The sequence below is a fragment of a genome, unplaced genomic scaffold, assembly GCF_019419815.1.
Source record: "Pyrus x bretschneideri cultivar Hongxiangsu unplaced genomic scaffold, Pyrus_bretschneideri_v1 Contig63, whole genome shotgun sequence".
In the NCBI taxonomy this organism is placed as follows: domain Eukaryota; kingdom Viridiplantae; phylum Streptophyta; class Magnoliopsida; order Rosales; family Rosaceae; genus Pyrus; species Pyrus x bretschneideri.
This window is the reverse complement of record NW_025999802.1, coordinates 2184304-2297175: the sequence shown is the minus strand read 5'-3', so window position 1 is coordinate 2297175 and position 112872 is coordinate 2184304. Positions and strand designations below refer to the sequence as shown.

At 38.3% G+C, this 112872-nt stretch overlaps 13 protein-coding genes, 1 long non-coding RNA gene and 1 pseudogene across 20 annotated transcripts; 6 read left to right on the top strand and 9 right to left on the bottom strand.

The window, feature by feature from the left end:
- Positions 1-6048: 6048 nt before the first annotated feature.
- LOC103947111 (zinc finger protein GIS3-like) lies at positions 6049-6953 on the bottom strand. Its single transcript, XM_009357968.3, has one exon. The coding sequence runs from the start codon at positions 6878-6880 to the stop codon at positions 6176-6178; it is 705 nt and encodes a 234-aa protein (XP_009356243.2). The 5' UTR covers positions 6881-6953; the 3' UTR covers positions 6049-6175.
- A 9503-nt stretch (positions 6954-16456) lies between these two features.
- LOC125471891 lies at positions 16457-17644 on the bottom strand. Its single transcript, XR_007253996.1, has 2 exons — positions 17554-17644; positions 16457-16772 (listed from the first exon to the last, which is right to left on the bottom strand). It is a non-coding gene; the product is annotated as an uncharacterized LOC125471891 (long non-coding RNA).
- A 995-nt stretch (positions 17645-18639) lies between these two features.
- LOC103947110 (chaperone protein dnaJ 15-like) lies at positions 18640-23380 on the bottom strand. The gene is made up of 11 exons (XM_009357967.3): positions 23010-23380; positions 22005-22128; positions 21607-21689; positions 21424-21535; positions 21243-21347; positions 21017-21067; positions 20278-20367; positions 20039-20147; positions 19787-19935; positions 19649-19702; positions 18640-19104 (listed from the first exon to the last, which is right to left on the bottom strand). Exons 1-11 carry the CDS (start codon positions 23138-23140, stop codon positions 18865-18867), a joined length of 1248 nt encoding a protein of 415 aa, XP_009356242.2. The 5' UTR covers positions 23141-23380; the 3' UTR covers positions 18640-18864.
- A 5437-nt stretch (positions 23381-28817) lies between these two features.
- On the top strand, positions 28818-38204 carry LOC103947109. Of its 3 annotated transcripts, none has more exons than XR_007254037.1 (14): positions 28819-29228; positions 29307-29454; positions 29612-29742; positions 34641-34664; positions 34765-34947; positions 35047-35122; positions 35236-35313; positions 35723-35808; positions 36222-36295; positions 36651-36696; positions 36842-36951; positions 37097-37271; positions 37345-37550; positions 37882-38024. XR_007254037.1 is itself a non-coding variant. In XM_048573121.1 (14 exons), the coding sequence occupies exons 1-13, from the start codon at positions 28965-28967 to the stop codon at positions 37506-37508; spliced, it is 1470 nt and encodes a 489-aa protein (XP_048429078.1). In that variant the 5' UTR covers positions 28823-28964; the 3' UTR covers positions 37509-37550; positions 37882-38024. The 3 variants fall into 3 exon arrangements, 2 of the variants coding, with proteins under 2 accessions (XP_048429077.1, XP_048429078.1); XM_048573121.1 differs by having other exon boundaries at positions 28823-29228; positions 37434-37550; XM_048573120.1 differs by lacking the exon at positions 37345-37550 and having other exon boundaries at positions 28818-29228; positions 37882-38204.
- A 4649-nt stretch (positions 38205-42853) lies between these two features.
- On the top strand, positions 42854-45383 carry LOC103947108 (glycosyltransferase BC10). The gene is made up of 2 exons (XM_009357963.3): positions 42854-43987; positions 44622-45383. The coding sequence occupies exons 1-2, from the start codon at positions 43430-43432 to the stop codon at positions 45264-45266; spliced, it is 1203 nt and encodes a 400-aa protein (XP_009356238.2). The 5' UTR covers positions 42854-43429; the 3' UTR covers positions 45267-45383.
- A 3674-nt stretch (positions 45384-49057) lies between these two features.
- On the top strand, positions 49058-55913 carry LOC125471948 (heterogeneous nuclear ribonucleoprotein U-like protein 1). Its single transcript, XM_048572923.1, has 2 exons — positions 49058-49829; positions 55801-55913. Exons 1-2 carry the CDS (start codon positions 49058-49060, stop codon positions 55911-55913), a joined length of 885 nt encoding a protein of 294 aa, XP_048428880.1.
- LOC103947180 (glycosyltransferase BC10) lies at positions 55816-58157 on the top strand. The gene is made up of 2 exons (XM_009358035.2): positions 55816-56610; positions 57323-58157. The coding sequence occupies exons 1-2, from the start codon at positions 56020-56022 to the stop codon at positions 57968-57970; spliced, it is 1239 nt and encodes a 412-aa protein (XP_009356310.2). The 5' UTR covers positions 55816-56019; the 3' UTR covers positions 57971-58157.
- Positions 58158-59475: 1318 nt separating this feature from the next.
- Positions 59476-61388, top strand: LOC103947179 (glycosyltransferase BC10-like). The gene is made up of 2 exons (XM_009358034.2): positions 59476-60075; positions 60741-61388. The coding sequence occupies exons 1-2, from the start codon at positions 59509-59511 to the stop codon at positions 61386-61388; spliced, it is 1215 nt and encodes a 404-aa protein (XP_009356309.2). The 5' UTR covers positions 59476-59508.
- Positions 61389-62745: 1357 nt separating this feature from the next.
- Positions 62746-64149, top strand: LOC103947178 (annotated as a pseudogene).
- An 83-nt stretch (positions 64150-64232) lies between these two features.
- Positions 64233-66833, bottom strand: LOC103947177 (probable leucine-rich repeat receptor-like protein kinase At1g68400). Its single transcript, XM_009358032.3, has 2 exons — positions 65409-66833; positions 64233-65046 (listed from the first exon to the last, which is right to left on the bottom strand). Exons 1-2 carry the CDS (start codon positions 66757-66759, stop codon positions 64367-64369), a joined length of 2031 nt encoding a protein of 676 aa, XP_009356307.2. The 5' UTR covers positions 66760-66833; the 3' UTR covers positions 64233-64366.
- Positions 66834-69239: 2406 nt separating this feature from the next.
- LOC125471889 (LEAF RUST 10 DISEASE-RESISTANCE LOCUS RECEPTOR-LIKE PROTEIN KINASE-like 2.1) lies at positions 69240-75812 on the bottom strand. The gene is made up of 3 exons (XM_048572822.1): positions 74724-75812; positions 74463-74507; positions 69240-70434 (listed from the first exon to the last, which is right to left on the bottom strand). The coding sequence occupies exons 1-3, from the start codon at positions 75415-75417 to the stop codon at positions 69317-69319; spliced, it is 1857 nt and encodes a 618-aa protein (XP_048428779.1). The 5' UTR covers positions 75418-75812; the 3' UTR covers positions 69240-69316.
- Positions 75813-79010: 3198 nt separating this feature from the next.
- LOC125471947 (probable leucine-rich repeat receptor-like protein kinase At1g68400) lies at positions 79011-80497 on the bottom strand. Its single transcript, XM_048572922.1, has 3 exons — positions 80260-80497; positions 79150-80114; positions 79011-79031 (listed from the first exon to the last, which is right to left on the bottom strand). Exons 1-3 carry the CDS (start codon positions 80495-80497, stop codon positions 79011-79013), a joined length of 1224 nt encoding a protein of 407 aa, XP_048428879.1.
- Positions 80498-83280: 2783 nt separating this feature from the next.
- Positions 83281-87072, bottom strand: LOC103947176 (LEAF RUST 10 DISEASE-RESISTANCE LOCUS RECEPTOR-LIKE PROTEIN KINASE-like 2.1). Of its 2 annotated transcripts, none has more exons than XM_048572820.1 (3): positions 86249-87072; positions 84586-84624; positions 83281-84487 (listed from the first exon to the last, which is right to left on the bottom strand). In XM_048572820.1, the coding sequence occupies exons 1-3, from the start codon at positions 87030-87032 to the stop codon at positions 83367-83369; spliced, it is 1944 nt and encodes a 647-aa protein (XP_048428777.1). In that variant the 5' UTR covers positions 87033-87072; the 3' UTR covers positions 83281-83366. The 2 variants fall into 2 exon arrangements, with proteins under 2 accessions (XP_048428777.1, XP_048428778.1); XM_048572821.1 differs by having other exon boundaries at positions 83281-84484; positions 86249-87071.
- A 4339-nt stretch (positions 87073-91411) lies between these two features.
- On the bottom strand, positions 91412-93804 carry LOC103947101 (LEAF RUST 10 DISEASE-RESISTANCE LOCUS RECEPTOR-LIKE PROTEIN KINASE-like 2.1). Of its 2 annotated transcripts, none has more exons than XM_048572816.1 (3): positions 92901-93804; positions 92725-92763; positions 91412-92606 (listed from the first exon to the last, which is right to left on the bottom strand). In XM_048572816.1, the coding sequence occupies exons 1-3, from the start codon at positions 93763-93765 to the stop codon at positions 91486-91488; spliced, it is 2025 nt and encodes a 674-aa protein (XP_048428773.1). In that variant the 5' UTR covers positions 93766-93804; the 3' UTR covers positions 91412-91485. The 2 variants fall into 2 exon arrangements, with proteins under 2 accessions (XP_048428773.1, XP_048428774.1); XM_048572817.1 differs by having other exon boundaries at positions 91412-92603; positions 92901-93801.
- A 9460-nt stretch (positions 93805-103264) lies between these two features.
- On the bottom strand, positions 103265-107138 carry LOC125471890 (probable protein phosphatase 2C 15). 3 transcript variants are annotated; one of them, XM_048572823.1, is made up of 9 exons: positions 106436-107122; positions 105773-106200; positions 105239-105410; positions 104982-105135; positions 104832-104895; positions 104611-104718; positions 104381-104506; positions 104056-104288; positions 103265-103787 (listed from the first exon to the last, which is right to left on the bottom strand). In XM_048572823.1, the coding sequence occupies exons 2-9, from the start codon at positions 105977-105979 to the stop codon at positions 103565-103567; spliced, it is 1287 nt and encodes a 428-aa protein (XP_048428780.1). In that variant the 5' UTR covers positions 105980-106200; positions 106436-107122; the 3' UTR covers positions 103265-103564. The 3 variants fall into 3 exon arrangements, with proteins under 3 accessions (XP_048428780.1, XP_048428781.1, XP_048428782.1); XM_048572824.1 differs by having other exon boundaries at positions 105773-106190; XM_048572825.1 differs by lacking the exon at positions 104381-104506 and having other exon boundaries at positions 106436-107138.
- Between the last annotated feature and the right edge of the window lie 5734 nt (positions 107139-112872).

Here is a 112872-nt window from a genome sequence, read left to right as displayed (position 1 = left end):
TTAGCTCCTAGGCGGGCGCCTAGGTGGACTAGGCAGATTTAAGTAAATTTATTATATTTCGTGTAAATAGGTGTCCGTTTATACTTAAAATATATATAAAATATCATCATAAATTACAAAATAGAATGACATATATATTATGAAGTATTGGAACATAATGAAAAACATGGGGAAAAAGCATATAATGTGTGTTCCTTTAAGTATTCAACAAGTCTTTATAATTTATTGAAAAAAAATAAAATACAAAATGAAACCTATCTATTTTTTATCTAAGTGAGTTGCAACCTAATCGAATGTCTAGATGAGTTTGGGCGGGTTAGGCAGATATCTAGACAATCTAAGCTGGCGTCTTAGCAGGTCAAGGTGCTATTTTTTAATTTTCAAACATCTAAATATTAATCGGAACGATGACTAACCGTTTAGCACTTAGGCTGAAATTTTTAAAACAATAATCCTAGTCGACAAGAATCAGCTTGAACTGTACATTGGGACACTCCTCTTGATTGATGGGACCCCAAAGTTGACAAGTATAACTTCCATATAAATTTAAGGTTGAAAAGTTTGGCTTAATTCACTATCATCATTTATTTATTCTTCAATTGGTTTGAATGCTAGCGACTATATATTTGTAAATTGTTTGACTTGAGGTCAAGTCTGCAGGCTAAGCTAAATATTCCGTCTCAAAAGTCTAAGATGGAATGAGTAATCCTGAAGAAAATTAACATGTTTTAAAAAGGCTATACGACATGAAAAACTCATATCGATGTAAGTTGCAGGATATTAATTATTATGATTGCAACCATAATTGCTTTAATACAAAGAAAAGTCAGTACCTGCTGAAATTCATTCTTTATGTAGTTCCTCATAGATTGTTTCAAGGGTTAGCGGGCTAGAGCTTATGGAAGATATTCGGTATGATTGTCTAAGTGCATAAATATTTATATTGATTGGAATCGCATGAGATCATGTGAGACTAAAATATATAGAGATATTTTATTAGTGTTTAAGTGTCATGCAATTGATTTGGTCCGAGAAATATCACTACACAAGTGAGATAATCCGAGCAACGTGTACACAGGTTTTTCTTGTGGGGGCCGGGTAGATTACTAGATGTGAAAACCCTAAGTACGGACCGGATAAACGTTGTGTCAATTTTGAAGTACTTTAAACATGGTTGTATTAAAGGTGGTTTGTGAAGCATGCACAGTAGTGCACATGCATGACTGTTAAAAGCAAACTCTGAAGGACTTTAAAGTTTGTACATTGGAAATCTGTTCGTCCTTTTTCATGTTCAGACTGAACCTCTTACCTCCATAAAAGGGCATGAAATGAAAGCTAAAGCTAATAAGCTAACATACGATATGGGAAAGGAATGAAGCACTTATGCTATTTTGTTCCTTTCTGCGTTATCATGGGCGACCCATATTAACAAGACTTTTGCAAAACGAAAAGTCGGAGAAAATTGTCTATCATACACAATTTTATCTTTATTTGCGAAGAAACTATTGCTTTCTGCATTATAATCAACCTTTATTATTAGACCATCACAGAGATTGGTAGATATTATATGCTCCCTTAAATTTATATTACTGTTAGCTGCCGACAAGGAGAACATTTCAGCTGTATGGCGCCCAACAAAGCTCATATATATCACATCTGTGTACTATTGGATTTGGGAGTCTTGTAATTCATATGGTTCACACCTTATGTGTAACCTTATTGACACAGATGCATGAATATATCAAATCAAATCTGTTCTTTGGCACAGGACTGCACTTGCTTATATATTAATCAAGGTCGGCACAACTTTCTCTAGCTAGCTCTCTAGGATCTATGAGATCATGAGTCAGTGATCTCATATTAGTACTGTCCGAACAAAATTGGTTTGTAGCCATTAAGCTTGTTTAATCAAAATTGGTTTGTCATCGGAATATACGAACATGGACAAATATATTGAAATATTAGATTATTAATGAGAAAGTTTTATGAATCTCGAGAAAAAAAATTAATTGTAATGTATCATTTCACATGTTTTATAAAGATTGGATAGTAGGATTATGATTTGTCTCAATTTTAGAGTATATTATACAAAGAATTTGCGTGTTGTAATTTAAGTAGAATAGTTACGTCGTCTAACTGTGTACTAAGTATACCGAAAAATTATTTGATGATTAATTACTATGGATCAAATTAAACATGCATGCCTTTTTTGTCTGTACAAGAAAAGGTTTGGATAACCAATCACAAAACCACAGGCATGCATGCATATGTTAATTCTCTCCAGATATATTTAAATTAAACTATCAGAATTCCAACCGGTTTCATTAGCTACCAACTATTTCGATATTAATCAGTACTATATCTATATTTCACAGTACCCTAATACGTAATATTATTAATTACAGTGAATAATTAGAGAACCTAACATGGGGGCAACTGACATATGTTACCAATTGAATTCCAAAACCGCCCACTTCATTTGTAAAATCCTATTAATTTAATGGAATCAGTGCAAGACCCACGCATAAATGATACTTGACTGGTTCCTGTTTAAGGTCATTTTCCAACGGAAGCCATTATATATGTGTGCGTGTGTGTATAAATATGGTAGCATTTAGCGGTCACTGATGAGTTCATGACCTGTAGTTGAACTGTACTCGTACAAGAAAAAGACAGCTTAATTATCTTGTATTTTTCTCTCCTTAGATGCAACCAAGGCGCAATGTGTCTCATTGAGAACCCTACTTCCCTGGTCCCGGCCTAACGTTCGGGAAAGCTAATTAGCTTGCTTGATTTGTCACACTTAGAGGCGTGCATTATTTAACTATGCCACAACTTGATTGGATCATGGTGACTAGGAACTTATACCATACTTAATTAAATATAATCAATTGCTAATTAAGCTAAAATTGGGGCCCAATCCGGAGATTAATATATTGCTTAAGGCAAAGTCGCGGGAGTGAGTTTGATTTTCTTTGCTATATGCCTCACCAACTACTCTTTGGTTGATGTTTTCTTATCGTCAAAAAGCTCAAAAGAAGAATTAACTTTTTCAAGTGCATAAGTTTTTCAAATCTATGATTATAAGTACTTGATTCCACACCCTATCTTAGCTCCTTTCTTTACTCCTCAAATCATCAAAAATTTCATGCCAAAAACAAACAAACAATAAAAAGGAAAACCCTAAAAGCATCCAATCCAATTAAATCCATCTCTATACTCTAGTAATTTATATATAACTTAAATAATTCTCATGTTCCCTTGTAGAATTCTCTCTCTAGCTAGCTCCCACCCTACTATCAAAACACTACATGACTCATATTTTAAAATGAGTCACTTTTCATTCATGTAAATCATAGTTTAACGATATATGCAAACATAACTCAATGAAAATATGAAAACAAAATTTGTACTTACATCAAACTATAATTAACAAAAATATAAAAATGCCTTTTCCGTTTAAAGGAGGTCGGCAAAGCTTACTTCCTGGATGCCCATAGTTCATGTTATTGGGTGCAAAAGCACCGACGTTGTGTTAAGTTCTAGACTTGAATTTGCACCAAGAAAGGATACCATTTTTGGTAGTGCCACCTACCTTTTGACCGAGCAATGTAAGATTTGTGGAAGAAACCCTATAAAAAACCAACGATGCATATATATTAGATGCTTGCTTGGAATACATTATCTTGTTTTCGTGCTAACACGTATGCTTTAGTTTGTTTTACCCGCAAGAGACTCTCCCAACTTGCTCAGTTTGTAAATTTAAATCAAACCACTTCTCTCTAGAACTCTATTGTTTATTATATTTCTTAATACAGCAGAAACACTCACTCTCACTCTATCTGTGCTGCTTTTTTCTGGTTGGATATCAGGAACCAATTAACCTCCATTAGACCTTAGCTGCTTCCTTGATTAATAAACTAATCGCTTAATAATTACAGGGAACATTGAAAGATTGTAGTGTTTGACTTAAACCCTAGTGTTATATCAGCTTATCCAATCAAACCACTGATTTTCTATCAGTTGTGGGAGATTGGTCTGCATGTGATTGGTCCCCGGCCCACACATCCATCAACACCACCTAGTCAAGAATAAGAGAGGTGAAAAGAAGGCACCAACTATCCATCAATGGGTTAGTTGGAGGTGTTTGAGACTAGAAACTCCTGAAATGATATATGGAATATTGGAATTAATAGCTTGAGTGAATTAAATTGTGTAGTCATTAAGTAAAATACTAAAAACTAAGACTATTTACTGAGTTAGCCAAACGCTGTGTTTGGCTGATGCAATTATCTACCTAATTTATCATGTCTTCAATGAATGATTAAGTATATAAATATAAAGTAATAAGGTTTAATGTTATTGGTGTCTTTTAATTGAAGTGTTGAACCATCGTTCGTTTATCTGTGCTAAAGAGAGGAGGGAGCGTATATAGAGGCTAAAGACATAGCTGATCAAGGAATATATATTGCTTTTTAACTAAAATAGTTACTGAGATTTGTATGACTCCTTACTTTGGTCTTGAGATTTGAAATCAACAGAAATGGTCCATGAGTCTGTCAACCATCAATCATTTTGGTCCCTCCATGAAAAATCTCTAAAAACACATGTAACGTCCTATAGCCAACTTTAGGATGCATTCTAAAATGCTTACACTCCAAGAAATTATAAACATCCACTAACTACTCATTCTTAATTGTCAGTAATTTTATTCACGGAGTTAGATGATTGGCCTAAAATGTACAAGGACAATGCTGCTACAATTTAGTCATGTGTTTGTTCCACAAACAACTAATGAATTTTTGTTTAAAATGTGCGAATTAAGGTGAAGAGGTTGAGTTTTTAGATTGAATTTCTTGTTCGTCATGTCATTCATCATATGCAGAACGTTTGTATCCTGCAAGCCCATGATCTATAGCTAAGAAGAGAGAACGTTAGTATATCTGTGGCGGAACTTCTTTATACAAGTTTTGGCACATGTTTTTGTGGGGTCAATTTTGTAATGTATTTTAACAATCTGAACCGTCTATCTTTTAGAATAGCATTCATAGATCATCCTTATCAAAAATTAGACAAATCTAAAACCATTAAGACATTCATTTGTAAACTTGTAGAGAAGAAAACGAACAAATAATGTTCTAGAAAGAATCCTAAATCCTTAATCAAACGGTCATATGATTTCAGATTTAGGTGATTTTTGGTATACATGCATGATCTTTGAGAGAAGACTTAAAAGATAAACGGTACGAATTGTTGAAATACATTACTAAATGTGTCCTACAAAAAAACGTGTAAAAAAAAAAAGTGGTGTCACGAATCCGTCATGTGTATGTGTGTGTGAGGGGGGGGGGGGTAAAATCTGAAGATAATTAGTGTCAAAATCTATTAATCAACCTTACTATACTTTAATCTCTACTGCTGACTACTACTTGAGTAGTCAACACCAAATGGTTGGCAATGACACGCTCATCTTTTACTTTACATATCAATTAATTAATTAAATTCAATAAATTAACAAAATAAACATTCTAAAGTAGCAATAGAATGTGAACAATTTTTCAACTTAATTTCTTGTTTCAAAAGTCAAGATTATTGCAGATATTGAGATTCTCAACAGGAATCCGATAAATTTCTAAAGTGAGCATTATCATTTGGATTTTGCAAAGAACTTCTACATTTATATGTACTTTCACATTCCTTTTCCATTTCCTTTATATCAAATACACATATGGTGGCCAAGCAACTTAAGACTCAAATTGGGTGTGCATTCAACTCTACGTAGAAGACTCAAGACGCAGAAAGTCTCGACGTCCCATGTTCATCATTCTAACTTGGAAGTGACGTCCCATGTTCATAATTCTAACTTGGAAGTGGGATTTTCGCTTCTTAAAAAAGATATATCAGTAGACCAAGAACTAGACAGAACAAAATGATCTAAATGCAAACGTGAATTCTATTCTACCTACTCATCATAAACCCTAGTGACAAAAGAAGGAATGAAACAGAAAAAGGAAACATGGTAGAAATGATGCTAATGAGCAATGCATATGGCCGTTAAATTACGTCTTAAATTAAACAAATAAATAAAATTTGAAATGTACAAAGATCTCCATTAGCAAAATACACAGTTTTTCCCAGCTGAGTTCACATTACAACAACCGTTTGGTTTGCTGAGTCAAAGGCTGAGATGCAAGTCCAAGCCCAACTCGTCGTCCAAACTGGGCCCACCATCCCCTTTCGTGAACCTACTCAACGACGGCCCGTCCGCTCTCACGTGGGCCCGGCCTTGTTGTAGTACCTGGTGATGAGACGGTCCCATTGACGTCAATGCGGAATCCCCTACACCGCCACCGTAGGAATAACTCCCTGCAGCCCTCCCGTGACTCGCCGCCGCGGGAAACACGCACCCGTGCGACACATGGAACGGGGTGGCCGTGCGAGGGACGTAAACCCACGACGGGTTTGCCGGAGACGCCGCCGGAACCATCAGGGATCCGGCCGGGGAGAGGAGGTGAGGCGGCGGAGTGAAGGCGGAGATGATGGGGTTTCTGGCGTAGGAGACGGCAGCGTTTCGGCTGGCTTGGAGCTGAGCTCGCTTGAGCTGCTGGCGCTCTTTCTTGTGGGCGTTCTGGTGGCCGCCGAGGGCTTGGGAGTTGGCGAATTCTCGGCAGCAGTACTGGCACTCGTATTTACGGTCGCCGGAGGTGGAGAAGGGGGCGGATTCCGGTGAGTCGGAAGGGGTGGTGGCAGTCTTGGTGGAGTCGAGTACGGCGGGTGATTCTACGTCGTCTTCTTGGACATTAAAACCGAAGAGTTTTAAGCGTGTGGTTGTGTTGTTGGTTGGTTTGGGTTGATAGTGAAGCTCTGCAGCCTCAGCCATGTTTCCTTTTAAGAGAGAGGATTGAAGTTATGAGAGAGAGAGAGAGATAGAGAGAGAGGGAGCAGGAAAGGGAAATGAAGGATGCAGGGGAGTTGTTGCATGTGTTGGGGGTATTTATACACAGGATAACAAAAAAGGTTCTTCAATTCAATAAAAAATTAATTAAAAATATATTTCAAGTGCTTAAACGTGTTTTTTTTTTTTTTTTTTGTTGCGTAACCTACCAAGTAGTTCTATATTTAAGTAATCATCACTCTTGGATTTTGAGAGTTTATTTTCTAAACTACTGAATTGCATAAAAAAAATCGAACTCAGAACATCAATCGCAAGTGTGAATGATCATGACCACTCTCCTCAAACAATTTAACAATACATAGTCTATGATAGATAAAGAATTATATTTAACTTGAGTGACAAACCCTTTATTGATGTAATTAGTTGATTAGAATCGCATATGTATAATATATGTGCGTATACTGTGAGAGAGATGGTTGTGGGTTGCGGACATCCCAAGGGAAAGAAAGTGAGGGTTGTGGAAGGGTAACGTGAAGAGACTAATTTTGAAGATAAAATTTATAAATTAAATGATGTATCACTATTAAAAATAAGCACGTTTATCAATGTTTAAATTATAAACTAATTATCAACATTCATATTTTTAAGTTTCTAAAATTTTATCTACAAATTTAATCTCTCTAGTATTAGTCGTTGTGTAAATATAATGTAAGTATGGGAACACGACCCAAGGACACTCTAGGGCCCCAAAGGATTGCACTTGTCTTGCCACTTAATCTACTTCTTTTCAATTCATCCACATCTGTTTCTTCTTTCAATACATGTCAAATTGTAACAATGCCCTTTGGTTGACATGATGCGATTTTAAATTCGAAATTAATTATAATTCAAAATCGATATTTAAACCAAGAATAATGATAAGTAGGCCTGACATTATTAACAAATAATTAAACACGTTAATTAATATTTAAGTAATAATTTAATTATTAATAATAAAATCATATAATTTGCAAACTTTGATTTAAATTATGGGAGTTTTAACGAAAAATTCACCGTACTGTTCAATTTAACGAAAAATCACATTTTTATACTAAAAAGTCAATCCTGATACTATTCACTTTACTCTTTATTTTGTCCTTATCGTTAAAACTCAAAGTTTTCAAGTTATTTTCATTAGTTTTCCTTTAAATTATTGGTCACGTTGTTGAGATATACTATAATGGAGTTAGTGGTTTAAATTATTGATCATGTTGTTGAGACATACATTAATGGGGTTAGTTAGATACAAATTCATGTGTGCCTCAAAGCATCTGTTAGTAAAACGATTGATTTTGTATTTCTACACAACATTACTTGTTACAAATTTCTAAAGACCAATGTGTGAGTTTTGTCATTTGTGACTTGAGGAGAGAATGTGATGCCTAGCTTGGTACATGTTTGGAGTACATATATTTGTATACGAATCAAATTAAAGTCATTTAGTATTATAGTCTATTATTCTTCACTTGTAAGTAAGAGTAAAATGTTTTAGGTTCCATTTTTACCGACGGTAAATGTGAACTATATTATTGCTACTCGATTGTGAACTTAACTCAATTTCCATCCTCTTAGTACCGATAATATCGTTTGTTAAAAATAAAAAAATAAAAAATAAAAATCTAAGCTATTGAGTTTGTCCACTACTGTTTCAACCAGGAAGTGCTTATACTGTTTCAACGAGGAAGTGCTTAATCAACCTCCATCTTAATTTCTTATTGTTATTTGTGGTTATTATAATTTATGCCCAACAAGCTGTGTGATTAACTTGTAATTTCATTTTCTATGAATTGGACCAGTACGATCAAGCTTCACATGAGCCGCTCAATTAGAGGATTATCAGCCACATGGAAAAAAAAATTAGGTTAGAAAAGTCTGGATGCATGTAATTAACTTAGGCAAAGGATCATCGCCAGATCATTTTCTTATAAATTTTAGGAATTCCTTAATCACATTCGTTTATCATACATCGTGCGGTTATAAATCATTTCAAAATTTAAAATTTAAAATTAAATATAAATAGTATCTAACAAAAATTAACCGTACAACATACGATAAACGAATGAGATCACGAAATCTTTAGAATTCTAGGAAAAATGAAAAGGATCGGACGAGAATGATTTTCCATTAACTTAATGCATGGGCCAGCCACTGGCTTTCCTTTCAGTCAGTGATGATGGGGACTTTGGGGAAGATGACCAATCCAATCCAAAGAAAATGTTTCATCAAATAAAGAAACTTTGCCTGGAGAATGCCTTCCTACTCAAAATTCTCTGTTGGGCGACACGTCCTACACGCTATGACAAGTACACTCCTCCTATAAGTCTTACATATTTCTCACAGCAGGACTAGGATTCTCTTCCTATCTCTTTTTATTCCCTTTCATCATCTTTTCTCATATTTTCTATTTTATTTTTATTTTTTTATAAAAAATTAATATAAGATGTTAATGTGGTTTAACCATGATTGTTCAAATAGAAGAGGAAGGAAGGAGAGAGAAAAAAAAGAGGGGGGAGGATTCTACTCTCTTTATTTACGTTCCACTTTTCTCTTAAGAACAATATTCTTCTTATTCTCCTTCCTCTAGGGTAAGGCCATCTCCAACCAAATAATTCAAAGGGCCAGAGGGTCAAAAATAGCCCGAAAACCGTCTCCAATAGAAGGTTAGGCCAAAGAGTTGTGGAATCTTAGAGGGTTCCACAGAATCGGGGAGGGCTAGAGGGCTGGCCAGAAAATAGAGCAATCATGTCGGTTATAACCGACAGGATTGCTTAAAGACTAGTCAGCTAGCCGTTGTATTCAATTTTTTTTTTTTTTTTTTTTTTTGGTTTTTTGGGTCCTTTTTTTTTTTTTTTAATTCTTAAAATTCTAATTTTTTTTTTTTCCTATAAATACCTAAACCATTCATTAAATTTAAGTTCTAATTTTTTTGGTTTTTTGGGCCAGTTATCGTTGTAGTTTTTAAATTTAAGTTGTTATAGTTTTTAAATTTAAATAATAAATTATATTTAGCCCTATGACCCTTTGATCCTCGGTTGGAGACGGTTTTTTTGTGACAGGTTTAAAACGAGCCTTATGGCTCTCGATTGGAGATGGAGGCAAATATGGCCATATACTGTTCATTAAAATATTAATTTCTTAGAGGGCTAAAACGAGACTTCTAGCCAGCCATCGGTTGGAGATGGCCTAAGAGAATTTGACCTACTACAACACGAATTTTATTATAATAGTATTTTAAATCAATTACATATTGTTATAGGTTTTAATTTATACACATTATAATGCATGATAAACTCGAATAACTGCTACGTATTATGACATTTTCATTGCATGATAGTCTTTCTCGCCAAAATGAATTGTATAAATAATACTGTTTTGAAAAAATAATAAGAGTGCTTTGTCAAAAGTGAAACTATCTAATACTGCACAATTTAATGTTAATTTATATGTTAATATTATAAAATATTATGCTAAAAATATAAGGTGACAAAGAAAATTCACGAAAAATTTTAGTTTTGAAAGAATTTTCTTTTAACATTTCTGGACCTTTCCGATTAGGTTTATAAGTAGGAAAAATTTGAAATAAGTCAAATTTTTAGTGACTTTTAATTTTTAAAATATGTATAATTTTTAATTACTTTGAATCCAAATCTATGATCCCTAATGATCCCTTATAAGAATGTAGGAACTAAGTTTTTCACAATTTAAAAACTTAGGTACTTTTGTTATCTCGTACTTTGAGTCTGAGTGGCTCAGATATGCAGTAGGGAACGCAACTCGATGAAGCAACATGAAGCCCATTCCTCTGTTTCCCCTGACCCCAACTGCTCCTTCAACCGTAAGAAGCTTATAAAATTTAAAATCCCAAAACTCGTTACATCCCCTCTCTCTCTCTCTAACAATGAAAATTGAGTTTCCAATTTTACCCTCGCCTCATTGTCTTTCTAGCTGGCTCCGAGGTGCTCAATCTCAGGGGCCGACATCACCCACCAATGCTTTTTTTTTTTTTTTTTTTATACAAAAACTAACAAAAAATTAAAAAAAACTTAAGTTTTAATGAGAAAATGATAAATAAAGTTATAATAAATAGTATTAGAAAAATATAAAAATACTATTTCTTGTTAAAAATAAACAGTATCAGAAATATTTTATTAAAACTCAATTTTTATTTCCATTTTTTCCCTCTGAAAAGTCAAACCTTTCATGCATGCAAATGTGCAAAATGCAAAGCTTCCATGGTTTTTGGCACTAGTGTTGGTCCCACGTCAAGAGATGGATTCAACTGAGATCTCCTACCGTAGGTTTGCCTCTACTCACTTCGCATGGCCCACGTGTCGCCATCTACTTAGCTTCCGTATCTAAACCCTAAGATACGCATGTTTCACTGCATAAGTTTTTCCCACGGTCGAAGGCGACGGTAATGATGGCAGTATCGTGAATAAAGGACACACGGGAAGCCCTTGTATAACTCGAGCTAGGGTTACAGAGTTGGGTTCAGGTGTGCTTACAACTTATATTTGGGCCCCACGGACTCCACCATTACGTGTTGATGATCGGTAGTGGTTTGGGATGTTTGCGTGATTGACGTTTGAAATCCATATAAATTAATCAAATGAATAATTAATGAATGTGATTTACTTTTTCTTTGCGAGAGATCTCTGCGAATCTTACTAACTACGAGAGAAAATCAAGAGAGACAAGAAGTTGGCTTTCGTAATCTCCCACTTCAAGAGCATAAAGTTTGCTTAATGTGGGATTAATATATATTATTTTCGAAAGCAGCCCCTGAACCCTAACCCTAATAAGTCTTCGTCACAACTCCAAACCTGACCCACCTTGTCTCCTCTTTCTCTTCTTTCCTATTTCCTTAGTCAAGTTTTCCCATACAAGAAATCGGATCCCCATCATCATCTGGATCACCTTCCGAGTGAAAGCTTGCATTCTTTTTCGACCGTTAGATTTCACAATTAATCATGTGTGTTTTTGTTTTGTGGTCTGGATAATCATGATTACTTATACTAACCACAAAACAAGAGGCGGTTTCTTTGATCCATTACAAAGCTTAAGTATGACCTAGATATGCAATATTTAGGTAAACAAAAGTCAATCACTCCATCATGAATGGTTGATCGATGTATATTTAATTTATTCACCCTTTAGGCAAATATTTAGACTTCATTTTGTTTATAGGGAGGATGTTACTTTTACGGATTATTCTTGTAAAAAATTTCAAACAATTCAATTATCATCATGATTATTGTAATGTTCATCCTATTTGTTTGATCACAGTTAATAACTAGATAGTGTTTTTATTAATCAAATAATATTTTTCAATTATTTAGTTTTCTAATAATTATAGAGTAAGAAAAAGATATAGAGGGTTTAATTATTGAATAATTTGAATAATGGCCCCACAAGCAACCCATTTCGTTTGCCAAGGGTCGAGATGATTCCTTCACCAAAGGGCATGTCAATTTATACAAGCAGGTTGGAGATGATAGTTGAGACTTGTGATGGCCCATTCCTGTATGGTTTATGTGGGTCCATAATGCTGAAATCTCTAACATGAAACATAGATAGAAGAGTATATTGGGAGGGGGGGTCTGAATTATTAAACTAATGCACATCGATTTAGGACTTGGGATTAGGAATATCTCTGCACTAATTAGTTTGAAATGATGGATTTCTACTGATTAAACCTAACAACCTTTTTCGCTTTATTAATTGGATCCAATGATTTTGTGACCTTTGGGTCGTTCTCACTCATCTGTCACTTTGAGTCTCGAGTCACACTTGAAGGGAAGGTTAGCAAAACCAGGCCAACCAGCTACGGTTCTCACGATATGGGGCTCACCTTGTACGTCCCGAAGCGATCTTCTCATGTACGTGCATATCTTTACGGATGAAGATTTTTTTTCGAATTTCCTTTGAAAAGATTCTTACGATTTTCATCGTTTAACCGTTTATTATACATCATGTGATCAATTTTCGTCAGATATTATCTATATTTAATTTTAAATAAAAAATAAAATAGTTTCTGATCGCACAATGTACGATAAATAGTTAAGATGTGAGGATCCCTACAATTTAAATTCAGATGGGATACAAGTCCTATGTTTACTACGAAGTTGAAGAGTTCATTTCATATAGCTAGTTAGGGTGTGTAGGCTTCACCTTGTAACTTTGCAAGTGAACTGTCTTTCTATCCAAAAGAACTTTTCTATTTCTTTTTCTTAATGCTTACTCGGAGACAGGATTTAGACTCTTTTTTTATGAGAATTGAATCCAAAATAAAAGGAAAAGAAAAGCTCATTTTCTTGAATAAAGCTCATTTTATGTTCCTTTGAAAAAGAAAAAAAAATACCAAAGCATTTGGACATAAAAAAGTTCAAACATGGGTCAAACTCAAACATGCTGCATAAGAGGGAGATCGAACGGTGGCTTAATTGGAAGCTAAAATATAATGTAATGTTGTAGGACGGGTGACATAGGCACAAGGGTTTCTCCACTGATGGAGGGTTAGGCATGTGAAGTTGCATCTAAGTGGTTGATCAAACTCTGGTTAGGGCCCGCGCACATTAGGGCACGTTTGGGACCACCTCAATTTCCAAGTTTTGTGACATTGGACCTACAAGGAGCAACTCTCACTTTCTCAAAGAAGAAGAGTTTTAAGTTAATAAGTAGTCGGGGTGGTGAGAGGATTGTCCAATCACTAATGTTGATTAATTAACAACTGTCTACTTAACAATGGGTTTCTTCATGTTCTTGATGTTGGAATGGTTTCCACCATCTAAATATAAAACAGATTTTAGGGCCTTAATCATGCTTTTTTGCTTTGTTGTTGATTGAAGTGATGCCAATATTATCGTTTTAAGATTGCCTAAATCTCGAGCATGGCCCCCGCCAAGTTGTACAAAAAGAAAATCAAACCAATGAGAAAACAACGTCCATTAAATAAACAAGAGAGATTATTATTTAAGACATGATCCCATATCATGTTAAAACTCCATTAACTTCTAATCACCTTTAATTGTTTCTTTTTTGCAACCATTACTTTTGGAAGGATCCAAAAAGGATAAAAGGATAACCCAATGTGACTTAGTTTTCAAGTTGGAAATCCCTTTTAGGGATATGTTTAGGGCTTTTTTAATTAGGGAAAATTCCAAACAATATGGGTGACTTAATGAAACTCTTCATGTATTCCAAGTGACACTGCCTACTTCTTTTTTAATAGAAAAAGGGTGAAGGTTGGGTGGAGTTAGCTTTAAGTCATGTGAAGTGACTCTCTCTCTCTCTCTCTCTCTCTAGATTATTTAACTAATACATACAATTATTAACTAATCCAACTTAATTAGAGCTAAACCCTAGATATTACAGTCTAGAATGTTTTATATGTTAAAAATAATTGGGAGAATTGCTACATGAAGTCCATCAAACTTTAGGGTTTTAAAAATACATTAATTGGAAGTCCGTGAAGTGGGTTTGGAGAAGAGGGACTTTGGTCAATAAACGAGACAAAATCAATGTGGTTTGTTTGCTAAATAAAGTGAGAGAGAGGGGGAGAGAGAGAGAGCGACATAGACGGCTACACTAAAAACACACCCAAATAACATATAACCCAAACAACATATGTAGCTGGGAGGCACCTGCACATGACATGACAAAAAACACATCTGAAAATTCTCCATTAGATTCTGCTGAATCACTTCTCACAACCTAGTTCCACAAGTTCAATGTCCCGAGGAAATCTTCAGTTGCGGAGGGCTAAACGTAGTCTTTGGTTGTTTTAGCTCTCTAAAATTTAATATCTTCAAGACAAACTTGGACTAAATTTTTCAATCTCCAACCGTGCATGACTATATTTTATTCCCTTTCATATTTTATTACTTTTTGGTGCCAAACTTAGTCTGTCATGGGACTACATGTTGCTTATCCTGGGCCAACTTAGACTGATTCTTTTAGCTCAATTCCAATTTAGCCCTTTAGTTGTAGACTAATTTTGTCAATTTAAGAGCTAAATGTGGCTTATAGCCCTTGACTAAAGATGGTCTTAGCATTCTAACAAGTCTACCCACGTTGTCAATATGACCACTATATTTTCCTCAAATTTTTTATTGTAACCTAATTTTTGATATTCAATAGTAGGACGATTCTCACATCGAATACAAATGTCTACTCAAGATCGAGTGAAATGAAAATACATAAAAATTTATATTTTTGTATTTAAGTGTTCAACGAACGACTTGAAACCAGACATGGGTGTTAATCACATGTAGTAAAACAAGGAGACAACTATTCAGAACCTATTGTACCGAACATGGGAACGAATCTAGCATAAAGGGGTGTGTGTGTGTACAAAGAACCCATAATCTTTATCGGCATGTGGGACTTGGTCTTAGAAAATGGGTTTAAGCATTTAGTAATCTACATTGTACATATGATGCGTTGTTTAAAATTAAAACAAGAACACTGAGTCAGATAAACAATCCCATGAATTCTGCAGGAATCTGTCTCTCATAGCTCTCTTTAAAAACAAGATCCACGTGGATGCATCTGTCTGAAGTTCTACACCGTAGAATTGAAAGCATAGGTCAAGACAAACTTTTGGCTTGATTAAGAATTGAGTTTGAAAGTATCCTTGGTTTGTTAATTAGGTTTGCATGAGGTGGCTGGTTTTTGGCCACCAGCAGATAACCTAAGACTCTGCTTACTAATGTTAGTGGTCCCTAATTTTAAGGAAAGATTTACGTTTTCCATGGTTGTTTAAACTTTAAACCAATCTTTTGGTTAATTAATTGAAGTAATTATATATTAACAAGTGTCAAGTGTTATTGACAAGACTCTGCAACTACATGCAACAAGGAACTGTGCCGGAAGGGGCCTTGGATTCAGAATCTCCGTGGGCCCTTTGCTAGTGTGTTATTTGAGAGAAATTTTGGTAAAACACTTGATTACGTCAGTTTTTACACTTGACGGACCATCGTGACGCCGGATAATCTCATACTAACGTGAGAGAGGATCCTCACTAGATTCTCTTTGTGAGAATCTCAGGAATCCTCCAATCATATCCGTTCATCGTATACCGTGTAGTTAGAAATTATTGTAAATTTTTTTATTTAAAATTGAATATAAACAGTATTTAACGAAAACTGACCGCATGATGTATGATGAAAGGATGTGATTGGAGGATCCTTGGGATCCTCCCAAAGAGGATCTGACAAATCAGATCCTCTCTTATACTTACGTAAGAAGTGCCTTACAGATAATGTGACTAAATATCCTTTCACATGCCATGCTAGGGGTGAACACAGTTCGGTTTGGTACGGTTTTGAGTGAAACCAAAAACCAAAACTGCAAGTTTTTGCGGTTTGATTCGGTGCGGTTTTGAGATTAAAATCGAAATGAAACCAAACCATTTGGTTCGGTTCGGTTTGATTTTAAACGGTTATGGTGCGGTTTCATTTTTTTAAAAACCTCAAAAAAAAGAGTTTTAGATTGTCCTAAGCAACCTGTGGTCACCTCAAATCCTTGTAATAGTTGGAGATATTCTCATTTCATTTTCCCTTTATATACACTTCAATTCTCTTTTATGAGCAACATTTAATGTTCGTTTTTCATTTTGCATGTCATAAGGCATGAAGTAGCTGAATCCACAGGACTGGGCTATCCCCGGCCCTTGAGAAAGAAATAGATGGCTCTTCTGCAGCTTGTCTGATGATAGTGTCAAGGGAATCATTTTCGTCCTATGATTTCATAGCATACAGAGAGTTTGAGGTCGTAGATTTAGCAATTGACGTCCATACGCACACAAACTTCAAATCCACCAGAGTACCGGGTGTCTCTGTACAAAATATAGGACAAATAAAAACAACGTAAACATCTAATGACTAAGTGACATTCAATTTAACTGGATTAAGGCATGAATATGCCGCATCTAAAGTGGATGCAGCAAATGAAAGCAAGCTCAGGGCACAAAAGCATCCTATTTCATCGACATTACAGCTAAACAGATTTATTTCCAAACAAGTTAACGTGTCTAATAAGTCTGACAATGTGCGCTTATCAGGAAATATAAATTACAACATCAATGGATATCGTTGTTTACAGAACATAGTAATTCTCGACCATATTATCAAAGAAGCCACAATTATATTACAGGATGCAAAAAAGAATTAGAACTTCCAGCTAACAAAAGAATTCGAATAATTTAATTATTTCACCACATAAACAACCACCTAAAGATCCATATTAAACAACGAAGAATAGCATGAAATCTGAAGAAAAATCTACCATAAAAGATAGGAAGTAACAAAATCATCAAACGAACCATTTATCCATATACCTCGTTATAGAAACATAATCATACTACAAAATCGAAATAAAATCAAGAGTAGGTGAATGAACATATGAGGGGAGATTGAAACCAATGCTAAAAAGGATAGGAAACTTCAATAAATTTCACAGAATCGGCATGCCGGAACTCAAAATCATAAACATGCAAAATCAAATCCCAATCCCCTTTTGATTCAAAACCCAACCCTAAATTTAACCCTAAAATCAATCTCAATTCTCAAATATATAAGTAAATTCAACTAAAACAAATTATAAATCATAGTTCTTACCATATTAGCATCTTGAACTCTAGAGGCTAGGAGTTGGTATGAAGCGGAGACCGAGAGAGAGAGAGAGTTAGATCTTAGATGAATAAAGTTGAGCAGTACATACTAGAAGAAAGAAAAGATAGAGATTATGTGGTCATGTTATGATGTGGTTGAGTCCATACTAAATGTATGGACTCAAAGAAATAACCAGTTAGAATTTAACATTTAATATATTTATGCGGTTTCGGTTTCAGTGCGGCTTCAGATGGCCAAAACTGAAACTGAAACCGAAACCAAATCGTTTTTCCTTCATTTGGTTCGGTTTCAAACCAATATCGTTTTGAAATCGCAAAACCAAATCATTCGGTGCGGTTCAATTTAATTCGTGTTTCGGTTTTGATTTTCGTGTTCAAGTGCCCATCCCAACCTGAGATAGATAATCTCTACTATATACAATTTTTATGGAAAACAAATTATTAAACGCAATTTTTATTAAATTTTTCCTTCCCATTGTGGGTATTCTAATAGAGGGCCCAAATTCTTCCTCGCAACTCATACAGCCCATATGGACCACTACTTCCTCGACGCCGTTCTCCAAATCTCAATGGGCTTGCAATATGCACTGGAAATATTTTTACCTATCATCATATGTTTCCGGAGATGGAGATCTGGATTCCCATCATCATAAGCGAGACTTGCACTAGTAGAACAATGAAAGCAATAGTGGCACTCCCATACTTTGATGGCCTGTCTACGCCTGGTTCTCCCTTTTCTCTTGATTTGCTCGAAAAATGACATCGAATGCTCAATTCTCCATTGAGAGAATTAACCCCAGAAGGACGAATATTGTGGTGTTGAAAATTTCAATTTATGATTGTATTTGTTTGTACACAAAACATGTTATGATTGAAATGAGAGAGTTCATGTGTCATGAATTAAGATATAATATTAATAAATAGATTGACGTGTATAAAATAAGAGAATTGGTACTAATACTACGTGATGGTATGCCAGTTACATTGAAAAATATCAGATGAGACGAGCAAAACCGAAAATCTGTGGCATCAGAACTATGTTTGAAATGAAATGGTGCATAAACATGGATAATTCACGAGAAACTCGAACATTATGATATTTATACAGATGCATTTTCTAACTGGCACGTTTTACAGAAGCAAAATTACAACATATGACACCAAGAACAACAACGGGGCAACCTATGAGAGAAAAGACAATACAAGACAAGCCTCTATGCAACCGAACGGCGCAAGCATTAGCACGAATGGATATTGAAACATCTCAAATAATAAAAAATAATCCACAGACAGATTCTCAACCAAGTTTTTTATCTGATCCTTTGAGGTTAAGATTGAACCATTTCTTTTTACCCGACTTATCCTTCCCGTCAGAACCTCCGTCTTCCATTGGGCTCTCCGCATTTGAATCCTCGCCAGAATTTTTGCTAGTGCTACCGTTAGTCGTACCACTACCACCACCCACGATAATATTGTTTGGCTTGGTGATGGTGAAAGAAGAATGGATACTGTCTCTCTGTTTCAGCAGCTCATCTACCTGATTAAGCAGAATGATAAGATCCAATCAGAAAATAAATACGGAAGGGAGGGATACTTTAGATATGAGATGAGAGCGACAAAGTCTTCCATTGATTAAAACAAATAGGGGTGAACTTTAGACCTAGAGACTAAGTCCCTCAAATTCTATTAAAACCAGATCAGCTAGTGAGGATTGGGTAAACCAGACCGGCTGGGAGGGCGAACTTTACTAGCCAACCACATCAGATCACGGAGTCTGAAAGTACTCGACAGATTGTGCTGATGAGGGGAAGGCTGCTACGAATTATTCTAAAAGTAATGCTTTACTCATATTGATATCTGGGATACCGCTTAGACACTACCATCAAACTTCATTGTGGTTTTTTTCTTTTAACTGATACCCAAAACCTGGCCTAGAATCTTGACTCGGTAAAGAAAATAAGCATAAAAGAAGTTCACGCGTACTACTTAGAATTTCACGTTAATAATGAGTATGTTTGTGCGTGCATCCATGCTTAGCAGTGTGTTACAAATGATGAGAACTATGCACGACCAAAACTTACAGATTGCTTTTCTTGGGTGTATCTGTTGGTCACTTCTTGAAAGCGTTGCAGTGCCTACATAACATTGCAGAAAACTTTTAAAGACAAACATGATCAATTCCTATTAAAAGCCACAGCCAGGAAAATCCAGATCAATACCTTCCTGTACTCTGTCTCAAATTGACGAAGTTCATTTCTCTTTCTCAAAATCTGAACCTCAATCTCTTTAAGCTTCTCCGTCGTATCCTCGTAAGACCTTACACAAAGTGCCTCAATCGTATAGGTAGCAGTCTTAAAAAAATTGTCTCCTGAAGAAATGTAAGTGGAGGTTAAACAACAGGATGACCAATGATTTATGACGGAGTTAACCCCAGAAAGCAAAAGAATAAGGGACCAAATCAAAGTTCAGACCATAAACAGCAAATATATGGGTGCCAGCTTTTAGTTGTGAGACCTCACAGGGTTGAAGACCTTCCAACCTCTTAAAAAAAGCAGCTTCAGGGTCCTTTGCCATAGCCAACTGCACCATTACAAACATACAACACCATTTTGAGCCATAAATAGAAATCTACTAAATAACCACTTCTCAGGCCCATACAGAAACTGCAGGGAACAAATTCTAAGAGGAGACAAATCAATGTCCTGCATACCGCATTCAAAGTGGAATCCATTCTGTATACTTGAAAATGCAGAAAATACATCCCTGCAGATGTTATTTTGCCTGTCTTCTCACTATCTTCCTGCACAGAGAAGCAATAACTTCATATTTACAATATCCACGTGCAAGTGCCACGAGTTAGAACATGGCTGGTATTGACAAAACAAATACATAGTAATTAATACTAATCCAGTCATGAAAGGAAAAGAAACGATGATATAATATTGAATTGTGACTTGCTATAACAAAGCAAATTAGAACACACAAAAATTGAAATAGCTTATAAATTAGACGTGAAATCAACAGACTGGTCTGGATAAAATGCAAAGAAGAATAATGCAGAGTGACACTTTATCGATATTATCTATCTTAGAAAAAGAGAGTGATGGTGTATTATTCCAAAGTTTCTCTTTTCTCGTAAGTTTTCTTAAAAGGCTTTACGTACTTGAACATACATTGCTTCAGTCAAACATGGGGAGAATGTTCATGACAAGACCATCATCTGGTTAAAATTACTGTTCATAACAGGTTCAAAGGAGGTTTGGTGATCACTAGATTCGCTCAAGTTGTGTGTGCAGGTGTATTGTCGGCACACTATAGAGCAGACAAGTAGAAGCCAACCGTTGATGTTTAAATCTAAAATGATTTCACGCAATTTACTCCAGCGGAGTTCAAACATGATTATCAATAAGAAATGAGATGGAGAAGCATCGGAGAATAATATGAAGTACCTGTAAGGCTAAACCATAACCGCCATTGGCATCTTGCTCAAAATAAAGTAACTGCACATCACAATGGTTTGATTGAAATGTAAGTATTGTCCGAGTAATATTAACAAAGCAGATAAATTGAGTGCATAAAACACAAAGATAGATGCTTCAGGTACATCATCATCAACAGGATGCAGAAAAGGACCTAATTCAGTAAAATAAATAAATATATATTATATATATGCACCTTAAATTTGCTTTGTGCAGTTGAAGTAACTCTAACTACAATCCCAGATTCAGCTTGTTGCTCATTGATTGTTACACTAAAAAAGTGAGCACACTGTTTCTCCACCTGCAGCAAACCACAAAATGTGTAAAAGATGCGCCAAATCCACTATTGTTTCATAGTGATACGAAAGAAACAGCACCTTTCCACTAACTGAAGTTCCAATCGGGAGAGGTTTGACTGTAACTGTACCATTAAGAGCTTCTTCAAGTACATTGGCGGAAATTGTCGTCTTGATAGGAACACCCAACTTGCTATAAACAAATAAAATGAATATCAAAGGACAATGAATAGAAACCCACACATATATCTAACAATGTATTACCTGAACAAAGCAGCAAACATTGTATTGACAGTCCCCAGGTTTGACAGGTCAATTTCCATGTCCATGGCATCAGCATCAAGAGCCTGAAACAAATTTAGAACTGATAAGAACAGATCTATTGCAACATTATTAAGACATTAGAAAGTGGCATAAATTCCAAAGAGGTCTATATTTTCAAAGAACAGCGGAACATAAATAATTAAAATTGAAACTCCATGTAGACAAATGAAATGTAATTTACAACGATCAAATATGAATAGAAGTATTGACTGACGCAATCCTTAAAATTACAGTAGACACAAACAAATGGAATCAAGCATCTACTCAGCAGTACATATGTTTATTGTGGGTTTGGGGAGAGAGATGGTATAGAATAGTGAGCTAAATTAGAAAAGCACCTCAAACCCTGCATTGTCGTACTGCCTTCTCTTCTCTGGATCGGACAAGATGCTATACGAAAATGCAACCTCCTTGAAATGTTCTGAAGCTTCAGGATTGTTGGTATTCTTGTCTGGATGATACCTTTTCATAATTTGGTTCAAAACAAGATTGTACGTGAAATATGTCTCACAATAGCATTCTAGTTATTAACATCACACTGAATGAACACTCATGTGTACTTTCATCACATTACAATGACCATACACAATAAAAATACGTGAAACAAGAAAAACAAGGAAATATTGCGCAGAATCATTGTTGTATTCATGAAATGGGGTTGTTATAAATCTATCAAAGGGAAAGTGGAAGATTTATGAGTGAGAGAGAGCGGGAAGGGAGCATTTGGGCACCAAGTAACAATCAAAAATGCTGATACCAAAATTCACTTGGCATTCAAGATTGTTCATCATCTTTGAGGCGTTGACATAGACTTACACACATGCATGGGGCACTATACAGAAATTACAGCATGGACATACCGATTCTTTCTGCATAAAGTACACATTTCTAAATAATTCTAGTTCCATTTTTGATCTGTCAAGAAAATACAGCATGGACATACCGATTCTTTCTGCATTAAGTATATATTTCTAAATAATTCTAGTTCCATTTTTAACCAGTAGATACTGACAGATCCCGCAGAATGGATTGAAAACACGGTAAGGCAGCTCAATTCCCACTTGTTACTGGAAAAAATAAAAGGTCTCTACGATATACACATTATTAAAACAGCCACAATGGCGAAGATCAACTCCAAGCACGATGGCTGCACAGGACTATATACCACATTTTCGGCATATGTTCGAAGGCTCGGGTTTGAATATATGTCACTCTTGCCCATAATCTCGATCGTAATAATAATATCCTAATTCCTCACTGAGCTGAAACCAAACACTAAACCTACAATAATCATGAATAAAACAGAATATTTGAATTAAACAAACCAAGGGAATTGAACTCACTTGAGAGCAAGCTTTCTGTAAGCGGTTTTAATCTCCTGATCAGTCGAATCCCTCGAAACGCTCAGCACCTCATAGGGGTCCCGCCGTATGGCTGCCGCCGACGTCCCTTCCAATTTCGAATTCGTCCCCATCTCTCTCTCTCTCTCTCCCCCTTTTCTTCTCTCTCTAAAGAAAATTCGACTTTACAATCTGGAAATTAGAGCAATCTCCTCCGAAGCAGCTGAGTTGGTCTAATCATGAAAGAACCGGATTGAAAAAACAATGATAAAATTGCAACTTTTGGTCGCCGAAGCGCGCAATTCAAAGTGGTATTGGATCGCTCTCTCCTTTTCTGATCTCGGGGAATGAAGAGGGGATGAGAATTCTATGGCGAACAGGTCAGGGGATTGGAAAATAGGTTTTTGATCTAATCCAAACGAGGCAGAAAGAAAATATTAAATTAGGGTTTTGTACCATTTTCCTGTGAGAGAGAGAAGGGGAGAGCTTGAGGGAGATGGACAGGAGACCCAAAGCCAACTCACTTGCCTCTTCCTTCCCTTGCAGTTTCCCCTTCTACTTTTTTTTTCGTTAAAATAACGGACTCTCAGAGCAACTCCACCGGGGTGGATTGCTCGGGGGACAGGCCAGAGAAAAGGGCCCGAGGCCCTGTGGATCGGTTCCAGCGTGAAGGAGCCCGAGTGGAGGTGGAGGCCCGAGCTTCGGGTCTGTGAAGAATTGCCAACTCGAGAGTCTGAGTGAATGTGACGTCAGGGCTGACGTTAGCCTGGCGTCAGGCTTTTATTTATTTTTTTTTGTCAGGCGCGTGCACCCCACTCGCTCATGGGGGCACGTTGTCAACACAGTTTCAAAAAAACAGCCCACTTTTTCAGATTCAAATGTTACCGTTAGGAAGCCATGTGGCTTCCCATGGTCCATTCGATCTTAACAACTCTTTAACTTGGACCGTTCGATCTCAACGGTAAAAAAAATTTAAAAAAAAAGTCTTATTTAATATCCACCGTTCGATCTGAGATCAACGGTCGATATTAATATGCTTTATAAATAAATAAATAAAAAAAATAAAAAATAGTTTTAAAATTAAGAAAAGTTACCGTTGTGACACGTAGCACAATCTGGAGTGTTGGAATTCAAATTTTTTTTATATCCAACGGCAGAGATTAATTAGTTGAATAAAAATTCAAAAAAAAAAATTGTAAAAAATTCAAAAAAAAATCTGAATTTTTTTTAAAAAAAAATTGTTTTTACTTTTCTATAAATACCTTCTCATTATCATCTGCCTTACACCACAATTTCATATTTTCTCAACTACTTTCAATCACATTCCTTTCTTTCTCTCAAAGTTTCAATCCATTTTTTTTTTCAACAAAATGACTACTGATGCAGGTACGAATTGGTCGCTTCTTGAAGATGTTGCGTTGTGTACTAGCTGGTTTGAAGTTACTCATAGTTCGCTTACGGGTAATGATATGCAGTTACGAGAAATGTGGAGTCTTATTCATACCAATTATCTTGAGAAAATTGGTGGGAAAATAACCAAAGAATCGATGTCCAGTCGTTGGAAATTACTTAGCCAATCGTTTAGTACGTGGAGAGACGCCTTGGCACAAGTTAGTACTAATATTCGAAGTGGCGAAAATTACTCGGATCAGGTAACAATATATTATTTATTTGTTTGTACTATACCCAAATTTACATTATAATTATTTGTTTGTATTATTTATTTGTTACCTACTTACATTATAATTATTTGTTTTTATTATTTATTTGTTACCTATTTTCATTATAATTATTTCTTCTCCCGTATTGTGTAGGAACTTCAAACACAAGCTTGGTACGGTGCCAAAACCAAAAACAAAAATAAATCATTCAACCGTGGGAATGTTGGAATATTGTCAAAGATTGTCCTAAATTTAGAGTTGTGTCTGTCGGTCCAGAAGTTTTCATGAACAACACCCCTCTATACTCTACAGCCGATTATCGGATTATGGCTCGTATGTTCATGAAGATGATGCATAAGAAGTGCCCGAATGCCATTCCCTGAACAAGCGTCGGGTTCGACCTGTTATCCAATTAGGCCTCAAGGTAAGAAGGCTTCAAAAAGAAAAGGGAGTGCTTCCAAGAATGATTATGCAAAGTTCATGGAAGAACTTACTCGCCAAGGTGAATTGACTTTGGCGAGGGAAATGGCGAAATATGAGGCTGATAAGGCTAGAGAGAACGCAAAAGCTGCAGCTATTAAGAGAGAATTTCAGGCTAATGAGAGAGAAAAAAAGCTACTTAGGCAAGAAATGGAACATGTTAGAGAAGAAAGACGGGCTCAATGAGATCGTGAGATTATGAACACGCCTTTAGAAGGGAAGTCTCCAAATTCTAAATTTTTTTGGAAGTCAGAGAAAGCGGACATGGTGCGAATGAGGCGTGCAAGAGAAGCGAGAGCAAGCCAAGATAGTCCTAGCACCACAAGAGAAGATCATCCTAGCACCACAAATTGGTTAAGTGATGATGAACAGAATAGTTTTTGTAATCGGAGCCCATAATTTTCCAATCACTTTGGGTTGTAATTTATTATTTATTGAATATAGTACTTTATGTTGTTTCCAATTTATTGAATATTTATTCAAATGAATTAGGTAAGTTATTTATACTAAGAGAATATTTATTCAAATGACAAAAACACACCAAATAAAATTACATAAGCATACCGAATAATAAAAAACTCACTAAAGCTGAACTAAAAAAAATTACATAAACATACCAAATAATAAAACACACCGAATAAAATTACATAAACATATCAAATAATAAAACACACCAAATAAAATTACATAAACATACCAAATAATAAAAAAAACACACTAAATGAACTTAATTATCTTCAGCTTGTTTCAATGCTCACTGGTGCTCTATCAAGTCAATTTGCTGGGCATTGTGCATGTCTGACATTTGAAATGCAGTATGTCATCGAATGACCCTTTCATTGTAACGTCCATCCCTTTGTAATGGCTCATGTTGCACGGGTTCATCGGTGGCGTCATGAGCACAATATATATGTGTTCTTGAATTGTTCATTGTGTCTAGCTCATATTTATCAACGGCTTCATAATCGTACTCATCTTCCACAATCATGTTATGAAGAATGATGCACGTCATCATGATGGATCGAAGCAACTCTACATCAAACAATCTGGCAACACCCCTGACGATCGCCCAACGAGCTTGGAAGATATCGAAACAACGCTCCACATCTTTCCTGCACCCCTTTTGACAGCTTACAAAGTGTTTTTCTTTTGCACTTCGCGTACGTGTCACTGTTTTGACAAATGTTGACCACATTGGGTAAATGTCGTCAGCTACTAGTATGGCCCGTCGTACATATGTCTGTTGACCTCATACGTGACTTTTGGTGCCTTTCCTTGCAGGACATTGTTGAACACTGGGGATTGGGCAAGGACGTTGAGGTCATTTTGAGCTCTCGGAACACCGAAAAATGCGTGCCAAATCCATGTATCAAAAATGCCACCGCCGCCAAAATGATACTTTTTGCTCATTTTCTGTCCCCATAAGCGCATTGACATGCACTTGGACAATTTTTCCACGTCCAGTGCATACAATCAATGCTTCCAATCATCCCAGGAAAACCACGCATCTCGGCCTTCTTCAGAAGCCTTTGCAAGTCCATGTTTGTAGGTTTCCGGAAGTGCTCTGCGGTGTAGATAAATTCGATTACTCCGCAAAACCTCATCAGAGACTCAAGAATGGTTGATTTCCCCATCTTCATTATCTCATCCACTTGGTCTGCAGATGCTCCATATGCAAGTATCCGTAAGGCAGCAGTCATTTTTTGTTGAGGAATGAGACCCATAGCACCAAAAACATCATTATTTTGCACAAAGTAAGAATCATGGTTACAAATAACAATCATGATTTTGTTGAACAAATGTCGTTCCATTATAAAACGACGTCTAAAGTACGTATCAGGGAATGCATTATTATGGACAAAATAATTGTCCAAGAGTTCCGTACCTCATCGTTGCCTGCTTCTATCAAGGTTTCCAGAACGGCTGGGCCTACAGATCTGAGCCACAGCTTGGATGACTCGACAGGAATGTGAGGCTCTGCCCATTCTTGCTTCGTCATCTCTCCTTCTATGCTCCTCGTCATCTTCCCTCTCATTTTTTGCCACCTGGAGATTGAACATTCCTTCTGATTGGTTAAACAATTCTTCCTCTTCCTGATCGAGTTCCCATATCATCCTTGAGGAAGAAGAAGACATTTTAAGAAATAAGCAGAAACTATGAATAATAATAGAGATTTTTGTGAAGAAGGAAGCAGAAACTATGAATAATGATAGAGATCTTGAGAAAATTGGTGTAAGATTTGTGAGGATGGATGGTGGATTACATGGAGGATTCAGAAAGGAGTAGGTTGTAGATAATGCCACGTGGCATGCCGTCATTCGTTAAAAATCTGATGGAAATCTATCTTCAAAGATTGTAAACAAATTATGACACGTGATGCGACATGATTGGTTAATAATCTTATCAGAAATCTATCACCAATAATTGTATTTTCGGATAATGACACGTGGCACAACAAATACGATTAAAAATCTTATCGGAAATCCATCCCCAATAATTGTCTTTTCGGATTTTATGACAAGTGGCACAATGAGAACGATTAAAAATCTTATCCGAAATTACAATTAAAATTATTTTGTATTATTTTATAAATAAATAAAAATACTAATATTTTATTGCCTATTGCCAGGGCTATTGAAGTGTAACGGTGGAGATGTAAAAGGCGATTACTGTTCACCAGGTGGATTGAATAGTGAATAGCCTGGGGGGAAGGCTCCCACGCTGGAGTTGCTCTCAGAACTGGTTTCAATCGTTCGGTAAGCTTATGTACTTCTACAGCAGTTTGATTGTTTTTGTCGACAAAAATTCTAACAATGCTTCTTTAATTTTAGCTTTAAAGTAATAGTTTTTCAATTAAAAATGCATGATTATTGGTCTTTAATTCATTAAAATGTGCATATATTGTCTTTTTCGTTAATTCCATTGAAACGTTCAACAAAATAAGTCACATACCATGTACTTCAGGCTGAATGAATGGGCCAATATGGAAAACTAAATGAGAAAATTGTAGAAATGGTCACTAAACTTTCACCTAATTGAATAAATGGTCTCTCATTTTAAAAGCAATTGAAAAAATGATCCTCAATTTAACACAATTGGAACAATAGTCCCTTAAAAATCTAAACTTTCACCTAATTGAATAAATGGTCTCTCATTTTAAACGCAATTGAAAAAATGATCCTCAATTTAACACAATTGGAGCAATAGTCCCTTAAAAATCTAATCGTAGGATTGATTATTTTAACATGACTTATTTTGATGAATGTTCTAACTGATGTGACGAAAATGAACATAATTGCACATTTTGAGAAATTAAGGGGCTAATGATCACAAATTTTTAGTTAAAGGATCATTGTTCTAAATGGATTAAAATTGAGAAACTATTATTACAATTTTCTCTTTTGTCGGAGACATAAGTTTTTTTTTTAGCCGACTATTACTACAATTTTTCTTTTTCATTAAATAGAGAAGAGAGTTCGAAAATATTATACTGAAAGAACTATTTAGAACAGCCGCGTACGAATTGGGGTGCGTCAAGGCCCAAGCAGCAGCCCAATCTATAAGTGGGCTTAGCTAAATACAGATTAAGCCCAACACACAACCCGTCATATTTTCGAGTTTTAACACCATCGAGCGGCTACTCCAACGACATAAACCTCCAATAACGGTCACATCAACGTCACTGTTCCCGCACCACCTACTTCTTCAAAGAACCCGTGACGGTTGTGCCGCTGTTCAGTACAACTACCTGCGAATTTTAAATCCTAAGCTCTTCTCCTTCATCAACCTTTCCGTTGCATTCTTCCAAGTCTTAGCAATGGCAGCGCACCACAAGCTAGCTGTGATTCTCGAGAATCCTCAAAACGGCGCCGAATTCCTCCTCGTGAAACAGACGCGACCGCCGAAGTTCGACGACGAAGAGTACGACTCGTACGTCGATTCCGACCTCTGGGACTTGCCATCCTCCCAATTGAACCTTCTAGAAGGACAATCGAAGCCCTCGATTGCACTGGCAGGCGCAGAACCGTGGTCGGGGAAGATCGATTTGGCAAAATTCGACTTCGAGTCGGCTCTCAACCAGGTATCGTGTGGTTTCAAATCGTCGAATTGTAATTTTTGGGTTTAGGGTTTTATATACTTATAAGTATTGCTTTAGTAGGTTCTGGAACAAGTAGGGTCTAAGGCAGCTGACGGTGGAGATTGGAGGTTGTCCAAGTACGTGGAGGAAGCTCGGTTCGGACCCGGGCCGCCCATCAATTCGGTGTTTATTAGGGGAAAATTGGTAGCTCCGGAGCAAAATTTACAAGGTTTGCTCATATCACTGTCGCTTGAGCATTTCTTTGTTTTCCCTTTTTTAACTCTGTTTAATTTAGTAAGTAAATGTACTTCGTGTGAATTATATATGGTAATGGATATGATATTTTGGTGAGATATATGCAGCTTATGTTAGATTTACTTATGCAGAATCGTGTAAATGGATGTCTGTCCCGAGTTGTCTAAGCTGGCTTCTTGAAGTGAAACCAAGTAGTGATCGTGTGGGGCCATTGATAGTTGCCGGTCTTCTAAATGAATCTGAGAAATCGAGAGAGATGAACATGTTAGACCAAGTCATAGTCCGTGTGCAGTTTCAAGAGTTTGTGATCAAGTCCAACTGTTATCCCACAAGAGTTAGTTTAGGTTAAGACTCTTTCAGATATTCCTTTCCGTGTAAATCCAAGTTTGATCTTTCTGTTGTATCTTTGATTTTCAAATCTCCTTGTAAATAGGGATTTCAGTTCCCTGATGTAATCTGGAATGCATTATAAATACATGCAGCCAATCACTGATTGGTAAGGCAATTGAAGTGAGACTGTGAGTGTTTGTAAGTTTTACATGGTATACGAGCCCTAGCAGTCTAACGACACAGATCAGTTTTTTTTTCCCATGGCCGATTCTAGCAATGGTGCTGCAACCCAAACCTCCAACCTCACAAATTCCACCATGAACCCCTTCTCGTCTTTGACCACAGTGGTGAATATTAAGCTGGATCGTACCAATTATCCTCTGTGGTTGGCTCAGATCTTACCTGTTCTCAAAAGTCGGGACCTGATGGGTTACGTTGATGGGTCGGTTGTTTGCCCTCCCAAACAACTTTCTGGGAGTACAACTACCAATCCTGAGTACACAACATGGGTGCAGTACGATCAAATGATACTCAGCTGGTTTAATGGCTCGCTCACGCCGTCTGTGCTCTCGGTCGTGGCCAGCAAGAGGACCTCTCGTGCTACCTGGGAGGCTCTTGAGCAACGGTATGCCTCTACGTCCCAGAATCGCATCTTGTTTTTGCGGAATGAACTTATACAAACAAAAAAAGGTGATTTGTCGATTGCTGATTATCTTGATAAGATGAATGCTATATCTGATAACCTTGCCCTAGCTGGCAAACCTGTGGATGATGATGAACTTGTCCAGATTATCTTGAACAATCTTGGGCCTGCTTTTGAGATGACAGTGAACGCTGCTCAGGCACGTGATACTCCCATCACGTACCCTACGCTTGAGGCGCTCTTATTGACAACTGAGAGGAGGATGATTGAGCAAGCTGCTCCACTCTTGGAGGCTGCTCCTGTTAATGCCTTTTTCACTACCAGAGGTCGTGGTGGAAGATCTCGTGGAAATGGACTAGGAATGGCTCTAGCTGGACGCGGCGGTGCTGCTGGAAACCAGCGCCGTGTCAATCCCCGCAACAATTATTTTACTAACAGTGTGCGCCCTAATTTTGCATGCAATGGTGAAAAATTTAATAGTGCAGGAGAACGGATTGTATGCCAAATTTGTGGAAAACAAGGGCATCCTGCCCTAGATTGTTACCAAAGAATGAATGCTGCGTATGAAGGAAGGATCCCAGCCAAGAACCTCACTGCCATGGCCACCTCTCCAATCACTCTTAACCGCCAAAACAATGGCCAGTGGCTGCTTGATACTGGAGCCAATGCCCATGTCACTCCAGATCTTCAGAATTTGGTTAATCCAAAAAAGTATAACGGTAATGAGAATGTGGGTGGAGTAGGTAATGATTCTGGAATTTCTATTTCTCATCTTGGTTCAAATACTTTACAAACTAAATCTTGCTCATTTGAATTGAAAAATATCCTAAGATGTCCCACTGCCTCCACACATATTATTTCTGCCCACAGATTTACCCTAGACAATCATTGCTATATACTTATTTTCCCTCATTTTTTCCTTGTCAAGGACCTCAAGACCCAGAAGACGTTTTTCCACGGGAGATGTGAGAATGGCTTATACCCATTTTCAGGTGGCGGTGGACAGTTTAATTATCCTATTTCAGTGTGTGTAGGCATTCGAGTCTCGGCTCAGAAATGGCATTCACGCCTTGGGCATCCTGCCTCGTCTATTGTCCAGTTTTTAATTTCAAATAAGAAAGTACCAATTCTTGGTGCTTCCAATGTCAAGTTTTGTCAGTCATGTCCCTTAGGCAAGAGTACTAAATTACCTTTCAGTAGCTCGGAGTCTGTTTCCCAGTTTCCTTTACAACTTTTGCATTCTGATGTTTGGTGTTCTCCCGTTAATTTAGTTGAAGGTTTTCGCTATTATGTGTTATTTGTGGATGATTATTCTCGGTATTCTTGGGTTTTTCCAATGAAAACTAAATGTGAGGTATTTGACATTTTTGTGAAGTTCAAAGCACAGGTTGAAAATATGTTTCACAGTTCTATCAAAACTCTTCAATGTGATGAAGGTGGTGAGTATAAAAGTCATGTCTTTCAAACATATCTTGCCACTCATGGCATTTCCCAAAGATTTTCGTGTCCAAAACATCCTGAACAAAATGGTATTGCCGAAAGAAAACATCGTCACATTGTTGAGACCAGTATTGTCATGCTTTCTCATGCACATATTCCAAATAAATATTGGGTCGATGCTTGTTTAACAGCTACTTATCTAATTAATAGGTTGCCAAGTCGTGCCTTGTCTCACAAATCTCCCTATGAACAATTGTATGCCAAAATTCCAAAATATGAAACTCTTAAAGTGTTTGGTTGTCAATGTTATCCTTGGTTAGTGCCTTACGCACAAAATAAACTCCAACAAAAGTCAAAACCATGTGTGTTTTTAGGTTACTCACTGAATCATCAAGGGTACAAATGCTTAGATTTGTCCACAAGACGAATATATTTGTCTCGCCATGTCCTATTCGATGAGGACACTTTTCCATTTAAGGAACTCACATCTTCCCTGGGGAGCGTTGGATACACAGGTAGTATGACTTCCCCTGACTTATTATTTACGTTTCCGCTTTTATCTCCATCACCACAGTCCAATTTGTTCCTTCCTCGACAGCCTTCACAGGTCCTACCTCAACCAAATCCCATATCTTCTGATGTTCCTCATTCACATAACCTCATCCCAACCTCTAGTTTACCTGCTCCTCGTGGCACACCAGCCCCAATGCCTTTACAAACCTCTAGGTCTACCAACTCATCTTCAAATGAGCAAGAGGCGGTACCATTTCCTGAAATGAACCAATCCGTGTCAGTTGATGATCACGGTCCTACTTCCTCCACCCAACAGTCTGTGCCACCTGCAAGAATGACTACTCGTTCACAATCTGGCATTCAAAAGCGTAATCCCAAATATGCCTTGCATGTTAATATTAATCCTTCTCTTGTTGAACCAACCTGTTTTAGTCAGGCCATCAAGAATCAGGAATGGAGGACTGCCATGGTTCAAGAGTTCAATGCCTTACAGCGGTGTGGTACCTGGAAGCTTGTTCCGTATCATTCACGAATGAATTTGTTGCCTAACAAATGGGTTTTCAAGCTTAAACAACGTGCAGATGGCTCGGTTGAACGACATAAGGCGCGGCTTGTTGCAAATGGCTTTCATCAGAAGCCTGGCATTGACTATACAGAAACTTTTAGTCCTGTGGTGAAGCACAGTACGATAAGGCTTGTTCTTAGTCTTGCGGTTTCACAACGATGGCCCATCAGACAGTTGGATGTACATAATGCGTTCTTGCATGGATTTTTGAATGAGGATGTGTATATGCGGCAACCTGCCGGTTTTGTTGATCCGCAGTATCCTAATTATGTTTGCAAATTGCAAAGGAGTATCTATGGCTTGAAACAAGCTCCTCGAGCTTGGTTTCATAGGTTCTCGGAATTTTTGCTTCAATTAGGGTTTCAAGCATCCACTTGTGATTATAGTTTGTTTGTTTATAATCACAGAGGTGTTTACTTGATTCTTTTGATATATGTGGACGATATTTTGTTAACAGGAAATAGCTCACGGCAAATGACTTGCTTAATCAACAAGCTGGGAACTTTGTTTTCCATGAAGGATTTGGGTCCATTACATTATTTTCTCGGAGTTGAAGTCAAATATGTGGCTGATCAGATGCATTTGAGTCAAGCTAAGTATGCGTTGGATTTATTGCAGCGTACCAAGTTCTTAGATGGCAAACCGATTTCCACTCCAGTTTCTTGTGGCCAGAAATTAAGTGCTTATGATGGTGAGGCACATGACAGTCCAGACTTATATCGAAGTGTTGTTGGCGCACTACAATATCTTACCATCACCAGACCCGATCTTTCGTATGCTGTGAACCAGGTATGTCAGTTCATGCACTCTCCAAGGACTACACATTGGACGGCAGTCAAGAGGATCCTTCGTTATGTTAAGGCCACGTACAATCATGGTCTTCTGTACAAACCTGGTAATACACATCTCACGACATTTTCAGATGCTGATTATGCTGGGAATCCTGACACTCGGCATTCCACTGGTGGTTTCTGCATTTACTTCGGCTCCAATCTTGTGTCCTGGAGTTCTAAGAAACAAAAAACGGTGTCTCGCTCGAGTTTCGAAGCTGAGTACAGGCAGCTGGCTTACACCGCTGCGGAACTGTCATGGCTACGGTCTCTTTTTCGTGATTTACAGTTACATCTTGGCTGTCCAACTATTTGGTGTGACAATATATCATCCATTGCCTTAGCTTCGAATCCAGTATTTCATTCGAGAACGAAGCATTTAGAAGTTGATTATCATTATGTACGTGAGAAGGTGGTTCGTGGTCAGCTAATGGTGAATTATATTTGTTCCCAAGATCAGACAGCTGATTTGTTCACTAAAGGCTTGTCTGCTATGCGTTTCAAATTTCTAGTATCCAAGCTTCCAGTTGTATCTCCCCCTGTCAACTTGCGGGGGGATGTTAGACCAAGTCATAGTCCGTGTGCAGTTTCAAGAGTTTGTGATCAAGTCCAACTGTTATCCCACAAGAGTTAGTTTAGGTTAAGACTCTTTCAGATATTCCTTTCCGTGTAAATCCAAGTTTGATCTTTCTGTTGTATCTTTGATTTTCAAATCTCCTTGTAAATAGGGATTTCAGTTCCCTGATGTAATCTGGAATGCATTATAAATACTTGCAGCCAATCACTGATTGGTAAGGCAATTGAAGTGAGACTGTGAGTGTTTGTAAGTTTTACAGAACATTCCATCCACCTTACCTTACCAGGTTTGCCGTGTGTTTTCGGTCTTATTAACTCCCTTATTTATTTCCATTATATGCTTTGTACTATTGTGTTCCCCCGGAGTAAAGATTGTCGTGATTGCAGGAGTACCCTCCTGGTGTTGTGCTTGTACCTATGGGAAGCAGGACAGGAAAACCTTTTTATACAACAAATCTGATTGTTTTTGCACCCAAAAATGCTTCAAATGAATCTGTAAAGGATGATTTTATTGCTTGTGGAGATGCATTGATAATGGACCCTGGATGCCGGTCTGAATTCCATGAAGAGGTAAGACATGATAGTTTGCTCTGCTACCTCTGTAGTATGGTTTAGTTTTAGCTATTTATTGAAGCTCGTGGTAACTTGTTTTATACTTTATACATTCAGCTCGCACAAATTGTAACTTCATTGCCAAGAAAGTTAGTTGTCTTTGTTACTCATCATCATCACGATCATGTGGATGGTAAGTTTTTTGGTAAAACTAGACAAAATATGATAGGTCATTTTTTTATTTAACTTTTGTGTTTGGTCAAACTAAATTGATACGTAGACATTTGGTCTTTTTAATGTTTCCAGGTCTTTCAGTTATTCAGCGTTGCAATCCTGATGCTACTTTATTAGCACACGAAAATACCATGCGACGCATTGGAAAAGGTTGTTATCTTAACACTTTGTGTTTCCAGCGACTGAGAAGTCTAGTAATGAGGAGCTTAGCTCAATTTTGTGATTGTACCACATTTTACTGTGATTTCTAGATGAGGTCAATTTTGAAACTAACTTTAGATGAAGAGGAAAGACCTTTATTTCAAAGCGCTTGATATCCTAGTGTCTGTCCTCTTTTACAATTTCGGATTGTACATCAATAAAGTTTTTAAATTAAAAAGGTAGAATGACGGGTAATCTTTTAGTAAGATGGAAGATGGATCCTTTATATGAGATTAGGGATATGAGTTGCTATTACCTTCTAGTTTACTATTTTATTACTTTGGGCTGTTTGTTCTGCTCTTCTTAAGGTCTCCATATAAAATGTACTTCCTAATTTTATGGTAATATATGACGACAGATGACTGGTCTCTTGGCTTCACTGCAATTTCTGGAACTGAAGAGATTTGCATTGGTGGACAGCGATTGATTGCCGTTTTTTCTCCGGTATTTCTCACTTGACTTTCTTATTCTAAATAAAATCATATTATGAAAGGAATTGGAATAGAGTGATGAACCTCACTACATTCCCTTTTTTTTCTCTTGCAGAAGTTCAATCTTTGATTTTAACCAGTAAAAGCCACTTGTTCTCAGATATTCTTAAGCTTATTATTTTTCCATTATTCTAATGAGTTATTAACTGTTTGGTAATCTTGATATCCTTGCTGAAACGTTGGTACCAATGCTTTATGCTTTCTTAGGTAAAAAAAGCATACTGTAGGTTTTGGTTTCAATATTTACAACTAATGATATAGAGTTTTACTGATTCAGTCTTTCTATTTGATATAACTTCTGAAATTAATCTACTATGCAGTTTGAAAATAACATTTTTTTTTGTTTATTTATTTACTTTAATTCAGGGGCATACAGATGGGCATATGGCACTGCTCCATGCTAGTACTCACTCATTGATTGTCGGCGATCATTGTGTGGGGTGAGATAGAAGAGAATTCTTCTTTGTTATGAGCACCCCTATCTATGATTTGATCAGCCCCTTGCTTGTGAAAACCTGTTGTAAACTTTATGCTATATTACAAATCAACTGCCTTGCTTTAGGCAAAAATTCTAATTTATGGTGTTTTCCTCTTTTGCACTTACACCAGCAATAGAAAATATCTGTGCCGTCTTGTTTACTTTTTTAGGTCGGTTTATGTTTCTAGCTTTGCCTATCCCCCAAAGTTTCCTATTCTTTTTCAGTTTTGGTTCTCGAAATTAGGTTTTATAATAGCTCCGACTTTTTTACCTGTTGGGACTGCTCTGCTGAAAAAAATAACTTTGGTTTGTTGCAGACAAGGTAGTGCTGTACTGGATGTTTCTGGTGGGGGAAATATGACTGTAAGTTCCTATTGATGGTATATTACTTTAAGTTAATTTTCTTTATAAAGCAGAGGTTATTGGTATGCCACATGCTATGGTGGTCTAGCTTACTCCCGTTGTCATAATTACATACGTATAACCATAATTTTTTTTTCAAACACAGGATTATTTTCAATCAACTTACAAATTCATGGAGCTTTCCCCACATGCCTTGGTCCCCATGCATGGGAGAGTTAACCTATGGCCAAAGCACATGCTTTGTGGATATCTCAAGTATAAAACTCTCTCTTCCTTTTCCCCCTGTTTTGTATGTCAGTAAAATCATCATCAATGTTCTTGGCCTAAAAACTATAATTCAGAAAAGGATTATCATGGCACCATATTAGATGTATTCAGACAGAGGAGTCTTACCTTTCAGGAATCGCAGAGCTAGAGAAAGTTCTGTCTTGAAAGCGATAGAAAATGGAGCAGAAACATTGTTTGACATAGTTTCCACTGTATATTCGGAGATTGATCGTAGCATTTGGATTCATTGTGCATCTAATGTGAGGCTTCATGTGGATCATCTTGCCCAGCAAGATAAGTTACCAAAGGTAACATTTTCCTGGTTTCATGACGTAATCTTTAACTTGGTCCTACATCAATGCAACTTTAACATGCACGTAGGTTGATGATTTGGTGAACGCCAGACACATTGTTCTTGAAGCATATACATATAAAGTTCCAATTCAAACAATTCCCTTTAAGGTGTGCAGGGATTCTCTTTAGAAACTTTCCATAGCAGTTTGGCTGCATTCTTTACCAAGGTGGGAAATTATGAGCCCAAGTGAGGAAGCTGCTCTCTCTTTGGCCCTTTCACAAACTACCTTTAGGTTAGATCACTAAACTTGCATTTTCGCCCGAAATGATATATGATTATTTGGATATAACTTAACATGAAAATTCGTTGATGAAGCTCCATTTGCAGCTTAATTGAATCCTTGAAATATACAAAGCCCAGACACAGAATCTTGAATGTTTGTGAATTGAATTATATCATATCCGTTTTTCCGGTCTGATATGTTACTTACAGAGAGATGATCTTTTTTGTTATTTGATCATTGTACCCTTATCAATTTAGCATCGAAGAGTTAAACAATATTTCCAATGTTGGTTATTAACTCACATGGGGCTTATCAAAGCTTGCTGCATTACTTCGTGCAGGAATTTTCGATTCAGAAGTTTCAAAAATCTTGTAGACTGCGCTTCTTCTCTCGATGGATTGGGGCATATTTAAGTAGTGGTGTCAGGTTAAATTGTTGGAAGCCATGGAAACCTCAGGTTCTTATTGCCAGGGCAGTGGCTAGCTTTGCTGTGTTTTACTTGTTTAAAAGCAGGTTCGTTCCAAATTAGACTTGTTTTAGAATGTAGAGGCTGTAATTGTATCTTAGCGTACTCGGGATGAGAAGCATATGAAATTTTTAAATCTCAAATGTCAAAATTGTACAACTCTCTTTGTTTAGTACCAGTGACATTCTTCCGTCGAAGTCAGACTACCAAGATCCCGAGAAAAACCTTGGTTGGCAGGACGGGCTTACACGCCTATGTGTCTCTCTCGCATCATGGTCACGACTCACTTGACGAGTGAGATTAACACAGGGCATAGACGCTCGTCCCATGCAAGTGTTTCCTTGAGGCTTCTTTTCGGTGCTTTGGTCCATTGCCAATTCCCTTGAAAAAGATTCTTAACCCAATTGCGTTCACAGCTTGAAAGTAAAAAGGGTCCCCAATTATCCTAAAGGGATGGAACTGAAGGACGTGACAGCAAAGTTTCTCAATCGGTTAAGAGACGGATTTAATTGTAATTGCAATGGTGGCGTGAGTTCCATATGCCATCTCTTTGCAAGAAAGTTTCATCTAAGTACGCTGGAGCAATTGTTAAGAATCACTATTCGTCTTTTGAATTTAACACCTGAAATTGAAAATGTAAGGTACACCAGTTGAATAAAGCAGTATGTCCACAATTTTATACAAAAAGTTGCCAATTGGAGCAAAGACAGGTGCATTGACTGGCGGAAGAGCCTCAGCCTTGCCCTTACCCTTGCCTTCTAACTTTTTTCGTTATGCTTTAGGACCACGGGCACCAAATTTTACATTCGAACGGAAAATTGGGGTTCACCACCAGTCCACCACCACCAAGTAATTGGGTATTATATTTCATTCACATGAAAAAAAATACATGCATGTTAGTATTTATGTTCCATCCATTCCGTGATAATGAGGGATTTTGTAATTTTGTTTTCTTTTATCCTTCCCGGTTGATTTTTCGAATTGACAAGTCGAAGTCACGTCGCTTTTTGCATATTGACAAGTAAATCCACATGGCTTAGTAAACTGACATTTTAATTCAACTCTAATTCGAAAATATCTCAACTCCGACTTAAAATGAATTTAATAATTTTGATTTTAAGTTGTGATTGAGGGCTAGTTTGAAATTGTTATGTTTTCTAAATTAAGAATAATCAGCTATAAAATAAATAGTTAAGTTTTTGATAAGTTATATTTTAAAAGTAATGTGAGTATGAAAAACAGTGTAAAAATGTTTGATAAATTATAATATACAAGTGATAATTATATATAATTAAAAAGTGGGCATAGTAGTGGGGGTGGTGGCAACGACAATTGTGGTATGAGCAATGGTGGCAATGACAATGGTGTAGTTATGGTGACAGTGCCAATAATAGGGTGTGTTAGATGTGGAGGCGGCGTTGTTGGTGGTGGCAATAATGGTTGCGGTGATGTGGGCAATGGTGTAAGGTCGGTGGTTGTAGTCGTAGGTGGTGACGGCAATGGCGGTAGCCATGAGTTTTTTTTTTTGTTGGGAGGTGGGGTGGGGTGGGGCAGTGCTGTTGCAGTAATTGTGGAGTGGGGTGGGGTGGGGTGTGGTGGCTGGAGTGTAGAGGTAATAATGGTAAGAGGCTATGATAGCGGCAATGGTGACGGTTGTGATTGTGGTGGCAGTTGTTTGTTGTTGTGGTGGTGCTGGCAACAGTGGTGGTGGTATTGTGGTGGTGGTGTAAGGTTAATAGTTGTAGTGGTAAGTGGTGTGCTTACTTTGTTTTCCAATGGAGAAAATAAAGTGTAGAAGAATCAATAATGTCATTTTAAGAAATTAGAAGAGTATAACAAGAATTAAAATGATTCATTAAAGGCTCAAGTTCACTAGTTTTTAAATTCGAATGAGGATCCTCTCCGGATCCTTTTTGTGAAGATCCTGGAGATTCTTCAATCGTGTCCATTTATCATATATCGTACGATAAAAAATTATTGTAAATTCTTTTATTTCAAACTGAATAAATAGTATTTAACGAAAACGTACGATGTACGATAAATAGACACAATTAAAAAAATTTCAAAATCCTTATAAAAAGAAGTGTTGTGATTTTCACACATCTTTAACTACTTTTGCCACACCCCTCCATATTTTTTAATACTTAATTGGTATCCTACTATTTAATCTTCCATATATACCCCTCCCTATTTAATATTTCATTAATTACCATCAACAAGTAGAAAGGGTATATATGAAAGATTAAATAATAGGATACCAATTAAGTATTAAAAAATAGGAAGAAGTGTGGAAAAAGCAGTTAAAGATGTGTGCAAAATCACAACCCTAAGAAGAATTCAGAGAGGATTCTCGTTCTTTAAATTCAACCTACATACACATTTTTCAAAAATGTTGTTTGGAAGCCATTAGTGAAATAGTTTTTGTTGAAGAAAGTAAAATAAACTAAGTCATGTACGAACGATGATTGCGACAAACAAAAAAAAACGAACGATGATGACTTGACAATGGCGAGATGCGTGTAAGCGCATCCCATTTTGGAATGTTTGACACGCCAATGCTTTATTAGCCCCAGCCTCCAAGAGGGCCAACACCATTTCTTTTTTGTGTAGATATTAATACAGGGACCCGTGCCTTGTTGTCAGCTGCTGATTTACTTGCACGGATTACGAACAGTTTCTTTTCACGCTCATCACTTCTAATCTGTATCTAAAATGGGGATCTAGATTGTTTGTCCTCCTGATCCATCCCGTACCCTTTTTATCCATTTATATTTTTGTGGTCGTGGTTAACCCACGTCAACATTTTATATTCTCATTGCTTTTTGTCTTATTATTTCTATAAAAAATCAATATAAAATGTTGATGTGACTTAACTGTGATCACATAAATAGGAGGGGATGAGAAGAGTATGGGATGGGAAGGGCAGACAATCCAATCCTTAAGAGCAGCTCCAGCAGGAGCTTTTGCCCGATGGACATGCTTCAGCATAGGGCCTGATTGCCCGAGGGAGGAAGTCCAGCGTTGGCTGGCGAGGGAGCCCGAGCAGGCTCGAGCGCCAGGGCGGTGGATTCGTGCCAGTCCGAGAGCCTGAGGTGGTTCTAACGTCATACGCCTTTTTTAATTTTTTTCTGTCAGGTTTTGGATCAGTGAGGCCGAAAACGAGGAAATTGCAGTTGGGTGCGCAGAGGTGGGTGAGGGCGGAGGATATGGAGGTGAGTTCCAGCGGGGACATGTGGGGTGTTGACGAGGTGTTTGATGATGAAATGGTGTAGTGAAGAAGTGCGTCCAGGACGGTGGGTCGGAGGGGGAGTACGGAGGTGGGGGTGAGGGAGGAGGTGGGGAGGGTTTGGTGAATGGTGGTGCTAATGAGAGTGAGGGTGAAGAAGGTGAAGAAGAAGAGGAGCCACAGGTGGTGGCTTCCGCCGTTTGTCGATTACTTGGTGTTCATTTCAACAGAGAGAGAAAGATGCTGCTTTTGCTTTGTCTTTTTTTAATTATCTTGGTATTATTTTATGAATAAAAAAAAATACTAATATTTTATTGTCTATTGCCAGGGCAATTGAAGTGCAACGGTGAAGATGCAAAAGATGGTTACTGTTCATTAAGGGCAGTTACTGTTCATTGGGTGGATAGCATAGTGTATTGCCTAGGGGGCCTTTCCCACGGTGGAACTGCTCTAAAATGGAGTGTCATATAGGGTAGAAAAATTGATGGGATTCGGATCTAAATCCCTTATAATTTGCTTAAAGCCGAACAAAACAAAGTACTCAACATCATATACAAATTTGAATTCTGGTCCTGGAAGGTGAATATAGATCACCGCCGAAAATCACTGCAACAATAGCTGAGAAATTTTTTATAATGTTTACTTTTAGGATTTTTAGTGTGCACTGATATATAGTATACGTAAAAAAATTTAGCCATTAGATCTTTAGTTGTTAAATTCTTAGCTACACATTCATTCATTTGATACGTGTCATACACCGTAGCATAATAGAGTTTTCGGATCCTTATTTCCTCTAAGTTTCCTATTTTATTATGCATGGAATTTCATGAAAAGGGGTAAGGGAATAAAATAATTGGGAGATTGACTTGGTCAAAGTTTTTTTTAGTATAACAATATATTTTACACTTAGAAAATGTAAGAGTTCGATTAAGCCATATAATGAATAACCTAATTTGGAATCAAATTCATTATCTACAATATTCAAATTTAAAATTTTTCACTTATAAATAAAAAAAAATCATCAAATCGTAATATTGAACGATGAAATTCTGTCAAAGTTAGCTGCTTTGATTTTCAAAAGAAGATTCCTGTGATTTATCTTTGCATGATTTGATTTGTTTGCATGGGATTGGTAAAAGGCCGTCGGCCATGCAATCTGGAAGTTTTCCGGTTCCCAAAAGTCTGGGGGTGTTTGAATGGTCAAACGAAAACGTGTACTGGAAGTTACGTCTTTCACATGGACAATTATAGTCCTTAATACTTTTAATTAAAATTATTAATTGGCGGCTTTAATATTCCAACTTCAAAGTCCAATTAATGCCGAAAATAACGCCTCCGTCGTTTCAAAATTTTCAGTTTAACTGTGAGTAAACGACGACGGCTCCCTAAAAACAAAGACTTTTTTTGCCTTTTTCTTCTTTAATTTATATATATTTCAATTTATATTAAAATAAATTATGAATCCTGGTATTGTGTATTTGCAAATTTAAAAACGTTACGTTTTTACCTTAATTACGATTAATAAAATGAAAGAACTCTGCCAAACAAACATAATTAAATAAACAACACTAATAACATAAAAAAGAGAGAGATTAATTGAAACTCAAATTCCAAATTGTTGAAGGATTGAGATGGGAGAGTTGTATCCCTACCCCATCCCGATGGCCTTACGAAGTCATGAAAGCATACGGCCGCCTATAGTTACCAGCCTTCCCCAACCCATAAATTTAAGCCAGCCACCGACCTTTCTTCTATAACTCTCTCTCTCCCTCCCTCCCTCCCTCCCTCCCTAACTTCTCCATTCTTCTCCCCACTCTGCCTTGTACTTCGATTCCTGGCACGAATACCTTATCCTTTCAGGATTTGTTCAAAGTGATTTGCTTTTGGTTTCAGATTTCGATTCGGATTCTTCGGTTAATATCCCAAAAAAGATACTTTGATATATCACTATATACATATATATATATATATATATATATATATATATATATGTATATATATTGAAGCCGCTTCGTAGCAGGAACCCCGTCATCTGTTCAAAAAGGCATATAGATTCATACCCATAATCTAACTTGTTATTTGTCAAAATATCATATCCCACGAGTTTGAGTGGACTTTTTCTTCTGGATCAACCCTCTGAAGCCATAACAGAAGCATTGATCAAATTTTCTTGTAAATATTATTTTTGTTAGTAGAATGAAGGGACCAAATCAAAACCCTTTAAACTTCTTCTCAAAGCTCTTCAATGTCCGGCTCCACCTCCTCAATCTCCTCTTCTACTTCCTCGTCTTCGGCGGCGGCCTAACCCTCGGAATGGTGCTCAGCTTCTACATGAAAGACTTTTTCTTCAGTCTGCAATTAGCACAGTTCTCCTTCTCAACCTCAACATCTGCATCCAATCCGCACAACCTCATGCCGAACGTTAAAGCAGTTGAACCCAACACGAGTCACCGTCGTCCTCACGTAGGATTGAAGGAATATCTAAAGCCGCCGGAGGTTTTCCACGACATGGACGATGTGGAGTTGCTGTGGAGAGCTTCGATGAGTCCTCGGATTTCCGAGTATCCGTTTCCCCGTGTTCCCAAGGTTGCTTTTATGTTCTTGGTAAAGGGTCCTGTTTTTTTGGCCCCGTTGTGGGAGAAGTTCTTCAAAGGACATAAAGGATTGTACTCGATTTACGTGCATTCGAATCCATCTTACAATGGATCGCACCCGGAAAGTCCAGTTTTTCATGGCAGAAGAATTCCCAGCCAGGTCAGTTACTTTCCCTGCATAAATTTATTTGTTACATATTACTGAATTTGATGAAATTGAAGCTATCATGCGTTGGTGACGATTTTAGAGTACTAATAACAATTTCGTAAATAAATTGAGGCCGCAGAGTTGAAATTTGGAGGGAACATTAGTTTTGAAAGAAAGATTAAGAATCCATTAAACAATGACATTAGAGTGTGAAGTTGATTGACTAAAAAGTTTAAACTACAAAGCTTGTTGGCAGAATAAGATCGAATGCTTGACAGATTGCCTGCTCTGTTTTAGACAATCCACCTACTTAAAAGCACATATTTGGTCTAGGAGCTCATGCCTTCACATCATCTTAGATCTCTTAAATAATCATGTGATTTGATCGATTACCGTCACAGATGTGTCGAAAACCTTTCAGTAACGGGGTTAATTCGTACTTGATTCAAAATGTGTTAATGCAAAGTAAGAGCATGACATGGACCATTTGTCTAATTGGCCACATTTATTCACCCTAGTAGATTCACAAAACGGCATTGTAAGCGCACGTAGCAGCACTCGATGAGTTTCTTCTTCTGGCAGCTTGTTCATTTAATTGCGAGATTGTTCTTCTTACTAATTTTTATACGTTCTACATGTACTGCAGGAAGTAGAATGGGGAAAGGTTAACATGATTGAGGCCGAGCGCCGCCTATTGGCGAATGCTCTTCTCGATATCTCAAACCAACGGTTCATTCTGCTCTCAGAGTCATGCATTCCCCTCCACAACTTCCCCACTGTCTACAATTACCTCATCCGCTCCAATGAAACTTTTGTGGGAGTCTATGATGATCCAAGCTCGGTCGGGCGTGGCAGGTACAGTTCTCACATGTATCCACAAATCTCGTTGAGTCAATGGCGAAAAGGGTCGCAATGGTTTGAAATTGACAGAAGCCTTGCCATTGAAGTTGTCTCGGATAAAAAATACTTCCCGCTGTTCCAAACTTACTGTAGGGGCTCATGCTACGCAGATGAGCATTACTTGCCAACATATGTGAACATAAAATTTGCACAGAAGAATTCAAATAGGAGTTTGACCTGGGTTGACTGGTCGAGGGGCGGCCCACATCCAGCCAAGTTTACTAGAACGGATGTGACGGTTGAGGTTTTGAATAGCTTGAGAAATGGGACTGCATGTATATATAATGGAAGAGTTTCCAATGTTTGTTTCTTGTTTGCTAGAAAGTTTGGGCCTGGTACACTGGAGAGACTGTTGAGGTTTGTGCCAAAGCTCATGCGATTCAACAGATAGAATTTGATATTTTAAACTGCTTCAATTTATGATGTCGAAGATCTACGTCGCGGTCCAACAAATTTATAGTCATTATCACTTTGATTAAGTGTATAGTAAAGAGAAAATGGTTATCCAAATTAAATTTTTTTTTATAATTTAAATCTCTTCATTCTTCCATTTCTGGTAAGCTATTTTTGTGTTTGTTTCTCTTGAAAGCAAAAGTGTTGATGGTGGGTTAAATTGCTTCAGAAGCCCAATTTCACAGGCTTTGACCTGTTGCATATATTTGACGGAATTGTGGACTGAAATTAAACGGAAAGTCTTGAGTGTAATAGTCGCGAAAAATTCCTAGTCTTGTATATATTATAGGAATGTAATTAGTTACGATTCAAAATAACCTAAAAATTCCACGTGCCATTGCTAAGATTTTTGCTAAGTACTAATTGCCACAAAACGTTTTAAAATATCTTTGAACCCTTTGTGTTCATCATGCAATTAAGGGAAAGAGGCTGATGGGGGACAATCAGATGGATCCTAATCAAAACATGGCATTGAAGATTATGGACTTAAATCATCTTATGCCTTTAATTCATTTTTGTTTAAAGCTCAAGGAATCGTATGTGTTTTCCAAATGAAGAAAAAGTAGAAAAACTTTCCTGTTATAATATTAGCAAATCAAAAATAAAATCAAACACGCATGTAATAAAAACTTATGCCACAATTTGGCATTGAAAAATCAAAACTCTTGAAAAGTCTTGGAAGGACTATGGTAGTCAAATCTTTTGAAATCTTTTATTTTTTATTTTTTATACAAAACTATTTTAACTAAGGTAATAAATCTCTGTTTCTTTTCTTTTCTTGTATTTTCTAGTGCATTAATGTAACATCCCGTCCCGAAACTAACGAGACGTACATTTAAAATGACAATTTTACCCTAATTTGTTTGTATACGTTAAGTGTTGTGTAGTGTGGTGTTGTAGGACCACACACACACTCACACCTCACCCTCACTTTCCCGGGATTCCCTCCCTCATTCCCTCACTCTTTGTCTCTCTGTCTCTGTCTCAGTCTCTCTCTCTCTCTCTCTCCCCGAGTTTCCTCTTCTTCTTCTTCCTCTACACACGGCCACACACACAAACCAACTCAAACCTTCACCAAACAAGAAACCAAGACCACCATCGTGTTCGTGGAGCTGAGAGGAGTTCAAGGGTGCCATTTCCAGGTAAGAACTTTGACGTTTTCACGTCGATATCGCTTTGGCCGATTTGAACACTGTTCATGCACAATTAATCTAGCTTGTTTTGGGAGATTCTAAGCTTGTAGTTGTGTTTGTGAGGTTCCCAGGAGCTTGGGAGTGGTTCGTTGGGTGAATTTGGACGTTGGGAAGGCTAGGTTCAAAGTTGGCCGAACTTTGATCGTTGTTGCAGGTATGATCGTGTGGTTTTTAGGCCTTAAAACTAGTCTAACGTTGTTCTACTAGTCCTAGGCTTCATTTTGGTATAAAGAACGTGAAAAATGGTTGAAAAACGAAGGAGAAAACAAGGTTTGAAAAATTCCCAGTTTTCCGGCGACGGCGCCGGCGACGGCGGCGGCGCCGGCGACGGCGACTGGCCGGAGAAGAAAGGGGAATATTCCGTTAAGTTTAACGGAATATTCCTAACGGCAGTGACGGCGTCAGTTAGGGAATATTCCGTCAGGATAACGGAATATTCCTGACGGCGTCAGTTGACGCCGTCAGTGTGCAGTGCACGTGGGCCGCGCGTGGGGGCGCGTAGGTCCGTGCGTGGTCAGGCGCGTGGGGGCGCGTGCGTGGTCCAAAAATTATTTTAAAAATATGGGTGTGATCCTGAGGTTGTGTAGATCACATTGGTATATTCAATTGTCCAATTTGAGCAATGTATGAGAAGTTATTACGAGAAGTTGCATAGGTGCTTTTAAATTAATGTTTTCGTAACTTTGTCGCGTATAGGTGATTCGTTTTCCGAGGACGAGCGTACGCACTCGAGGCAGGGGGGCTACGACCCTTCTAATTATCAGTGAGTGGGCTTTTGTTTTCCGTATATACCTATATACAGTTATATTCCCAGAAATTAAATAGAAAATGTTATTTGTTTTATGCCATGCATTATATGAATGTTGTTTACGCATCATTGCATGTATTATTGGTGATATACATACATATATACATGTGCATTTGGTGCGGTGGATGCACAGGTAAGTGCTAGGTAAGCGGTATTCAGGTGGTTATGCATTCCTGTTTATTATGCAATAGTAGTTTGAGATGCTTAGAGAGTTCATAATCTGCACCCCCGGTGTTAGTGCTCCCGCCCGAGGCCAGGGCCCAGCCTTCACGTGTATGTTCACCAGCACCGCATGCTCGCCTTGGATCCAAGATAGGTGCAAGCCTGTCGTACAGACCACATTAGGTGGTTCCGACTTGTAGGTGACCCGCGATTTATCGCCCAGCTTCACGTGATCGTAGCACTAGAGCATACATATATATTACACCCAGCTTGTCGTACAGACCACAATAGGTGGTTCCGACTCGTGTGCAGATTCAGTGATTGAGTTGAGCGTGGAGCTCTATCTACAGCCGTACAGGTCACGTTAGGTGACTCCCGGCTGCTAGATTATACGATATTGATGTGATTTACGTTTGAGCATTTATATTTGATTATGAGTTTCTGAATGGCATATTGTGAGCATAAATGGCATATGTGGAGCATGATTGACATATCTATACATACGTATATATGTTCATTTTCTGGGAAGTATACAGGTTTTACGGCGAGGGGTTAGAATGTGTTTTGCTAAAGAGTTTTCAAAGAACTTTGTTTTTGCCCACTCACGCTTTTGTTTTTCGCCCCTCCAGGTTCTAGAGGTCTAGCAAGTTCGGTGGTTTATCCCAGAGGGCGCCCCAGCATTTCTGACAGACACTCACCATTGTAGGGTCACCTTCGGGTGTACATATGTCGTATCTTTTCCTTTTGGACTGTTGTAGACTTGCTCTGAATTGTGTCTCACATACACTAGTACTTTGTATGCTTTTAGGTTTTTAATTATTCGTACTTTTATATTACCATCTTAATAGCTTCCGCACGCGCACATGGTTACGTCACCTTCGTGTGACGGCCAGCACGCCCTGATCTCGGTCGGGGTGTGTCAGCTTGGTATCAGAGCCTAGGTTTGGCAGTCCTGTGTCTTTGTGAGTATTCTAATAGTTGGTGTCTTCTGTCAGAATCATGCCGCCTCGTCGGGAACCACGTCGCTCAGACGAGCCTAATTTCCCTGATCTTACTCAGTTGGGGGAAGTGATTGCTACAGCCCTTCAAACAGTGATGCGCCCTCCCCAGAGGACTCCTCTGGAGACTATGTATAACCTGAAGTTGGATAAGTTTAAAGGTAACGAGGGTCATGAAGGTGCAGAACGTTGGTTGGAACACATAGAGAAGACTTTTCGTGTGTTACATAACCAGGGGAACCTTCCTATGGAAAGGTGGGTTGAGACAACGTCATGGTTTCTGGAGATGGAGTCTGCAGCTTGGTGGGAGCAAGAACTTCGTATGTTGACTCCAGCTCAGAGAACCGATTGGAATGTTTTCAAGGATGTGTTTCAAAGGAGATTTGTACCCCCTGAGTATATCGACCGTAAGAAACAGGAATTCACTGAGTTGAAACAACGAAAGATGACGGCTAACGAGTATTATCGTAAGTTCACTGATTTGTCTCGTTACTATCCTGATGTCGCTGGTAATCCGGCGGAGATGCTTCGTCGTTTTCGCTTGGGCACAAAGAAGAAATGGCGTTCTATGGTAACGACTACTCACTGTGAGTCCTACCAGGAGTTCTATGAGATACTATTGAGGGTTGAGGACTCAGAGAATATGTCAAGTGATAGTGACGAAGAGAAAAACGGCAATCAGAAGAAAGACGACAAAGGAAAAGGTCAAACATCGCTTGGGCCTCGTCAAACTCAGAACTTTAAAAGGGGTGGTGCGAGTTCAAGTTCGTCTAGTGGTGGTTTCAGTGCCTCTGGACAAGGACGCGGAGGTAGGTTTTATGGAAGTGCTCGAGGCCAGAGACAAGGTGATGGTGGCCGAAACCGAATTCCATTTTGCCGTAGGTGTAATAACCGACACTTCGGCGAGTGCAGGCAGTTTAGCGGTGGTTGTTTCACGTGTGGACAGGTGGGACATAGAGCGGTGAATTGTCCCCAGAGTCAACAGCAGAAGCCGCAGCAGACCTTTATGCCGCCACCTGCACCGATTCGGCAAATCCAGGGTCCGAGTAATTATGGTCAAGCAGGTAGAGGTGGTGCCTATCATTATCAGGGTGATGCTGTTCCCTATGCCCCGGGACCGTATCAGTACCCCCAGGATCCGTATTCACAAGGTGGTTATCCCTTGTATCCCAGCAACTACATGCCGTATCCTCCAGCTCCAGTTGGTGGTTCTCAGTGGTACCAAGGAGGACAATATCAGCAGAGTGAGAATGCCACTAGTAGTGCAGGATCTTCGAGACAGATGGGTCAGCCCAGTCAGGGGCGTGGAGCTCAAGGTCGCGGTGTTCATGCGAGCAGAGGTCGTGGTGGACGACAGCAGGGCCAGGGGCGTATTCACAATATTTCCCTGCAGGATGCTCAGAACAACCCGGACTTGATAATGGGTACGTTAAATATTCTTGGTTATTTTGCTAGAGTCTTAATTGATTGTGGAGCTACACATTCCGTTATTTCTCATACATTTGCTCAATTGACGCAACCTCGCCCCACACCTCTAGGGTACGATTTAGAATTCGCTATGCCTAGAGGAGAGAGATGTGTTGTAGATTGTATGTACCCAGGATGTCCAGTGATAGTAGAGGGTGTTGTTATGCCCGCTGATCTAATCCCGTTAGATATTGTCGATTTTGATGTGATATTGGGCACAGATTGGTTGCACTTCTATCGTGCCAACATTGATTGTTACGGGAAAGTAGTTACGTTTCACCGTCCTGGATTACCTGAGGTTACTTTTGTGGGTGAGCAGAGTGGGGTAAGACATGGTGTTATTTCGGCTTTGCGAGCGAAAAAGATGTTGTCTAAAGGTTGTCAGGGGTATCTAGCTCATGTGGTGCTGGAAGAGACCGTTCCTAGCAGAATTGAGGATGTGAGAGTGGTTAGACACTTCCCTGATGTTTTTCCTGAGGATTTACCTGGTTTACCCCCAGATCGAGATGTGGAGTTCAATGTTGAGTTGCTTCCAGGTACCAATCCTATTTCTTTAACTCCTTATCGTATGGCTCCTGCTGAGTTAAGGGAATTAAAAGTGCAGTTACAGGAATTAGTGGATAAGGGATTCATTCAGCCTAGTACTTCACCTTGGGGAGCTCCAGTGTTGTTTGTGAGAAAGAAAGATGGAACTTTGAGGCTGTGTATCGACTACAGACAATTGAATCGGGTGACGATTAAAAACCGTTATCCATTGCCTCGTATCGACGATTTGTTTGATCAGCTGAGAGGTGCTTGTGTATTTTCTAAGATAGACTTGAGGTCTGGGTACTATCAGCTGAAGATCAGTAGGGATGATGTTCCTAAGACGGCGTTCAGGACTCGTTACGGTCATTACGAGTTTCTGGTTATGCCATTTGGGTTGACGAATGCACCAGCAGCTTTTATGGATTTAATGAACCGGGTATTTCAGCCTTACCTGGATAGATTTGTTATTGTCTTCATTGATGATATTCTGGTGTATTCTAAGTCCAAAGCGGAGCATGTCCGACATCTTACTTTGGTGTTGAAAAGGTTGAGAGAACACCAATTGTATGCTAAGTTTACCAAGTGCCAGTTCTGGTTAGATCAAGTCGCATTTTTGGGGCACATCATTTCTGCTCAAGGTATTCTTGTTGATCCTCAAAAGGTTGCAGCTGTGGAGAGTTGGGAGCAACCACGAACCGTCACTGAGGTGAGAAGTTTCATTGGTTTGGCGGGATACTATCGGAGATTCGTTAAGGATTTTTCGGTGATTGCCTTGCCACTGACGAGGTTAACAAGGAAAGATGTTAAGTTTGAATGGAATGATAAGTGTGAGCAAAGTTTCCAGCAGTTGAAGCATTGTCTTACCAATGCACCTGTTTTGGCACTTCCGGACGATAGTGGTGATTTCGAGGTTTATAGCGATGCTTCCTTGAATGGTCTGGGATGTGTATTGATGCAGCATGGTAGGGTGATTGCTTATGCTTCGCGGCAGTTGAAACCCCATGAGATGAATTACCCTACACATGATTTGGAATTGGCTGCTATCATCTTTGCGTTGAAGTTGTGGAGACACTATCTTTACGGAGAGAAGTGTAGGATCTTCACAGATCACAAGAGTCTTCAGTATCTCTTCACCCAGAAGGAACTTAATCTTCGTCAACGAAGGTGGTTGGAGTTGCTCAGCGATTACGATTGCACGATTGATTATCACCCTGGTCGTGCGAACGTAGTAGCCGATGCACTTAGCAGGAAGTCACATGGTCGTATCAATGCATTGTACGCTAGTCGTATTCCTCTTTTGGTGGACTTGCGTGCTACGGGAGTAAGGTTAGAAGCAGAAGATCGAGATGTGGCATTACTTGCTAATTTTCAAGTTAGGCCAATCTTAGTTGATCGGGTGCTTGAAGCTCAAGTAGCTGATGAACAGACTCAAGAACTAATTCGAGCTCGAGATCAAGGAAGGAGGCGAGACCTCAGAGTTCGTGATTCTGATGGCATGTTGATGTTAGAGGGTAGAATGTTCGTGCCTAGTAATGTGGAGTTGAAGAAGGAAATTCTCGATGAAGCACATATCTCGGCTTATGCCATGCACCCAGGGGCAACTAAAATGTATCATACCATTCGACCATTTTACTATTGGCCGGGTATAAAAAGGGAGATAGCTGAGTATGTGAGCAGTTGTGCTGTTTGTCAACAGGTTAAAGCAGAAAGAAAGAAGCCGTTTGGATTGTTGCAGCCGCTTCCCGTTCCAGAGTGGAAGTGGGAAAATATCACTATGGATTTTGTGTACAAGTTGCCGCGTACACATAATGGCTTTGATGGCATTTGGGTGATCGTTGATCGGCTCACTAAGTCGGCACATTTCATTCCAGTGAGAGAGAAGTATTCTTTGAACCGGTTAGCGGAATTGTTTATCTCGAAGGTTGTAAAGTACCATGGTGTCCCTGTAAGTATTGTCTCGGATCGTGATCCACGATTCACATCGAAGTTTTGGGTAGCTTTTCAGGAAGCTTTGGGTACGAGACTACTTTACAGTACGGCGTATCATCCACAGACGGATGGACAGTCCGAGAGAACTATTCAGACTTTGGAAGATATGCTGCGAGCATCAGTGTTACAGTTCAGTGATGCTTGGCACCAGCGATTAGACTTGATGGAATTTGCCTACAACAACAGTTTCCATTCGAGCATTGGCATGGCGCCATTTGAAGCCTTGTATGGTAGATCTTGTCGCACTCCGTTGTGTTGGTCAGAGGTTGGCGAAAGAGTTTTAGTAGGTCCGGAGATTGTTGAGGAGACTACTCAAAATGTTCAGGTAATTAGATCTAACCTGAAAGCAGCTCAGGACAGGCAGAAAAGTTTAGCAGATAGACATGCTACGGACAGAGTGTATAAGGTCGGAGATTGGGTATTTCTGAAGCTTTCACCGTGGAGAGGTGTTGTGCGGTTTGGAAAGAAAGGGAAGTTGAGTCCCAGGTACATTGGACCGTACACGGTCACAGAACGAGTTGGTGAGGTAGCTTACAGGTTGGAGTTGCCTCCGGAGTTAGCTAAAGTGCATAACGTTTTTCACGTGTCTATGCTCCGACACTATGTTGCCGATCCGTTACATGTGATACCTCCTCAACCGTTAGAGATAAATCCAGATTTGACGTACAACGAGGAACCGTTAACGATCTTGGATTGGAAAGAGAAGGTTCTGAGGAACAAAACAGTGAATTTGGTGAAAGTTCTGTGGAGGAATCACTCGGTTGAAGAAGCGACATGGGAGACAGAAAATAGAATGAGGGACTTGTATCCTAGATTGTTCTTTGACCAGTAAGGGTGTATTTTGGTTGTTTTGAATTTCGGGACGAAATTCTATTAAGGAGGGTAGGTTGTAACATCCCGTCCCGAAACTAACGAGACGTACATTTAAAATGACAATTTTACCCTAATTTGTTTGTATACGTTAAGTGTTGTGTAGTGTGGTGTTGTAGGACCACACACACACTCACACCTCACCCTCACTTTCCCGGGATTCCCTCCCTCATTCCCTCACTCTTTGTCTCTCTGTCTCTGTCTCAGTCTCTCTCTCTCTCTCTCTCCCCGAGTTTCCTCTTCTTCTTCTTCCTCTACACACGGCCACACACACAAACCAACTCAAACCTTCACCAAACAAGAAACCAAGACCACCATCGTGTTCGTGGAGCTGAGAGGAGTTCAAGGGTGCCATTTCCAGGTAAGAACTTTGACGTTTTCACGTCGATATCGCTTTGGCCGATTTGAACACTGTTCATGCACAATTAATCTAGCTTGTTTTGGGAGATTCTAAGCTTGTAGTTGTGTTTGTGAGGTTCCCAGGAGCTTGGGAGTGGTTCGTTGGGTGAATTTGGACGTTGGGAAGGCTAGGTTCAAAGTTGGCCGAACTTTGATCGTTGTTGCAGGTATGATCGTGTGGTTTTTAGGCCTTAAAACTAGTCTAACGTTGTTCTACTAGTCCTAGGCTTCATTTTGGTATAAAGAACGTGAAAAATGGTTGAAAAACGAAGGAGAAAACAAGGTTTGAAAAATTCCCAGTTTTCCGGCGACGGCGCCGGCGACGGCGGCGGCGCCGGCGACGGCGACTGGCCGGAGAAGAAAGGGGAATATTCCGTTAAGTTTAACGGAATATTCCTAACGGCAGTGACGGCGTCAGTTAGGGAATATTCCGTCAGGATAACGGAATATTCCTGACGGCGTCAGTTGACGCCGTCAGTGTGCAGTGCACGTGGGCCGCGCGTGGGGGCGCGTAGGTCCGTGCGTGGTCAGGCGCGTGGGGGCGCGTGCGTGGTCCAAAAATTATTTTAAAAATATGGGTGTGATCCTGAGGTTGTGTAGATCACATTGGTATATTCAATTGTCCAATTTGAGCAATGTATGAGAAGTTATTACGAGAAGTTGCATAGGTGCTTTTAAATTAATGTTTTCGTAACTTTGTCGCGTATAGGTGATTCGTTTTCCGAGGACGAGCGTACGCACTCGAGGCAGGGGGGCTACGACCCTTCTAATTATCAGTGAGTGGGCTTTTGTTTTCCGTATATACCTATATACAGTTATATTCCCAGAAATTAAATAGAAAATGTTATTTGTTTTATGCCATGCATTATATGAATGTTGTTTACGCATCATTGCATGTATTATTGGTGATATACATACATATATACATGTGCATTTGGTGCGGTGGATGCACAGGTAAGTGCTAGGTAAGCGGTATTCAGGTGGTTATGCATTCCTGTTTATTATGCAATAGTAGTTTGAGATGCTTAGAGAGTTCATAATCTGCACCCCCGGTGTTAGTGCTCCCGCCCGAGGCCAGGGCCCAGCCTTCACGTGTATGTTCACCAGCACCGCATGCTCGCCTTGGATCCAAGATAGGTGCAAGCCTGTCGTACAGACCACATTAGGTGGTTCCGACTTGTAGGTGACCCGCGATTTATCGCCCAGCTTCACGTGATCGTAGCACTAGAGCATACATATATATTACACCCAGCTTGTCGTACAGACCACAATAGGTGGTTCCGACTCGTGTGCAGATTCAGTGATTGAGTTGAGCGTGGAGCTCTATCTACAGCCGTACAGGTCACGTTAGGTGACTCCCGGCTGCTAGATTATACGATATTGATGTGATTTACGTTTGAGCATTTATATTTGATTATGAGTTTCTGAATGGCATATTGTGAGCATAAATGGCATATGTGGAGCATGATTGACATATCTATACATACGTATATATGTTCATTTTCTGGGAAGTATACAGGTTTTACGGCGAGGGGTTAGAATGTGTTTTGCTAAAGAGTTTTCAAAGAACTTTGTTTTTGCCCACTCACGCTTTTGTTTTTCGCCCCTCCAGGTTCTAGAGGTCTAGCAAGTTCGGTGGTTTATCCCAGAGGGCGCCCCAGCATTTCTGACAGACACTCACCATTGTAGGGTCACCTTCGGGTGTACATATGTCGTATCTTTTCCTTTTGGACTGTTGTAGACTTGCTCTGAATTGTGTCTCACATACACTAGTACTTTGTATGCTTTTAGGTTTTTAATTATTCGTACTTTTATATTACCATCTTAATAGCTTCCGCACGCGCACATGGTTACGTCACCTTCGTGTGACGGCCAGCACGCCCTGATCTCGGTCGGGGTGTGTCAATTAATCTCAAATATTAAAAATTTGGAAGAAAACAAGTCTCAAATATTAAACAAATCCTTAAATTGATAATAATAATAAATAAATAAAAATTACAATATTTACCTTATATACAAAAAGTAAACTAAAATCTTGTATTTAATATTTCGTTGCAGGCAGGTCCAAAGGGTATCCCCATGCCATCGTGAACTACAAAGTCCTCACAGCAGATAATTTCAAGGCCAAATCTTCATGCCATCTGATATGTTTATGTTTCAGATTGCTTTGATTTCTCAATCCCAAATTTTCTCAGCTAATCGTCTTAATTTGGATGATTAACAGAGGTTAATTATAACAAGTTTCTTGGAAACTTTTTATAACTATCTGTGTGTAACATGAAGGCTCAAGATCCTAAGTCTCCGAGCTTTTTTCCAACATCCTTCAATCTCCAACGCCACCTCCTCAATTACCTCTCATATTTCCTGCTTTTCGTTTTCGGATTAACCCTCGGAGTTATACTTAGCAATCTCAAGGACCTTTCATTTGGCAGCCTACAATTCGCTCAGATCCCCTTCTCACCTGTGTCACCTCCTCCTCCATCCAATATTACAGAAATCCTAATGCCAAATGCAACCTCTCCTGCAACATCCGTTGTTGCGACCAACACGTCCGTTTCGTCAAGTCCTCCTCGGATAGGGTTGAAGGACTATCTGAAGCCGCCGAAGGCGTTTCACGACATGAACAATGCAGAACTGCTGTGGAGAGCTTCGATGACTCCGCGGATTCCTGAATATCCATTCCGTCTTGTTCCAAAAGTTGCTTTCATGTTCTTGACAAGGGGGCCTGTTGTTCTGGCACCACTGTGGGAAAAGTTCTTTGCAGGGCATCACGGTTTGTACTCAATTTATGTGCACTCAAGCCCGTCCTACAATCACTCATCGTATACCGAAACTCCAGTTTTTCGTGGCCGGAGAATTCCGAGTCAGGTCAGTTTTTTTTTTCCTATTGTCTGCACTAAGTAGAAGCTATATTTCTGTGATACTTTTCAGAATTGAATAGTCAAGTTTCATCACACGGATTATAAAACCAAAGAAGCCAATTAATATTTGACTACCTTTACACCCTCCGCATTGTCTGGGGTTAAATTTCATAGGGAGTCGCCAACTTTCAAATTTTGACACTAAGTCTTTTATGTGTTAGTGTCTGTCCTCTGTTAAATTGATGGTATGACCGATGTGGAGCTCGTTTTTGAGTTACGTATAAGTCACACAAGCCGCACTAATACTAAAACCGTGCAATTGGTTATCGTACAGCGTAAAGAAAGCATAAGTTGAGGTGAAGGCGAAGATGAGCTCCATGGTGTGACTTCCACATCAGCTCAAAGATGAGCTCCATGCATGTTAGTACATTAATTTAATTAAACGACCGTACAATTAGATATCTATAAATCTTAAATTGATAAAATTTTAAAACCTGATAGTACAACAAGCAAAAATTAATGTCGTGTGGTCCATTTTACAAAGCTCCATGACTTTGAAAATGTAATATGTAGTTTTATAACCGAGGAGTCTTAGTAATAGTAATTATCGTAAAGCCAGATTGTTTCTAAATTGTAATTCTCAATCATTTCCACTATATAGGTGGATGCCAATTGTTCTTACTATTTTCTGTTCTACAACATGTGCTAACTAATTGCAGGAAGTAGAATGGGGGACGGTGAGCTTGATCGAGGCAGAGCGCCTCCTCCTGGCGAATGCTCTTCTCGACATCTCAAACCAGCGTTTTGTTCTTCTCTCAGAAGCATGCATTCCCCTCTATAACTTCTCCACTGTCTACTCCTACCTCATCAACTCCACCCAAACTTTTGTCGAGGTCTATGACAATCCCAATGGAGATGGACGCGGCCGGTACGGACTCAGTGACTATCCGGGAATCACAATCGATCAATGGCGAAAAGGGTCGCAGTGGTTCCAAGCGGATCGAGACCTCGCCCTTGAATTCGTATCGGATCAAAAATACTTCCCCGTGTTCATGAAATGCAAAGGCTACTGTTTTTCGGATGAACATTATTTGCCAACGTTTGTGTCCATGAAATTTGGAGCACAAAATGCAAATAGGACGTTAACCTGGGTTGACTGGGAAAAGGGTGGCCCACACCCTACGGAGTACGCCACCAAAAATCTGACGGCGGAGCTTTTGAGTGGCCTGAGGAATGGTTTTGGTCGGAAATGTGAATACAGTGGGAGGAGTACAGATGTTTGTTTCTTATTCGCCAGGAAGTTCCCGCCAACTGCTTTGGATAACCTGCTGAAGTTTGCACCGGAGATCATGCACTTCAACACATAGATATTCTGACTACTGTACTCATATTACTGCTTCAAGGAAAGAAAAAAAGAAAAGAAAAACTCGAATTTAGCTAATTACAACATATAGGGTCACAATATTAGTTCTTTTTTGTTTGCAGTCTGAAAAATTTAATTGTTACTTTCATGGAAAATATTCGCAAATTAATTATACCATTTTTTTTCAGTAAAATCACAAAGTTATTCCTTTTTATTGTCTTTGTTTTTTGAGGGGTAAAGTTTATGTCCCCCTAACTAGGTGTAACTTATTTTTTTGTTATTAATAAAATTTTCCTCGTACCGTCGAGTTTTCCTAACAAAAAAAAAAAAGAGAAAAAAAAAGAAAAAGATAAGTGACAATAAGGTTGCTTTATTAAAAAGAAGGAAAATATAATTTGTCAAAGAAGACACAAAGTCTAACCTTGACCATAATAAAAGTCATAACAAACAAAACTTATAACAACCAATACAAGATATAACAAGGCCAACAAATGATAACCTATCTAAAGCGGTAATGAGGAAGCGCTACATAATTAATCACGATGATAATGTCAAAATGAAATTAGGAGGAGAATCTCACCAAACAAGACTCGTAGAAGAGGAACTATAATTTGCAAGGGCAGTAGCAACTTGATTACCTTCTCGATAAATATGAGAAGTCCAAAAATGCATTTGGGAAATTCAGTGCAAGAAGCATTTTCTACCCTCCACTCTCAATTGCCAAGGAACCAATTGAGAACCAAAGCAGAATCAACTTCCAACCAAATAAAATTCCAATCCCAAACTGAAGCTAATTCAATAGCCTTAGTTACAGCTATTACCTCCGCCGCACCAGAGCTAGAATCTCAAGGCTAGAACAAAAGACTCCAAGGAACTGGCCCTTGAAATTCCGAAACACACCACCATAACTAGTACGACCGGAACCATGTCTCCAAGCACCATCATACCAAGTTGTAAGTTTTATTTTTTGGTTTAAACCCAAGCGCAATCACATTTATTTCACATAAAAGTGTGTTTTTTTTTTTTTTTTTTTTTTTCCCCCAAGAAAATACAATTAGGCATGCAATCATAGATTAACAACTAATTGACAAAAAAAAAAAAAAAAAAAAAACAATAAACCCTCAATCTAAAATTACTAGGTAATCAATCTTTGTTTATGGTATGTGATTAAGCATCCCTTCACCCCAAAAAAAATCTCATTCGGGTTACAATATTGGTGAAATGGAATTCTCATTTCTGTAAATTTAATACAAAAGCAATACATTTTCCTTGATATGCGAAAAGCAAACTAAAATCTTGTATTCGTATTTCATTGCAGACAGATCCCAATGGTAATCCCCCATGCCATCGTGAACTACAAAGTCGTCACAGCAGATAATTTCAAGGCCAAATCTTCATAACATGTGATATGTTTATGTTTCAGATTGCTTTGATTTCTTAATCCCAAATTTTCTCAGCCCATCGTCTTATTTTTGTTGATTAACAGAGATTAATTATAACAAGTTTCTTAGAAACTTTTTATAATTATCTCTTTGTGTAAACATGAAGGCTCAAGATCCAAACTCTCCAATCTTTTTTCCAAAATCCTTCAATCTCCAACGCCACCTCCTCAATCTGCTCTCATATTTCCTGCTCTTCCTTTTTGGAGTAACCCTCGGAGTTTTACTTAGCAATCTCAATGACTTTTCATTTGGCCGTCTACAGTTCGCACAGCTCCCCTTCTCACATATGTCACCTCCTCCATCCAATATTTCAAGAACCCGAATGCCAAATGCAACCTCCCCAACAACATTTGTTTCGTCAAGTCCTCCTCGGACAGGGTTGAAGGACTATCTGAAGCCACCGAAGGCGTTTCACGACATGAACAATGCAGAACTGCTGTGGAGAGCTTCTATAACTCCGCGGATTCCTGAATATCCATTCCATTTTGTTCCAAAAGTTGCTTTCATGTTCTTGACAAAGGGCCCTGTTGTTTTGGCACCACTGTGGGAGAAGTTCTTTGCAGGGCATCAAGGTTTGTACTCAATTTATGTGCACTCAAGTCCATCCTACAATCACTCATCGTACACCGAAACTCCAGTTTTTGGTGGCCGGCGAATTCCAAGTCAGGTTATTTTTTTCCCCCTATTGTCTGCACTAAGTAAAAGCTATATTTCTGTGATTTTTTTTCAGAATTGAAATTATTACTCAAGTTTCATTACACAGACAATAAAACCACAGAAGCAAATTAACATTGTACTACCTACCTTCACAACCTCCGCATTGTTTGGAGTAAAATTTTATAAGAAGTCGCCAACTTTCAATTTTTCACAATTTTTTATTTGTTACTGTCTATGCTCTGTTAAATTGGTGGCATGACAGATGTGGAACCGTGTTTGGGTTAGTATTAGCCACACTAGCTGCAATCAGACTAAAACCGTGCAATTAAATATCTATTTTTTGATCCATAGTTGAGTTCCACATTAGCTCAAGGTGAGCTCAATGTATGTCAGATCATTAGTTTAATTAAACGATCATACAATCAGATATCTATAAATCATAAATTGTTAAGATTTTAGACCTGATAGTACAAAGTGAAAAAATTGAATTCATATGGTCCATTTTAAAACTGACTTTTGAGGGTGTGAAATGTAGTTAAATATAACCAATGAGTGTTAATAACTATATTGTAAAGCCAGTTTGTTTCTAAATTGTAATTCTCAATAATTTCCACAATATAGGTGGCTGCCAATTGTTCTTACTATTTTCTGTTCAACAACACGTACTAATTGCAGGAAGTAGAATGGGGGAAGGTGAGCCTGATCGCGGCAGAGCGCCTCCTCCTGGCGAATGCTCTTCTCGACGTCTCAAACCAGCGTTTTGTTCTGCTCTCAGAATCATGCATTCCCCTCTATAACTTCTCCACTGTCTACTCCTACCTCATGAACTCCACCCAAACTTTCGTCGAGGTCTTTGACGATCCCAGTGGAGTAGGACGCGGCCGGTATGAATTGAGTGACTACCCGGGAATCACAATAGATCAGTGGCGAAAAGGGTCGCAGTGGTTCCAAGCTGATCGAGACCTCGCCCTTGAATTCGTATCGGATCGAACATACTTCCCAGTGTTCATGAAATGCAAAGGCTATTGTTTCGCCGATGAACATTATTTGCCAACGTTTGTGTACATAAAATTTGGAGCAAAGAATGCAAATAGGACGTTGACCTGGGTTGACTGGGAAAAGGGTGGCCCACACCCTACGGAGAACGCGAGCGAAAATGTGACGGCGGTGCTTTTGAGTGGCCTGAGGAATGGTTTTGGTCGGAAATGTGAATACAATGGGAGGAGTACGGATGTTTGTTTCTTATTCGCCAGGAAGTTCCCGCCAACTGCTTTGGATAACCTGCTGAAGTTTGCACCGGAGATCATGCACTTCAACACATAGATATTCATGACTACTGTACTCATATTACTGCTTCACGGAAGAAAAAGAGGGGGAAAAAAAATAGAGAAAGGAGTAAGAGGGAAAGGGAAGAGTTGCAATAGATTATCCATTGTGAAATTCTTGTATTCTTCAATAGATCTTGCGAGAACAGACACGCAATCGTTGCGCTTCCGTTGCGATTTTGAGTTTCATGATCTTCTAGATTCCAGGTAAATAGGTTGCGAGAAAAGACACAATCGTTGCGCTTACACCCTCACTGGTAAAATGGTTCCTTTGTTTTTGGTCTGCAATGAAGCACCTTGCACCAAAAATAATTTATGGTTCGAGTAAAAATATTGGTGATATGGACTTCTCATCTCTATAACTTCAACACAAAGCAATACATTTTACCTTGCATACAAAAATGAACCGAAACACTCCGTTTTCCGTTGCAGAAAGGTCGATCGTAACGCAAAAGGAGAGTTTTGTGCAGCCACTTACAGAAGACACAAATATAAGGAAGATATATACCTAAAGCCTAGGAGGACAAATCTCTTCAGTCTCTTGTTCTCTGAAATGATGAAGGGTCCAGATTCAAGTCCAGTAAAGTTGTTTCCCAAACTCTTTGGCGTCCAATACAACCTCCTCAATCTGCTTTCTTATTTCTTTCTATGTTTTTGCGGTTTAACCCTTGGAATTGCACTTAGCAATCAGAAAGACTTCCAAGTATCCTTGCTAGCTATCTCCTGTATACCCCCAATACTTCACAAATGATAATCCCAAATGTAACAGCGCAACATGCAATACAAGCCGAACATTTACAGCCAAACCTCACATATTGTAGGATTTACGGACTATCTAAAGCCACTAAAGGCGTTTCACGACATGAACGTTGAAGAACTGCTATGGAGAGCTTCAATGAGTCCTAGGATTCGTGGACATCCATTCCATCTTGTTCCCAAGGTTGCTTTTATGTTCTTAGCAACAAATCAAACAAGCGGATGTGAAGCAACTTGTCCAAACACCTAATTAGGTTGCTATTAGGCAATGTAATCGTAAACTAACAACAAACAATAAGCCCTATAACTAAAATATATTATTGGTAATCAATCTTATTTGTGTTTGGTCCGTAATGAAGCAACCTTGCAACAACAAAAATTCAGATTATAGTTAAACTATCTGTGAAATGAAATTTCCATCGCTGTAAATTTACCGCAAACCAATCCCTTTTCTTTGAAACGAAAAAATTAACTGAAACACTCCTTTACCCGTTGCAGAAAGGTTGAACGCAATGCAAAGAAGAGATAGTTGCGCAGCTACAACTATATTGAGGGAGATCTCTTCACACCAAATCTCATCTCTCTTGTGATTCTCCAAAATGACGACTCGTCAAGATCGAAACCCTACCAGCTTGTTTACAAAAGTCTCGAATGTCCTGCTCTTTGTTGGTGGTTTTACCCTCGGGGTTGTACTCAGCAATCTCAAAGAGTACTACCCATTGAATCCTCAGTTAGCAAGCCTATCCATCTCAGCTATCTCATCATCCCTTCCATCCAATATTCCTTCACAAACGCTAATGCCTGATGTAACTTCGGCAGTGCAAAATTCAAATCCGAAACTGGAAAATGTAACGGCAGCCCCCACAGCATCCAATTCTAATACGAGCCAAACTTTTGCATCCCAAATACGATCTAACAATATGAGCAAAATATGTGTAACCCAACCTGACATAACAGGAGGATATTTAAAGAAATATCTGAGGCCGCCGAAGGCGTTTCACGACATGAACGTTTCACAATTGCTATGGAGAGCCTCGAGGAGCCCTCGGATTCCCGAGTATCCAATCCATCTTGTTCCCAAAGTTGCTTTCATGTTCTTGATAAAGGGACCTGTTCATTTGGCCCTGTTATGGGAAAATTTCTTCGAAGGGCATCAAGGCTTGTACTCAATTTACGTGCACTCAAGTCCATCCTACGACGCAGCATCGCATCCTGAAAGTCCGGTGTTTCATGAGCGAAGAATTCCTAGTCAGGTGATAAGTTTTTTGCTTGACTTAATTTATTTTTCCCCAAATACTAATCATATTTCTCTTGATCCTGTTACAATGTTCAGCCTACAACAAGTTTTGCAGGAAGTAGAATGGGGGAAGGTGAGCTTGATTGAGGCTGTGCGCCGCCTATTGGCGAATGCTCTTCTCGACATCTCAAACCAACATTTTGTTCTCCTCTCAGAGACATGCATTACCCTCTACAACTTTTCCACTGTCGACTCCTACCTCGTCAACTCAACCCGAACTTTCGTAGAGGTCTTCTTCGATGACCCAAGTTCGGTCGGACGTGGCCGGTACTATCTCAGCAACTACACGAGAATTACGGTAGATCAATGAAGAAAAAGGTGGGCGTGGTTTGCAATTGATAGAGACGTTGCCATTGAATCCATCTCGGATTGAAAATACTTCCCGGAATTCCTCAAGTGCAAAGGGCATTGCTTTCCAGATGAACATTATTTGCCAACATTTGTGCACTTGAAATTTGCAGCAAGGAATGCAAATAGGACTTTGACCTGGGTTGACTGGAGCAAGGGCGGCCCACACCCGATGGAGTACAGGAGCCGGAATGTGACGACGGCACTTCTGAGTAGCCTGAAGAGTGGTTATGGTCGGAAATGTGAATACAATGGGAGGAGCACGGATGTTTGCTTCTTATTCGCCAGAAAGTTCATGCCTGATACTTTGGATAACCTGCTGAGACTTGCACCGCAGATCATGTATTTCAGCACATAGATTCAGATTGTTACATTTCCTTTTTGTTAAAACTAAAGCCTAAATCAATTTAATTAAACGATTCCCATTTAAGCTCTATAAAATCGTTGCAATCGATGTAATTAAATTAGCACAAACGAAATTTAGAGATTAAATAAGCAGGCAAGAGAACTGAAGCCAACAAAACAAAACCCGTAGATTTACAACACAAAAACGTTAAAAATGGTTGGTGGTGCGATCACTGACTTGCTCCGCAAGTGTCCTCCGACAAGGACGATGACTCGGACATGGATTCAAAGCCCGCCTCGTGACTCGGCGAACCAGACAGGCCCCGAATCTCGTCAATCATTTTCACCACCTGGCTCATCCTGGGACGTTGATCAGGCGAAGCGGCCGTACAAGCCATTGCAATCTGCAAAAGCCCCACCATCTCCTCCTCAATATCCTTGTACCTCATTAGCTCCAAGTCAAACACCTCCACCGTCCATTCTTCCCTGACCACAGACTGGACCCACCTGGGCAGGTCCACAGGCCCACCGTATCCTCCCCCGGACCCGCCATTATCCACCACGGAGGGACACTTCCCCGTGAGCAGCTCCAGCAGCAGAACACCAAAAGCGTACACGTCTGATTTCTGCGTCAACTTCCGACCGTCCAACGTCTCGGGAGCGCGGTAACCGCAAGATCGCGGAGCGGACGACGTGGAGGGCGGAGGAGGCACGAAAACGGAGAGTCCGAAGTCGGAGACGCGGGCGTTGCCAGTCTTGTCTAAGAGGATGTTGGTGGACTTGATGTTACCGTGGGTGAGCTTAAGCGGCCTGCACGAGTCGTGAATGCAGGCCAAGCCTCGAGCCGCTCCGGCTGCGATTTTCAGCCTCGTTGTCCAGTCCAGCGGAGTCCGACCGGGTCCACGGTTTCCTGTTCAAGTTAGCCATCGTTAGTTCACGATAATTACAACTAAGGACAATTACGTAAAAGCGTGAAGTGCAGCGGAGTTAGTCGCTTTTTGGTCATATTCAGAGCAGGAAAGAAGGAAAAGAAGGGAGCAAAAAACAAACACAAAAGTAAAAGGAAGATAAAGACAGAACTGGAGTTGACAGGACCGACAGTAAAACCCTAAATATATAATTACAAGAAAACCCTAAATTTGACCCCGTTTGACCTAAAAGTACAGAAAACAAGGCACCAAATTGAAACCCAGAATTAAACTAATATTTTAAAAAGAACAAATTTCTTGGCAACCAAACAGAAATTAAGCAGGAAAACTGAAATAAAATTACCGTGGAGAACCCAGAACAGGCTGCCATTGGGCATGTAATCGTATACCAACAATTTCTCCTCCCTGGCGAAGTAATAAGCCCTCAAGCTCACAATGTTGGAATGGCTGAGCCGCCCCAGTACCGCCATGTGCTGCTCGAACTGAGTCTTCCCGCCAATCTGAGCATCCTTGAGCCTCTTAACCGCCACCACATTTCCATCGTCGAGAACCGCCTTGTACGCCGTCCCGAACCCGCCTTTCCCCAGCATCTCCGCCGAGGCCCTGAGCAGGTCCTCGAGCTCGAAACGCTTCACTCCTTCGAAGAACACCATCCGACCCCGCTCGAACACCGGTTGGGCGGCGGAGTAGGGGCTCGACGAGTACACGATCTTCTCAGTTTCTAGAAGCTTCGAGCCGCCCTTGCCCTGCCGCAGTTTGGCGCTGAAATTCCGCCAGAAGTAGCAGTACAGTAGCAGCGAAACCAGCACGAGAACCAAAGCGTCGCCAACTATAATGGCGATTAGAGCCACCGGACTCATTTTCGCGCTACCACTTCGGTGAGGATTTCCCGATTTGTTCGGCGCAGAGTTCCCGGGTAACGAACTCGGCGACGACGCTACGACGGTTGGGTTAGCTGCGGGCATTACAGGAGACTCAATGGCTCCGTCAGATCCAGGCCGGGTCGGGTCGTTTGGTGTACCCTTGCAGCTCTGCATCGGAGACCCGCATAGACCCGGGTTTTGAGCGAAAGCGGTTATAGGGAAAGTCCAAAAGGACTTGGGTATTTCGCCGGTCAAACGGTTCGCAGACACATTGAGGTCCTGCAGATTCGGCAGGGTCAGACCCGAAATCGAACCGGAGAAACGGTTCGCCTCGAGCCGGAGAGTGAGAAGATGGTTCAAATGGTTGACCGTTGCGGGAATTTCGCCGGATAAGTTATTGTAGGACAGATCGAGGCGGTAGAGACGGAAGAGAGAGGACACGGAGGGTGGAAAGTCGCCAGAGAGTTCGTTGTAGGAGAGGAATAAAAGTTTGAGGGTGGTGAAGTTGGAGAGGTCTGGAATGGGGCCGGAGAGGCGGTTACGCTTGAGGCTCAGAACTCGGAGCTGAATTAGCACGGTGAGTGGCTGGAACGAGCCGCGGAGGTCGAGGTTCTCGAGGACGAGTCGAGAGACTCGGTTGTTGGTGCAGGAGACGCCGGTCCAGGTGCACGGATCAACGGAGGTGGAGTTCCAGGTGGTGAGCTTGTTGGATGCGTCCGACGTCGCTCTGAATGATAGGAGAGGTTTGGCATCTGGATTAGAAGAGACGTGGAGAGCAGCGAAGAAGAAGCTCGTGAGGAGAAGAGTGGCCACGGCGGCCGTGGCTGCCATTGTCTCTCCGCAAGTGAGAGCAGAGAGAGTGAAGGAGACGAGTGAAATCTCTTGGGTATAAGTTCAATGAGGGGTTGGTGGACCGTTGGTGTAATTATTGGGAAGTAGAGGAGCTTCAATACAATTTACCTTTCACTGCCAGCGGCCAGCGTGACAGCGTAACGTATAAAGCCGTGTAACGCGAGGACTTTATGTCGTTTCATATCACCTGATGGATATCATACTCGGGGGGGAATAGAGGGAGTGTGATGGGGGTTCATGGAATAGTATTTGTGTGCTGCCGTAGATTAGCATTTCCTGATGGAGGAGGAGCGGACACGTGGGGACGTCGGTAGATTTATTCGGGCCCGCTCCGAGATCATACCAGAGGAGTGATTCTTGTCTTGTAAATCAGACGATCTTCCGTACGCGCTCCTTCAAGTCTTAGGGTTTCACAAGTTCCATTAAATGAGTCAAATTTGTTATTTATTTGTAATTTACGATTCTTGTGGAATGGCCAAAACAGCCACGCTTGATTAATACGGGCATAGTTCTGTATAGTACAATAATTTGTTTAACAAAGATGATGTCTACAAATTATACGATACACGAATGAGTTAAAACACATGTTGACTTGTTCGAGTTTTATAACAATTTAATGCATTGTTACATTGACATTGTTGTTTTATTTGATTGGCTCGTCTCTTAATTTGAATTCTTGATCATATATACGCTTAACAAATAAAATAACTTAGTAATTAAGCTCTAAAGTTTGTTATAGTTTGTAGGAACAAAAAGAAAGCGTCAACATATCTATGACCATATCATTTGTAAGACACGTCCTATTAAAAGTATAATACTTCTTATATTTTAATTCTAGCCAATTTTATATTGATTTAAGAGTTGTCATAATCAAACAACTTTACTAAAGATTTGTCTCAAAGTAAGAATAAAATCAATCTATCATTTCTTGCTTAAAGGTTACTACATTGCATACTTTCACATATGATATTGACAAAGTACTTTAAAATGAAATTGGATTCTCTCTCGTTCATTTTCTTCTCCGCTCCCTCTCCTTCTCTCCTCTCTCAGTTTTCTCTTCCTTTTTCTCTCTCTATAGAGAAGATAAAATAAGAAGATGATGTGACTTATTCTTGAACGTTCGAATAAGAGTGATGGAGAGGAGAGAATCAGATCCATTAAAATATGCTTTGTTAATGATATGGCATGGGCATTTCAAAAATTCTAGCAAAACACAAATTTCATGAAAACTCATGATAGCCGTGCGTGGCTTGTTGATATAACTTTGATGTTCACATGTCCAAATGTAGGTTATGTTATCAAAAGCAGCATCAATCGATTGTTAATTCGTTTTACTTTGGAGCCATATCGTTGATTGTTTTGTTCTAAAGTAGGATTTGATTGTAGAAATGGATAGTTTAATCCCTCAAAATAACAAAAGTGCACTTAGAGTTCGGAGACGACTTTAATTTTAATGTCTTTTTATGTGTAGAATGGGCGAGGTTGAAGGAAGCGTAATATACAACTTGCAAAAGTTTATATCTTGAATGTACGTCATTTTGTAACCATGATTTTGTTGTCCTTCTAATGTTTTTCACTGACTTGCAATTTCATCAGTTTGAGACTCTCTTCAAAGTGAGCTTATCAAAAAACTTATTTTCAACTAATCACTTTTTAAATCGAGCGGTCATCTACATCACTTTTTTATTCATTTCAAGTGCTAGCGTTTAAAATCGAAATTTCATTTCAATCGTATTGGCAGCGTGCATGGATAGTTTTGCTTAGGTTGATCATGATAGTTTTGCTTAGGTTGATCATATGCAATATGCTTTTCGCTTGAAAATTCATCAAGCACCACCATACAGCGACTTTTCAAGTAATGGGGTACTGCCTATTCACTCATTGCCAAAGGTGCTCCAAAAATCTTGAAATTCAACACAACTTCAATTCTCTTCACTGTTTGTCAAAATACATTCACGTGGTTTCGCAAGAACCGTTCCATCTACTTGATCATTCCATTCGTGACAACATCAAATTTCGCACAATAAATTGGATCCTAGCTTAGCTGTATGGTAGAAAGCTTTCCACACCAAATAATTGTTTTCACCTCTCTTTTTTAACAAAAATATTCTAAAATGCTCTGATTTATGGAGAAGTGGATCCGAACTTGGGCGCAAGGGAGATGAAGCGGGCACACTGCCTTGATCAACTAGTCTGACCCACAAATGCAAATGTTTCACATTACTAATACACACACATGCATATACATATAGGGAAGTGTTATTGGCACTCCAAAAATCTCATTCTACACTCCTCACAAGTGTATTTTTCTTTCTAAATATAGAAAGTTTGGAGGGTAGAATGAGAATTTTGGAATGCCAATAACAATTCCCTATATATATATATATGATTGCAGGAGGGGTCTTAGTAGGGTCACTCCTACTGTGTTAATTCATATATAGAGGGAAAAAAATAATAAATAAAACATGAAACGCATGCTTCATTATTTAGATTGCCTCAGAAAAACATAGATTTGTTCAAGTAAAATACAGGGTTTTTACTTTATTGATACCAAAGCGGCAGAAGAATCTGCTAGGGATTTTGGAGGAGAAGACATGTAAGGTTTGGGAGGTATCTGCAACAAATCAACATTCCCTTCCAACATATCTATCACTTCATTCATTGCTGGCCGGTTTGAAGGATCAGTTTGTACGCACCACAAGCTCACTATGATCATCTTCCTTGCTCTTGCTTTGTCTTCCTCATTTGCAACACTCTGCAGCCCAAGCTCTTCGTCCAGTTCAAGACGCTTGTAAATCCAATGCGGAAAATATATTTCACTTGTATTTTCAGCTTCAGCGTTGATGTTCCTTCTTCCTCCAACCATATCTAAAAGCATCATTCCATAGCTGTACACATCCGACTTGTGTGAGACCTTTCCAAAGTTTCTAGAAAATACTTCTGGAGCAATGTAACCTGCTGTACCTCTAGCGCCCAACATCGAGACAATACTCTCTCTCCTGTTGCATATTTTGGCAAGGCCAAAATCCGAGATTTTTGGGGTGAAGTTTTCATCGAGAAGAATGTTGTGAGGCTTGATGTCGAAATGCAAAATTCTTGTGTTGCAACCACGATGTAAGTACTCCAAGCCTCGAGCAATGCCAAGTGAAATTTGATCCAATGCTTCCCATCCCAAGTGATCATGACCTATGTTGGGTGTATTTGAATCAAATATGAATTTCTCTAGAGATCCATTAGGCATGAATTCATAGATGAGAGCTCTTTTGGAACCCTCAAAACAAAAGCCTAACAAGGTGACGACGTTGACATGGGAAGTTCTACTAATGGCTGCCACTTCATTCATAAATTCTTCTCCATCTCCTGTTAGTTTTGTCAAGACCTTCACTGCTACAAGACAGCCGTCCTTTAACTTTCCTTTGTAAACAGCACCATAGCCTCCACTTCCTAGTTTTTCTTTGAAGGAGTTGGTCATGTTCTTGACCTCCACATAGCTATACCTTCGTACTTGAAGCGGCCCGTAGCTCCTTAGAAAGGCCTCTACAATTTGATGATTTTGGTTTTGCTTCTTCCAAAAGAAAAGAAATCTATATGATGACAGCTTTCTTCTTAAGCAGCAAACGATAACGACTAGAAATATGAGACCAGCAACTGCACCTGATGAATATACGTTGAATATGGTGATTTATTCGATCGAATGGTAGGCATTGCAGACATGCTATAAACCTTATTACAACACATAAACTTAGAAAAACTAATCTAAGGCTCTAAGCAAGTTATGTAAGAGTATGAACATGAGATTGGATGTTTTGACAACAAGTGATTAAGTCCAATTGGTATAAGAAAGTCTTATGAGAAGTTGTAGCTAATTCTTGTCTATGAAGGATTTTGTTTTGGCATTAGACTGATGTGCATTAGAACCATAGGTTTAAGTTCTTAAATTCAATCAAGCAAAGTTGATTGAATTAGGGGTGGGCATAAAAACCGTCAAACCGCAAAACCGCATCGAACCGTAAGAAAAAAAACCGAAAAAAACCGTGTTGACCGGAAAAGTCAACTTTGAGTGAAAAACCGAACCGAACCGTTCAAACCGGTTCCGGTTCCGGTTTCGAATGACCAAGAACCGGCCGAACCGAACCGAACCGTTTTATTAATAATAAATAAATAAATTATATATACACACACATGTCATGGTATAATAGGTTGAAAAATAGGTTGAAAAATTGTGTACAGGAGCTGTTGCTTCTTGCTTGCTCTCTGAAGTCTGAAAACTTGCAATTTGTTTCATCATTTTTTTGTTTGTTGACTGATTGACTAGTGCATATGTATTTTAGTTGTCTCTTTTTGTTGACTTGGTGCCACTACCAAAGACATTTGCATTAAAAAAGATGTGTTGTATGCAACTTTATGTAATCAGTTTTAGAAGATGTATTTGAATGCATAATGATTTGGTGTTCAAATAATTTATTATTAGGAACCGTAAACCGGCAAGAACCGAATCGGAACCGGTGTAGACCGAACCGTAAGGTTCTAGTCATAAATTTAAGTGGAACCGCACCGAATCGAACCGTTAATATATTTCGGTTCCGGTTCCAATTTAGGGGTGGAACCGCACCGAACCGCACCGTGCCCACCCCTAGATTGAATCATGTATTTAAAAAAAAAAAAAACAAACAAAAAAAACAAAACCTTCAGTTGTCAGGTTTCAAAACAGGTTCTGGTTACAAGAAAAATCTGGGAGTATACAAAACGGTGCTTTTGAATAAAATAAGGTTATTCAAAATTCTTGACCGTTAGAACTCGAAAACCAGCATTTTGTTTGGGTTTTTCTGGGATTAAGGGGATGAATATTATATCTTTGTTCTCTCTTCAATGTTCTCTCTTCTCTGCGATTTTTGTGCCTTGTTGGTCTGTGTATTGAATATGTCTGCTTTTTCCTTCCGCTTCGCGATGTTTAATCTCTCATTCATCACGGTATGTATTCTGAAACCCCGTATAATTAGCATGAAATCCGAGTTTAATTTCGCCTTAAATTTGCATAAGTTTGATTAGAATTATATAACTAAACCTATCGTTAATGATTGATTCAAACTTGAAATCAGGGGGCATATGAATTGATCATCTGTAAAGAATATATTAAGCTTTGATTTTCATTGAATAAGTTATTCAGTTTTCAAATGATGTTTATATTTAACTTTTGACTATTTCGTACGAGGTGAATACCTTCTTGAGATTGAGATGAATTATTCTGGGATTACATGTTGTGCTTGCCTGAAGTTTTTCAATAAAACCGTTCATCCTATATGTGCTTACCATCTAAATAGTTGTGATGTCCTGATGTGCAATAGACTGATGAATGAAATCAGGAATCTAAAGTTCATATTGTGATTTCTAAAGTTCAGTGTCTGCAGACTTTAAACTTGGCAAACATTCCAATCCTCACTGGTGGAAGCAACTACCAAAAATGGAGAAGGGATATCAATTTGCTATTGACTCTTAATGAGTTTGATATAGCAATTGATAATCCCAAGCCTATTGTCACTAATCAAAGCACCAAGGTTGAGAAATCAGATTATGAAAGATGGACAAGGGCTAATAAAGTGGCAATTTCCATCTTGGAAAGTGGGATGACTGATACTATCAGATGAGGAATCAAGAAACCAAGTACTTGTCTGTGTTGAGTCAAATCTTTGTGAAGTGCCTATTGATTCTTGATGGTTTGATACTGGATGCTCAGTACATATAACTAACTCTTTAGAAGGCTTTCAAAAACAAAAGGAAATTGGGAATGCTTTATATAACGTTTTTGTTGGGGAAGGGACTAAAGTTGCAGTAAATTCAATTGGGATTGTAAAATTAAAATTAACTTATGGTTTTCTTTTGGAGTTGAAGGACGTGCTATTTGTGTCTAAGATGAGAAGGAACTTAATTTTTGCTTCTAAAATTGTAAAAGATGGTCTCTCCTTTTTTGCTGATGATATGTGCTTAAAAATCTTTAAGAAAAACTGTCTTGACACTATTTTAGGGACTGCTTTCTTGTTTGATAATTTGTGGCGTCTTGAATGCACTGTTGAGATACTAGATCACTCAGTTTTGAATATTAGTAATAAAAGGATGCTAGAGCAAGACACTTCATACATTCTCTGGCACAAATGACAAGGACACATCTCAAAGGAAAGGATAATTAAACTTTCAAAAGCTAAATTGATTCCAAAATTAGATCTCACTACTACAACTAAATGTGTTTATTGCTTAAAGGGTAAAATGACTAACTTTAGGAAATTAGATGCCAAAAGGAGTCAGGGATTACTTGAAATTATACACACTGATATCTGTGGTCCTTTTCCAGTCAAAACAATATGCGGAAACAAATATTTTATCAACTTTATAGATGATTTTTCTAGACTTGGATACACTTTTCTCATTAGTGAGAAAGCTGATGCCCTTAAATGCTTTATAATTTATAAAAATGAGGTTGAAAAACAATTAGGTAAGGTTATTAAAATTGTTAGATCCGATAGGGGAGGATAATATTTTGGCAGGTATACTGAATCAGGACAACAAAAAGGACCATTTGCACTCTATCTGGAGAAAATTGGTATTGTAGCTCAATATACACACTTGGGACACCTCAACAAAATGGAGTCTTAGAGAGGAGGAATATGACCCCTTATTGGTATGGTTAGAAGCATGATGACAAGGTCCAAGTTACTAGGTTTCTTATGGGGAGAAGCTTTGAAAACTGCAAATTACATTCTGAATAGAGTTCCAAGTAAATCTGTTTCCTCCACACCTTTTGAGCTATGGCATGGCAGGACACCTAATTTTGGATACTTTCATGTTTGGGACTGCAAAGTTGAAACCAGGTTCTATAATCCAAATGAAAGACAATTGGATTTAAGGACTCAGTCATGTTACTTCATAGGTTATCCTAAAAAATTGAAAGGGTATAGGTTCAATGTTCCTCAAGGCCACACCCGAATTCAAGAAACACACAATGCAACCTTCTTGGAAGATCAAGATGTTTCAGACCTATCAAGGGAAAATTTTGTTTTTGAAGAGATGGTTCAAGGTTATGATAATAATGCACAAACAAGCTACAATCAAGTATTGTTATTTCCTCAACCAAGGTCAACTGAAATATAAAACTCTAATGCAAAATTGGTTTCTGGCAGTGAAAGTACTATTGTGAGTAACTATGTTTATTTACAAGAAACTGATTTCGACATAGGTGATGTTCAAGAACAATGTTTGGACACTTGTGGAGTCTAGTTCTCAAATTAAGCCTATAAGTTGCAAGTGGGTGTATAAAATCAAAAGAGATGCTCTTGGTCGAATTGAGAGATACAAAGCCCGGTTAGTTGCAAAGGGTTTTACTCAGAGAGAAGGTATTGATTACGATGATACCTTTTCTCCAGTATCTTCTAAAGATTCAATGAGAGTTATCATGTAATTTTGATTTGGAGTTGCATCAAATGGATGTGAAAATGGCTTTTCTTAATGGTGACCTAGAAGAGAGTATTTACATGAAGCAACCAACTGGATTTGTTGAAAAGAGGAAGGAAAATATGGTTTGATGGCTCAATAAGTCAATATATGGGTTAAAGCAAGCTTCTAGACAGTGGTATTTGAAATTTGATGTGAAGAAAACAAATTGGATGATTGCATTTACATAACAATCTTACCTAGTCCGAGCTTCAATTGCAACTGCTTATGTCCTGCAACTTGATCTGCAAAGAAAACTGCTGTTAGTTAAATCCCAGAAGATGGAAGTGGCACAAATAATGTTACCATTCAAAAAAAAAGGAGGCTAATGCATACATAACAATCATTTAATACTTGTGTGTTTCAATGAACTGTTTCCTGTTTCTAAGAGTTATATCCTTTGAAGAAAGGAATCGGATTATTGCACGTCAGAGAAAGAAAGGTCATATAAATGAATATACCTTTGGTGCATTTAAATTTTCCCTCTTCAACCAGGCATTCACCTTTTCTGTCAAGACATTGAAAGCATTCTGGTGTCGCCACTGCGAGGTAAAACTCAGCTGTCCATGGAGGGTACGTGTTGGGCTTAAGCGTATTCCTGGGGACCTGAACGGTTGTACACCCTGGCGGCGGGGGGTTAGGTAAATTACTGTTAGATGAATTGATATAATACGTATGGTAAGCATTTCCGCAGACATATTTAGCTTGTGGACAAGAATTTTTGTCCAAGATGTTGTTGCATTTGAGAAGGGTAAGATTGGGTGTGGATAATGATACTTCAGGGATTGAAGAAATGTTGGGAAGACTCAAGGCGTCCAAAACTCTATCATCGCAGCGATTCTTTTCTAAGGGGTCGGCAAGGTCTCTGTCTTTGATAGAAATCCAAGGTGAAAATAAAGGGCCTTGGAATTCATACCAGTATCCTCTCTCTTTCAATTGGATTTTTGGCTGATCGGGTACTGAACAATTGACTTTGAACAATCCGCATTCAGGAGGATCTCCCGGGCTTTTGAAGGGGAAGCTGATGTGGCCTACTGTTTCACTGCAGAAGTGGCCTGGACAACGTTTGGAGGGTTCCGCTTCTGAATATTGAGCAGAGTGCAGAACCACAAGTTGAGCAAGAACGGCGAGAATAAACAAAGCCACCGGAGCCATCCGAAGATTCGAGCTGATCAACAAGAAGAAAGCGCCGCAAAGGAATAACAATAAGAAAATCTACTCCTCCTCTTCAGAACAAGAGTGTTGAATTGTTTAGAGGTTCAGAATTCTTTGTATGCAATATATTAAGGAAATTGGCTGTTTAACACGCCAGTTGACTTGGAAATTAGGAGACGGAAGACTTGTGGAAACTAACCATGTAAAAAAGTTGCTGGATACACAGTTTGATTGGTCGGCTTAAAGACTTCCGTGGCCTATTAGGGAGTTTCCTTCCCAACTTCCCCAATGACCAGCACCAGAAAGACTTTGACCCCTCGACTCTTCAACCATTCTCGTCACGATGATACTATTCAAAAATCCTCAAAACTCCTCTGATCCACAACACATATTACGGAAAGAATCGACTGTTCAGTGTTCACTCGTAGCTCCGTGAAACGTGATTTATCTTTCGTGTCCGGCCCGTCTGGCTTTCGGGTCTACTTATTCGTGTGAACGCTGAATGGATCCATAGCTGAAAAGTATATCCTAGTTCTGACGTTGGAATTTAATTTAGTAAAACATCAAGACAAATTTGGTCGTTTGTGGCTGTCATTTTCTGTGGGGGTGGTGTAAGTAGGAGACGAGACGAGAGAAAAACGTTATCCACAATGCTACCTTCCCGAAGACTTGTAGTGTTAGTCTTGCTGTTGGCGCAATGGCTACGTAAGCAACCACGACTTTCTGGGTTTTGTTATCTACTCTCTCTTTCATCCAGCCTTTGAGAGTATTGAACCCGAGAAGCGCATCGAGTCTCCATGCGTTTTAGTACTGGTTTGGTATTAACATACTTTCATAAAAAATGGGTGCAAAAAAAAGCTAAGTTTAAAAAGATGTTTGATAAACACTTAAAAACAACTTATTTTTACAGTTTTGGGTAAAAAAAGCTGAAAACGTGAAGCAGCAAAATCAGCTTATTCTCACAGCACAGCAGAAACAGTTTCTTTTTTCCAATGCATAGCAATACCAAACCCGCCCTTAGTCTCTTGCCTGTGATTTCTTCGATTTAGGGAGATTCTAGTTTCTTGCATTGTGATGGGTGTGAACACAAAAGTTCCTTCCGAAATTTCGATGTCTACAAAGGGTTTTGTTGGTTCTTCGATATAGAGAGATTCTGATCGTAAGTTTTATCCTTGCCGTCGTACGAACATGGATTAGCGGAACTTAGAAAGGAATCAACAGAAGGATTTTAGCTTTAAAGCAGATTGATATTTAGATTAAGGAAATTTTATTTAAACTCATGTAATATATTTCTACATTCAACTTAAATTTTAATTATACATTACCCTTTTTACCCTATTGCATAATTACCATCGAGTATAAAATGAAATTAATAATAAAATTAAAATTTATCAATAAACCATGCACTATAATTAAATCTTATCATTACTTATTGTTTATCCTGTGTTCATTCTTGCTAAAACCCTAATAGTTTTTACGGAGAAAAACAAGTTTTTTTTGTAAATGGTTAGTGATTTTGAAATTTTGAATTCTCCAACTAAAGTATGACTCGATTTATGAAAATTTTTGTTCCGCTAATTTCAATTTTTCTTAGAATGTAAAAAGATGAGTATTTGGGTTTCAATTTTTTTTCCGTCAACATTCTACAACAGTTGTAATGAAAGTATTGATATAGAAGACCCTTTCTATGGAAAGTAGAAGTATTAGTAATTTGTTTGGCTTTGGCATATCAGAAAGCGAAAGTTGTTTTCGTGCTAGCTTGTTCTCCGATACGAAACCCTTCACTTCAACTTCATATTACAATTTTGTTGCAGTTATGATTGACATTTGTTTTCCTTCTAAGAAATTGCTTGTGGTAGTGTATGTTAGTGAGTTCAGGTTAGATGAATTTCTTTCATCAAATAAAATTAAATAATCGCAGCAAAAAACAGACACACACAAACACCTAAATACAAATAAATCAAAAACAACAGCCATGGAAAATGCTATAATGTTGTACGCAGCTCCAATAGAAATTTGAAACTTTATAAAAAAAAATCAAATAAGATGCAGCAAAAAAATGCAAAGAAAAATTTGAAAAACAAAAAGCTCTATTTCCAAAGAGCTCAAGGGGTGAGGGGAGACAAATGATTCAAAAGATTTTTTATTTTCGAGTTTCTATGAGATTTTATTTTATAATGGGTGTAAAGATAAATATACATTTTAATTGGGTTTGGTAGGGTACTTTAGGTAATAAATTTGGATTAATAGAGATATTAATTCAACGACGGACGGTGAGGCTTTTGGCTCGATGGGTGGACCCGCTCTGTTTACTGTTTGACATCAGCAATGACGTAGGCCACTACCTGCAGACATAGCGTGGGCTTGAATTGGTAGGAAAGGCCAACTAGCTGCTATTAAAGATGGGCAACGTTTATGACGGGTGGATAACTGCAGTTATTTACCCATAACCATTTAAGCTTTTATTCGCATAACCGTTTACCCGTTGGGTATTTACATAAACAGGTATACTCATACTCATAATCGTTTATAAACGGTTAACCATATCCGTTTACCCATAACCGTGTACATGTTTACTTTTTTTTTTTTTACCCGTCAACCTATTTTTTTAACTTGAAAATTAAAAAGAAATTTGTTATAATTTTCTTTTTTTAACTATTAAATATCGTTATAAGTACATTTAACATGTATTTTTATATTAACGGCAATATTATTTATGAATATATGCGATGTCTTCCAATTATTTATCAGTCAATCTATTACAAGAATCATGCATGGTTGTAATTAATATTCTTGTATACATATATACATATATATATATATATAAGTACGCATCAGTTTGCTAATAAGCTAATTTAATAAATATTTGGATTTTTATTTAGAAACATGTGTTCATCGATCCAAGCCATTTAATCGATTTCTAATTTTGGGGTCAAATATTTATTGAAAACTTGAGGCCAATTAAATATATATATATATATATACATGTACGTATCATCTGATAATAACATGTTTCTAAATGCTTAAGGTAATCATGATCTTTTATTGATCAAAGCTTCAAAAGATTCCAAAACAAAACTGTCGAACACTCTAATGCTTTAACACATTCAATCACGTATATTAAACATTAACCCGTTTTATCAACTATATTTTTTTTTCAAGTGAAGCATAAATATATATATATATATATTTATACATATTTTATGGCCCTTTATAACTAAAGACATCTTGGGATACTAAACTTAGTTAGAAACTTTTTTTTTTTTTTTTTGAAGTTTTATATATATTAAAATAAACGGTTAAATGGATATCTATTTATAATCGCGAATAATCCTCTTAACCGATGGGTATTTGCCCTTACCTAACCTTGCGTGAGCCTAAGCGGCCTGCACGAGTCGTGAATGCAGGCCTTGCAAATAAGGACAATTATGCAAAAGCGTGAAATGCAGCGGAGTTAGTCGCTTTTTGGTCATATTCAGAGCAGGAAGGAAAAGAAGGCAGCAAAAAACAAAGACAAAAGTAAAAGGAATAAGACAGAACTGGAGTTGACAGTCGGACAGTAAAACCCTAAATATATAATTACAAAAAAGACCCTAATTTTGACCCCGTTTGACCTAAACGTACAGAAAACAAGGCACCAAATTGAAACCTAGAATTAAACTAATATTTAAAAAAAAAAAAAAATCTTGGCAACCAAACAGAAATTAAGCAGGAAAACTGAAATAAAATTACCGTGGAGAACCTAGAACAGGCTGCCATTGGGCTGTAATCGTATACCAACAATTTCTCCTCCCTGGTGAAGTAATAAGCCCTCAAGCTCACAATGTTGGGATGGCTGAGCCGCCCCAGCATCGCCACGTGCTGCTCGAACTGTGTCTTCCCGCCAATCTGAGCATCCTTGAGCCTCTTAACCGCCAACACATTGCCATCGTCGAGAACCGCCTTGTACGCCGTCCCAAACCCGCCTTTCCCCAGCATCTCCGCCGAGGCCCTGAGCAGGTCCTCGAGCTCGAAACGCTTGACTCCTTCGAAGAACACCATCCGTCCCCGCTCGAACACCGGTTGGGCGGCGGAGTAGGGGCTCGACGAGTACACGATCTTCTCAGTTTCTAGAAGCTTCGAGCCGCCCTTGCCCTGCCGCATTTTGGCGCTGAAATTCCCCCTGAAGTAGCAGTACAGTAGCAGCGAAACCAGCACGAGAACCAAAGCGTCGCCAACTATAATGGCGATTAGAGCCTCCGGACTCATTTTCGCGCTACCACTTCGGTGAGGATTTCCCGATTTGTTCGGCGCTGAGTTCCCGGGTAACGAACTCGGCGACGACGCTACGACGGTTGGGTTAGCAGCAGGCATTACAGGAGACGCAATGGCTCCGTCGGATCCAGGCCGGGTCGGGTCGTTTGATGTACCCTTGCAGCTCTGCATCGGAGACCCGCATAGACCCGGGTTTTGAGCGAAAGCGGTTATAGGGAAAGTCGAAAAGGACTTGGGTATTTCGCCGGTCAAACGGTTCGCAGACACATTGAGGTCCTGCAGATTCGGCAGGGTCAGACCCGAAGTCGAACCGGAGAACCGGTTCTCCTCGAGCCGGAGAGTGAGAAGATGGTTTAAATGGTTGACCGTTGCGGGAATCTCGCCGGATAGGTTGTTGTAGGACAGATCGAAACGGTGGAGACGAGAGAGAGATGTTACGGAGGCTGAAAGTCGCCGGAGAGTTCGTTGTAGGAGAGGAATAGGAGTTTGAGGGCGGTGAAGTTGGAGAGGTTTGGAATGGGGCCGGAGAGGCGGTTACGCTTGAGGCTCAGAACTCGGAGCTGAATTAGCGCGGTGAGTGGCTGGAACGAGCCGCGGACGTCGAGGTTCTCGAGGACGAGTCAAGAGACTCGGTTGTTGGTGCAGGAGACGCCGGTCCAGGTGCACGGGTCAACGGAGGTGGAGTTCCAGGTGGTGAGCTTGTTGGACGCGTCCAACGTCGCTTTGAATGATAGGAGAGGTTTGGCATCTGGATTCGAAGAGACGTGGAGAGCAGCGAAGAAGAAGCTCGTGAGGAGAAGAGTGGCACGGCGGCCGTGGCTGTCATTGTCTCTCTGCAAGTGAGAGCAGAGGGAGAGTGAAGGGGGCGAGTGAAATGTCTTGGGTATAAGGGCTGGTTTGGTATTGCTGTGCTGTGAGAATAAGCTGTGAAATAAAGCAGCAGGGTGTTTGGTAAACTTTTTTGTAAAAGTGCTTTTGAAAAAAAAAAAGCAGTATTAGAGTGTTTGGTAAACTTTTATGTAAAACAGATGTGAAAAAAAGCTGGTTTTTTAAAGCTAGGTTTTGCAGCTTCTTGTTTTTGGCTTTTTTTCATTCAAAACTGTGAAAAAAAACTGAAGCTGAGTATTTACCAAACACAAAAACAGCTCCTAGTTTTTTTTTATAGCAGCTTTTTTCAGAATCACCTCAGTACCAAACCAGGTCTAAGTTTAACGAGGGGTTGGTGGACCGTTGGTGTAATTATTGGGAAGTAGAGGAGCTTCAATGCAATTTACCTTTCACTGCCAAGCGGCCAGCGTGACAGCGGAACGTATAAAGCCGTGTAACGCGAGGACTTTATGTCGTTTCATATCAGCTGATGGATATCATACTCGGGGAATAGAGGGAGTGTGATGGGGGTTCATGAAATAGTATTTGTGTGCTGCCGTAGATTAGCATTTCCTGATGGAGGAGGAGCGGACACGTGGGGACGTCGGTGGATTTATTCGGGCCCGCTCCGAGATCCTACCAGAGGAGTGATTCTTGTCTTGTAAATCAGACGATCTTCCGTACGCGCTCCTTCAAGTCTTAGGGTTTCACAAGTTCCATTAAATGAGTCGTCGAGTCAAATTTGTTATTTATTTATAATTTACGATTCTTGTGGAATGGCCAAAACAGCCACGCTTGATTAATACGGGCATTGTTCTGTATAGTCATGACAATAATTTGTTTAACAAAGATGATGTCTACAAATTATACGATACACGAACGAGTTAAAATACATATTGACTCGTTCATTTTTTATAACAATTTAAGGCATTGTTACATTAACATTGTTGTTTTATTTGATTGGCTCTCCTCTTAATTTGAATTCTTGATCATATATACGCTTAACAAATAAAATCACTTAGTAATTAAGCTCTAAAGTTTGTTGTAGTTTGTAGGAACAAAAAGAAAGTGTCAACAGATCCATGACCATATCATTTGTAAGGCACGTCCTATTAAAAGTATAATACTTCTTATATTTTAATTCTAGCCAATTTTATATTAATTTAAGAGTTGTCCTAATCAAACAACTTTACTAAAGATTTGTCTCAAAGTAAGAATAAAATCAATCTATCATTTCTTGCTTAAGGTTACTACATTGTGTACTTTCACATATGATATTGACAAAGTACTTTAAAATGATATTGGATTCTCTCTCGTTCATTTTCTCCTCCGCTCCCTCCTCTTCTCTCCTCTCTCAGTTTTCTCTTCCTTTTTCTCTCTCTATAGAAAAGATAAAATAAGAAGATTATGTGACTTATTCTTGAGCATTCGAATAAGATTGATGGAGAGGAGAGAATCAAATCCATTAAAATATGCTTTGTCAATGATATGGCATGTGCATTTCAAAAATTCTAGCAAAACACAAATTCCATGAAAACTCAAGATAGCCATGCTTTGTGGCTTTTTGATATAACTTCGATGTTCACATGTCCAAATGTAGGTTATGTTATCAAAAGTAGTATCAGTCGATTGTTAATTCGTTTAACTTCAGAGCCATATCGTTGATTGCTTTGTTCTAAAGTAGGATTTGATCGTAGAAATGGATAGTTTAATCCCTCAAAATAATAGAAGTGCACTTTGAGTTCGGAGACGACTTTAATTTTAATATATTTTTATGTGTAGAATGGGCGAGGTTGAAGGAAGAGTAATATACAACTTGCAAAAGTTTATATCTTGAATGTATGTCATTTTGTAACCATGATTTTGTTGTCTTTCTAATGTTTTTCACTGACTTGCAGTTTCATCAGTTTGAGACTCTATTCAAAGTGAGCTTATCAAAAAGCTTATTTTCAACTAATCACTTTTTAAATCGAGCGGTCATCTACATCACATTTTTTTATTCACTTCAAGAGCTAACGTCTAAAATCGAAATTTCATTTCAATCGTATTGGCAGCGTGGATGGATAGTTTTGCTTAGGTTGATCATATGCAATATGCTTTTCGCTTAAAAATTCATCAAGCACCATCATACAACGACTTTTCAAGTAATAGGGTACTGCCTATTCACTCATTGTCAAAGGTGCTCCAAAAATCTTGAAGTTCAACACGACTTCAATTATCTTCACTGTTTGTCAAAATACATTCACGTGGTTTCGCAAGAACTGTTCCATCTACTTGATCATTCCATTCGTGACAACATCAAATTTAGCACAATAAATTGGATCCTAGCTTAGCTGTATGGTAGAAAGCTTTCCACATCAAATAATTGTTTTCACCTATTTTTTGACAAAAATTTTCTAAAATGCTCTGATTTATGGAGAAGTGGATCCGAACTTGGGTGCAAGGGAGATGAAGCGGGCACACTGCTTTGATCAACTAGTCTGACCCACAAATGCAAATGTTTCACATTACTAATATATATATACAGGGAAGTGTTGTTGGCATTCCAAAAATCTCATTCTACACTTCTCACAAGTGTATTTTTCTTTCTAAATATAGAAAGTTTGGAGTGTAGAATGAGAATTTTGAAGTGCCAATTCCCTATATATATATATATATATATATATATATGATTGCAGGAGGGTAGTAGTAGGGTCACTCCTACTGTGTTGATTCATATATAGAAGAGAGGGGGGGTTGGGGTGGTGGGAGGGAAACATGAAACACATGCTTCATTATTTAGATTGCCTAAAAAAAAACATAGATTTGTTCAAGTAAAATACAGGGTTTTACTTTATTGATACCAATGTGGTTAAAGAATCCGCCGGGGATTTTGGAGGAGAATATAAGTAAGGCTTGGGAGGTATCTGCAACGAATCAACACTCCCTTCTAACATATCTATCACTTCCTTCATCGCTGGCCGTTTTGAAGGATCAGTTTGTATGCACCACAAGCTCACTATGATCATCTTCCTTGCTCTTGCTTTGTCTTCCTCGTTTGCAACACTCTGCAGCCCAAGCTCTTCGTCCAGTTCAAGATGCTTGTAAATCCAATGCGGAAAATATATTTCACTTGTATTTTCAGCTTCAGCATCGATGTTCCTTCTTCCTCCAACCATCGCTGAAAGCATCATTCCGTAGCTGTACACATCCGACTTGTGTGAGACATTTCCAAAGTTTCTAGAAAATACTTCTGGAGCAATGTAACCTGTTGTACCTCTAGCGCCCAACATTGAGACAATACTCTCTTTCCTGTTGCATATTTTGGCAAGGCCAAAATCCGAGATTTTTGGGGTGAAGTTTTCATCGAGAAGAATGTTGTGAGGTTTGATGTCGAAATGCAAAATTCTTGTGCTGCAACCACGATGTAGATACTCCAAGCCTTGAGCAACGCCAAGTGAAATTTGATCCAATGCTTCCCATCCCAAGTGATCATGACCTATATTGGGAGTATTTGAATCAAATATGAATTTCTCTAGAGATCCATTAGGCATGAATTCATAGATGAGAGCTCTTTTGGAACCCTCAAAACAAAAGCCTAACAAGGCGACGACGTTGACATGGGAAGTTCTACTAATGGCTGCCACTTCATTTATAAATTCTTCTCCATCTCCTGTTAGTTTTGTCAAGACCTTCACTGCTACAAGACAGCCGTCCTTTAACTTTCCTTTGTAAACAGCACCATAGCCTCCTTGTCCTAATTTTTCTTTGAAGGAGTTGGTCATTTTCTTGACCTCCGAATAGCTATACCTTCGTACTTGAAGCGGCCCGTAGCTCCTTAGAAAGGTCTCTACAATTTGACGATTTTGGTTTTGCTTCTTCCAAAAGAAAAGAAATCTATATGATGACAACTTTCTCCTTAAGCAGCAAACGATAACGATTAGAAATATGAGACCCGCAACTGCACCTGCTGAATATACGTTGAATATAGTGATTTATTCGATCGAATGGTAGGCATTGCAGACATGCTATAAACCTTGTAGTCTAAGCAAGTAAAGTTATAATTACCTATTGAGATTTTAGCGACTAAGTTTCCAGTTCCAGGTCCTGCACAATGATCAGTATCTAATATCATAATCAAAAACCAAATTTAAAATTTTAGATAGGACGACTAGATTAGTACAGAGTTACACACGCTAACAATAAGATTATGTGACGAAGAATATTTGAGGAAAAAACTAACCTCCACCTTCGTCATCTTCGTCACTACAGCGCACAACATTAGCCCCATTAAGGGCAGAGGTAGACCTAGTATTTTGGACCCGACCCATTAACCCGACCCGATCTGCTCCGTTAATATTAGTATTTGAGTGGATGATTAACGGGTTGGGTCACTAACGGGTAAACCCATTAATAACCCGTTAAATAACAGATCACTTTAGGTCAACCTGTTAGACCCGTTAGCAGCCGTTAACATTCGTTAGCACCCGTTACTTGATAATGTTTTAGTAATTTCAGTAAAGTCTTAACAACAAAAAATAAACTATGCAAAAAAAAATAATAATAATAATAATTTTAACGGATGAAACGGATGACCTGTTAACTTAACGGGTCGGGTTCAGATGACCCATTAAGTTTAACGAGTTGGGTTCGGATGATCCGTAAACTTAACGGGTCGGATTGAACCCGATCAAAATCTAACAAACCCGACCCGTTTACAGGTCTAGGGAGAGGCACCTAAAATGTTAGGTGGTGTAATTAAATTCACATAGCCCCGCCGCTTCTCTGGCAGCGGCTGCAGTCGCCAGCCAGCCATGTCCTCGCAAACTCTCCTCCCAACACTTCCTTCATTCCCGCCGCCTCACCATTCCCATACCCTTCACCACACGCCAACGCGCGCTCACTCGATCCACACTTTTCAAACTCCACAAGACCTCCAAATATTGGATATATATGCCGAGGCAGAGCAAGAACCGAAGTGTTATTACAACCAATCTTGTACGGTGGAAAAGAATCGACAAACGAAGGGCTGCAGTTGTAGAGCAGAAAGAATTCGTCTTGGTTTGGAGCCAGCTTAAACTGGTCATTAGAGAGGGTTAAATTACGGATTAGTGAGAGATTAGTGCACGCAGAGTTGTCCAAGTAGTGTGAAAGCAGAGCATTTGAGACGACAAGAGTCTGGGTTTGGTATTGTGAATTATGTAATTGTTTCCGGACAACCGGAGAAGTGGGTAGGCTGCTTCTTCGTCGTCGTCTGTGCCGCGGTGACAGGAGACCTGGAAAACAGGTAGCCGCAGAAGTCTTGTTGCCTGCCTTGGATGTAGAACGGATAGCTGATGTTTTGGCGGCCACAAGTTGTGGGGGGGACGCTGCAGTTTTGGTAGTAAAAGTTCACTGCAAATGCTGGGGTTTCTGAGAGAAGGAAGATCAGGATGAAGAGGCAGAGGTTTTGATTCATTTGGGATTTTTGTGGCAGAAACTGTGGAGGTGATAATTTAATATGCACAGAGAGAGAGGGAGAGTTATTTGGTAGAATTTAAGAGTATTATTGAAATTAATCGATATTTTAAACTACTCTAATCTATAGAAGTGAATTTGAATTTGAGTCTAATAGAGCGACATTATGCGTTAACGAACTCGCCTAAATCATGTATGCCGCGTCGTAATCATCTAACAATTCATAATTTCATGTAAAATAAAAGAGAAAAACAGAGAGAAGAGAGAGACTAACCTTTGTCAGCGTCGTACCTACAGAGCACAGCATGAGTCCTATCGGGGCAGAGGCACCTAAAATGGTGGGTGGTGTAGTTAAACCCACATAGCCCTCCACTCCTCTGGCAGCGGCTGCAGTCACCAGCCAGCCATTTCATCTTAAACCCTCTTCCCAACACTTCCTTCATACCCGCCGCCTCATCATTGCCATACCCTCCACCATGCGCCACCGCCACCTCGCTCGATCCACATTTTTCAAACTCCACAAGACCTCCAAGTTTCAGGTATATTTGCCGAGGCAGAGCAAGAACCGAAGTGTTATTACAACCAATCTTGTACTTTGGAAAAGAAACGACAAACGAAGGGCTGCAGTTATAGAGCAGAAAGAATTGATCTTGGTTGGGAGCCAGCTTAAACTGGTCATTAGGGAGGGTTAAATTATGGATCAGTGAGAGATTAGTGCAAGCAGAGTTGTTCAAGTAGTGTGAAAGCAGAGCATTTGAGACGACAAGAGTCTGGCTTTCGTAACTGATGTTGTGAATTATGTAATCGTTACCGGACAACCGGAGAAGTGGGTAGGCTTCTTCTTCGTCATTGCCTGCGCCGCCGTGGCAGGAGAGCTGGAAGCCAGGGTAGCCGCAGAAGTCTTGTTGCCTGCCTTGGATGTAGAACGGAAAGCTGATGATTTGGCGGCCACAAATTGCGGGGACGCTGCAGTTTTGGTAGTAAAAGTCCAATGCAAATGCAGGGGTTTCTGATGAGAGAAGGAAGATCAGAATGAAGATGCAAAGGTTTTGATTCATTGTAAATTTGAGGGAGGGAGAGAGAGAGAGAGAAGAGCGAATTACAGTATAGTCATAATGTTGAGATATTTGAAGGTGATTTAGGTTGACTTGATGCAACCACCCCATTGAGGTCTTCGGCTCATACAACGTATCTGGGATCCACGGCGAAGACCAAAAATTTCGTACTTTTCATTTCTTGGGCAATAATGCGGCTACAAAATGTCGTGATTTTACATACTTGGAAAGACGGGGCAAAGACCAAAAATTGCATACTTTTCATTCCTTGGCCAATAATGCGGCTACAAAATGTCGTGATTTCAGATGCTAGGAAAGACGGGCTTGTTTAGTATATAAGATTGGATTGTAATGGATAATTTTAAAACATCAAGCATACTGAAAGTATAAGTGAATTTGTTTTTTTACATAGAACGGAATAGAAAATTATTAGACATGAAATAAACTCATCCCTCCTAATCATTCCATTTTGAAGATGATTGCGTTGTGTAAGTTTTCTTCATGGGTGATCCGTCTTCAAACCCAAGTTAAACATTTTTTTATTATTTCTCCCTTAATAATACCTTGAAATTAGAGAATTGTCAATTTCAATCTTATCCTACATACCAAACTGGACTTCAATATTAAATTTAAGTAATCAAAATGATGAATTTTGGAGTGATTCCAATTGGATGATGTTCGTGAGTCTTTCAAGATGATTGGATCAAAATTCCAAATTTTTCTATCAAACCATTTGACCGTGGCGAATAAAAGAAGGCTCATCTTGACGTTTTTGAACGTTTTGGGTATTTTGGAGGTCAAGATGACATATTCTGAGGAAGATTCATTAAGAGGATTTATAGTAGACGTCAAATTCTAAACATCAAATTTCAATTTGATGGCTAACTTGGCAATTTGACATATTGTCAAAATTTTCCTTCCACCCAATATGCCAAAATTTATTTGCTTCATTTATTTTTTTTTTAAAACAAAATTAATAAAAGTTGGGTTGTTGTTGGTTTAAAAATAATAAAATAATACTTAAATATGCTGACATTTAAGAGCATCTCCGAAGAAGATGCCAAAATATACACATCTGCTATAACAGTAAAAAAAGACCACATTAATATAGCCAAATCCTATGTGGCGATAACATGAATTGGCAGCAAAAGATGTTCAAATGTTGAGTTGACTGATGCAATTAATTATTAAATGTTTTTTTAATAATTTTTAATTAGTTTAATAATTTATTATAATTAATGTTGAGTTGACTACACAGCTTCAAATGTTTTTTAATTAATTATTAAATGTATTTTATTAATTTTTAATTAGTTTAATCATTTGTTATAATTAATGTTGAGTTTACTAGTGCAATTATCCTACTTTTTTCTTCTTTCAATCAAGGAAGGTGAACAGATTACTGATTAAACTTTAAATGTCATTTATTAAATTTTAATTAATTTAATAATTTATTTTATAAAATAATAATTTAATTTGACATATCGGTTGGATAACAAAACTTTAAAAGATATCAAAATGCCACATAAGCTATCAAAATTTGACATCTCCTTTGGAGATTGTCTAAGGTTAGGCATGTGGAATGACTTTGGAAATAACAAAAATCAAATTTGAAGGCTTCAAATTTGACATATTTTTGTCCATGTCAGTTTAGCATTTTTTTTCCATGTTATCATTGACATCTCAATTAGAGTAAATGATATGTCATTTCTTACTGTTATATGTCTATGTGGCATTTTGACATCTCCTTTGATGATCGTCTTAAGCTTTCAAAATAGAAATTTTGGGACCAAATCTGAAATGAGATTTGGTCGGTCAAAAGTCTTTTTTTTCTAAGAAGTCCGAATTTGACTTTAAATATGAAGCCTTTTACTAGCTAGTTTATTTTTTTATTTTGTTTCCCAAAGACCTTTCCTAGGAAGAATTTTATTTTGTATTAGTAAATAAGACTATTTAACCATTAGGGTTCTCTAAGCACTATTTTGGGATCAATTTGGAGAATTGTGCTAAACTTTGAGGATTTGTACTCTTCTTTCAAGGCGTTTTTTATTCATGTTTTTAATAATATTTTGTTTTATGATTATTCGTAATTAATTTCTTTTATTAGGGCGAGGCCACTCAGGCCAGCCTTATCAAGAATATGGAGTTCTTTTCAATTTACCTATGATATTATGTGTGTATGTTTTGAATTATTAATCATCGTGTTTAAACTATCTAAGTATCTTAGTGATCTACGACCATTAGGATGTTTAGAAAAGTAATGTAATGCAATTTTGGTTAGAAGGTTCCTTAAAATTGGTGCTGGCTTCTTGTGGTTAATTATTGTAACTTCACTTAAGATGAACACCACATCTTAAGGGTTGCATAGTTTTTCAAAGAGTTTTCATAAAACATAATGAGTCTTTCATGTTCATATTCGATTCGAACGTCCAGACTGGTTGCATGTTTGATATACGTTATAGGTTGGAGATTCCAAGTAGGACATAAATTAGGAAAACTTAACCTTCAAAATATGCATGGGTAATTCATAAGTAATTGGAAGAACTACATATGACTGTTAAAGTGATGGTGGAACCTAGTGGTTTTGCAAATTGATTTTCAAAATCGTTTTATTTTAGTTTATTTTAGCTTTGCCGACTTCTTTAATATTTTTAATTAAATTCGTTTTTAATATTTTAAGTCACAAAATCAACCTTTTTAAAAAAAAAAAAATTCAAGTACTTAATTAAGATTTGATTTTACATAAGTTATTCATTAAATCTTTGTGGAAAATAACCTTAATTAAGTCGTTTATACTATAATTACCTTATTCTCTTGCAAGTATTATTAAGTGTTTTTATCCATACTTTTGTAGGTGGTAAAAATCATATCACTCATCCCCTAATTTCGATTCTTGATCATATATATACACTTAACAAATAAAATAATTTAGTAATTAAGCTCTAAAGTTTATTATGGTTATATGACCACATCATTTGTAAACACATCCTACAAAATCATAATACTTTTTATATTTTTAAGTTTTGTTTTTGCCAATTTCATATTGATCCAAGAACTTTAGGTTACTGCATTACTTTCACATATGATATTGACAGTGTGCTTTAAAATATACTTCGGTAATGATGTGACATGTGCATTTCAAAAATTCTAGCGAAACACAAATTTCATGAAAAGTCATGACAGTCGTGCGTGGCTTGTTGATATAACTTTGATCTTCACATGTCCAAATGTAGGTTATATTATCAAAAGTAGCATCAGTCGATTGTTAATTCGTTACTTTGGAATCATATCATCGATTGTTTTGGTCTAGAGTAGGATTTGATCATCCAAGTGCACTTAGAGTTTGGATGCAACTTTAATTTGTATTTTTATGTGTAGGGTAGTTGGGGTTGAAAGTAGTGTAGTACACACTTTTTAAGTAATCACTTTTTGAATCAGACAGTCATCTATATCACATTTTTTTATATTTCAAGAGCTAAAGTCTAAAATTAAAATTGAAATTTCAATTGTATTGGCGACGGGCATGGATAGTTTTGCGTTGATCAGATGTAATATGCTTTTCGCTTGAAAATCTATCAAGCACCACCATATAGCGATTTTGCAAGTAATCGGGGACTGCCTGTTCACTCATTGCCAAAAGTGTCGCAAAAATCCTGAAATTCAACACTGCTTCGATTCTCTTCACTGTTTGTCAGAATACAATCACGTGGCTCGCAAGAACCGTTCCATCCACTCGGTGACAACATCAATTTTTGCACAATAAGTTGGAACCTAGCTTGGCTGTATGGTACAACACTTTCAACACTAAATTGTTTTCACCCTCTCTTTATTTTATTTTATTTTTTTTTATAGGAAAACTAATGAAAAAAACTTAAAAACTTTGAGTTTTAACGAAAATGACAAAAATATGTTGTAAGTGAATAGTACCATGATTGACTTTTAAAAGTAAAAATGTGATTTTTGTTAAAATGAACAGTACCATAAATGTTTCGTTAAAACTTCTTTTTTTTTTTTTTTTTGAAAAAATCATTCTAAAATGCTCTGATTTATGGAGAAGTAGATTCGAACTTGGGCGCAAGAGGATGAAGTGGGCACACTACCTTGATCAACTATTCTGCCCCAAATGCAAATATTTTGTATTACTAATAAGAAAAACTAACGAAAAGTATAAAAAAAACTTCTCTTTTAATGCAAAGCCCTTTTTAAAGATATAGTGAATAGTACCAAAGAAATGTATAAATGTGGTTTTTCGTTAAAAGTGAATAATACCGAAAGTGCTTTGTTAAACCTTCTCTACTAATATTGTACATTTTGTGTTGAATCAGGCGGGGCAGTAGTAGGGTCACTTCTATGGTGTTGATTCATGTATAGTCAAAAACAAAACAAACATCAAACGCATGCTTCATTATTTCGATGGCCTCAGAAAAACATAGATTTGTTCAAGTAAGGCATAAGGTTTCTACTTTATTGATACCAATGTGGTTGAAGAATCCGCCGGGGATTTTGGAGGAGAATATAAGTAAGGCTTGGGAGGTATCTGCAACGAATCAACACTCCCTTCTAACATATCGATCACTTCCTTCATCGCTGGCCGTTTTGAAGGATCAGTTTGTATGCACCACAAGCTCACTATGATCATCTTCCTTGCTCTTGCTTTGTCTTCCTCGTTTGCAACACTCTGCAGCCCAAGCTCTTCGTCCAGTTCAAGACGCTTGTAAATCCAATGCGGAAAATATATTTCACTTGTATTTTCAGCTTCAGCATCGATGTTCCTTCTTCCTCCAACCATCGCTGAAAGCATCATTCCGTAGCTGTACACATCTGACTTGTGTGAGACATTTCCAAAGTTTCTAGAAAATACTTCTGGAGCAATGTAACCTGTTGTACCTCTAGCGCCCAACATTGAGACAATGCTCTCTTTCCTGTTGCATATTTTGGCAAGGCCAAAATCCGAGATTTTCGGGGTGAAGTTTTCATCGAGAAGAATGTTGTGAGGTTTGATGTCGAAATGCAAAATTCTTGTGCTGCAACCACGATGTAGATACTCCAAGCCTTGAGCAACGCCAAGTGAAATTTGATCCAATGCTTCCCATCCCAAGTGATCATGACCTATATTGGGAGTATTTGAATCAAATATGAATTTCTCTAGAGATCCATTAGGCATGAATTCATAGATGAGAGCTCTTTTGGAACCCTCAAAACAAAAGCCTAACAAGGCGACGACGTTGACATGGGAAGTTCTACTAATGGCTGCCACTTCATTCATAAATTCTGCTCCGTCTCCTGTTAGTTTGGTCAAGACCTTCACTGCTACAAGACAGCCGTCCTTTAACTTTCCTTTGTAAACAGCACCGTAGCCTCCACGTCCTAATTTTTCTTTGAAGAAGTTGGTCATGTTCTTGACCTCCAAATAGCTATACCTTCGTACTTGAAGCGGCCCGTAGCTCCTTAGAAAGGCCTCTACAATTTGACGATTTTTGTTTTGCTTCTTCCAAAAGAAAAGAAATCTATATGATGACAACTTTCTTCTTAAGCAGCAGACGATAACGAATAGAAATATGAGACCAGCAACTGCACCTGCTGAAAATACGTTGAATATGGTGATTTATTCAATCGAATGGTAGGCACTGCAGACATGCTACATACCTTATTACAACCTATAAACTTAGAAAAACTAATCTAAGCAAGTTATAATTACCTATTGAGACTTTAGTGACTAAGTTTCCAGTTCCAGGTCCTGCACAATGATCATTATCTCATATCATAATCAAAAACCAAATTTAAAATTTTGGTTAGGACAACTAGATTAGTACAGAGTTACACACGCTAACAATAAGATTATGTGACGAAGAATATTTGAGAAAAAAAACTGACCTCCACCGTCTTCGTCACCACAGCTCACAGATCTAGTCCTATCGGGGCAGAGGCACCTAAAATGGCGGGTGGTGTAGTTAAACCCACATAGCCCTCCACTCCCCTGGCAGCGGCTGCAGTCAGGATCCAGCCATTTCATCTCAAACCCTCTTCCCAACACTTCCTTCATTCCCGCCGCCTCATCATTCCCATACCCTCCACCATACACCACCGCCACCTCACTCGATCCACACTTTTCAACCTCCACAAGACCTCCAAATTTCGGATATATCTGCCCAGGCAGAGCAAGAACCGAAGTGTTATTACAACCAATCTTGTACTTTGGAAAAGAATCGACAAACGAAGGGTTGCAGTTGTAGAGCAGAAAGAACTGATCTTGCTTTGGAGCCAGCTCAAACTGTTCATTAGGGATCGTTAAATTATGGATCAGTGAGAGATTAGCGCAGGAAGAGTTGTCCAAGTAGAGCGAAAGTAGAGCATTTGAGACGACAAGAGTCTGGCTTTCGTAAATGATGTTGTGAATTATGTAATCGTCTCCAGACAACCGGAGAAGTGGGTTGGCTTCTTCTTCGTTGTCGTCTGCGCCGCCCTGGCAGGAGAGCTGGAAGCCAGGGTAGCCGCAGAAGTCTTGGCCTTGGATGTAGAACGGGTAGCTGATCTTTAGGCGGCCACAAGTTGTGGGGACGCTGCAGTTTTGGTAGTAAAAGTTCACTGCAAATGCTGGGGTTTCTGCTGAGAGAAGGAAGATCAGAATGAAGGTGCAGAGGTTTTGATTCATCGTAAATTTTAGAGAGAGAGAGAGAGAGAGAGAGAGAGAGAGAGAGAGATGGGAGGGAATTACAGTACAGTAATAACGTTGAGACATTGGAAGGTGATTTAGCTTGACTTGATGATAACCGCTCACTGAAGTCTTTGGCTCATAAAACATATCGGGGATACACGGCAAAGACCAAAAATTGCATACTTTGTTGTAAAATCGATGTTGGAAACTTGTGTTATGTGGGACTGCCAGTCCCACATCGCCCAAACCCTTTTCATACTAAGTCTTTATAAGTGATTTCACTCACTTATAGTTTGAAATGAATTGAACCAAAGTCATGGACCTTAGGCCTTAGACTTGGAGAGTTTGGGTGTATATATTAAATGTCAAAGATGGGCCTTGGGCCTTGAGGCTCGGATGGATGAAAAACACGAGTTATGTTTTTGATTTTTTGGATTCAGTTTTTTCCGAAAGGATAAAACTGACTGAACAGTTACGTTCAGTTTTTTTTTAACAGTTGCATTCGGTTTTCTTTTTAAAAAACTGATAAGCATGAATGGTTGGATAAGTTGACATTATGCCATTATATATATGGCAATAAAATCAGAAACTACAATCAAGTTTTTCCAAATTCATTCCTTCATATTTCGCTGAGAACCACACAACCAATTCGCCAAGAATCCAAGTTCGAGTGCAAGAACTTGGATTAGATAGTTGTATCCTGCAAGATAGACGTCCATCGAACTGCTGCACTGGTGCAGGGACGAATTTCTGTCTTAGGAGATTGCTTCTGCAAGCCTCTATCGTCAAAGAACAAGTCAGTGATTTGTGATTTTATATATAATTACACTAAGTGTTTACGTTTTAATATATTGTATTTGTTGTTGAGTTTTACCATTCGAAATAAAACTGTGCAAATTATTGTATAATATATACTTATCATTTGATTGGTTATAACAATCGATGATGTGTGCAATTGAATAAAAGAAACAAGACACAAAATTTACGAGATTCCTCTACAGTCAGTGTGATTGGAGTACGTCCTCGGAGCAGCAATGATGCTTCTATTATAATTTAGAATAATAAGAGTACAAAATAACTCTCTCTCTATTATCCTCTCTCTTCTTCTTCTTTTTTCTCTCCTTTTTATACTTTTACAATCTCTTCCATGAACCTCTTCTTTATCTCTAATTCATTTTAGAATAGTAAAAATACTGTGCATAAATAATAACAAACTATTCATATGGGCCATCCACATATTATTCACAACACTACCCCTTGGATGGTCATAAGTCTTCGATTGACTCGTTAAAATCTTGATCTGTTTTGGATGCTCTACCTGATGACTATCTACCCCTGATTTCAAATCATTTAGGTTAATCGTTGATCATTCTGCTTCAGTCTCTTAGCAAGAAGAGTTGCCGAAAGAGGTGTTTTACTTGTTGTTAACTTACCACATGCTTGTTCTTGAACTAGGTTGGATGGTCTTCTGTTAGACTTCCTCAAAAGGTTTGAATTTACTACTTTTATCTGGAGCTGAATTTGATTCAAGGGTTGTGGACACTTGATCTTGAATCAGACTTGTGATTTCTTCAAGGGTCGTTTAGGCTTGATCTTGAATGAAATTGGACCGTGAGGAGCTTCATATGACAAGTGATCTTAGGCTTTGTCGAGGATGAACTGGCACGTGTTTTGTTGTGCTTGTCTCCATATGTTTCAATGTATCATTTTCACTTGCCTTATATGTTCCCCTTGCAGAAGTGGTATTTTCCCTATGCAGGTTTGGCGTCTTCTCTTGTAGTATTTGTCTATTGATGCAGGAGTGGAATGCAACCCTTGCATTTGGATGGTTCATCACTTCTTGGTAACTCATCCATGTGTGGCAGCTTTAGTGTAAATAGCCAACATCATATCAACAGTTGAAGATGAGTACTCGAGAGCAATACAAGGTAAGCAACCAGGCAAAGGTTCCGAGCAATTAGTTCCAAATCATAAGCTTGATTCCATGTGGCGACTGATTGCTCTCTTTCTCCTGATCTTGCAGGTGAGAACAAAGACAAAGGAAATGACAAGAAAATTGCATGATATAAAATACTCTTGCTCTTGTCCCTGATGATATGAGATAATCTTGCTCTGGTGTGACTGGTTTTGAAGAGGTATTCTCAGAGAGGAAGAAAACTGAGTATTTCGAGATGCTTTGTTGAAGATGCATTCTCGGAGATAAGGAAGAGTTCGGTATTCTTGCAAGTCTACCTTGTTATGGAGAACGAAGGTCAACATATATAGAGATTTTTCAATAGCAAGTAATGGTGATGTGCCTTTACTCTTGTTAGCAACTGTGGTGTAATTAGAACAATAAGATTTACGCATTTTCAACTTTGTCAAAGATCTTTGACAAAGTTGCACGCAATATCCGAAAAAGCTGAGATTGCGTCTGAAAAATGTTGACGAACTTTATCCTGAAAATCTGGCTTTTGAAATTCAAAGAGCGGTGCCTCTTCGGTCTTTGAACAAGTGGCTATGTTGTCTCTTCTTTTATAGAGACATCAATTGTGTTCAAAAGTATGCTCAGAAAGTTGCTGCCTGTAGAAATTTTCCATTTCTTGCACTTCTGAGATTTTATTTGACCTCTTTTTTCCTTCATCATTTCTGAAAATGGTTTGCCCATCTAACATTTGCTCAAATTTGAGTCTTATGAGTGATGCAAACGAGCAGGGTCAGGATAATATATGGCGTCCGTCCTTCTTATCTTATAATGGTCCTCTTACGGTTGGGAACTCTGTGATGAAGAATAACATAACAACTACTGTGGTAGCTAGGAATCTTCTCACTCTAAAAGATAACAGAACCCTTTCAAAACGGTCTGATGAGTCGGCCGTTCAAGACTCATTGGCTCTCAGTGTTCAATGTGCAGGCTTTGTATCCAATATGAGTCAACGCCTACTTGCTCGAACTCACCAAGTTGAATCATTGATGGTCAAGTTGGCAAGTCTTAAACAAGAGATCAGATGGCTCAAGCACGAGAATAGAGTGTTACACGTGCTTGCAAATAATTACTCGATGAGCATGAAAAGAGATCTCCACCAGCTACAGGAATCCGAAAGTCGGATTCAAAGTGATCACTAGGGGTTCATTGCTAGATTCCGAAGGCAACTAATGCATTCCCCTTTTGGTGTTTTGTCAAGTACTGGGGTGCCACATGATCAATCTCCAGTGCCTCCCCCTTCTGGGGTATTGCCGAGTACTGAGGCTTCACATGAGCAACCTTTGTGAAGGCTTCATCCTGTTTATTTGTTTTAACTCATGTGTATGCACATATCTGTAATTTCTTGGAGATATCAATATATAAGCTTTATCTCATTAAATGTATTGTGCCAAATACAATGAAGCATATACTTCACTAAGATGTGGTACTTCTGGATCAAATATCAATTTATCTTTACCCTCACGAAGATAAATGATCATTTTTAGTGTCTAAATCATTTGAGTATTCAACTCATAATTTTTAATCCATATGATTCTTTAATATCATAAACATCATGGATAAAATTCGTGATGGCATATTGTTCGATCTGCAGTTCGAGACAATATTTCTCTCAACACTTTATAATCTTTCTTGACTCTTCAGGAGTCCCAATTTAATATCATCAACTCTTCCAAGAGATTTTAGTACGTTGCAACTATATCATAATGAAAGTACTCACTAAGGCAATTTATACCATCCATTCATATTGAGTACATATTTTATGTTTTACCCTTCTGGGACTTACTTCAAGTAATTTGAATCCTTCAGGGATTTTCTACACTTCATGACATATTTTTCTTTGGAATTTGTACAGAGCAATTTGCTCCCATATATATTTGAGGGATTTACTTATGGAGATATGATGCGGGCGACTCCCTTGGTATATAATTCTCCATTTTTTTTTTTGAACTCGTTTACAAGAGTATAATTTCATGTTTCAATTAGTAACTTTGTGTAATATCATGTGAGTGTATTTCACTGTATTGCAAATGCCCAATTTAATCTCCTTGGTTCAACATCCTTTGGCTATTTGTATTGTATTCAAGTATATAGGTCCATTTTTCACATTCTTACAAAATTGTAATGAAATTGTCTTTCTCTAGTTTGGCCAATAATTTTGTTGACTTAAAAAAAACGAGACTCAAAATCAACACAGTTTACTGATGAATTTAGTAGCTATTTGTAAAAACCAAAATTACCATTGGTTATCATCAATCTGTGATCCAATATTCTTATGTGCATGCACATGCATAAAAACTTTTCATTTCTTTAGATATCCATTACCTCTTCAAGGGTATTACACTATCTCTTCCAGGATAGTCATAATTTTGAGAATGTGGATCATAACCTCCTCTTAAGCGTTATAGAGCTTGGATTTTAATCTCCACTTCGAGAGTTGAGTCATTGGAACCTATACGTCTATCATGTTTTATGCATGAGAACATCAACATTCTCATGTCCGCGGATTATCCTTTCTGGAACGTATATCCACGCAGCGACTGTCAAGCTTTTGGCATGCAACAGTTATGCTTCGGGAATGCAATAGTTTAATAGTACCATATTCTTTTTCTTTTGAAGGACTGAACCTTTTGAGTTTGAGTGTCTGCCACGCTTTAGGCGTGCAATAGAGAAATCGTTTACTGCCTCATTATATTGTCCAACAAGGACATCAATTCTTGTAGGCATATTTGCAGCAAGCATATGGGATTTCATCACTTTCGTTGTATCATTCAATTATTCTTACTTCATTTTCTCATTGATCGCTTCGTGAATCAAAATAAGACAAATTCTCTTTGTTCTTCTGCAATGGTCTTTTCTCATTATTCTTCTGGATTGAAATTTTCTCATCGTTCTTCTGGAACGAAGTTATTTTCTCTCCTAACGACGGGAAAATTGTCTTATCAAAATGATAATCCGCAAACCACAGGGTAAATATATCCTCAGTCAAAGGTTCCAAATATTGAATGATAGATGGTGTTCAACGTCAATGCCCCATTCACAATGATGCCTCATTTCAGTACGTTGTGGCAGTGCAATAGATACATATATAACACAACCAAAAACTCGTAAATGTGTAATGTTTGGCTGGTGTCCAAACACGAGTTGTACTGAGAAATATTGATGGTTGGCAACAAGTCTTAACCGAATTAATATTGCATCATATAAAATGACATGTCCCTATGTAAAAACTGGCAATTTTGTTTTCATGAGCAGAGCGCAGGTAAACAATTTCATCTGCTTAATAAATGCTTTTACTAAACCATTTTGAGTATGGACATAAGGAACTTCTGGTCCTCATTTAATAGTCTGTAGACTAAGACTCTTATGACTTTTATTGCAATTAAGTTGAGGCACTGCGGCACTTCAAACTTACTGTACTCATCAAGGAACTTTATGTCCTGATTTTGGGGATCAAGGGACTTCATGCCCGATCTTTTTACATGATGGAACCTCAAGTCTAATCATTTTTATATGATGAGGATCAAGAAACTGCAGGTTTTGATCTGATTAAGGAACTTCAGGTCCTATATATACTCATCGTAACAAAAGAAAGTATAATAAGCAAATTAAAGTAATAGGCGGCAATTCCAGCTATAGTAAATAAATTGCATTTAAGTAAATAAAGTTTGTGACAAGGGCTTGAATTCAGCATTATTCACATAAATCAAAACTTAAAGTAGTAGGCGGTAAAACCGTCAATGATAAATAAATTGCTTTAAAGTAAATAGAATGTGTGAAAGTGTTTTAAGCCAACACCATTCACATAAATAAATATATATTTTTTCTTGTTTCTTTTTAGATGGTACAACACCATCTAAAAGCCTTTACCCCTTTTTTTTATTATTATTTTTCTTATTCATTCACATGGTGCAACAATCCAAAAAACCTTTGTTTTTTTTTCTTGGTTTCCACATGGTGTCTAACGCACCATCATTTTTACTTTTATTTTATTATTTTGTCTTGTGCTTTTTCAAAATGTGTTGATGCATCATTCCATTGCTTTTGCCCATTTTTCCTTCTGTAAAAACCCACATACAATTACTTTTTCCATGGGAGAGGCCAGATAAGGAATGTCATTTCCCATCCCCGTGTTTTCTTCAATTTTTCTTGCATGGTCCAGAGAACATGGCATTGCAAAGCAAAAACTTCCGTACAGGAACATAGATGACATCGGGGTTGATGGAGGTACAAGAGAGGGAGGCCTATGTGGAGTCAGTCCTGCCATCACCATCTCAGACAACCGAGTATTCATAAGAGTTCTCGAGATCCGTCAAAAATGACGTGATCTGAGTTTCCAAGTCTGATGAGATTCTTCTGGATCTCTGGAAACCAGTTGTCAGGTACGAGTTTTTCTTATCTCGTGACGACTACAAGTCATTGTAAATTTCAATTCTCACTAGAATTCGGTGGGGCGCTTCTGGTGCGGTGGGAGAAATGAAAAAATGAACATACTTTTGCTTGTTTTGTTGTACCTTTGTTTGTCCGAATTTATGGCGTTATACTTTCCACTGACATGAAAGCTTCTCGTGCTGATAACGTGTTGTAAAATCGATGATGTGTGCAGTGGAATAAAAGAAACAAGACACAAAATTTACGAGGTTACTCTACAGTCAGTGTAACTGAAGTACGTCATTGGAACAGCATTGGTGCTTCCATTATAATTTAGAATAATAAGAGTACAAAATAACTCTCTCTCTATTATCCCCTCTCCTCTTCCTCTCTTTTCTCTACTTTCACAATTTCTTCCGTGAACCTCTTCTTCATCTCTTATTCATTTTATAAGCAAAGAGAACACTATTCACTTTACAAATTTTCCACAAATAAATAGTGAAAATACTGTGCATAAATAGTAACAAACTATTCATGTGGGCCACCCACATATTATTCACAACATACTTTTCATTCCTTGGTCAATGACTAAAGGAGGAATAATGCGAGTAGAAAACGTCGTCATTTTAGACACTAAGAAAAACCAGCTTGTTTGGTACTTAGAATTGGATTTTAACGGATAATTTTCTAATATCAAGGCATACTGAAAAACTAAGTAAATTTTTTTTTACATAAAAAAGGAATAGAAAATGATTAGGCATAAAAAAAACTCATCCCTCCTAATCCTCTCACTTGAAATTAGAGAATTATCCACTCCAATCTTATCCTCCATAGTCCATACCTTGAAATTAGATAATTATTCATTCCAATCTTATCCTCCATACCAAACAAGGCTTCAATATTAAATTTAAGATAATATTGGTTTGGACATGAATTTGCAATAGGTCCTAATGATCTTGTTATAAAATGAAATATATGCTCACATACTAATCATAGCTTCATTGTCATCCCCACTGGCGGATCCATATAGGGACCCAAGGGGTCCTGGGACCTTTCGGAAGTCCGAAGAAACACTTGTGACCCACCTTCAGGACCTTCCAACAATATGGGCAGGTGCAGTGGAGAGGCTTGTTGCCTCTATGGATGTGTAGGCAGCAGTGCTTATAACAAAGAAGAAGAATAGGTTTTTAATTTTTGTTTTTAAAGACCTAGTCAAATTGACAGCGTTTTTGAGCCAGGTCTTTATAAAAAATTAAAATATCTTTGTTTTCTCTATAGAGCCCGAGAACCCCGGTCTTTTCTAGTATCTCCAAATTATATTTAAGAACTCCCAGCCCCAATCGTCGCAACCTTCCAACTTTAAACCCAAGTTACCCTATTCCCCACCACCATTTGCCCTTCCACCGCCTTTAGCTGCCTAATTTTATTTCTTCCAAATCCATATAAGTTTTTTAATCCTAGACTCTAGTCGTAACTCCCAATTAATAATATATATATGTTACATTAACAAATTTTATCTTTGTAGAGTCACTAATTGCGTTATGTTGATGAGGAGAATTTGTTCGTTTTATTACCTCTGAGATTAATCTTGATTTATTCAATGAACCAAATTCAGTAGAAAATAGTGATACGGAACCAAATTAGTCTAATATTTTTTTTTTTTTTTAACTTTTATGTTCGGACCCCCCGAACTTGAAATCCTGGATCCGCCACTGGTCATCCCTATGAATTGCTTGCTTCCAAGTCTTGTTTCTTTGCTTGTTCCTGAGTGGAATGCAGAATGCAGATGGTTTTTTTTAGGGATAAATCAAACCCTCTGCTCTTTCTATATTTTGTGCTAAAAGCCTAAAACCGTCGAATCTTTCTTGCTTCAAATGATTCGTTCATATATAGAAAAGAAAGAGAACAAATGAAATGCATAATCGAAGTATCATTTGAGTCTCCCCGTATTGATCTCTACTAATTCGATATGAGACTAGGGGAAGGGAAGCTTTACGAGTGGAAGGAGGAAAAGGTCAGGTTAGTAGCTAAAAGCTTTACTTAAACATATGGGATAGATTACGAGGAAGCCTTTGACCCGGTAGATAAGATGAAGTCTCTTCGTCTCCTGCTCTCTATTGCTGACAATCGGGATTGGCCTATGTTACAATTAGATGTTCTAAATGCCTTCCTCCAAGTTGTTGATTGGAATTTGATGTGCTAGGTTTGGTTGGTTGCCCAAAGGGCTATCTGATTCGATCAATTGCGTAAGCTACTCTTCCTTTATCTATGGGCAAGACCCTATCCAAATCAATCTCCTCAACATCAAAGCAAGACCCCATCAAAATCTGGCACTTGTTGGGGGGACGCCTTCTTTTCTATGAGCACCCCACCATTGAATATGAACTTTGCCAGTCTTCACCTCCTACCCGCCCAGGGGAGAACATAAGGTTAAGCCAAGCCCTTACCCGGCTGAATTGAATTAATATCAGTAAATTACAGGGTTTCTAGTTTCTTCTGTATTGATACCCATGTGGTGCAAGAATATGCGAGAGATCTCGGAGGAGAATAAAAGTAAGGGTTGGGCGATATCTACAACGAATCAACACTTCTTCCAACATATATATCAGCTGGTTTGAAGGATTAGTTTGTACGCACCACGAGCTCTGTAAGACCATCTTCCTCGTTCTTACTTTGTCTTCCTCGTTCCTAACACTCTGTAGACCATCTTCCTCGTTCCTCGCCCCTTACTTCCTAACACTCTGCAAAAGAATTTCTTCATCCAGTTCAAGTCATCAAAAACTTCTTCCTCCAAGGAATTTCTTCCAAAGTGCTCCTGCAGCCGTGCTTTTGATAAAAATAAAAGATGATAGAGGGCCTTTGAATTCATGCCAGTATCCTCCCTCTTTCAGTTGGATCCTCGGACGAAGTTGGTCAGAACAAACAACAGTGAACAATCCGCATTCAGGAGGATGTGTCCTGCTTTTGAAGGGTGAGCGAGAACAGAGAAAAGAAACAGAGCCATTATGTTGTGTGTTAACAATACAATACAATAGCAATAGCAACTCAAGGCTCTTGGATAGCCTATTATTTCTTCAAACCATATATTATTGATTCAAAGACTTGCATACAATATAGAATCAAGACCTGACTTGGAAAATTCAGTTATACAATATAGAAGTGATTTTCGCACTTCCCTTTTCTCCCCCCCCCCCCCCCCCAGGTGCGCTTTTGTGTTTTTCTGTTTTTTTAGCCTTAAGATTAAACAAATCAAAAGAAAATCACTCCGTTCATTTATTAATTTGCTTTTTGTAACGATTATTGTATTCGAGTTCGACACACTTTTGTTTTGCCCAATACCCCGACAAAACAGAATCGAAAGAGGATTCCTTGCACAAGACCTTCCTCAACTTCTGAAACTCATTCCAAATTACTTATCAAATTTACATATACATTTCATGCATCACTAAGGTAAAGATTCAAACAATATTGGCTGGCCTACGAAGACGGATTACCAAACAAAGGGAATAAAGGGTTAAAAGAATGGTGGCGAAACAAGGCACAAGCTACCTATGCTACTCTGACTCCGCTAGGGCGTTTTCCTTCCATGGCATCCTTCTTGTTACGACAATCAGAACAGAGGAACGGCCCTTGCCAAGGCTTTGAACTGGTTGAGAAGATAGAACCTGCGTGAACCGATATGCCCTCGCTCGGTGCAAGGTCAACTTGGCATACAGCACACATGAACAGCCCAGATGTAGTCGATTGTGGTGTGCACTCATCGCTGCCCAACCTGCAACGCATTTGACATGATAATCATTTTCAGATACACGACACCAAAATACCACATTTCACAAGAAGCCAACCCGCAATTTGAACTTGTAACTCAACAATGAGGTTTATGATATCTATATATGAAACTTCAATATGCTATACAAGACTAAAATTAATGACATCGTTGAAAATTTTCTTTTCCAATTTTAGTAGACAACCGGAGTGTGAAACTCTTCCAGAAAATTAGCATCGAATCAACTAACTTGAGTGAAGAGAGAATCAACTACCTTTCAGCAAGCATGGCAGAGCCTTCTTCAAATAACTCCTCCACAATACCCACAGCCGATAGCTTCTTGGATAGTTTATTAGCAGAAGCACGCGACTTCTTTCTGAAAAACAGGGTCCTAAACTTGTTAATCTTTTTCGGCGGAGTTGAAAGCTCTACCGTAGTATCGGGAGGGATTATGTCAACAACTATGCAGGTTGTATCATCCTTTAGACCCCTTGACCTTAATGCCTCCTACAACACAATCCATCATCAATGAGAAAGAGTTCTAGCCTTCGAGATTATACATGCATATTGGAAGAAACAGGCCAAGTAGTTCAAACAACCTTCACAACTTGTCTGGCAGCAAGTTCAGCTGGCAACCCACGGCAAGACTGTGCTGCCATTTCGGAAGATATAGCATCCCAGATGCCATCTGAAGCAATTATAAGCCTCCCACCGGCATTTGATAGCTTTTCGAACAATATAAGAATGTTTGCTTTCAGGCTAAACAATACTTGGCATTGAATTTAATAAAACAAGTTAAAAAAATTAAGTTCTGAGCAGAGAAAGATACCTTGACTTGTTTCACATATGGTATTGGAACGATAAACTCCCCAACATCCATGTCTCCAATTGACCTAGAAAGGCATAACCCCCCTGGCCAACAACGGAGGGGACCAATCTGTAAATGTCAAACAACATACATTACACAATGAAAACCATATTTTAATTAAGACCACAGAAGTATCCCTTTCTTTGTTAAGTGTCAGGAAAAAAAGATCTAAAAGCACTCACCTCTGCACCACCAACAATGCTCAACCTCCCAACTTCCCCACCACTTGCAGCAACACGCTCCCTCCTACAATTACAAAGCAGATATTCAATTAGCAAATCCAGGGAAAAGTAAAAATAGAGGAATGTTATTGAATTTTAGTGGATACATACTCCTCTACATTTTCTTCAAGTCTGTGATCAACAGTTAAGGTGGAAACAGCACCACCCTGAGTATCTAAGATACATCGGGAGTCTCCTACTGATGCAACTGTCACAGTCCATCCATCAACTATTACAAAGGTAGCTGTTGTTCCAGAAGTTTCACCTGGCGACAATAATAAGAGTAGAAAGAATTAGTACGTCTGTGCTGAAATATACGAGAAAAAACAAAAGAAGAACAAAGACTAAGCAAGTTGCAAATTCCACACCTCTGCTCTGGAAATCCTTATCAGTCTTCACAAACCCAGCAACCAAGGCTCGAGGTAAAGCTTGGAGCCACTCCTCCCTTCCTAGCCCACGGGGAATAGCACCCAACACATGCTTTAACAAATTCTCCCTTGTATATACTGCTGCTGCATTTCCGTTGTGCCCATCAAAGATCTGACAATCAGTAAAAGAACGGTGACTGTTATACCTGATTTGCAGCATATTTGATAGCTAAAGGAAATTGGTTTGAGCACACGGATTCATTCCATAATCTAAAACCAAAAGTACATGAAATTTTCGAAAAATATCTCGTTCACTGCCTATGTTGGAAGGGAACAAACCAATATATAGTCCGGATCAAAAATTTGCAGTGAACAAGACAGGAGACTAAGGAACTAAATGGTTAGAGCATAGAGGTGAGCACTGATATGTAGTATTCAACTTTTGGGACATTCACCATGGTACAACAACATAACAGAGCTAAGCTGCCAAGCTCTGGCTCTATAATCTAGCAAATATAAGAGACTCAGGCTTACCGCAAATGCGGTGAATGCTGATGAAGAATTCCCGGGTACTCGCTGACCATCAGTCTTGATCAGGAAATAATCCTCCCCTTTCCTGGATTGAGCCGCATGCCCATATCTGACAGTTGGCTTCTCCATCTTCTCACTCTTCAGCTCTCTGCTGATCAATGCAGCCAGAGGCACCATATTATGATGCTGACGCCTATCTCCAGACGCCATAACTACCTCACCGCTGTCTTTGCCGGAGGCCCAATACCTTCAAACTATCTAACTCTTTTTTCCTCAATAGCATACTAATGCAAAACACCTAAAAGATCCTACAATTTTCGTAATCAATGGCCTCAAAACCCACAAACTTCCTTGCACAAGTAGCACAAAGTCCAATCCTAACAACGAAAGATCGAATCTTTCACAAGCAACAACAACTGATCTGCATTTATCTTAAGACAAAACAAAGAACAACGTCAACAGATTGGTTATATCAACAACCATATGCTGTCTCACTTGCCGACACATGTAAGTAAAACAAAACGGGAAAGGTTACATCTTGGATATTCCATCATTTGGCAATCGAAATCATACAAAACAGAAGTAAAATGTCACTAATAAGCATGTATTCAGCTAACCCAGAAGACAAAGAACTGAAATTTACGTTTATTCTACATTTTTTCTCACCTTTTCTTGTTCGTAATTTCTCGGCAACCAAACAGATGAACAAAGATTCCAAGCGACAGGAAAGAGAATGTCTGACTGAGAAACCAAAGCAGATCCGATTGCGACAGTAATAAGCAACACCGACGACTACGACAACACCAGAAGAAAGAAATCGCGCAATAAAGAAATCAAGGCGGTGACGCAACGCGTTTTGGTGACGAGGTATGAACTGTAAGACCCATTAATCAAATCAAACACCCCCAAATCCTTAATCTTCCGATTAAAAAATTGAACTTTGAATTCATGCGAGTCAGCTGCAGCTTGACAACCTTTTCCTTCCCACCAAACACCCACGATTATTTATAAAAAATTCCAAACTTTCTGGGGTGGCAGAGAAATTGGTGGCAAAAAAGCAAACTATTTCGATCGAAATTCTAAAGAGAAATTGCAGAAAAGTGGGTATGGTGACTATGAAGCAATGCATTCATAAACCCACATTTTGCTTCTGAAGAAAGTCGGTTTCTTTCTTTCTCCGAAACCAATTTTCTTTTCCCCAAAAGCCAAAAGCCAAAAGCAAGAGGCTTTTATTTTTTTTCCCGGGAAAAAAGTTCACTAGTGCGGAGGGAATACAAAAGAGATATTAGGGTCCACATAGAAATTATGTTGGTTGTTTGTGATAGCTCTAAAAACAGGGGATCACAAGGTTGGTCGTTTACCTAACAGATCTTGCAGGAGAGTTTTCCGGGAAATTATAATTAAGCTAATCAATGTTAAGAGCATTTGGTGCACCTATTTTCACAGTTTAGTCATATTTGTACTTATCTGTGAGTGAAATATCCAGCAGTATCTCTAGATTTTTCACTACCGAGAGCACGGTCTATTACACAACTATAATATTAAAAATTTAACTAATTTTTTTTTTTAAAATGATCAATTAATTATATTATAACACTTTGCATACCACATTATTCACACAAATAAAATTTCATAAATGAAAAATCTCAAGATAAATTTTTACCAAAATCAGATTCAAACTCAATAATTAGAACAGCGATCTAGCCGACTCCTTAATTCTTAGCGATAATACCATATGCTTAGCTAGTTAACTAGTTTTATAATAAACAAGAAAAAAAAACAAAAGTCAAACCTTATGTATTTACAAATGTTCATTTTTCAAAAATTAGTTTGTGAATAAGAAATGCGTCTTAATTTAGGTTGAAAATTTGTTAATTAATGAGAAATACTAAGATGATTTAAGGTGGCTAAGAGGACGAAGAAGTGATGGCGATGATGTGGACGAGGTGCATGTGTTTCTGTGATGGCGATGATGTGGACAAGGTGCGCAGTGAGCACGTTGTATGTGGTTAAATGGAAACCGGATTCCATCCTATCGTTCAAATCTGAACCCACTAATCAATAAATTCGAATCATTAAAATTTGATTCAACGACTACAAATAAGAAAGTTCTCTAAAATTTATAATAATTGTAATTGTTTAATCAAATTTTAATTACTCGAATTCATTAATTAGTGGATTTAATTTTGAAGAATCCGGAGAGAATCCGGTTCCGGTTAAATGTGTGCATTTCTGCGTTTGCAGATGTCTGTAACCCTGTTTACCTGTAGCCCCTCAGCCTCAGCCTTGTAGGGGTACCCTTTGCTTTTCCACTCGAGGATTTTTCTGGTCCCCACCCCTCCTAGTCAATGCCAATGCTGATGATGGTTGGTGATGCAATTTGACATACAACGCGTTTGTTAATATTATGTTATGTGAATTTTTTATGTACAACGTTGTTACATTGTATTATTAGACGAGAATGTGACACGGTATTAAACTTGTTAAATCCGTATTGGTTGTACTCAAAGGGAGGACCACGTTTCCTCTCATCTCAATTTTCATATGTATTTTTTGTTGTTAAATTGCTTTAATTCTTTCAGCGTTGTTGTGTGTTTGTGATTAAGTATAATTAATTAGATGATTAAGTGCGGCAGCATGTGGGTTGTGGAGTTATTAAGTTGGCCATGCGTATACCGTATTTGCATATGCAGGGTAGGGTTGCAGTATGCAGGCCTGTAGCCCTCATGGGGCTAATCCAACAACATAAATTTAATATGATGGTATCCAATGTCAGATCCAACTGTATCTTAGGATTGGTTTGGTATTGATGTATTTTGAAAAGAAACTACTTTTACTGTGCTGTGAGAATAAGCAGTTGTGAAATAAAGTAGCAGAATGTTTGGTAAATTTTTTTGTAAAAGTGCTTTTGAAAAAAAAAAAAATTCAATATTAATAGTGTTCGATAAATTTTTATGTAAAACAGATGTGAAAAAAACGGGTTTTTCAAAGCTGGGTTTCGCAGCTTTGTGTTTTTAGCTTTTTTTTCACCAAAAACTGAAAAAAAAAACTGAAGGTGAATGTTTACCCAATATAAAAAAGCTGGGAATTTTTTTTATAGCCATTTTTTTCAGAATTACCTCAGTATCAAACTAGGATTTAGTTTCATTTCAAATAGTAAAATTTTTGTTGTTCTATCCGGATACATTAAAAAAATAAGACAAGATAAGGCACTAAAAAAAGACTATTTATCTCGGAAACTTTTATGTAAAATTCTAGGAAAACGCCCCCTCCACGTAAAAGAAGTGGAAGTGTGGAACATCTTCATAGAGGAACCGTGCAGGTGGGAGGGAGGGGACTGAGTCATTCATTCATCATATATGTCTTCTTCCGTGATCTATTTCCTCTCTACTCGAATTAGTTATCAAAATGCCTACTTTACAAAAGAAATGTCATTTTCCAGAAACCTTGCAACCACCTGGGTTGTATTTACTTTACAACTATGTACTCGCTGCCCAATCCTTCCCAACTCTGGCCGCTAAATTATAGAGTTCCTTTCATGTTTTCTTATTACGTATCTATTTACTTAGAACGAAAAACATTAATTAGAACTAAATTAAATCTGAACAAAAAATTAAACACAAAGGACAGAAAATGGACTCGTAATATAGTTTCTAGTTTTTTTAGTTGGGATCGTTAATTATATTATGAGATTCACACGCTTTTAACTATTTAAAGTAACATTTCGAAATCATGAATTTTTTTGAACACGAAAAAGTTGGATTAAAAAAGATACTCGATCAAGCAGCTTGCTAGCTAGATAATGCAAGTGATTTGATTTGTCATCAACATTCTTTAAGTAAAGGCAAACTCCTCTTACGCGTGCTTTTTCATTGCCTAGTGTGTTTCCATATGTATAAACCTTCGTTACCTGATCTGATGAGAAACACTAATGCTAATGCATGTCCTTAGTGACACAGTAGAATTTTTTGCTACAAAAACTACATAGTATACACAACTTTTTACATGATCCTGATCAAAAACACTGACGGTAATGCATGCACTCGGCGACACAGTAGAATATCTCGTCGAGAAAACTATATAGTGTATACAAGTTGCAAGACCAGTATGCGCGTGAAAGCGGCTGTGTGTCTGTGGTTGCAATTAGAGTAGAAAATTGTGAATAATATTGACAGTGCAATTTAGTTCGAGTACATAATGAATTGAAGACGGGAAAGTTGCAGTTGGAACGGATGTGTCTGGTACAGGTTTTAATAGGCATCTTATGAATTGACGTAAGATAAGAACAATACTGCTATCTGATATTGCATGTGCTAAGTTTTGCATCATATGAAAATGAAAGAGATTTTATCAAGTATCATTGACGGAGTCAAAATTTTTAAATAATATAATCATCATATAAACCAAAATAGCTTTATAGGTTCATTTTGTTGAACACTTAGTAGGCACATAACAATTCCTGCCATCATAAACCGACAACTTATGGTAATATATGTCGACAACTACTACTATGTGTAGAGGCTTGTCAATGGTGAATGCAGGATACTGTAGTGTGATGTTGAAGACTATCAAGGCTTGTCAACTAAGGAATTTTATGGAGCACATGGGACACACAATATGGTTACACACAAGAAGAGAAAAAAGGAAGATAAATATGATAAATAATAAAAAATTAGAAGTAGGAGGAGGAGGTTGTAGTTTAGTTTACCTTAATTGTTTAAATGGGTCAAATACAATACACGTACAAATATACATGAGGTTTTTGAAGTTGTTAGGATCAAGAACAATCAATGACCCTATGCTAGCTCTGCCACTGTCAAGTACTCAATTGATAAATGGGAGAAAAACTTATAGTAAGCATTTCCGATCACGTTATTCATAGCCTCGTAGAGTACTTCCGCAAATGCATGAAACTCTATATATTTTAATCTTATATAAACTCGCATAAATCTTATTTAGTATGAAAATAATCATAGTCAAACAATCTTATCGAATTTTTTTCTTTATGCCGTTTCCTTCTTTATTAGAAGTAGAATAAATTTCGTAAGTATGAATTGAAACTTCAACTGTCATTCAAATTAACCACGCATTAGAATATTCCCCAACTTGTGTATATAGGTGTCTTCAACAAACTCTTACCAAACTGAGATTTGGGAATTTTCCAGTTGGCGCCTCGGATCCATCGTCCACATTCACATACTGTTCTGCCTTTTGGTATTTGATACCAAATTAAAAATAGAAAATATTTTTTTGGTTTTGAGGAACTGGGCAAGTACAGGCTGGGAGAATGGGCCTATCTGGCCCTACAGCCATGCTCGTCCCCCAACAGGATTTATTCCGATTTTTTTTTTTATGAGGATCTTGATAATTAAATTGCGTCTGTTTATTAAATATTATGATTAGTTTTGATCAGATACTGTTTGTATGTAATTTTAAATAAAAATATTTAAAATTATTTTTGATCGCATGATATACGATAAACGGATATGATTTATGAATTTTCGGGATTCTCGCCACAGGATTCTCATAAAGAAGACCTGGTGAGGATCCGACGAGGATCCAAATTCGCTCGTCCCCACATAAGATAGTCAGAAAGCCACCGCGTACCCGCCTGGGCCCCCGAAATCATGATATCTTCGCTGAAAGATACCCCAAGAAGTGAACTTGTCCGGTAGGGGATTTTGTGTGAGATGGTTTTAAGCCCACTAAACCAAAACCTTTACTTTTCCTTTTAACTCTCATTATTGTCTAATTTCCTCTATGATTGACAAGAAATTCGAATACTGTAATTGTGGCGTCTCGTACTAATAAGCTAATATAATTATTGAGTATTTTTATATAACATTGTACGATTGACACATAAACGCTATGTCGACATTGTTAAATTGTTCTCCTAATCTTGTGTAAATTTAGCATAAATGCTCTTTGGTGAAGGTAATTTGCCAAAGGTGCTTCGGTGACCAGTCTCTGTTTCTAGGCTTTTGGCATGCTCTTTTTTTGGGCCCAATTCTTTAAACCTTTTGAATGGCAGCCCATGATTAGTTGGGCCTCTCTGACTTTACGACTTTGGACCCAAGCGAAGAATAAAAGCCTAACAAGCTTCTTGTTATAATGTACACAAAAAATGTGGCATTATCAAATCAAAATCACTTTTTTTTTGTTCGCCGGAAAGTCAATTTTTTATTTTTTTTAATTGAGATAGTTGATCCGAGAGAATTTTCAGTTTGTCAAGAATACGACTTGATACAATAAATATCATAATACTAATAGTTGAAATATCAAATCTCAATTATTTGTATTATAACACTTTATGTATTCGGTCTGATTTTCAACAAATTTAAAAATTTCTAATTGAACACTCTCTCCTCGTAAAGCAGGCCAATATCAGTACACAAGACTTTGTCAAGCTATGAAATCCATCATTGGCTACCTCAGCATATAAAAACAAAACAAACTTTTGCGTATTTGTCTTTCGTATCACAAATTTTAAAACTAAGGACATATTTAGGTGAAGTTAAGTTGGTTAAAGTAATGTAAACTTTACGTCGAGCAAAAAAATATAGACATTCATGTATTTGAAATCGAAATTTTGTTTTCGTAAATTTACACTAGCAAACTCTACAAATGCTATGCATATGTCGGGAAATGTGAGGAGAATCTAAAATTGGAATTGAATTACATTAATGCCCTTGATTTTAAATTAAAACTTTAAACTCTTTGACATTTAAGGGTTATAATAAGGAAAACAAATAAAAATGGTTTGAAAACTTTGAGTTTTAACGATAAAGACAAAATAAAAGGTAAAGTAAATAATATCATGATTGACTTTTTAGTGTAAAAATATGGTTTTTCGTTAAAGTGAACAGTACCGAGAGCTTTTGGTTAAAGTTCCTCTTATAATAGCCATAAAATATCATAAGCTTACAAAAATAATCTCTTTATATGCATATAGATTATATTAGAGTACCGGTTGAATAAAAAAGTAATATCTCAAAATTAAAAAACAAAAAGTAAATTGAAGAAATTCATGAAATATACTTTTTTTTTTTTTAATACTACGATTTAACTTACACCAAACAGTGAATTATCTATAATAATTTTAT

Coding starts and splice junctions, on each gene's coding strand:
- LOC103947111 (XM_009357968.3), bottom strand. CDS start 6,880: ATGGCTGAGGCTGCAGAGCTTCACTATCAACCCAAACCAACCAACAAC.
- LOC103947110 (XM_009357967.3), bottom strand. CDS start 23,140: ATGGGGACGAATTCGAAATTGGAAGGGACGTCGGCGGCAGCCATACGG. Junction 20,368..21,016: donor GTTATGGTTTAGCCTTACAG/GTACTTCATATT, acceptor TTCTCTGTGCAG/GAAGATAGTGAGAAGACAGG. Junction 19,936..20,038: donor CCATATATTTGCTGTTTATG/GTCTGAACTTTG, acceptor ACATTTCTTCAG/GAGACAATTTTTTTAAGACT.
- LOC103947109 (XM_048573120.1), top strand. CDS start 28,965: ATGGCAGCGCACCACAAGCTAGCTGTGATTCTCGAGAATCCTCAAAAC. Junction 34,948..35,046: donor GGTCTGAATTCCATGAAGAG/GTAAGACATGAT, acceptor TTATACATTCAG/CTCGCACAAATTGTAACTTC. Junction 36,697..36,841: donor CTGGTGGGGGAAATATGACT/GTAAGTTCCTAT, acceptor TTTCAAACACAG/GATTATTTTCAATCAACTTA.
- LOC103947108 (XM_009357963.3), top strand. CDS start 43,430: ATGAAGGGACCAAATCAAAACCCTTTAAACTTCTTCTCAAAGCTCTTC. Junction 43,988..44,621: donor GCAGAAGAATTCCCAGCCAG/GTCAGTTACTTT, acceptor CATGTACTGCAG/GAAGTAGAATGGGGAAAGGT.
- LOC125471948 (XM_048572923.1), top strand. CDS start 49,058: ATGGTAACGACTACTCACTGTGAGTCCTACCAGGAGTTCTATGAGATA. Junction 49,830..55,800: donor CGGTGTTCATGCGAGCAGAG/GTCGTGGTGGAC, acceptor ATTTCGTTGCAG/GCAGGTCCAAAGGGTATCCC.
- LOC103947180 (XM_009358035.2), top strand. CDS start 56,020: ATGAAGGCTCAAGATCCTAAGTCTCCGAGCTTTTTTCCAACATCCTTC. Junction 56,611..57,322: donor GCCGGAGAATTCCGAGTCAG/GTCAGTTTTTTT, acceptor AACTAATTGCAG/GAAGTAGAATGGGGGACGGT.
- LOC103947179 (XM_009358034.2), top strand. CDS start 59,509: ATGAAGGCTCAAGATCCAAACTCTCCAATCTTTTTTCCAAAATCCTTC. Junction 60,076..60,740: donor GCCGGCGAATTCCAAGTCAG/GTTATTTTTTTC, acceptor TACTAATTGCAG/GAAGTAGAATGGGGGAAGGT.
- LOC103947177 (XM_009358032.3), bottom strand. CDS start 66,759: ATGGCAGCCACGGCCGCCGTGGCCACTCTTCTCCTCACGAGCTTCTTC. Junction 65,047..65,408: donor CCTGTTCTGGGTTCTCCACG/GTAATTTTATTT, acceptor TAACTTGAACAG/GAAACCGTGGACCCGGTCGG.
- LOC125471889 (XM_048572822.1), bottom strand. CDS start 75,417: ATGGCTCCGGTGGCTTTGTTTATTCTCGCCGTTCTTGCTCAACTTGTG. Junction 74,508..74,723: donor AAAATTTAAATGCACCAAAG/GTATATTCATTT, acceptor TTTTCTTTGCAG/ATCAAGTTGCAGGACATAAG. Junction 70,435..74,462: donor GCAATTGAAGCTCGGACTAG/GTAAGATTGTTA, acceptor TATATTCATCAG/GTGCAGTTGCTGGTCTCATA.
- LOC125471947 (XM_048572922.1), bottom strand. CDS start 80,497: ATGACAGCCACGGCCGCCGTGCCACTCTTCTCCTCACGAGCTTCTTCT. Junction 80,115..80,259: donor AACCTCGACGTCCGCGGCTC/GTTCCAGCCACT, acceptor GGCGACTTTCAG/CCTCCGTAACATCTCTCTCT. Junction 79,032..79,149: donor CCTGTTCTAGGTTCTCCACG/GTAATTTTATTT, acceptor CTGTACGTTTAG/GTCAAACGGGGTCAAAATTA.
- LOC103947176 (XM_048572820.1), bottom strand. CDS start 87,032: ATGAATCAAAACCTTTGCATCTTCATTCTGATCTTCCTTCTCTCATCA. Junction 84,625..86,248: donor TAGGTACGACGCTGACAAAG/GTTAGTCTCTCT, acceptor ATCATTGTGCAG/GACCTGGAACTGGAAACTTA. Junction 84,488..84,585: donor AGTCGCTAAAATCTCAATAG/GTAATTATAACT, acceptor ACGTATATTCAG/CAGGTGCAGTTGCGGGTCTC.
- LOC103947101 (XM_048572816.1), bottom strand. CDS start 93,765: ATGTCTCAACGTTATTACTGTACTGTAATTCCCTCCCATCTCTCTCTC. Junction 92,764..92,900: donor TGGTGACGAAGACGGTGGAG/GTCAGTTTTTTT, acceptor ATCATTGTGCAG/GACCTGGAACTGGAAACTTA. Junction 92,607..92,724: donor AGTCACTAAAGTCTCAATAG/GTAATTATAACT, acceptor ACGTATTTTCAG/CAGGTGCAGTTGCTGGTCTC.
- LOC125471890 (XM_048572823.1), bottom strand. CDS start 105,979: ATGGCGTCTGGAGATAGGCGTCAGCATCATAATATGGTGCCTCTGGCT. Junction 104,507..104,610: donor CATATGTGAAACAAGTCAAG/GTATCTTTCTCT, acceptor TTGTTCGAAAAG/CTATCAAATGCCGGTGGGAG. Junction 103,788..104,055: donor TCTGCCATGCTTGCTGAAAG/GTAGTTGATTCT, acceptor AATGCGTTGCAG/GTTGGGCAGCGATGAGTGCA.